At 43.2% G+C, this 144,179-nt stretch overlaps 1 protein-coding gene across 1 annotated transcript; it reads right to left on the bottom strand.

Annotated features, from left to right (window-relative positions):
• Positions 1-64,690: 64,690 nt before the first annotated feature.
• On the bottom strand, positions 64,691-141,585 carry st8sia4 (ST8 alpha-N-acetyl-neuraminide alpha-2,8-sialyltransferase 4). Its single transcript, XM_055633269.1, has 5 exons — positions 141,307-141,585; positions 139,776-139,907; positions 116,269-116,526; positions 103,495-103,788; positions 64,691-67,064 (listed from the first exon to the last, which is right to left on the bottom strand). The coding sequence occupies exons 1-5, from the start codon at positions 141,414-141,416 to the stop codon at positions 66,782-66,784; spliced, it is 1,077 nt and encodes a 358-aa protein (XP_055489244.1). The 5' UTR covers positions 141,417-141,585; the 3' UTR covers positions 64,691-66,781.
• Positions 141,586-144,179: the final 2,594 nt, after the last annotated feature.

The following is a 144,179-nucleotide window of genomic DNA, read 5'->3' as shown; positions in this document are numbered from 1 at the left end:
GCCTCAGGATCTTGTATGTTTCAGTCAAATCTCTTACTCCTTTGAACCGGCAGATCTAAGCCTAGCTTGCTTAAACTTTTCTCATTAGGCCATTCCCAGAGTGAGACCACGCGCAAACTGGAGCAACAGCACCATATATCCCACATGGGTAGCTTACAACCCAACAGTATGATATTTCAGATCTCCAATTTTAGATAAGTAACCAACAAATCCCCCCTCCTCTCTCTCTCTCTCTCTTTCCTGTACCCTCCTGGATGTGCATCTATTTGTCCCACCTCCAACCATCCTTTCTACTACCTCCTATTCCCTTGCCCGGCTTCAAACTTCATGCCTCTTATCTCCTTATCTCACAGCCTTTTATCTTCTCATCCTGGCCTTTATCCAATCATCTGCCAATCAAACCTCCTTCACCTGTATCCACCTACCATTTGCCTGGCTTTGTCCTGCCCCTAACTCTCTTCCAACTTTCTCTTCTCAACTACATTCAGTCAGAAGAAGAGCCCCAAGCGGAAATGTTACCTGTTTCTGTCGTTCACGGATGTTGCCTGACTGCTGAGTTACTCTAGCACTTGTTTTCTTAACCAGCATCTGCAATTCCTTGTGTCTACACCTATTCAAGGAATTAGTATAGAAAACTTATGAAAGACTTCTAATACTTTCGCATCCTTTTTGTTTAAAAATAACAGGTCACCTGTTTAAAATGGGTGAGGCAATATTTTTCTCTGAGGGTCCTGTGTCTGCAAGATTGCTGTGAGTGGATGGGAATGTGACATTAATCTTATCACATCCAGAGCAGGCTTGAAGCTAGGTGACCACTTCTTGCTCCTAATTTATGTTTAGTGAGCAAAATTTGGTGTATGTGATATGACTTCCAAAACGCATCTTGATTAGCAATAGGTCATTACCAGATTTGAAGACCACTAAATGAAAGGGGCAGTGGCATCATAAATTACAATTTAAATAACCGGAAACAGTTGCAGCAAAAGGATCTTTTTCAGACCTCAGACATTCTCTCAAATTGGTAAGAGCACTGCTTACCTTAATATATTTTATTAACTTGGATATATAGGGAATAATTTTCAAAAGTTAGTGTGAATAGAATGAATTTAACTTGACTAAAAGAATGTAAAGTGATGTGTTTGAGATTTCTTTGACAGACTCATTTTACCAAATTAATTTACCAAATTCTTCACTATTCAATTAAGCTAAGACTATTTTTTTCCTTGCATTAACAAAAATAATATTTTTAATTTATAATGTTAATACAGATCGAACACTGAAATTTTCGGCTCGACGATACAATATTGAATTTTTGATTTTATTTGTGTGAAAGGAATTTTAGTTTTTAACGTGGTACTGTGTGTCAGAATCGAGTAATTCCCTTATTAACACTTTCTGTGAAATTCACGTAAGCACATCATAGTTAATATATATTTGTATTTAGTATTTTTTGTCTTTCTAAATTACAGGTAGATAAAGCGAATCTTATGGTACGTTTTGCAAGAAAACCAAAAAGACAGAATTATCAAGACATCATCTGTTTCTTGCTCTACCAGATCAAGCTTTGTCTGTATAGTGTATCGCCACATACCATGTTATTGTACAGTAATTTTGTAGCCCTGCCACTCTAATGAAAAATATATTATTTTAATAAGATAAAACGTATCTAATATAGGTGTAAATGAAAATGGAGAATTGTACGTTTCTATTTTGGTTTCTAAGTGACCATTCCAATCTTTAAAATCTGTGGGGTGAATAATGAAGATATTTACCCAATTCTCTTGTAGATATAATATTAGTCACTTTTCAACTGAAGCAATATGAAAGTTTGGATTAAAAACAAATAGATCGATATTTTCTAGCTCAAACATTCATTTTATTTTTAAGGTTGGAATCAGAGTGCCAATATATATATATAGTGTCAGTAACAGGAATTTACAACAAAAAAAAATTGACTAAGATTTTAATATCAAAACAAATTGCTGTACCTAGCAACACTTAATTATTTTTACACTAATGTTTAAAGTGTTGGATTACATTTTTGATATTGTAGATATAGCATGTGAACACATTATATAAAGACTCAAAAATCTCAAACATTTTGTACAGAATATGCAAACCAGCAAAATGTTTACAAAATATTTGAGGGATTTTGATTTATTTGTCTTTGCAAAAAAAATTGGAACTTGACGCTTAATATTGTTTACTTGATGTTGATCAATGCTTTTCAATTCAGTTATGAACATGATTTTTTTTGGCAAATGATAGTGGCCTTTCTTAGGTAAATTGTAAGAGTTAAAAAGTAGAACTTTGGTATTTCAAAGTAAATGAAATGTATTATTGCTAATTAATAGCATGATAAGACAGATGGCTTTGATTCTCCAAATTAAAGTCACCCATTTCATTTTGTATCTCCACATTCCAAGAGTACAAATTCATGGTAGATTTGGTAATAATGTTTTGAGTCCATTGAAAATATTTTTTTTTTGAATGATTTATCTTGTATGAGATTTGGGGCTAGTTCTAATCCTGTTTGTGTGAAATGGCCACATGTGTAATCGATTTTGTGCGTGCATCAATGAAAACTTAAAAGTGAAATGCTAACCAAGTGATACAAGTTCAGATAAACTTGGAAAAAATAAATTTTCATATGCATCATCATTCTACTGGTGTGTAAACAATGAATCAATAATTTAAATATAGCACTAAAGCTTGCACCAATATGTTACTTTCCTTCATGTACTTGGTCGATTATCTCCCAGCATGGATCATCTGCTTCATCACTAACCTCTTACCCCTTGTAAGTTAAGGTTATAAGTGCCTTTTTTTTGTTGATCTTTGGAGACTGGCTGCATCAAATCGTGCCAGTTAAACCCTAACACTGGAATACTATCTATATTTCATAGCACTCTCCTTGGAGTTTAAAATGAATTGTTTCAGTAAAAACAAAATCCTGATTACATTTGAGATAGGAAATGGATTCCGTATTTGAAAATCAATCAATTATACCACAATACTGATATAACTGATACATATACCAGTTCACACTTAGAAACATAGAAAATAGGTGCAGGAGTAGGCCATTCGGCCCTTCGAGCCTGCACCGCCATTCAATATGATCATGGCTGATCATCCAACTCGGTATCCTGTACCTGCTTTCTCTCCATACCCCCTGATCCCTTTGGCCACAAGGGCCACATCTAACTCCTTCTTAAATATAGCCAATGAACTGGCCTCAACTACCTTCTGTGGCAGAGAATTCCAGAGATTCACCACTCTCTGTGTAAAAAATGTTTTTCTCATCTCAGTCCTAAAAGATTTCCCCCTTGTCCATAAACTGTGACCCCTTGTTCTGGACTTCCCCAACATTGGGAACAATCTTCCTGCATCTAGCCTGTCCAACCCCTTAAGAATTTTGTAAGTTTCTATGACCTCACATTTATTCACATTATACTGCATTTGCCATGCATTTGCCCAATCACCCAGCCTTGATCTGCCCATGCATTTGCCCACTCACCCACCCACCCATACTTGAATCTGAAGAAGGGCTCCGACGCAAACCGTCACCTATTCCTTTGCTCCAGAGATGCTTCCTGATCCGCTGAGTTACTCCTGCATTTTGTGTCTATATTCAATGATACCAGATCAGTTTATTTAAAATGTTATTTTGAAAGACATCTTTGGACTAACAAGACTCTTAACCGGGTCAAGTCTTCAATGTTTGCTTTATTGGTAATAATGTTCAAACATTTTACTATGTCCCTTGCATGTTTATTGATTATAATATGACAAAAAGATCTACTTCTGACAGAACATTGAAACTCACAAAATAAACATCATTACATGGTTTCACAGATGTACCGACATGTTCACTTTTATAACTTGGACTTCGCCTGTGAATGTAAAAATGTATGGTTTCTATTCACCTTGGAAATACTTTGATGTTAAAATATTTTTTTGTGCCTGCTAATTGTTGAAAATTGAACTTTGCTCTATTCCAATATCATTCTAATCAAGCAGAAGATTCATTTACTCAATTAAATCTATTGGTAGCCCAATTACTGAACACATATTTTAATTTACTGCTGTACAAATTCAATTAACATGTGAATGTATGAGTTGAGATATAACGTCATATTCTGCTTTGTTTTACTAAGTCACAGAAAACTGGATAACAGTCATACAAATTGTAATATTGTCATTAGAGCTTGTAACAGTGATTTTAGTAAAGAATTTCTCACATAGCATAAAATGTATTTAATTCTTGTTTTGATGCAGTACATTGAGACATTCAGAACTGGTTACCAGCACTAACTGTGATAGAACATTGACTTCAGGGGAACAAAATGTGCAAAATGAGTGTGAATTCATTCAACTACAATATGCTGGTGACCATATTGTAATTTCTTCCCATTTTTGTTATTTATTTGTGATGTAACATATTTTGAGAAATGTATGAAGCTGAAAACTTGGGTTAATAAATCTCACTTTTTTGGCTTTGTACAAAAGCTTATTTGACTTTCTATACCTATTCTTCAAAATCAAATGTGGCCAGGTTGCAAGAACATTGAAAATGCCTTGTGGCATGAATTGTGACATGGTCTTCCCTAGCTTATAAAGTGTTAATGATTTTCTAGTCGATTGTTTTCAGAGTAAATAGATTGCAGTCACTGTGGATAACCAGTTATTCAAGTGATGGAAAATGCTAAAACGTTGTGGCAAAATAAACACCTGGAGGCAAAAAACTACAACTTTCTTTTAGAATTCAAGCTCATAATGTTTTTTTGATGTATACATTAAGTCATTCATCTGTTGGGGAATAATAGGCAATTCAGGTTTAGATTATGATGGAAGAATTATTAAGTAAATCTCATACTTATTGTATCTAGTTGAAAAGTTGTCTATAATCTTATTACTGATTGGACGTCCAGCAAAGCATCATAGAAGTGCTGTACACAAATGGGGTGTAAGATTACTGACTAAAGTGGTGTTTTAAAAAAAAAAAATAGTCGTCATATCTAGGTATTGAAGTCATTTTAAAACTTATATTGCTCGTGAGGAAGTTGCTTGGGATTATGAATGCCTTGCGTCTACTCCAACCACCTCAGATCTCTTAATAAGCCCAATGTGGGAATCTCAGATTTGGGACAAAAAGTAGTCATAGGAAATAGTTTGTGGGGTAGGTATTTTGTGAGGTGGTCCACTGGTTCTTCTGCTTACAAGGGTGCTCTACCTAAATGCTTCCTTTTACATTTTGAGTGATCTTGGGCAAGAGTTTTGGGAGTCACGGAAGATATTGTGTTTCTTCCAGGAGACATTGAAACAACCTTAAATCGTTTCCTCTGTCCACCTGCTAATCTCCTATGACAGAACTTAGAATGTTGTTCCTGTTTCAACAGTGATGTTTGATGTTTGGCTTTCATCTTGGAGAAATTCCCTTTGACCAGAATTATTGATAGGGAGGGAGAGTTGAAGGTGAGTTGTGGAAGCTATTGGATGCAGCATATTTGAATGTTCAAAAATGTGCCATTCACTGAATTAGTGCACAAAATCAACCCCTATGAAATGGGGCAATGCATTAGAATAGATTGAGGATCAGATAGGAGACAGAAAACGGAATAAAGTAGATATTTTCAAGTTGACAAACTACAACACATGAACCATCATAAGCCTTGGTCTCAGTTGTTCATAAGATAATTATTAATGACAAAATGTGATAGTTATGCCAAATTGTTGAACAAAGCTCAGTATGAAATTAAAGAGCACAGTGAAGATAAGTGTGCACGCATGATTTAATATGAGCGCCACGTGTGACACTATGACGGGAAAAATAGAAAAATATTTTGGCTTTACTTTGAAGGACGTAATAGTTTTAAAGATACTAGAGAATCCAAAACACCCAGTGCTGAGTTAATTTGCAGGTAAGCTTTTGAGGATGCAATGGGATTGTGTTACCGTTTACGGCAAAAGAATAGAAGTCTAAGATTAAAGACACCTTTGTGTATTCTATACAAGATTTTGTAAAGCTTCATCTGGTGTGCCACATAGTTTAATTTAGAAGTACAGCATGGAAATGGGCCCATTTGCCCAACCAAGTCCACGTCAACCTTTGATCACCCATTAACACAAGTTCTGTATTGTCCCACTGCCTACATATTAGGGGCAATTTTATAGGACGTGTTTGGGATGTCGGATGAAACCGGAGCACTTCGAGGAAACCCACACGGTCACCGGGAGAACATGCAATCTCCACACAGATAGGACCTGAGGTAAGGATGGAACATAGGACTCTGGTGCTGCCAGGCAGTGCCTCTACTAGTAGTGCCACTGTGCCATTCTAAGGTACCATTCTCCATGTATATAGGATATACTGGACGTAGGGAGACTGCATCCATTGTTTACCAGACTGATTCCTAAAATGACGAATAGTCATAAACCAGGTCTTTATTCCCCAGGGTTTAGGAGAATGAGGTGATCTCAGTCAAATATTAAATGCTATGGAAGCTTGTTGGAGCCATTCATGATTTCTGAACATGTGAACAGCCGCATAGGATTGAGAGGAGGAGAAATGTCTAAATGGGCAGTAATTTTCCTCAGAGAACTGGATATTCAGTGATAATAGAGAATAGATTTTGGATACCAAGCAAATGGAGGATATGAGGATAATCAAGGAAGCCGGAGGTGAAAGATAAAGTATGACTTTATTGAATAGTGGAATAGGCCAGTAGGTTTAAAGACTATTCCTGCTCCTACTTTTTTGTTACTGTTCATTGCATTTTTTTTTAAGAAAACCATCTTTAGAAATATCATGAACACGTCCCTACTTTGATTCTGTCCAGAAATAGTAAATAGCTGTTCACCACCATTTGTAAGGACCATTAAATCTCATAATATTTGCCTCTAGGTGGTGCATTTTCAATGCAGCTGTAGGAGGAAGAAAGTAAGGTCCAGTTATCAAATGAGAACAAACCAGTACAATCATTAAAAGGAGAAATAAGCAACTGCAAGATTTCCATTGTTAATTTGATGAAATGTGAGTACAATCATTCTGGAAGGATATGTGGTATTAAATTTACAGTAAATATTAATTATCACATTTATTGTTGTACTTCCACATAAAGAAATAATCTAACTAATGGTTTAAGTTGGAACCAGCTTAAGTTCACAAATAAGTCTTTCTTGTTGGTCCATCCTCGGTTATGGAGGACGCCTGTGCGTGACTTTGTTTAACGTGGGGAGACTGGTGCACAGACAGCCACCCATGGTCCTTGACAAATCTGGGTCAGGATCCAGTGGCATGGCATCCAAGACGACTGGAGACCCTTTTCTGCTCCAGCCTTAATCCGCCTTCCCAGCCGCTGTGATGCTCCACTAAGATTAGCCATCATCCTTTGCCTGTTCCACCATTGAGGTCTTGGTTGGATTGCTCTTTGTCAGAGACCTCCTCCTCGACCTTACCGCCATAGGTGGCCCTACCAGGAGCATAGCTCCAGACGGCATCGCTCTCAGGATATCAGGTCCACACAAGCTTCTCCACCACGACAAGGTGACAATCCACGGAGAAGGATTTTCCACGGAGAAGGATAAGTAAATCTACCATAAGACACTGGAACAAAACAAATTGTAAAACTTTCCTTAAATTCATATTACTAAAATACCTTCTTTGCTCCAATGCTACAGAACATTATCATGGGCCGTGTAGAAAAGGCTGACTTAAATTCCTTCCGCTTTTTCTTAAACTGGCTCTGTCAGAGGAAAGGAAGATGGGTGTTATGGAGAATACATTTTTGTTCAATAAAATACAATTCCCGCACCAGGTTGACTCATTACAAGGGGAAGAGGCAGAATAAATGGCAGCAGGCACTCCATATATATTTTCTTCAGCACCCAACAAAACTGTCCTCCAGAGGAAAGGCAAATCCCAAACTTAATAAGGTAAGTGGCAATATTAGCCAAGAAACACCAAGTAAGTGTGGTGTTCGTTTGGATGAATTCATTAAAATTTGATTCTTTTTAATTCTCTTCAATTTTAATTGAATCTCTAAAATATCAGTGAAGAATCAGCCAACAAATTGTTTTCTTATACCTTGATCTGAATGTTCACTAATCAGAAGCTTTAGATGAACCAGGAGGTTCGCAATCTGCTGAGGACCAGATCTGTGGTGTTTACTTCATGCGATCCTGAATTATGCAAAACGCCAAGGTATGAACTCCAGAACACTATTGAGAATGCAAAGAGATGCTTCAAGTCTCTTGGGTAACAAGGAAATGGTAGAAGAGTTGAACAGGTACTTCGGATCTGTCTTCACTAAGGAAGATACAAACAATCTCCCAGAAGTACAGGAGGACAGAGGATCTAAGGGTATCGAGGAACTGAAATAAATTTTTATTAGGCGAGAAATAGTATTGGGTAGGCTAATTGGACTGAAGGAGGATAAATCCCCTGGGCCTGATGGTCTGCATTCCAGCGTCCTCAGAGAGCTGGCTCTAGAAATAGTGGATGCATTGGTGATCATTTTCCAATGTTCAATAGATTCAGGATCAGTTCCTGTGGATTGGAGGATAGGTAATGTTATCCGACTTTTCAAGAAAGGAGCGAGAGAGATAACGGGGAATTACAGACCAGTTAGCCTGACTTCAGTGGTGGGAAAGATGCTGGAGTCAATTATTAAAGCGGTAATAATGGGGCATTAGGATAGCAGTAAAAGGATTAGTCCAAGTCAACATGGATTTATGAAAGGAAAATCATGCTTGACTAATCTTCTGGAATTTTTTGAGGATGTGACAAGTAAAATGAATGAAGGGGAGCTAACGGATATAGTTTTTCTAGACTTTCAGAAAGCCTTTGATAAGGTCCCACACGGGAGACTAGTGACTAAAATTAGTCACCAGTATTGGTGGTGGGGGGTTGACGTGGATAGAAAATTGGTTGGCAGACAGGAAGCAAAGAGTAGGAGTGAACGGGGCCTTTTCAGAATGGCAGGCAGTGGCGAGTGGAGTGCCGCAAGGCTCGGTGTTGGGGCCGCAACTGTTTACCATATATATTAATGATTTGGAAGCAGGAATTAGGGGCAACACTAGCAAGTTTACAGATGACACAAAGCTGGGTGGCAGTGTAAACTGTGAAGAGGATGTTAGGAGGTTACAGGGTGACCTGGACACGTTGAGTGAGTGGGCAGATGCGTGGCAGATGCAGTATAATATAGATAAATGTGAGGTTATCCACTTTGGTGGCAAAAACAAGGTGGCAGATTATTATCTCAATGGGGTTAGGTTAGGTAAGGGGGATGTAAAGCGAGACCTGGGTGTCCTTGTACACCAGTCACTGAAAGTTGGTTTACAGGTACAGCAGGCAGTGAAGCAAGCTAATGGGATGTTGGCCTTCATAACAAGAGGATTTCAGTATAGGAGTAGAGAGGTTCTTCTGCAGTTGTATAGGGCTCTGGTAAGACCACATCTGGAGTTTTGTGTACAGTTTTGGTCTCCTAATTTAAGGAAGGACATCCTTGTGATTGAGGCAGTACAGCGTAGGTTCACGAGATTGATCCCTGGGATGGCGGGACTGTCATATGAGGAAAGATTGAAAAGACTAGGCTTGTATTCACTGGAGTTTAGAAGGATGAGGGGGATCTTATAGAAACTTATAAAAGGGCTGGACAAGCTAGATGCAGGAAAAATGTTCCCAATGTTGGGCGAGTCCAGAACCAAGGGCCACAGTCTTAGAATAAAGGGGAGGCCATTAAGACTGAGGTGAGAAAAAAAAAATGTACCCAGAGAGTCGTGAATTTGTGGAATTCCCTGCCACAGAGGGCAGTGGAGGCCAAATCACTGGATGGATTTAAAAGAGTTGGATAGAGTTCCAGGGGCTAGTGGAATCAAGGGATATGGGGAGAAGGCAGGCACGGGTTATTGATTAGGGACGATCAGCCATGATCACAATGAATGATGGTGCTGGCTCGAAGGGCCGAATGGCCTACTCCTGCACCCATTGTCTATTTCTTGATGAATGTAAAGATGGTACAGCTTTGTCTGGCTACACAGTTATGGATTGCGTGGTAAAACGCAATAAAGTGAGTCAGACGTTGTGAACTCAAGGACAAGCTTTATTAAACAAAAAATAAATCCAAAACAAGAGCAGTGTTGCTGAGCCCAGAGTAACTGTGTGTCACTGCAGCAGGGCACACCCTCAACTTCCTTTCTAACCTCGGCCCCTCAGTCACGTGCCTCTTACCACAAGATGAACAAGGGTTCGATTAAGCAGTGGCCCGACCACCAGATGGCGCCACACGACCCCCCTCCCCCCCAGAACTGGAGGAACAAGAACGAGCAGGCGGATGAATGCAACGGCCTGATCTCGTAACCACAGGATCCGCATTCGGACACCCCTCAAGCACGGGCGACAGAGGCTGAGACTGCGGACGCCCCCGCGTTGAGGCTGAGCCAGCTGCACTGGCTGATCCACATGAGCCGGCGTAAGATGTACCACTGATACATTCTCAGGCTTCCACCTACATCCAACACAAAAGTTGAAATGCCGTGCTGCAATACCCGGAATGGACTGTCATATGTGCATTGCAACGGCGTACGATGAGCATCCCGACGTAGGAACACGTATGGGCAGTCCTTGAGGGCAGACGGAACATAGGAAAAAGCGACCCCGTGCTGGGATGTTGGAACGGGAGAAAGCGGGCCCAGCTGCTCCTGAAGACACGACAGCACAGAGGAGGGCGACTCTTGCTGATCCCGCGCAGCCGGAATGAAATCACCTGGAACCGTAAGCGGAGTACCGAACACTAATTCAGCAGAGGACGTAGCCAGATCTTCCTTGGGGGCAGTACGAATTCCCAACAATACCCACGGTAACTCATCAACCCAATCCGGACCTGTGAGCCGTGCTTTCAACGCATCCTTGAGATGGCGGTGGAAACGCTCGACCAACCCGTTGGATTGCGGATGGTAGACCATGGTGTGATGCAACTGAGTCCCCAACAGCCGGGTCATGGCAGACCACAACTCAGAGGTGAACTGTGCACCTCTGTCAGATGAAATGTCCACCGGCACACCAAAACGAGCCATCCAATGAGCGGCAAGGGCACGAGCGTATGTAGCGGCAGAGGTATCAGCAATCTGAACTGCCTCCGGCCATCGAGTGAAGCGATCAACGATAGTAAACAGATGAGTAGCCCCTCTAGACGGGGGGCCATAGACCCACAATATCAACATAAATATGGTCAAGACGGCGCTGGGGCACAGCAAAACCCTGCACGGGCACCTTGACATGCGCTAGATCTTGGACGTCTGACAGGAGATACACGTTCTGGCTCAGTGACCGACCTGCTTACGCAGACCATGCCACATAAACTTGGCTGCCACCAATGCAATCATCGCCCGGATGGATGGATGAGCCAAACCATGAACGAGATTGAATACCCGGTGACGCCATGCTGCAGGAAGGGTGAGTTTCGGTTGACCAGTCGACATATCACAGAGGACCGTGGCACCAGCAGGACCAAACCGCACATCCTCCAACACCAAACCAGAAATAGCTGTGCGGTAGGCGAGCGCCTCATCATCGCCACGAAGCGCAGCCGCCAGGGCAGTATCATCAATACCCGGAGCCACCTCATGGATGGCATGGATGGCGGTGTGTGACAACGCACCCACTGCTAGGTTGCTCTTCCCGCAATGTGCTGGACGCAAGTCGTGTATTCCGACACGCAAGCCAAATGCCGCTGCTGCCGTACAGACCAGGTGTCCGAGATTTTTGCGAAACCGAAAGTAAGAGGCTTGTGATCCGTGAAAACGGTAAAGTCCCTGCCCTCAAGAAAATACCGTAAATGGCGAACGGCCAGGTAAAGTGCAAGGAGCTCTCGAACAAACGCACTATACTTCCATTCAGCTGGGCTCAAATGCAGACGGAAAAAGGCGAGAGGCTGCCAGCGTCCATCATTCGACTGCTTGAGTACGCCCCCAACAGCAGTGTCAGGAGCATCAACCGTCAGGGCAATCGGAGCATCAGCTCGCGGATGGACCAACCTCGTCGAGTTCGCCAGCGCCTCCTTCATGCCCTCAAACGCAGCCGTGGCCTCATCATCCCACACCACGTCACGCCGCTTGCTGGACAGGAACTTAAACAATGGCTGCATAATCCGAGCAGCCGCGGGTACGAAGCGATGGTAAAAATTGACCATCCCGACAAACCCCTGCAGCCCACGCACCGTGGATGGTCGAGGAAACTGCTGAATGGCCTCAACCTTACTGCGGTGTAACATGATGCTCCAGAAAAATGATGGAACTCAGACCAAACTGACACTTTGCGAGGTTGACAGCCAGTCCATATTCACTGAGACGCTGACGGAGCACATGGATGTGGGCACAGTGCTACTGACGAGAGTGACTGGCGTCAAGGATATCGTCTAAATAAATAAACAAAAAGTCGCAACCAGGACCCACCGTGTCCAGGAAGCGCTGGAAAGCTTGCGCGGCGTTCTTGAGACTGAAAGGCACGCGGATTAACTCAAAAAGTCCAAAAGGGGGTAATGATAGCAGTTTTGGGAATGTCAGCCAGATGAACTGGAATTTGATGATAGTCCCTCACCAGGTCGATCTTCGAAAAAATTTGGCCCAATTGTAATGTGCCTTGAAGTCCTGGATATTCGGAAAAGGATATTGATCAGCCACAAGGCCTCCAGCCCCCATTCGCCTTAGGAACCATGTGCGGTGGAGAGGCCCACAGGCTATCAGAATCCCCACAATCCCCATCTCCTCCATCTGACGGAACTCAGCCTTGGTAATGCGAAGCATGTCAGTAGGCAGCCGGCGTGCACGAGCGTGAAGTGGCGGTCCGGTGGTAGTAATATGATGTAAAACCCCATGTTTGGAAATGACCGACTGAAACTGAGGTGTCAGAAGGGCAGGAAACTCCGCCAATATCTGGGCATAAATATTGTCAATAGCAGAAACCAGGTTGAGGCGAGGCAGAGGAACTGGTGCAGGGCGAAGAGAAATCGACTCAAAAGTGCCAGAATGCACGAGATGCTGCCCCCGCACATCAACCAACAGGGATTGTGCCGGTAAAAAATCAGCACCCAGCAACGGCTGGGACACGTCGGCTACAGTGAAAGTCCATGTAAAATGGCAGGAGCCGAAAATAAGCGGGAGCGTGTGAAAACGTTCAGCCTACCGCAGGGGGTCAGTAAAATCCTCACTCGCGAGGAGCAGGCGGATATCCTCGGGCATCTGCTCCAGAAACACGCGCTCAAAAAGGAAATAGGGCTGACCATCCATCAAGGTGAGCATTTCACTCATCAGATCTGACGGCTTGCGATCACCGAGACCACCCATGTTCAGAATCCTCGCAGCCCGCACGCGCTTGCTGAACCCGAAAGTATGCAATAGGTGCGCCTTCAGGCCGTCATACTTGCCGCCGGCCGTGCCCTGATCCAAGGCCCCGACCACGTACTAATATTTTGTGTCGACAGCAGTAATGTGCCCGATATGAAATTGAGCCTCCGACTGCTGAAACCATACGTGCGGCTGCGTCAAGGTCACCAATAAAGCGCAGTACAGTGAGTCAGACGTTGTGAACTCAAGGACAAACTTTATTAAACAAAAATGAAATCCAAAACAAGAGCAGTGTTGCTGAGCACAGTGTAACTGCTTGTCGCTGCAACAGGGCACACCCTCAACTTCTTTTATAACCCCTGCCCTTCAGTCACGTGCCTCTTACCACATGATGAACGAGGGTTTGATTAACCAGTGGCCCGACCACCAGATAGCGCCACAATGGAAACCAAGGTGATCTAGCTCATAAGATTCAAAATTGGCTTGGAGGAAGGAATCAAAGGATTGTTGTGGAGGTTGTTTTTCTGTTTAGAGGTCTGTGACCAGTGCTCATAATATTCAAATTGAGGCCTTACCAGCGCCTTATAGAGCCTCAACATTACATCCCTGATTTTGTATACAAGCCCTACTGAAATAAATGCTAACATTGAGTTTGCTTTCTTTACTACCGAGTCAACTTGCAGATGAACTTTTTAGAAATCCTGCACCTGCACTCCCAAGTCCCTCTGCATCGCCAGTTTATGGAGTCTCTCCCCATTTAGAAAACAGTCTAAGCCTTTATTCCTATGACCAAAATGCATGACTCAGCACTTTGCTACACTATATTCCATCTGCCATTTCTCCACCCACGCTCCCATCCTGTCCAATTCCTTCTACAGAGTCCCTGCTTTCTCTATACTACCTACCCTTCCACCTATTTTCATATCGTCTGCAAACTTGGCCACAAAGCCTTCAATTCCCTTGTCCAAATCATTAATATACAATGACGGGTGTCCACTGTTGTTTGTTATCGATATGAACACTTTGGATAACAGCGTAGTCTTCAGGTGTTGATAATATAGATGGTATCATAGGCAATAAAGATGGCGGCATCTTGATCAACTCTGCAAGTGAGCTGAGGAATGGCAAAAATAGTTTAATTCAGATAAATGTGGAAATCAAACCAGGCCAGGGCCTTCGCATTGAACAGGGGGATTTTGAGGTACAAATACACATTTCCCTGATCGTGACTTCAAAGGTAGATAGGATGATGAAGAAGTTTTGGAGCATTCAGGTTTTTTTTGCTCTGTTCCTCTACTTAAATTCAAGGCTGATCGATGTTTTAACGGATGATCTTAAGTACTTTATTTGGAAAGTGCGGGTGTTTAAGCATTGACATTACATTAAATAAGAAAAGGGAAAATCCATTTTCTGCTTGAATGGGTTAAGAGATGAGCACACATTTGTTAATGATAGTCGACAAAACTGAAAGTGTTCAACAAATTAATAACACATTTATCATAATGGAGATTAATTTGTTGAACATATCTCTATGAATTCATATATGATTGGAATCATGAAATTGTTGAAGAATGAAAGTAACTGAGAATGCTATGGACCAAACTGGTAATCATTGCACCAATTCAACTGTTCTATTTTATAACCAGAGATGGAAGATAAATGTTCAAATCCCACCAGCAAAATGATCCTGGAGAACATAAAGACACATGAAATCAGAAAAGGAAAAGGCCACTCGGACCATCAAGCCAGCTCGATAGATTGATCTGCATGTGACCTCAACACGCTCCCATCCAACTGTGGTAACTTTCCTTCTCCTTTACTTATTAAATATCTATCAACTGCCTCAGAAACATTCAGAGTGCTTCTACTGCCCCATGAGACAAAGAGTTCCAAAGACAGATGAAAGAGAGACAACCACTTTTATTTACTTTACCTTATCACTTTATTGTCATTGTAGTGGTGCATACAACGGAATTCAGGCGCACTGCCTGAGCGCAGCACAAATGTACAAGATAAAAAATAACAATAATATAACAGGAAAAAAGTGAGAAAAATAAAAATTGTTCATATACTCACGTGCACATACTGTGACATATACACATAGATTCACACACGCATACACATTATGCCTACGTATGCACCCTTACCAGAATATAAGATATTGCACTAAGAAGGTTATTGCCAGAATGGAAGATATTGCACAGAATAGTATTATAAAAATAAATATTATAAATTAATATATCAGTATGGCACAAAGGTAGGTATTGTACAGTATAAATATTGACTATGGAGGGGGGGGTGCTTTCTGTGCAAAGTTCAGTGTAGTGATGGCCTTAAGGGCCTGTCCCACTTAGGTGACTTTTTAGGCGTGTGCAGGAGACTCTGTGCTCGCCTCATGATCGCGACATGTTCGCTGGTGATTTGCCACATGATCGCAACATGTTCATTGGTGGTTCGCTGGTGGTCTCATGGTCAAGAGGAGTTCCCGCATTCTGGGAACTAGTCGCGGCTTCAGTATGGTCGCAGCAAATTTTCAATATGTTGAAAATATTTCTGCGATCAAAAATTGGTCGCCATGGAGAAAATCAATACTTTTTTAGTCGTAGGTGCAGTGGTAGTGGGGTTGCCATGTAGTTGTAGGTAGTCGAGGTAGCCGTAGGTAGTTTTAGTTAATCTCCTTTGCTGACCGGGCATTTTCATTAGCTCATCGAGGAAAAAAAACGTAAGCACGAGTTTTCAGAACCAAGGAAAACCGACCGGTAATGTTAAATGACCAGTAAATTTCACAGATGTGTATCTCTGGCTTATTAAAATGTCTCTCCACTCATTCTCCCTCCCCTCTCTCCCCTTTCGCATCCCCATCCCCCCCCCCCCCCCGCACCCCCGCCTCTTTTAAAGGACTTACACGTACACTGTGCTAGCCGTCTTAACCTTCCAGTTCATCGCAGTGTGTGTCTGTATAACCTTGGTTTTGTACAGTGTGAATTTCAGACAGCGCTTCCCCGATTTCCCTGGCCCCCACCTTTGCGATTGTGTGTGTGTGTGTGTGTGTGCGTGCATGTGTGTGTGCGTGCGTTACACTCTTGACACTCCCTGTTCCACTTCCCGGTTTTCAGCGAGTGCCGCGAGCTTGACACTTGCCGGCAGTCCGCTGCAAAATCGCCTAAGTGGGACAGGCCCTTTAGGGTAGAAACTGTTTATTAGTCTTGTGGTGTGCTCTTTGATTGACCTGTAGCGCTTTCCTGAGGGCAGAAGGGCAAACAAGTGATGGGCGGGTGAGATGGGTCCTTTAGGATGCAGGATGCCTTCCGCAGGCAACAGGAGCTATAGATCTCTTCCAAGGCAGGCAGATGTGTGTTGGTGATCTGGGCTGTGTTAATGACTCCCTGCAGAGTCTTCTTGTCTGCCGCAGAACTGTTGCCATAACACATACCATACCATGTGTCAGGACACTCTAAATGGAGCAGCGGTAGAAGGAAATTAGCAGCTGTTGTGGCAAGCTAACTTTCCTGTGTGTTAAAAACATAACAAATAGGTGCAGGAGGAGGCCATTTGGCCCTTCGAGCCTGGACCACCATTCATTGTGATCATGGCTGATCGTCCCCAATCAATAACCCGTGCTCTTTATAATCTGATAATAAATCAATCTTTTCTTTTGTTAAAGTGACGATTCTTTACAGATTTATTATAGATAATTTTAATATGTTTACAATATTTTTGTACGCACTGCTGCATGTTCTGATCAACATTTTTTTCGTGTTTTTGGTGATCAAACTTTTGTATGTTTTAATATCAATAAAGGAAATGCTTGACATTTTGACGGAAAATTGATGTATAAAGATATTATTTTTCAAACTAATGTCTCATGGCATCACTTTCAAATATTTAAATAAAGCAAACACAAACACAAACATTGCACTGCATTGAAAAGCAAATTATTTTCATATATTTTGATCAATAAAACAAACACAAACACAAGCATTGTACTGCATTTAAAGTTAAAGTATTTTGGGAGGATGTGGCTGGCCCTGAAAAGGATTTTTCTTGTGGTCGTACCACGTCGCGGGTGGATGTAGGTTGTCGTAGGTGTCTCCATATATGTGGTCGTAGGTGGACGTCCTAAGTCGCCGGTTTTTCGGCGACCTGACAAGACTATGACAGTCGCCGGCACTCACCTAAAAAATCGCCAAGTGGGACAGGCCCATAAGAAAGCCAGTTTCATGTTAGATTAAATTTCACTTAGATGATCAAGATTCAAGATTCAAGATTCAATTTAATTGTCATTTGGACCCCTTGAGGTCCAAACGAAATGCCGTTTCTGCAGCCATACATTACAAACAAATAGACCCAAGACACAACATAATTTACATAAACATCCATCACAACGCTGTGATGGAAGGCCAAAAAAACATTCATCTGTACTCACTGGCCACTCCCCTCCCCCCCCCCCCCCCCCCTCCCCCTGAGAGTCAAGTCAAAAAGCCCCCGGCTGGCGATGGCGATTGTCCCGCAGCCATTAAAGCCACGCCGGGTGGTGTGAGGTCGCACACCAGGTCTTGGTGTTAGAGCCCCCGGCGTGCACTCGCAGAGTCCCGTGGCCATTCCAAGCCGCGTGGGGCGGTGATGTCAGGCCCCGCTCCAGGAGCTCTTCAACCCCGCAACTCGGGCGGGAGAAGTCGCCGTTGCAGGAGCCCTGAAAAGCGGTCTCCCTCCAGGGACCCGCGGGCTCCCGCTGCCGCCGTCCGCCAGACCCGCAGTTGCAGCCTCCGAATCTCCGGAGGTCGGGCCGCAGCAGCAGCAGCGCTCCTCCACCGCTCCGGACTCGGCCAGCTCCGCGACGGTGAGGTGAGTCGTCGGCACCAGAGTCCCCGGTCTTCTCCTGTTGGAGGCCGCTCCTCGTTGCAGCCCCAACGACAACAGACACCCGACAGAAAAGGTCGAGTCTCCCGTGCAGGGAGAGATTTAAAAGTTACCCCCTCCCTCCGGCCCCCACCCACCCCCCCCCCACACACACACACCCCAACAAAAAATAACAAAAACTACATAGAAACATAGACAAAAAATAATAAAAACGCGGACGGGCTGCAGAGGCCGCTGCTGACCAGAGTCGCGCCGCCTACCGGAGCCATGCATTCAATGTTTGCATCTATTGTTATGGATTTGCTCAATGGGAGATCTGTACAAAAGTATTCAAATACAAAGCCAAGATAAACTGGTCACTATGGAAAAAGTGCAGGATGCTCAGGATAACTAAACATAAATGGTGACTCGGGGAGTTTAGGAAAATAAAAGGAAGGAAATCTGCTCAAAGCGTGGATAACCATCTTTCAACCTGATCTTTGCTTTCAACCGATGACATGCAGCTGTTTTTGTTGATGTTCATATTTTAAATCGCTTCTCACACTATGTTTATGTCACTCACTGATTATTTGGAATATCACACATGTGATCTCTTTGATTGGTGCCAGTTCTGGCCATAAGCTACTGCTAAATCAGACAAAAATATACATTGGATAAATAACCAGAATGCAGTCAACTTGCTCTTGCTGAATCAATTAACAAATGTGCTCGTATTTTATATTCCAGTTTCCTAATTAATTTGATTGGCTACACTGTACATTTTCACCTTCTCCAACTGACTGGAAAGCCTGAGACTACGTCCATGTGTATGTCAACCGAATGAACTTGAATCCAATGATGTGCTCAATAATTCCCTTGCATCTTCAGCTTGAAGTTCACATGAATAAAAACATCTCTACTGGCTGCTTATTCAGTAGCCAAGATCCATTTAAGGAAATGTTTCTGGAAATTATAGCAATTATGCAAAATGTGTATTTAAAGTGGCACCTGTGAACTCTTCTGTGCAATCAAAATCTGCTGCGGGAATACACGATCTTTGTAGGACCAGGAGGGTTCTTAAGAAAATTAAGCAGAGTTAAAGGATCGTGAACATCTGTAAGAATAGACAATGACATGAACATAACACAGCAAAGAGCTCTGAGCTAGAACCATAACTGGGAAGTCAGATACATTCACAGAGTCATAAAGGGTCTGCCCCACTTTCACGACCTAATTCACAACCTCTGTCGAGTTTGCCCTTGACTCGTACTCACAGCATGGTCATCAGGAGGTCGTAGGTAGGTCGTAGGTGGTCGTACGTAGGTCGTAGCAGGTCGTGATGCTAGTCGTAGGTACTCGTGGCATGAAGTAGGTCGGGGAGTTTTTTCTAGCATGATGAAAAATGTCCACGAGTAAAAAAGATTGTGAATTAGGTTGTGAAAGTGGGACAGGCCCTTAAGGCTGTACAGCACAGAAACAGGCACTTCAGCCCAAACGGTTCATGTCAAATAGGTTAACTGAGCTAGTCCCAATTGCCTGCACTATGACCCATATCCTTCCAAACATTTTATTTTCCATGTACCAATCCAAATATTTTGTTTCATAATTGCACCCATCTCTACCAATTCCTCCAGTAGCGCATTCCATATACACACCACCTTGTGCGTGAAAATTTTACCATACAATTCCCTTTTAAATGTCCCTTTTAATTATTTCCCCTTTATCTTTAAACCTATGCTCTCTAGTTTTAGATTCCACAACTCGGTCAAAATATGACCATATTCACCATATCTGTGGCCCTCGTGATTTTGTGTTATCTCCTCAGCCTCCTGCCCTCTAGGGAGACAATGTCTTTGCCTATCCGGCATCTCTTTATAACTCAAACCCAGCAGACTTGGTACGTTGTTTTGCACCCTTTCCAGATGTTTTTTTAATGAGAAGGAAACTAGTCTAGAGAATGTATTATGCTAATGTAGGTAGAGGTCTGGATATTAATCTGCTTCCAAGTCAGAGCATTCAATCCAGCAGTGGTATGAAAACTTCCAAAGAACAATCGAGTACAAATGCAAACTAAATTCAGGTTTGCCAAAAAGCTTTCTTCAACTGAATGTACTGTATGTAGCTGCCAACATTGAACCATTACAATAATGCGATCCAGCCCACACTTACAACAACCCAAACAACCTACTGTAGAAAATGGCACAGGTGGAATCATGAGATGGAAAGTAGTCAGCACCAGTCATTTCACAGACGAATATTGAGAAACATAAGAGTGGTCCTTCACTCTAGAAAATGCCAGAAGACTGCCTAAGGCAACAGTTAAATGCATCTGGATAATAGCTGGACCAACCTAGAGAAACTAAATTTAACAAATATAGAGCAATACAGGAAAAAGTGTCATGCCAACATGTAATCAGTGAAGGTTTTATGTTTGGTTCTAGATTGTAATTACATGACTCAGGCATTGCTTGATATTTTCCACAGTTGGACAAATATCCTTTCCTTTCCACAAACCCATTCAGTGACAATCCTTCCTCTTTTCCCCACAACCATAGTAGCCAAGGAGGCAGCTCGAATGTCGGCGAATGTCCCTGACGAGCTCAATGCGTTTTACGCACGCTTTGATAGGGAGAATACTGATGTGCCTTCCCGAGCCCCCATTCGCTGTAATGGCATTTCAGTCTAAGTCACAGAGGCCGACGTCAGGAAATCCTTCAGAGGGGTAAACCCTCGAAAAGCGCTTGGACCTGATGGTATACCCGGTCGTGTTCTAAAAACCTGTGCGGACCAACTAGCTGGAGATTTTACAGACATTTTCAACCTCTCACTTCTGAGGTCTGAGGTCCCCACCTGCTTTAAAAGGGCATCAATTATATCGGTGCCCAAGAAGAATAAGGTGACAGGCCTCAATGACTATCGACCAGAGGCACTAATGCCGGTGGTGATGAAGTGTTTTGAGAGGTTGATCATGGAGCAAATCAACTCCTACCTGGACAAAAACCTGGACCCACTGCAGTTTGCTTACCGCCACAACAGATCAACGGTGGATATGATCTCGCTGGCCCTCCACTCAGCTATGGATCACTTGGACAACAAAAACTCATATGTCAGGCTGTTATTCATCGATTACAGCTTGGCATTTAACACAATCATCCCCTCCAAGCTGGTTACCAAACTCGCAGAACTGGGTCTCTGCGCATCCCTCTGCAATTGGATCCTCGATTTCCTCATTCACAGACCACAGCCTGTTCGTATTGGTGGAAATGTGTCGGCCTCGATAACAATCAGCACAGGAGCACCTCAAGGCTGCGTGCTCAGCCCCCTGCTGTACTCACTCCATACTCATGACTGCATAGCCGGTCACAGTACGAACTCCATCATCAAGTTCGCTGACGGCACCACTGTTGTGGGACGTATCACTGATGGGGATGAGTCAGAGTATAGAAGAGAGATCGAGCAACTGTCCACATGGTGCCTGCCAGCACAATAACCTGGCCCTCAACACCAGCAAAACCAAGGAACTGATTGTGGACTTTGGAAGGAGTAGGATGGGAACCCACAGTCCCGTTTATATCAACGGGTTGATGGTTGAAAGGGTCAAGAGCTTCAAATTCCTGGGCCTGCACATCTCTGAAAATCTTAATGATCAGCCATGATCATATTGAATAGTGGGGCTGGCTGGAAGGGTTGAATGGCCTACTCCTGCACCTATTGTCTATTGGCCCCTTATAACTTTATGTACATTACTTACGTCCCTGTTACGTTTCTAGTTCCATGGCAAATTCTAGACTTCCTAACCAAAGTCCTATAAAGCTGAATCACATCCTCATTGTATGTTTTGACCAGCTTTAAACTGCGTTCTGTACTATTCCCTTTAATTTGAGAGTGAGAACACAAGTAGATAGAGTGGTAAAGAACGTAGATAGAGTGGTAAGAATTGCCTTCATGGCCAATTGACTGAGTACAAAGCCCCTGTCCCACTTACGTGTGCTTGGCACGGTAATTACGCGACCTCGTGGTCGCTTTAAGGAGCGACGGTCCGGCGAAGGTCGCACGTGATTTCATGTGCCTGCACAGCCGTCTGGAGCACGTGACGTCATTTGAAGATGGACACAAAATGCTGGAGTAACTCAGCGGGACCAGCAGCATCTCTGGAGAAAAGGAATGGATGACGTTTCGTGTCGAGACTCTTCTTCAGTCTGAAAGAAGGGTCTTGACCCGAAACATCGCCCATTGCTTCTCTCCAGAGATGCTGCCGGTCCCGCTGAGTTACTCCAGCATTTTGTGTCTATCTTCAATTTTCTTGGCCCCGCTCTGGGAGTAGAAGTAGGAGCGGATCTGGACCGCAACGGCCGTGAGCCCCAGACCAAGTTCGGTGATCATTTGCCTGCTTCTGCTGCAGTTGGAGGTGAGACGTTGCATCGCGCCTGGGTCTTGGGCCTGTCGCACGTTGGCCGTCAGTTATGCGACAGGCCGTTGGCGCGCGAAGATTTCGTTCACTACAAAAAGGTCGGAGCCCCGGATGATGTTGCGCACAACTCCATACCCCCCCGCGCTTCTCAGTGGGACCGGCCCCGTGCGGCCAAACGATGCCCGTGCGCCTCAAAGCGACGACGAGGTCGCGTAAGTTGCGTGCCAAAGACACGTAAGTGGGACAGGCCCTTAAGAGTCAGGATGTCATGATGCAACTTTATAAGACTTTGGTTGGTCCACATGTGGAACATTGTGTGCAGTTCTGGTGGCCCAATTAGAGGATTTGAAAAGGGTGTAGAGGAAGTTTATCAGAATGTTGCTTGGATTAAGAAGGATTAGTTAAAGGGAGAGCTTGGATTGTTTTCTCTGGAACGCGGGAGGCTGTGGGGAGACCTGATAGCAGTATACACAATTATGGGAGGTGTAGACTGGGTAGACCAGTCAGAACACTTTTCCCAGGATGAAAAAATTAAATACTAGAAGACAAGGTGAGAGGGTCAAAGTTTAAAGGGATGTGCAGGGCAAAATGTTTACACAGAAGGTGGGTGAGTGCCTGGAACACGCTGCCAGGGTTGGTGTTTGAGGCAGATATGATCAGTGCCATTTCAAAGGCTGTTGGATAGGCATATGTATATGCAGACAATGGAGGGATATGGATTATGCACAGATAGATAAGAGATGGTCTTGGCATCATGTTCAACACAGACATTGTGGGCCAAAAGACCCGTTTCTCTGCTGTACTGTTCTATGTTCTAATTGTCTCAACTCCCCTCCTTCCTTATGTCCTACAACTTTAACCTTAATTCTGTTTCTACTGAGTCAACTTGCTAATGTATGGAACTATGCCCACTCTTGCTCTTTGCACTGTTCTTCGTGCTAGATAGACACAAAATGCTGGAGTAACTCAGCGGGACAGGCAGCATCTCTGGAGAGAGGGAATAGGTGATGTTTGGGTGGAGACCCTTCTTCAGACTGACCCGAGACGTCACCCATTCCTTCTCTCCAGAGACGCTGCCTGTCCCACTGAGTTACTCCAGCATTTTGTGTCTATCTTCGGTTTAAAGCAGCAACTGCAGCTCCTTCCTACACAAAAAGAAACTCTATATTTGCCTCCAGTTTCTGGTAGACAGACATGAGGATAGCAAGTTGCACTGGTGTGCTGAACGTTTGCCAAATGGAGCAGGATGCATCTGGTCAATTAATGGGCAAATCATGCTCAGTCACTGTTTTGTGGCAGCAAATGTTGATGTGCTAATTAGGCCCAGAAAACTGTTGTCTTTCACAAAAGGATAATGGGACAAGAACTGAGTATATTCAATAATGTTGTAAAGAATTCACAAAATAATATAAGAATCACAGAATGAAAAAAATATATAACTTGACCTATTTTCAAACACGGTTCTCTGATGAAATTCTTAGTAATTAACCAAGCACTTATCTAGTACATTTATCTCCTGTCATCTAAATGATCCTTTTCTGCATGCACCACAATCTAAGGTCGCATTGTGCCTTTGTACTCTGTCAAGGTACAGATAAGAATGTTGTTGATGTCTTTCTGCAGAAGACTGGAAAAAGGAAGCTAAGGTAATCAACAAATCATTATAAAAGCTGCACATAATATAAAAAAATAGGTGCACCTAGATCAGTGTTTCAGGTTTGAACAGGATCTCACTTTGCTTTTGAATTGACAAAAAGAGCTGTTATCTATGTCTCCTATAGCCTGCGAACATACTTGACCATGTTTTTGTGGTGCAGTTAATATGTAAAGACTATCACACTGCGGCACAGTGGTGCGGGTTCAATCCTGCGGGTTCAATCCTGACTGTGGGTGCTGTCTGCAACAAAGGTTCACCTGTATCTCCTCCAACCTCATCTACTGCATCTGCTGCTCTAGATGCCAGCTGATTTACATCGGGGAGACTAAGCGTAGGTTGGGCGATCATTTCGCCGAACACCTCCGCTGAGTCCGCAATAACCAACCTGACCTCCCGGTGGCTCAGCACTTCAACTCCCCCTCCCATTCCCAATCCGACCTCTCTGTTCTGGGTCTCCTCCATTGCCAGAGTGAGCAACAGCGGAAATTGGAGGAACAGCACCTCATATTCCACCTGGGGACCTTGCGTCCGGATGGCATTAACATTGAATTCTCCCAATTTTGCTAGCCCTTGCTGTCTCCTCCCCTTCCTTAACCCTCTAGCTGTCTCCTCCCACCCTCCCATCTGCCCGCCCTCGGGCTCCTCCTCCTCCCCTTTTCCTTCCTTCTCCCCCCCCCCACCCCCCATCAGTCTGAAGAAGGGTTTCGGCCCGAAACGTCGCCCATTTCCTTCGCTCCATAGATGCTGCTGCACCCGCTGAGTTTCTCCAGCAATTTTGTGTACCTTGTAGGTTAATTGGCTTGGTTTAATTGTAAATTGTCCCTAGTGTGGGTAGGATAATGGAAGTGTGTGGGAATCGCTGGTCGGTGTGGACTTGTTGGACTGAAAGGCCTGTTTCCATGCTGTATCTCTAAGGGCATTCTACAGGGCAATGGATTGGGCAAACCTTAATTGAGTGCCATGTTTGCTTTTATTTACCTTTAATGCAAATTAAACTATAAACCCAATATTTGTTCTTTCAATTAGCATGATTATTTGGATTAGGAAATAGAGGAAAGGAAAACATTGAAATGTGCCCATAGTTTAAAATTACTGCAATTATTATCCATGACAAGATCTGAGTGTTCAATAAATCAGTAAGGCTGCTTTCAATTCCAGAGCTCAGACTAACGGAATGAATGTTGCCTGTGCTAGCAATCAGAGTTAATCTGAGATTGGTACTTACAGAGGTGATTGAGAAACAGTAGAGAAAACATTACTCTGTAATAATCTTTATGATGTGTGCCCAGGACTGCTTAACTCGTTAGTGTCCAGAGCTCAAAGAAACTAAAATACTCACCAATGTAACAAAATTATATCTCAACATAAGTAAAATATACCAGTTGGGAAATCTTAACTAAATGTATATATCGATCTATCTATATTACTAAAACTCTGTTCTTGACCAGTTTTGGCGATCTGTGCTGCGATATCCAAGAGAACGCCGCCACCTACGGCTGTCATTTTTGACCACCTTGCTCAGAGCCCCCCTCCGCCGCATGTGTGCCAAGGATTTTTCCCGTCGATTAAAAATGACAGAGATATTAATGTTTTTACAAAATTCTCCATTCTCTCTGCTGCCCCCGGAAGTGGTGTGCCACACAGTCTCTTCAAGATGGAGGAAGGCAGAGGGTCACTTTCTCTGAGCTGTGAATAACACTGAACACATGTCTACTCAAATGTAAGTGCCCTTAGTGGTTCTAAAATGCTTGCAGAATGTGTCTATTGGTTCTAAAGCTTGCAAAAAAAGTGTCTATTGGTTCTAAAGCTTTCTAAAAAAAAATGTCTATTGGTTCTAAAGCTTGCAAAAAATGTCTATTGGTTCTAAAGCTTGCAAAAAAAATGTCTATTGGTTCTAAAGCTTGCAAAACAATGTCTATTTGGTTCTAAAGCTTGGAAAAAAATGTCTATTGGTTCTAAAGCTTGCAAAAAAATGTCTATTGGTTCTAAAGCTTGCAAAAAAGTGTCTATTGGTTCTAAAGCTTGCAAAAAAATGTCTATTGGTTCTAAAGCTTGCAAAAATATGTCTATTGGTTCTAAAGCTTGCAGAAATATCTATTGGTTCTAAAGCTTGCAAAAAAATGTCTCTATTGGTTCTAAAGCTTGCAAAAAATGTCTATAGGTTCTAAAGCTTCCAAAATATGTCTATTGGTTCTAAAGCTTGCAAAAAATGTCTATTGGTTCTAATGCTTGCAAAAAAATGTCTATTGGTTCTAAAGCTTGCAAAAAATGTCTATTGGTTCTAAAGCTTGCAAAAAAAAAAGTGTCTATTGGTTCTAAAGCTTGCAAAAAAATGACTTGGTTCTAAAGCTTGCAAAAAATGATTATTAGTTCTAAAGCTTGCAAAAAATGATTATTAGTTCTAAAGCTTGCAACAAATGTCTATTGGTTCTAAAGCTTGCAAAAAAAATGGCTATTGGTTCTAAAATGGTTTATACTTGCACTCCAGAAAGCCGCCGCCGCCCCCCCTCCCGCCCCGCCCGCTTGGCTTGGGTGTGTCTTGAAATTGAAAGGCACTACCTACTGCAAATGGTGGCATGAAGTTGAAAGGCACTACTTACTGCAAATGGTGGCTTGGTTGCTTTGGCTTGAAGTTGAAAGGCACTACTTACTGCAAATGGTGGCTTGGGTGTGGCTTGAAGTTGAAAGACACCACTTACTGCAAATGGTGGCTGGAAGTTGAAAGGCACTACTTACTGCAAATGGTGGCTTGGGTACTATGGCTTGAAGTTGAAAGACATTACTTACTGCAAATGGTGGCATGAAGTTGAAAGGCACTACTTACTGCAAATGGTGGCTTGGCTGCTTTGGTTTGAAGTTGAAAGGCACTATTACTGCAAATGGTGGCTTGGTTGCTTTGGCTTGAAGTAGAAAAGGTTGCAAGGCACTACTTACTGCAAATGGTGGCTTGGGAGCTTTGAAGTTGAAAGGCACTAACTGCAAATGATGGCTTGGGTGTGGCTTGAAGTTGAAAGACACCACTTACTGCAAATGATGGCTTGGGTGTGGCTTGAAGTTGAAAGACACCACTTATTGCAAATGGTGGCATGAAGTTGAAAGGCACTACTTACTGCAAATGGAGGCTTGGTTGCTTTGGCTTGAAGTTGAAAGACACCACTTACTGCAAATTATGGCTTGGGTGTGGCTTGGATGTGGCTTGAAGTTGAAAGTCACCACTTACTGCAAATGGTGGCATGAAGTTGAAAGGCGCTACTTACTGCAAATGGAGGTTTGGGAGCTTTGGCGTGAAGTTGAAAGGCACTACTTACTGCAAATGATGGCTTGGGAGCTTTGACGAAGTTGAAAGGCACCTCTTACTGTTAATGGTGGCTTGGGTGTGGCTTGGGTGTGGTTTGAAGTTGAAAGGCACTACTTACTGCAAATGGTGGCTTGGATGCAATGGCTTGAAGTTAAAAGGCATTACTTATTGCAAATGGTGGCTTGGGTGCATTGGCTTGAAGTTGAAAGGCACCACTTACTGCAAATGGTGGCATGAAGTTGAAATGCACTACTTACTGCAAGGCACTACTGTAAATTCACTTACTTCCTGTTTGCACTGTATATTGATTTTAGATAAAATGCTACCACTTACGGCTGTGATTTTTGGCCATCTTACGCAGTCCCCCCTCCGCTGAGCAAGTGCAGAGAATTCTTCCCATCAATGAAAAATAAAAGTGTTATTAGTTTTTTTTTTAATGTTGAGAATCTCTCTCCTGTCAGTCACTCCATGAAAGCCACACCTTTTCTGGTGGGTGGGTGGGGGTTATAAAATCCGGAAATGTGGGTGTGGCTCAGTCTCTGCAAGATGGAGGAGGGAGAGGTCACGACTCGCTGTCTTTAGTGGCTTTGCACCCTACTTCAAATGGTATGAAACTGCACTTGAATTTGGTGGCCTTGCACCCTGCTTGAAATGGTAAGAAACTGCACTTGAATTTGGTGGCCTTATTACCCTGCTTGAAATAGAATTTCAAGGATTAGTCGTGTCAACTACCAGCCCACCAGCCGTGAGTGAGTTGCCAGCACAACAGGCTTGATTGACTGAGACGCCAGCCCAAGAATCCATTTGGCGCACAATTTGCATACTAGCCCTCTGGAACGAAGTCCCATTAGCCCACAACACCCATACTAGTGCTCCAGAAAGCCCCCCCCCCCCCCCCCCACAACTGGCCACCAATATTAGAATTTGTGGAGAGGTGGAATTTTGCGTTGGATGACCAGCCCTCCTGTGTGATGCTGGGACCCAACTGGTCCCACTTAGTCTAGTACATAACTAAAACTCTGATCTTGTCCTCTTCCTGTTTGCACGGTTTTTCTATTTGCGCAAAAACGGTAAACAATAGTGCTACAATTTTTAGCCAGCTCACTCGCTGTTCTTCTGTGCTGTGAGTGCAACAAGTTTCATTCCGATCGGTGATATATTGTAAAAGTTAGCGAGGTTTAAAAATCTTAAAAACCGCACTTGCGTACATCGATCTCCTCTCCTGCCAGTCAGCGCCATCCAGATTGGTCTCTTCTCCTGTCACTCCCCGGGGTGGTCCGCCCCTTCCTGTGCCATCGCCTCTTTACTGGAGCTGAGGATGGCCAGAGGAGGTCTCCAACCGGTCACAATTTTCGGAGGGAACGGAGTCGGAGATGTCGCCGATGTCGCCAAACGGAAAACGGAGACTCTGATCCCGTTGGAGGAGAATGACGAGCGATCAGTGCCCAATGTGAGTCCCCATTGCACTGCAAGCTCCAACCACTTCCGCTCTGGTCCCCCTCGCTGGGTCTTGCCCCCTCCCCGTTATACCCCCTCTCCCCATGGCTCTTCCCAGTCTTTTCTCTGAGCTCTCTCCCCATCCCCCCCCTGCCCACGCACCCCTCCCTCCCCCCCCCAACCCCCCCCCCACCCCCCCCCAACCCCCCCCCCGCCCCACAACCCCCCCCCGCCCACAACCCCTCAGCTCCCACACCTCTCCCCCCCACACCCCCCCCCGCCCCAAAACCCCCCCCCCCCCACACCCCCTCCCCCTGCCCCACACACCCCTCCTGCCGCCCACACAGCCCTCCCCCCCTACAACCCCCTATCCACACTCCCCTTTCCCCTCCCCAACCTCCCCGCCCGCACATCCCCTCTCCTCCACACCTCCCATGTGACTGGGACCCAACAAGTCCCACTTAGTCTAGTGTATAGATGAAAGCGTACAGTTATACAGCACCTCTGTACATAAATCTTTCGCCCAATCCCATAATTTCCTTTCAAATGTCATTACTTCACCACACAAGGACATATAACAGTCCTCCCTTGCTCTATTTGTGCACAGGAGTAAGTAGTCAATATCGACTTCAAGGAATCTTTTGTCAGGTTTTCACAGGAGAATACCCATTCCCAAATATATATTAACACTTCCTGATATTTCTGCATCACTGGCCTGCCAGGAGAGCCACAACTTAACGCTATTATGTAGACAAACTACTTTTTCTTGTGACTTAAATGTTGACACTTCTAGTCCTATTTGGGTTGGTTGAGACTCAATCTTGTACTGCATCTCCTATAACATTTCAACAGTGCTTTGAAGTTGTTGAATGAGGTGGTGTTCAATAACATTGCATGGTTTGTAATGGTGTGGTCATCTGCATTAATTATCTGCTTCCACTTTTGAAGGCTGTGTCCATGACTGTCAAAAAACTGGTCCACTCCCTACTCATTGGGATGATTACCACATCAACACATTGTGGTATTTTAGAAGGTTACATTTAATGGTCCAGACATTCAATACATCTGCTGGCCTGTTCTTTTATGTCTTTGGCAATGCTGGGCCATTAATGAGCAACCCATCTCCTGCCCAACACAACCTCCAGCCAACATATGGGAGGGAAGGAACTGCAGATGCTGGTTTACACCGAAGATAGACACAAAATGCTGGAGTAACTCAGCAAGCTGTTGAAGGGTCTCGACCCAAAACGTCACCTATTCCTTTTCTCCAGAGATGCTGCCTGACCGGCTGAGTTACTCCAGCATTTTGTTACTCCAGCATGAGTTACTCCAGCATACTCCACCAAAGAGAGTGGTGAGTCTGTGGAATTCACTGCCTCAGAGGGCGGTGGTGGCAGGTTCTCTGGATGCTCTCAAGAGAGAGCTAGATAGGGCTCTTAAAAATAGTGGAGTCAGGGGATATGGGGGGAAGTGTTTAACTGCAGATGCTGGAAAATCGAAAGTAGACAAAAGTGCTGGTGAAACTCAGCGGATGCAGCAGCATCTATGGAGCAAAGGAAATAGGCAACGTTTCAGGCCAAAATTACAAAAGAAGGCAGGAACGGTGTACTGATTGGGGATGATTAGCCGTGATCACATTGAATGGCGGTGTTGGCTCGAAGGGCCAAATGGCCTACTCCTGCACCTATTGACTATTGTCTATTTTGTGCCTAACTTCAGCATTTTGTATCTACCTCCAGCCAGTGCCGTCTTAACCCATGGGCACGCTGGGCAATTGCCCGGGGCCCCACGAGCATTGGGGCCCCATGCTAATCTATGTATGTTGTGACTTGCTGCCAATCAATAAATACTCCAGACATCTCCAGGCTGGATTACTGTAATGCACTCTATTTTGGAGTTGCTCGATCTTCACTGACTCGTCTCCAGTTGGTTCAGAATGCTGCTGCTCGTCTTTTGACTGGAACTCGAAAGAGGGAGCACATAACGCCAATTCTGGCCTCCCTCCACTGGCTCCCGGTGCACTTTCGAGTTCAGTTTAAAATTCTTTTATTTGTTTTTAAATCTTTAAATGGGCTCGCCCCGCCTTACCTCTCTGAGCTGCTTTATCCATACGCTCCTGCCCGGTGCCTCAGGTCAGCTGATCAGCTGCTCCTGGAGGTACCGAGGTCTAAGCGGAAGCTCAGAGGGGATAGAGCCTTCTCTGTTGCTGCTCCGGCACTCTGGAACACTCTGCCGTTGCACATCAGACAGGCCCCCTCACTGTCCATCTTCAAAACCAGCATTAAAACACATTTATATTCCTTGACTTTTGACCCTGCTTGAGACTTTGCTCCTGTTTTAGTGCTTTTAATGTTTTTAATTTTATTGTTTTTATTCTTTTTTAAATGTTTTTATTGTCGTGTAATAATTTCTTGTCCATGACTAGTCATGTACAGCACTTTGTGGCAACAGTGGTTGTTTTTAAAGTGCTCTATAAATAAAGTTATTATTATTATTATTATTATTATTATTATTATTATCTCACACACTGATCAACTGACATATACTGTCCGGTACATTCGAGGATGTGAGCCTGTGGAACGTTTCATTAAGTTCATCCTCACCATTTCTCATGGGGTAAAGAATCTAGCAAACACTGTTGTGGATTTCCTTAATGAGAACAAAATTCTGGACACAGCCTCAACTTGCTGTGTAAAAGCAGCAGAGTGTTGTCTTTGACTTTGTTCAGTGTCTGTATTCCTTTTACTCTGTTTCTACACATCAATGGCATGTTCTGACATCATCTTTAGGAAACAATGTTGTGGTCAAGTGTCTGTCTGATACGAGATGGTCGTCACATTTTGTTGCTGTTCATGCTCTGTATTGGGGTTTTGAGAAAATTAAACATGCACTTGATTCTGTATCAGCTGACACTGAACAGGAAGTGAACACAAGGCGAGAAGCAGAAGGACTGAGCGAGAAAATGGAGAACCTGGAAACTATCTTTCTCACGATTCTTTGGAATGACATTCTTGAGAGAGTGAACAAAATAAGTAACGCCCTGCAGTCAGAGGATGTGAACATACTTGTTGCCATGAATCTTCCTGAGTCTCTGAAAACCTATCTTCAGGAAATTAGAGACAAATGTAGTGAATATGAATTGAAAGCCAGGAGTAGATGTCCAGATTCAGATTATAGCGATGTGAAAAAATGGGAACGGAAACGAGATGTGTAGGTAGGGGCCCCAGTGCACTGCTTTGCCCGGGGGCCTATAATGCTGTTAAGACAGCCCTGCCTCCAGCCACCATTTTCTGATTGCCTATAACCAAGAATTGTGCATGGAGGTTTACCCAGATTTTCTTCTGCCATTCTTTCAGTATCACAGCCATGTGTTGCCATTTTATACTGTCCTAGTTTGTAGAAAAATCATAGCATCAGGATAATGGGTTTGTGTCTTCAGACAGACCTGTATCTGATGTGTCTAACCACTGAGTGTGCATTTATACATCTGCTGCAAAACTGGGCCCTTATTGTTCAGCTCCAGCTATTTCCTCTGACAGGAAAGGGAAGCATTGCTCAACACCAGTGCAGTAAAAATACCATTCTCTATTTCACTGGTGGTCTGTTCATAAAATGATCTCATGAAGGCACCTGTATTACTAATGTGCTCTATATTTAACATTGAGATGATGGCATGGCCCACTACTTAGTGGGGTGGAAATGACATGTTCCAGATTCAGAGAATTGTGAACTGTAAATAATGTAAACTGTCTGATCAGCAAGAATTATTGAAACTTTGTGCTTCGTTTAGTTTAGTTTAGTTTAGTTTAGTTTCGGGATACAACGTGGGACATGCCTTGAACTCACCAAGTCTATGTCAACCATTGTTCACCCGTTCACGCTCGTTCTATGTTATCTAATTTCCCATCTGCTCCTTACAGATTCGGGCAATTTTCAGAGGCAAATTAATCCGCAAACCCGCACATCTATGGGATGTGGGAGGAAACTGGAACACCCAGAGAAAATTAATGTGGTCACAGGGAGAACATGCAAACTCCACACAGACAGCACCCGGGGTCAAGATCAGACCTATGTCTCTGGAGCAGCTCAACTAGCTATCCTTCACAGTGAATGGTCAGGCACTGGGGAGTGTTGTAGAATAGAGGAATCTAGTACAGTTACATGGTTCCCTGCAAGTAGCAGGTGGATAAGGTGACAAAGAAGCTCTTGGTGCACTGGCCTTCATTATTGGCTTTTAAAAACATATAAGGTATTGAGTATAGAAATCGGAATGTTATGGTTCAATTGTACAAGATATCAGTGATGCCACACTTGGAGTACTATGTACAGTTTTGATTACCCTGCTGAAGGAAAGAAGCCATTAAAATGGAAAGTGCAAAGAAGATTTACGAAGATGTGGCCAGGACTTGAGGGACTGAGCTATAGGAAGAGGTTGGGCAGGCGAGGACTATATTCTTTAATGCGCAAGATGATGAGAAACAATCTTTTTTTTCGATTTATTTTTTATTTTTTAATTCAACTTTATTGTCATTGCACATAGTACAAGTACAGGTACAACGAAATGCAGTTTTGCATCTAACCAGAGTGCAAAGTAGTAAAGTACTGATTAAGCCAATATATACAAATGAGGATTATATTGGTGTATGTACATAGGCATATACATATATACAGATAGTTGTTAAGGTGCAAAAGATTGGCATGTGCTATATTCTGGTGAATAGAGCTTAACTATATATTATATAAACTACTAGACTAAGTGGGACCCGTTGGGTCCCAGCATCACACAGGAGGGCTGGTCATCCAATGCAATATTCCACCTCTCCACCAATTCTAATATTGGTGGCCAGTTGGGGGGTGGGGGGCTTTCTGGAGCACTAGTATGTGTGTTGTGGGCTGAAGGGACTGGTTTCCAGAGGGCTAGTATGCAAATTGTGCGCCAAATAGATTCTTGGGCTGGCGTCTCAGTCAATCAAGCCTGTTGTGCTGGCAACTCACTCACGGCTGGTGGGCTGGTAGTTGACTGACAGCTAATCCTTGAAATTCTATTTCAAGCAGGGTATAAGGCCACCAAATTCAACTGCAGTTTCTTACCACTTCTAGCAGGGTGCAAGGCCACCAAATTCAAGTGCAGTTTCATACCATTTGATGTAGGGTGCAAAGCCACTAAAGACAGCGAGTCGTGACCTCTCCCTCCTCCATCTTGCAGAGACTGAGCCACACCCACATTTCTGGGTTTTATAACCCCTCCCCCCCCCATCGGAAAAGGTGTGGCTTTCATGGAGTGATTGACAGGAGAGAGATTCTCAACATTTAAAAAAAAACTAATAACACTTTTATTTTTCATCGATGGGAAGAATTCTCTGCACCTGCTCAGCGGAGGGGGACTGAGTAAGATGGCCAAAAATCACAGCCGTAAGTGGTAGCATTTTATCTAAAATCAATATACAGTGCAAACAGGAAGTAAGTGCATTTACAGTAGTGCCTTTTAACTTCAAGCCAAAGCACCCAAGCCACCATTTGAAGTAAGTAATGCCTTTCAACTTCATGCCGCCATTTGCAGTAAGTGGTGTCTTTCAACTTCAAACCACACCCAAGCCACACCCAAGCCATCATTTGCAGTGAGTAGTGCCTTTCAGCTTCAAGCCAAAGCAACCAATCCACCATTTTCAGTAAGTAATGCCTTTCAACTTCATGCCACCATTTGCAGTGTCTTTCAACTTCAAGCCACACTCAAACCACCATTTGCAGTAAGTAGTACCTTTCAGCTTTCTGCCACCATTTGCAGTAAGTAGTGCCTTTCAACTACATGCCACCATTTGCTGTAAGTAGTGCCTTTCAACGTCATGCCACCATTTGCAGTAAGTGGTGCCTTTCAACTTCAAGCCACCCCCAAGCCATCATTTGCAGTGTGGTGTCTTTCAACTTCAAGCCACACCCAAGCCGCCCCCAAGCCACCATTTGCAGTAAGTAGTGTCTTTCAACTTCATGCCACCATTTGCAGTAAGTAGTGCCTTTCAACTTCAAGCCAAAGCACCCAAGCCACCATTTGCAGTAAGTACTGCCTTTCAACTTCGTCAAAGCTCCCAATCCACCATTTGCAGTAAGTAGTGCCTTTCAACTTCATGCCACCATTTGCATTGTGGTGTCTTTCAACTTCAAGCCACACCCAAGCCACCATTTGCAGTAAGTAGTTCCTTTCAACTTCAAGCCAAAGCTCCCAAAGGAGGGGGGAGGAGGGAGGGAGCAGGGAGAGGGGGGGAGGGGCTTTATGGAGCGCTAGTATGAACCATTTTAGACCAATAGACATTTTTTGCAAGCATTTTAGAACCAATAGACTTTATTGCAAGCTTTTTAGAACCAATAGAGACACTTTTTGCAAGCTTTAGAACCAATAGACACTTTTTGCAAGCTTTAGAACCAATAGACATTTTTTGCAAGCTTTAGAACCAATAGACATTTTTTGCAAGCTTTAGAACCAATATATTTTTTGCAAGCTTTAGAACCAATAGACATATTTTTGCAAGCTTTAGAACCAATAGACATTTTTTTGCAAGCTTTAGAACCAAATAGACATTTTTTGCAAGCTTTAGAACCAATAGAGACACTTTTTGCAAGATTTAGAACCAATAGACATTTTTTGAAAGCTTTAGAACCAATAGACATTTTTTTTTTTGCAAGCTTTAGAACCAATAGACACCTTTTTTTGCAAGCTTTAGAACCAATAGAGACATTTTTTTGCAAGCTTTAGAACCATTAGAGACACTTTTTGCAAGCTTTTGAACCAATAGACACTTTTTTTGCAAGCTTTAGAACCAATAGACATTTTTTTGCAAGCTTTAGAAACAATAGAGACATTTTTTGCAAGGTTTAGAACCAATAGACATTTTTTGGAAGCTTTAGAACCAATAGACACTTTTTTGCAAGCTTTAGAACCAATAGACACATTCTGCAAGCATTTTAGAACCACTAAGGGCACTTACATTTGAGTAGACATGTGTTCAGTGTTATTTACAGCTCAGAGAAATGTGACCCCCTGCCTTCCTCCATCTTGAAGAGACTGTGTGGCACACCACTTCCTGGTTTTATAGTCCCTCCCCCCTTCCGCCAGCGGGGGCAGCAAAGAGAATGGGGAATTTTGTAAAAACATTAATATCTCTGTCATTTTTAATCGACGGGAAAAATCCTCGGCACACATGCGGCGGAGGGGGGGGGATCTGAGCAAGATGGCCAAAAATGACAGCCGTAGGTGGCGGCGTTCTCTCGGAAATCGCAGCACAGATGGCCAAAACCGGTCAAGAACAGACTTTTAGTAATATAGATAAATAATACTGATGAGAAGGGGGGGGGGGCTAGCGCCGGGCCTGTGAGTTCAGCAGGTTAATGGTGTTAGGGAAGAAGCTGGCCCTTAGCCTGCTAGTGCGAGACCTGAGGCTCCTGTACCGCCTCCTTGATGGAAGGAGGGCAAATAGTCCATGGTTGGGGTGTGAGGGGTCCTTAATGATTTTGCCTCCCGTCTCAGACACCGTGCGCGGTGAAGGACAGCCATGGTAGGGAGAGGGGCACCGATGATGTGGTGGGCGGTTTTCACTATCCGTTGCAGTGCCTTCCTGTCAGCTGTGGTGCAGCTGCTGTACCATACCATGAAGCAGGTGGTCAGGATGCTTTCAATGGTACAGCGGTAGAAGTTGGACAGGATCTGATGGGACAGGTGAGCTTTCTTAAGCCTCCTCAGAAAGTACAGGCGCTGCTGTGCCTTTTTAATCAGTTTGGCTGTGTTGAGGGACCAGGGCAGATCCTCAGAGATGTGTACCCCGAGGAATTTGAAGTTGGAGACGCGCTCCACCTCAGTCTCGTTTATACAGAGATGTATAACATATTGAGGGGAATAGACAGGGTAGAAGCACAGAGTCTTTTACCCAGAGTAGGAGAATCAAGAACCAGAAGACATTGGTTTAAGGTGAGAGGAGAATGATTTAATAGAAATCTGAGGGGCAACCTTTTCACACATAGTGGGGGTGGGTATATGGAATGAACAGCCGGAGGAGGTAGTTGATGCAGAAACTATAACAAAATTTAAAAGACACTTGGACAGCTACATGAATAAGAAAGATTAGAGGGATCTAAGCCAAATGTGGGTAAATGGGACTAGGGCAAATGGGACATCTTGGTCGGCAGCAGCAGGTTGGGCTGAAAGACCAACTGTACCACTCGATGACTCCATGACCATGATCAGCCATGATCATGTTGAATGGCGGTGCAGGCTCGAAGGGCCGAATGGCCTACTCCTGCATCTATTTTCTATGTTTCTATGTTGCTATGACCTCAATCTGCACATGGCCTTTTTTACTTTTGGACAGCAAACAGAACCTCTCATCTCCATCATCCATAACAATTTTAATCACTGCCCCAATCTCGCAACTGCAACCATCACATGCCAGTTTATTTACACGATGGTGTTGTACTAAATATGACTTTTCTTGAACTAGTCATCAGATTTCCCCTGATCCTTACTCCAGAAGCATGTTTTGCCTTTCCTTAATAGCTCAGATAGTGTCATATACAGCAGTTAGTGGGCATCTGCGGCAGTGCCCTGGGATGGTTCAGGTCCTATCTGGCGGGCAGAACCATGTGTGTTAGCCTTGCTGGGTTTGAATCCTCTTCCGCTCCCCTGTCATATGGGGTTCCACAGGGTTCGATTCTGGGGCCCCTGCTTTTCTCGCTGTACATACTTCCTCTGGGTTCCATCCTTAGAAAGCATGGCATCTCCTTCCACTGTTATGCAGATGATACCCAGCTTTATTTGCCGCTGAGGGGGGAAGATGCATTTTCTGTAAAATCGCTTCTGTCTTGTCTTGATGACATTAAGTCCTGGTTGGCCCTAAACTTTCTTGGATTCTTGGGTGCAACATCAGGTTAGCATTTGTGCTTTCTGGTTAAAGGGGCAGTGCTTTAGTTAAGGTACAGTGGGTTAAAGGGGCAGTGCTTTAGTAAAGGTACAGTGCTTTAGTTAAGGTACAGTGAGCCAAGGGTACAGTGGGCTAAAGGTACAGTGCTTTTTGTTTATATAATAAAGGTGCAGTTTAAAGGTCACGAGGGAGCAGCTGTTGTGAGTCAGATACCTGCTGATTTCTCCCAGCAGTTTCTATTGTATTATACTGGTATCAGATCCTGGGTAAGGCAGGAGAATGACAGTCAGAGCAGTATACTGTTCTGGATGTCAGATGTGGGAGGTCATGGTGTCGGATGGCCCTCCAGACATCCACATCTGCACCAGGTGCAGCGAGATGGGGCTCCTAAGGGACCGTATTAGGATCCTGGAGCAGCAGCTCGATGACCTCGCTCTGATCAGGGAGAGTGAGGAGGTCATAGAGGGGAGTTATAGAGAGGTGGTCACTCCAAAACCACGGGAGAGAGACATGTGAGTCACGTTAAGGAAGGGCACGGGGCAGAGGCAGGAACGAGTGAGTACTCCAATGTCGGTACACCTCGCAAATAAGTACTCCTGTTTGAGTACGGATGGGGGTGACAGCCTACCCGGGGGTAGTGACAGCGGACGGGCCTCCAGCACAGAGACCGGCCCTGTTGCTCCAAAAGCTAGGGAAAAAAAGAGGGCAATAGTAATTGGGGACTCTATTGTTAGGGGGTCGGATAGGCGATTCTGTGGACGCAGTCGGGAGACCAGGATGGTGGTCTGCCTCCCTGGTGCCAAGGTCTCGGACGTGTCTCAACGCATCCAAGATATCCTTAAATCAGAGGGAGAGGAGCCTGAGGTCGTGGTACATATAGGTACCAATGACATAGGAAAAAAAAGGGAAGAGGTCCTGAAGGGAGGATTTAGGGAGTTGGGAGGAGAGTTAAGAAAAAGGACCAAAAAGGTAACAATCTCAGGATTACTGCCTGTGCCACGCGACAGTGAGAGTAGAAATGGAGCGAGGTGGAGGATAAATACGTGGCTGAAAGACTGGTGCAGAGGGCAGGGATTCAAGTTCCTGGATCATTGGGACTTCTTTTGGGGAAGGTGGGACCTGTACAGAAAGGATGGGTTGCACTTGAACCCGAGGGGGACCAATTTCCTAGCGGGGAAATTTGCAAAGGCAGCTGGGGAGACTTTAAACTAGAATGGTTGGGGCGAGGGACTCAAATAGCGAAAGGTAGTAGACAGAATGGGAGGCAGGAAGCAGAAATGGGAAGCACTCGGACACAAGAGGAGAAAGGAAAAAAAGCAAATAAACAGAGAATAAGAGATGGGGGTTTTCTTAAATGTGCATATTTTAATGCTAGGAGCATTGTAAGAAAGGTGGATGAGCTTAGAGTCTGGATAGACACCTGGAAGTATGATGTTGTGGCGATCAGTGAAACGTGGTTGCAGGAGGGCTGTGATTGGAAACTAAATATTCCAGGATTTCGTTGCTTCAGGTGTGATAGAATTGGAGGGGCAAGAGGTGGAGGTGTTGCATTGCTAGTCAGGGAAGATATTACAGCAGTGCTTTGGCAGGATAGATTGGAGGGCTCATCTAGGGAGGCTATTTGGGTGGAATTGAGAAGTGGGAAAGGTGTAGCAACACTTATAGGGGTGTATTATAGACCGCCAAACGGGGAACGAGAATTGGAAGAGCAAATATGTAAGGAGATAGCAGAGATTAGTAGTAAGCACAAGGTAGTGATTGTGGGAGATTTCAACTTTCCACACATAGACTGGGAAACACATTCTGTAAATGGGCTGGATGGGTTGGAGTTTGTAAAATGTGTGCAGGATAGTTTTTTGCAGCAATACATAGAGGTACCTACTAGAGGAGGGGCAGTGCTGGACCTCCTGTTAGGAAATGAGACTGGACAGGTGGCGGAGGTATGCGTTGGGGAGCACTTCGGGTCCAGTGATCACAATACCATTAGTTTCAATATAACTATGGAGAGGGTCAGAACTGGACCTAGGGTTGAGATTTTTGATTGGAGAAAGGCTAACTTTGATGCGATGCGAGATGATTTAAAAGGAGTGAACTGGGACATTTTGTTTTATGGGAAAGATGTAGAAGAGAAATGGAGGACATTTAAAGGGGAACTTTTAAGAGTACAGAATCTTTATGTTCCTGTTCGGTTGAAAGGAAACAGTAAAAATTGGAAAGAGCCCTGGTTTTCAAGGGAAATTGGACATCTTGTTCGGAAAAAAGAGGGAGATCTACAATAATTATAGGCAGCATGAAGTAAATGAGGTGCTTGAGGAGTATAAGGAATGTAAAAAGAATCTTAAGAAAGAAATTAGAAAAGCTAAAAGAAGATATGAGGTTGCTTTGGCAAGTAAGGTGAAAGTCAATCCAAAGGGTTTCTACAGCTATATTAATAGCAAAAGGATAAGGAGGGATAACATTGGTCCATTGGAGAGACAGAGTGGACAGCTATCTGCAGAGCCAAAAGAGATGGGGGAGATATTGAACATTTTTTTTTCTTCGGTATTCACCAAGGAGAAGGATATTGAATTATGTGAGGTAAGGGAAACTAGTAGAGTAGCTATGGATACTATGGGGTTCAAAGTAAAAGAAGTACTGACACTTTTGAAAAATATAAAAGTGGATAAGTCTCCAGGTCCTGACAGGATATTCCCTAGGACATTGAGGGAAGTTAGTGTAGAAATAGCCGGGGCTATGACAGAAATATTTCAAATGTCATTAGAAACGGGAATAGTCCCCGAGGATTGGCGTACTGCGCATGTTGTTCCATTGTTTAAAAAGGGTTCTAAGAGTAAACCTAGCAATTATAGACCTGTTAGTTTGACTTCAGTGGTGGGCAAATTAATGGAAAAGATACTTAGAGACAATATATATAAGCATCTAGATAAACAGGGTCTGATTAGGAACAGTCAACATGGATTTGTGCCTGGAAGGTCATGTTTGACTAATCTTCTTGAATTTTTTGAAGAGGTTACTAGGGAAATTGACGAGGGTAAAGCAGTGGATGTTGTCTATATGGACTTTAGTAAGGCCTTTGACAAGGTTCCTCATGGAAGGTTGGTTAAGAAGGTTCAACTGTTGGGTATAAATGCAGGAATAGCAAGATGGATTCAACAGTGGCTGAATGGGAGAAGCCAGAGGGTAATGGTGGATGGCTGTTTATCGGGTTGGAGGCAGGTGACTAGTGGGGTGCCTCAGGGATCTGTGTTGGGTCCTTTGTTGTTTGTCATGTACATCAATGATCTGGATGAAGGTGTGGTAAATTGGATTAGTAAGTATGCAGATGATACCAAGATAGGGGGTGTTGTGGATAATGAAGAGGATTTCCAAAGTCTACAGAGTGATTTAGGCCATTTGGAAAAATGGGCTGAAAGATGGCAGATGGAGTTTAATGCTGATAAATGTGAGGTGCTACACCTTGGCAGGACAAATCAAAATAGGACGTACATGGTAAATGGTAGGGAATTGAAGAATACAGTTGAACAGAGGGATCTGGGTATAACCGTGCATAGTTCCTTGAAGGTGGAATCTCATATAGATAGGGTGGTAAAGAAAGCTTTTGGTATGCTAGCCTTTATAAATCAGAGCATTGAGTATAGAAGCTGGGATGTAATGTTAAAATTGTACAAGGCATTGGTGAGACCAAATCTGGAGTATGGTGTACAATTTTGGTCGCCAAATTATAGGAAGGATGTCAACAAAATAGAGAGAGTACAGAGGAGATTTACTAGAATGTTGCCTGGGTTTCAACAACTAAGTTACAGAGATAGGTTGAATAAGTTAGGTCTTTATTCTCTGGAGCGCAGAAGGTTAAGGGGGGACCTGATAGAGGTCTTTAAAATGATGAGAGGGATAGACAGAGTTGATGTGGACAAGCTTTTCCCTTTGAGAATAGGGAAGATTCAAACAAGAGGACATGACTTCAGAATTAAGGGACAGAAGTTTAGGGGTAATATGAGGGGGAACTTCTTTACGCAGAGAGTGGTGGCGGTGTGGAATGAGCTCCCAGTGGAAGTGGTGGAGGCAGGTTCATTGGTATCATTTAAAAATAAATTGGATAGGCATATGGATGAGAATGGAATGGAGGGTTATGGTACGAGTGCAGGCAGGTGGGACTAAGGGGAAAAAAATTTGTTCGGCATGGACTTGTAGGGCCGAGATGGCTTGTTTCCATGCTGTAATTGTTATATGGTTATATGATTTAATGAAAAGAAGACAGAGGTGATTTTATTTGATCCCAATGGCTGCCGTGAACCTCCATTTGTTGATTTAGGTCCATTGTCAATGTACATGAAGTCAACAGTTGTGAACCTGGGTTTTAGGATGGACAGTGACTTTAAATTAGATCGCCAAATATGCGCGGTGGTTAAGTCCCGCTTCTTTCACCTAAGGAAGCTGGCGAAGGTGAAGCCCATTCTCAAGCGGCAGCATTTTGAGACAGTAATCTATGCCTTTATTACATCTAGGCTGGATTACTGTAACGCGCTCTATTTTGGTGTTGCTCGTTCTTCACTGGCTCGTCTCCAGTTGGTTCAGAATGCTGCTGCTCGCCTTTTAACAGGGACTCGAAAGAGGGAGCACACATCGCCAATTCTGGCCTCCCTCCACTGGCTCCCGGTGCACTTTCGGGTTCATTTTAAGATACTGTTATTTGTTTTAAAATCTCTGAATGGGCTCGTCCCGCCTTACCTCTCTGAGCTGCTCCACCCATACGCTCCTGCCCGGTCCCTCAGGTCAGCTGGTCAGCTGCTCCTGGATGTACCGAGGTCTAATCAGAGGCTCAGAGGGGATAGAGCCTTCTCTGTTGCTGCTCCGGCACTCTGGAACACCCTGCCGTTGCACATCAGACAGGCCCCCTCACTGTCCATCTTCAAATCCAGTGTTAAAACGCATTTGTACTCCCTGGCTTTTGACCATGCCTGAGGCTTTGCTTCTGTTTGTGGTGTTTTTGATGTTTCTTTATTTTACATGTCTTTTCCTACTATTTCTTTTGGTTGTTATTTTTGGTGTGTATTAACTTTTTTGTCAATGATTAGTGATGTACAGCACTTTGTTGCAGCTATGTTTGTTTTTAAAGTGCTCTATAAATAAAATAATAATAATTATTATTATTATAAAGTATATAAGTATGGATGTCAGGATGTTATGATGTTGGTGAGGTGCCATTTGGAGTACAATGTTCAGTTTTGGTCACCCTGCTAGAGGAAAGAGCAGCGTAGGTTCACGAGGTTATTTCGCGGGATGGCAGGACTGTCATATGATGATAGAATGGAGCGGCTGGGCTTGTATACTCTGGAATTTAGGACAAGAGGGGATCTTATTGAAACATGTAAAATTATTAAAGGTTTGGAGACACTAGAGGCAGGAAACATGTTCCCGATGTTGAGGGAGTCCAGAACCAGGGGCCACAGTTTAAGAACAAGGGGTAAGGCATTTAAAACAGAGATGAGGAAATACTTTTTCACGCAGAGGGTTGTGAGTCTGTGGAATTCTGTGCCTCAGAGGACGGTGGAGGCCAGTTCTCTGGATACTTTCAAGAGAGAGCTAGATAGCGCTCTTAAAGATAGTGGAGTCAAGGGATATGGGGAGAAGGCAGGAACAGGGTACTGATTGTGGATGATCAGCCATGATCACATTGAATGGCGGTGCTGGCTTGAAGGGCCAAATGGCCTACCCTTGCACCTATTGTCGAGACAATAGATGCAGAGGTAGGCCATTCAGCCCTTCTAACCAGCAATGCCATTGTCTATTGTCTGTTGAAAGATGTTGTCAAGCTGGAAAATGTGCAGCAAAGACTTACGAGGATGTTGCCTGGGCTTGAGGGCCTGAGCTATAGGGAGAGGTTGGGCAGACTCTTAAAATGCAAGAAGATGAGGGGAATATGGGCAAGTGAGTTCAGTATAGTGTAAATAGGGCAGCTTCGTCATTATGGGTAAGTTGGGCCTGTGTTGTATGACTATCACTCTGAATGTCAAAAACCATGACATTTAAAGGTCATCACTTAAGTGAAGTGAATATTATGCCCGGAAGTCATTAATATGTGATTAATATGTCTGGATGCCACCCAGAGCCCGTTTCCATGCCGTATGATTCAATGACTCTAAATGTCAAAACTGTAACCTTGAAAGGCCCCTACCCAGTGCAATAATTAATTAGTCTGGAAGCCATTCCCATGCATATCTGGCCAGAACACTAATGCAGGCATTTGCAATATCCCCTGGTGCATGCACAAGTCCCCTGGTACATTTGTAAACTCTGCAGACAAACCAATACCCCCCAGGGCAGGGCAAGCGGGGGAGCGCTGTCTGAGTGAAATTCACACAGTGCAAAGCCAAGGTGATACAGACACACACCGCGATGAACGGGAAGGTTGGCGCTGTAATTAAGACGGCTAAAGCACAGTGTAAGGTAAGTCCTTTAAAAGAGGGGGGGGGAGAAGAGGGGAAAGGGGGATAGAAGGAGTGGAGACAACTTTTAAGAAGCCAGATATACACGGCTGTGAAGCTCGGCGGACATTTACCATTACCGGTCGGTTATCCTTGGTTCTGAAAACTACTGCTTATGTTTTTTTCCCAATGAGCCAATGAAATTCACCGGTCAGCACCAGCTACAACCTACAAGAACCTCCTGGCAACCCACTAGGACCTCCTGGCCACCCACCTACAGCACGAGAATTCTCGCTACTCTCCATGGCTTGTTGAAAGATTTGTGGCGGCCATAATGAGGCCACGACTAGTTCCCAGAACGTGGGAACTCCTCACGACCATGAAGGCGACTCCCCGGCAACCACCCGCTAACATGTGGCGACCATGTGGCGTCTGCAGAGTCTCCTGCAGTCGCCTAAAAAGTCGCCTAAGTGGGACAGGCGCATTAGGACATTTGTTGAATCTTCTCAAAATATCTCGAAGCAGCGTTAACCATATAACCATATAACAATTACAGCACGGAAACAGGCCATCTCGGCCCTACAAGTCTGTGCCGAACAACTTTTTTCCCTTAGTCCCACCTGCCTGCACTCATACCATAACCCTCCATTCCCTTCTCATCCATATGCCTATCCAATTTATTTTTAAATGATACCAACGAACTTGCGTTGATAACTTTGTTCCGGAAAAAATGTTTTATTGTGACATTGTGTTTCATAGTGTCTCAGCAGAGCATTCAATGTAGGGACTACAAAAAGTGCCAAAGATTATTTGAACCACATGGAATACAAATAGAGACGCAAGGATCTGCAGATGCTGGAATATTGAGCAAAACACAAAGTGCTGAAGTAACTCAGCAGGCCAAGCAACATCTGTGGAGGGAATGGATATGTGACATTTGTGTGGAATGAGCTTCCAGTGAAGGTGGTGGAGGCAGGTTCGTTTTTATAATTTAAAAATAAATTGGATAGTTATATGGATGGGAAAGGTATGGAGGGTTATGGTCTGAACACAGGTATATGGGACTAGGGGAGAATACATGTTCGGCATGGACTAGAAGGGTCGAGATGGCCTGTTTCCGTGCTGTAATTGTTATATGGTTATTATATGGTTATATTTTGGGTCAGGATCCTTCTTCAGACTCTAAAGTATGTAGAAGGGTCCCGGCCCAAAATGTCACCTATCCATTCCCTCCAAACATGCTGCCCGACCAATGAGTTACTCCAACACTTTGTGTTTTGGAATACAAATATATTCCTATGAGAAGAAAGAAAGCAAAAGCAAAGTCTAAGGTTATAATGATGAAAAAAATCCTTAAAATATTAAAATAACTACAAGCTAAAGTTGTAGGGAGGTTTGTTCAGTTGTTTAATGCATGGAATTTGACTGAAAACTGATCCAGAGGAGACTTTCCACAATTTGACAAAGTTTAAAGCTGAGTACATTCACGTCTACTCAGACCAACAGAAGCTGTTACAAATAAAATGAAAGATGATTTTATTTGCATGAATCTTCTTGCTTTCAAGAATGACAATAATTTTTCTTCTTTCTGCGATGATTTGTACACACTTCAATAATTTATTTGAAAGCGAAATCTGTCTTCTTCACACGTTGATAGAATATCACCCTCCAGCAGCAGTTATGCCCCTAGGCATGAATCAACTGATGATGATTCTGACAACATTCTTCTCTTTCAGTTCATGCTGCAAAAATAATTTATAGCATTTCTTGGACTGTATCAAGTGATGTATAATGGGCCACTTCCCACTTCTAAGCAAAATCCATCACGTTTTTGGAATGTTTTAATAATTTGTAATGGTGGAAACTAATAACAACAGTGCTGCATTCAAACACCAATGCACTGCAGGTTGACAGTGGAGTATAAATTTTCTGGAGTGCATATATTCACAGTCTACTTAATCAAAACAAATAAAGTAGTTCCAGCATTGCCCTCAATAAATTACAACGTTGGCTCCTGATTCATGCTCTTGTATTAAACCACCTGTCTCCTGGGCACAAGGTAGTGGCGAATTCTTGAAGTGCGGACTGAATTCTAGAGACGAAACCTATGTGAAGCTCGGTGACAGAATTCAATTAGTCACAGAAAGTAGAGGAACAGTATGAGAGAGAATCTACAGAGAGCTATAACATTGATATGAATTGTTGCTGAGATAATAGCTACAATTCAAATTCTGGAGCTGGATTTCTTTTTACAGAATAGACCGAATGGGACATCTTTCACACATCCTCCCGCTCTTCCTTAAATCTTTCTTCCAAAATATCATTAGTCAAGGTTATGTCAACTTCGCACAACTTTGTGACTAATCTGTATCACTCATGGAGTAAGTTTCTGCTTCGGGTATTATGGAATGATGAAAAATAAATTTGTGTCTGCGGCTTATTTTTTATTAAGGTTGGACAAAAAAATGGTACTGATTAATAACTAAATATGTCAAGGTTGACAAAGCTAATGCTCTTCCTTCAGCTGAATGAATTATTTAAATATGTAATTTGCAAAAAGTATCAGTTAAGTTATTTTGTTGATCTTCAATATTGATGAGTTGTGCATTGCCAAATTGGAGATGACTTTCACAGCTTCACATTTTATTTATTTCAGTATCTTTTGGCACAGATGCATTCAATCAAAACGTGATCATGTAAGTTGACCAGGGTGGTAACAGTACACGGATTGGCTTTTTCCTATGGATCTAATGAAATAATTACTTCTGCTATTCAACATTGTATGAATAAGCGTAACAATCCGCATAAATATTTATGAACAAATTTAATTTTAATGTATCTTGTCAATATAAAAATGTCCATGATAGACAAAACATATAAAACTGGAACAATCGCCCCGAATTGGTGACCCATTTGTAAAGACATGGAAATTCACATCTGGGCATTATTTAATTCTGAGAATGGAATGTCCACACTGATCCCCACATTATAGCGAAACAGCATCTTTGTAAAGATGAGGCCGAGGCCGACTCCCTGTTTCATCAGAGAGACAAGCACCATGGCAACATCATTTATCCAATCACTGACACCTGTTAGATATATCATAACTTATGATGAGTGCTTGACGGCACTGGGCCTCTACTCGCTGGAGTTTAGAAGGATGAGGGGGGACCTCACCTCCTCCTACAGAAACTTGCCGAATAATGAAAGGCATGGATAGAGTGGATGTGGAGAGGATGTTTCCACCAGTGTGAGAATCTAGGACCAGTGGTCATTGCCTCTGAATTAAAGGTCGTTCCTTTAGGAAGGAGATGAAGACAAATTTCTTTAGTCAGAATCTGTGGAATTCATTGTCACAGAAGGCTGTCGAGGCCAAGTCAATGGATATTTTTAAGGCAGAGAGAGAGAGATTCTTGATTAGTACAGGTGTCAGGGGTTATGGGGAGACGGCAGGAGAATGGGGTTAAGAGGGAAAGATAGATCAGCCATGATTGAATGGCAGTGTAGACTTGATGGACTGAATGGCCTAATTCTGCTCCTAGAACTTATGACCTTATATCATTGGGTGAGGGACAGCAACGGTACTTGTATCACCCACATTATCCACCAAAGAATGCAAGAGTGATCACTATCTAATCACTGCTCTCAAATCCCATCAAACTGGCTCCAAAATATCAGCATCAATAGTAGCCTTGCTGCAAGAAGTTCAATGTCAACATTATCAACATGTACAAAGATACTTAGCTTTGTGGACAGAGGCAACTTTTCTCAGGCACTCCAAATAAAGACAACATGATAACTCCAAGTGTATAGAAACACTGCATTCAAAGTGTTCATGTGGACCATTATAAGTTATCCTGAAGTTTGCCACAATTGACACCTGCCAAAAAATTATTGGCTTCTCTACCAAGAACTATAAATGGATTGATGAGAATGATCAGGATATGGATTGATGAGAATGATCAGAAATATAAGGTGTTGCTGGATTGAAAACTCCACCATTATCTTCATGAAATATCCTCAGCTTCACAAACATTTGAAAGTGCAGATGGAGCAGAGAACTCAGGACCTAAGGAACACATTGTGGATGGAGAGGGTACAGGCGGTCAGCAACTCATTGAGTGCTAGGACATGCGCAGGCTCATCAGTGGTTTTAAAGTAATCTCTAGTTCTTAGACCCAAAGTTCCATCCCACAGAGAGATGATCATAGGGCTGAAGTCATTCTAGACAAAGGGACAATCAAAGCCTGCTAGAAGGAACATTACGAATAACTGCTCAAGCACAACTCTGTCCCTGACACGTGCACACTCGACCACATTCCACAGCAGCCTATCCAATTTCATGCACAAATTGACAATGCCATCATCTACAACTGGGCAGAAGAGGTTAATCCAAGCGTCCTTGAAAAATTGTAATAATGATCATCTTTAAGAAAAGTGGCAAATCTATGATCACAACAGAGGGGTCTCTCTATTGTCGGACACAAAGCCATCACCAGGGTCTTCCTCAGCAATCTCCTCCAAAGAACTCCGGGCAAATCATTGTTTTGATTTTGTTCACTCAGAGATGCAGTGGACATGATCCTTCCTGTGCAATAACTAAAAAAAAATGTAGAACCACACAAAACGCAAGACCATATTTTGATGTCACCAGTCTTTGACTCCCATAATCTGAAGGGACATTGGAACACCCCTTTCAAATTTGACTGGCCCTCAAAAACTCCTTTCTTTCTTATGCATGTTTCTTATATGCTACCTTGATGAGGGTGGTTCTTGGAATTAACATTGGCCAGCCTTGCTTCTGCTAGCACCACTCTGGCTTGAAACTAAGAGTCTGCACTGTGGTTCAGGAAACAGACACTGAAATGAGTTCGCAAAAATATTGGAGAAACTCAGCGGGTGCAGCAGCGTCTAGTAGATGCTACTGCACCCGCTGAGTTTCTCCAGCATTTTTGTGTACCTTCGATTTTCCAGTATCTGCAGTTCCTTCTTAAACACTGAAGTGAGTTAATTGGGAAGGTTGTTAACAACACCGTGGCTAACAAGGGCTACTTATTTCTGCACCCACCCCAGCAATCTTCTTCTTTTCGTGGTTTTCTTGTTACAAATGTTGACCTCGCTGTCATCGTCCGTCCTGAAAAGGACGCAAGCTTCTGGCGACAATCAGTGGAAGCCGTCACTTGTCACAATAGATGATGGCGGTGGCAGAATTAGCTCAGGATACTTCCAGTTTCCAGCCCCACGACGTGGAAGCTTCTGCTATAGGGTCACCTCAGCATTGGCAGACATGGATGATGAGAATCACCACCACCGTCAGGTCACAGCTTTTCAAGCACACATTCAAGTTATTTTTAAATATCACAGTAGTTTTTGACCCACTCATCCTTTTGATCCACATCCCAATCACCTTCTCAGTGAAAAAAATAATTTACCCCCTCTGATCCTTCAAAGTATCAATCCTCCTTTGGTTTATGACCCTTCTGCTAGGACAAATAGTAATGCTCTTGATTATCTAGCTCCCCCATGACTTTTTTCATTTAATTTTGTGTCCCCTCTTTTTACACTTTTTCTGAGAAATTAAACTTGCTGGTCCAGTCTTTCCACATTGCTTAAATTTAGCAGCTCTTGCAATGTCTAGTGCAATTCCATCTCAAAATTATCTTATGTTTTGAATGCTTTTCAAAATGCATGATGTACTGTTATGTGTAGGAAAAAATACACGATTAAACTACTAATATATTTTCCTATTTAGTTGATGTGCCTAAGATACAAATTATTGCCAGTCGCATGATGTATGCTTTTAATTCCTGGAAATTGGGACTAATATATTTTATATAGTTGTCATTCTGTTTTATCTGTTATCTGTTACAAATGAAACTATTTTTTATTTAGACAAATTAATTAGTATTTTGCAATGAGTTGAGTTGAATAGCACTTTGAAATTGTAAAGAAAAGCAGTTTTAGAAGAAATATTTCTCAACAGCAGAATTTGACTTTGACAGCCAGTTGGTTTCATTGCTATTGTTTACAGACTGAAGTCAACTAGGCTGATGTTGATGAGCACATCATGAGTGAATCTTCTTCCTCCTTGGATTGTGGCTGACTCCAGTGCTATGGAGTTGAGGAGACCGATGGGGTCCATTTGCGAAGTCCAAACTCTTCTAGGTCATTAGTAGCTGGAAGTGCCTGATGAGACAGAGTGGTAGGTGGTGCTCTTCTCCTTCCGCCATTTACGCTGAGTTCCTATGTGCTCCCAGTCCTCTTCACGTTCAACATGTTCAATGCTCCTCCACTTTGAGAGGTCATAGGCAAAGGATTCCCGGATGTGAGTGGGATGACGCTTTCCTAATGAGTGTGGAAGTGGAATGTTACTGCTTGTAAACAGGAAGGTAGGGGTGGGGTGGCCATCAAATGTTTGATGACCTGATTGAATAATTTGGGGATGGCTGGCCCACTCCAAATGTATACATTTGTACTTTCCTAACAGGTTAAATGAACAAAAAATGTTCTTAGTATCGTGGGGGAAAAAATCAGAAAATATTAATGGATGCAACATTTTAACATTAATAAACATCTAATATTAATAATCTGTATTTTTGTTTGTTTCTGCTTATTTTGTCCTTTTCTGTTCCCTGCTTGCATTGTGAAAACTTCCTTAAATGTCAACTGCCTTCAGAAATTCTTCAGTAGTTTTCTCAATATTATTTTACAACTACTCACGCTGACTTCAATAAATAGGGAATTGGCCCAGTTCTATGCTACTTCCTTGATGCATATAAGGCTTCCTACATTGTACATGGAAACTTTGTTTTGCGTGTTATCCAGTCAATCACACCATACATGATTACAATCAAGCCAAGCACAAATAAAACAGGTAGTCAAAAGAGAAAAATAAACAGAGTTCAGCAGCTACAAAGAAAGTGCAAGGGCTGCAAAGTGGGAGCTTGGAGAATGGAAATAGACTATTAGATTATGAATATTCCAATAACAGCGGGGAAGATGCTACACCTTGGCAGGACAAATCAAAATAGGACGTACATGGTAAATGGTAGGGAATTGAAGAATACAGTTGAACAAAGGGATCTGGGTATAACCGTGCATAGTTCCTTGAAGGTGGAATCTCATATAGATAGGGTGGTAAAGAAAGCTTTTGGTATGCTAGCCTTTATAAATCAGAGCATTGAGTATAGAAGCTGGGATGTAATGTTAAAATTGTACAAGGCATTGGTGAGACCAAATCTGGAGTATGGTGTACAATTTTGGTCGCCCAATTATAGGAAGGATGTCAACAAAATAGAGAGAGTACAGAGGAGATTTACTAGAATGTTGCCTGGGTTTCAACAACTAAGTTACAGAGATAGGTTGAATAAGTTAGGTCTTTATTCTCTGGAGCGCAGCAGGTTAAGGGGGGACCTGATAGAGGTCTTTAAAATGATGAGAGGGATAGACAGAGTTGATGTGGACAAGCTTTTCCCTTTCAGAATAGGGAAGATTCAAACAAGAGGACATGACTTCAGAATTAAGGGACAGAAGTTTAGGGGTAATATGATGGGGAACTTCTTTACTCAGAGTGGTAGTGGTGTGGAATGAGCTTAGAGTGGACGTGGTGGAGGCAGGTTCATTGGTATCATTTAAAAATAAATTGGATAGGCATATGGATGAGAAGGGAATGGAGGGTTATGGTATGAATGCAGGCAGGTGGGACTAAGGGGAAAAAAAGTTGTTCGGCACGGACTTGTAGGGCCGAGATGGCCTGTTTCCGTGCTGTAATTGTTATATGGTTATATGGTTAAGATGCTGTTCCTGAATTGGGTGGCATGTGCTTTCACGTTTTTGTATCTTTTGCTCGACAGGAGAAGAGGAATGATCATCGTGTAAGTTACTCTTGATAACGTTGGCTGTTTTTCTAAGGCAGCATGAAGTGCTGTTGGAGTCTATGAGGGGAACGCCGGGTTGTGTGATGCACTGGGCTGCGTTCACGACTCTGCGGTCTTGGGCAGAGCAGTTGCCAAAACAAGATGCTATGTGCTTCAATAGAATGCTTTCTCTGGTGAAGTTTGAGGGCCAACAATAGGACTGCCGAGAATCAGAGAGGGGCTGCAGATTACCATCAATTTGAACTTCTACTATATGGGAAAAAAACACAGAGCAAAACTGGAAAGCAAAGTTTTCAGATTTATGCAGCAAGGACCTGCATACAAAGCAATCCTCACGTAAAGGAATGTCAAACAGAGGGATGGAACTTCAGAAAAGGCTGGCATTGTCTCATGATGTGTCAGCCATGACAATAAATTAAGTAAAAAAATATCAGAAGTCTTTAAATTATTTCTGCAGTAAATGTCTTAATGCCCCATCTCCTTTAATACCATTGTCTTACAATACGTAGCATTACATCTTACTAAGAGCAATTTGATTTCCTGCCATTTCTCAGGGAGCAATCCCATTAGGCCCATTACCACTTTCCTTTTTTCTCTGCACTCCTGTAACTTGTTCTCTCTGATGCATGCCCATCTACATTAATTTTGCCATTAACCTACATTAAGAAGGAGCATCGCAGAGGAATAATGCAGAGTAACCCTAGCAACATTGTATATACCTTTCGTAAATGCATAGGGGGTGCGCAATAATCGAGCCATTCGATTGTGCTAACATTGTCGCCCATCACACACTGTCAGACACGAGGGCACAGTAGTTTATCCTCACAGATCACGGAGCTCGGTTTGATACTGACACCAAGTGCTGAGTTTGGACTTTCTCCCTAGGACTGCTTGGATTTCCTTCGCATCCCAAAGACACAATGGTAGGATAATAAGCTACTATAAAGCAGACTATTATCTGAATGGTGGCCGATTAGGAAAAGGGGAGAAGCAACGAGACCTGGGTGTCATGGTACACCAGTCATTGAAAGTAAGCATGTAGGTGCAGCAGGCAGTGAAGAAAGCGAATGGTATGTTAGCATTCATAGCTAAAGGATTTGAGTATAGGAGCAGGGAGGTTCTGCTGCAGTTGTACAGGGTCTTGGTGAGACCACACCTGGAGTATTGCGTATAGTTTTGGTCTCATAATCTGAGGAAAGACATTCTTGCCATAGAGGGAGTACAGAGAAGGTACACCTTCTCAAGGGGGGACCTTATAGAAACTTACAAAATTCTTAAGGGGTTGGACAGGCTAGATGCAGGAAGATTGTTCCCGATGTTGGGGAAGTCCAGAACAAGGGGTCACAGTTTAAGGATAAGGGGGAAGTCTTTTAGGACTGAGGTGAGAAAAACATTTTTTACACAGAGAGTGGCGAATCTCGGGAATTCTCTGCCACAGAATGTAGTTGAGGCTAGTTCATTGGCTATATTTAAGAGGGGGTTAGATGTGGTCCTTGTGGCTAAAGGTATCAGAGGGTATGGAGAGAAAGCAGGTACAGGGTACTGAGTTGCATGATCAGCCATGATCATATTGAATGGCGGTGCAGGCTCGAAGGGCCGAATGGCCTACTCCTGCACCTATTTTCTATGTTTCTGTGATCTGGTATTTTGTTGGTTCACATGCTTGATCAATGGTGTTTTATCATTAATGTTTTATTATTATTAATGTTTAGTGTTTTCTGAGTCATTCGTAACTGTCACTGTATGTCATGTTGTTACTTGTGCGCGGAGCACCAAGGCAAATTCCTTGTATGTGAATACTTGCCCAATAAACGTACTTACTTACTTCATTGACACCTATCAAATACTGAAAGGTTTGGATAGAGTGGATGTGGAGAAGATTTTTCCACTAGTGGGAGAGCCAGGACTAGAGGTTATAGCCTCATAATTAAAGGGCATTCCTTTAGGAAGGAGATGAGGAGGAATTTCAGAGGTGATGAATCTGTGGAATTCTTTGACACAAAAGGCTGTGGCCATTTTACAGCAGAGATAGTGGCCTGTTTCCGTGCTGTAATTGTTATATGGTTATAGATAGATTCTTGATTAGTACGGGTGTGAAGCGATTATGGGGAGAAGGCAGGAGAATGGGATTAGGAGGGAGTGATAGATCAGCCATGATTGAATGGCGTAGACTTGATGGGCCGAATGGCTTCATTCTGCTCCTATCAATTGTGACCTTATGAACTATTCCTCAGATCAGTTACTCAGCTGATTGAGAGCCTTCTGTAGTTTTTGATAACCATTTTGATACAGATTGACACACTTTGTTTTTGTAACTTTCCTTATTCCATTCTTTACTCTAGTTGTGAATTGGAGGGGGTCAAGAATATTTGTATCACCAGCATCACTGGAAAGAGAGCTCTCCAATTCCTGAATCTGCATGTTTTAGTAAGAGAAACTATGATGTGTTACAACTGGTTATCAGTATTTAATGTTAAAATATCATCTCTGTTCTTCCTCACTGACCACACAAACAGAAAAGCACTACAGTGCAGTTGAATGGAGGACATCATTGGCAATATACTAAAATGTGTTTGTTTTCTGATATTCTGAATGCTCAAAATGCAAAAGTGCCAGAGGTTAACCATGTAAGATCATCTTGCAGCATTTCTGTTCAATGATAGATAACAGCACCAATATAACCACGGGGGAAATTGATTGAAATGCATTTGAAGGGCATACCAAATTAGCTCAAAATGTAATGCAGTGTTGCAAGAATTCTGCAATCACAAGTTATAGGAGTAAAATTAGGCCATTCAACCAATCAAGTCTGTACGCAATTCAATCATGGTTGATCTCTGCCTCCTAATCCCATTTTCCTGCCTTCTCCCCATAACCCTTGACATGCAATCTAATCAAGAATTTGTCTATCTCTGCCTTAAAGATATCCACTGACTTGTCCTCCACAGCCCTCTTTGGCAATGAGTTCCACAGATTAACTACCCTCTGACTAATAAAGTTCCTGCTCACCTCCTTTCTAAAAGTGCATTGAAGGGTCCCGACCCAAAACGCTATCTTTCTGTTTACTTTCAAAAATGCTGATTGACCCACTGAGTTCCTCCAGCAGTTTGTGTTTCGCTCAAAAATTGTGCATTCTTGAGGTAAGACATAAAATAAGACCCAACTGTCTCATACGAATAAGTGTTCGGCACGGACTAGAAGGGCCGAGATGGCCTGGTTCCATGCTGTAATTGTTATATGGTTATATGTTGTATGTACAACTGCTGATCTCTGGCATATGACTTGCAATTTTGTGTGGTTTATGAACACAGATGCTTTTGATTAATAAAAGTCAAATCAGTTATTTCTGGCTGCTGATCTGCTGACTTTGTTATTTTATAGTAATTTTCGAGAGCTGGTGTAACATTCTGTAGATTGTAAGTGGAGTTGGAGCTTCCAAGTCAGTGTCTGCTGGTTCACTGACAACGTGTAATGTTGTGCACCGATGAGCAAAGGAACCTTGACAGCCAGAACTAAACATTTCAACTCATTGATATTACCTTGCATTTTAACAGTGTCAACAGTTATGCTTCTGACAGGAAGTATGTGGGAGGATATTGAATTTTGCTTTCCTCATTGCATTCTTCCACAACTACTTACGTTCAATGTATTCTTGAGCAAACACTTTGTTGAGGAAAAGTTGTTGGGGTTCAGCTGATACCATTGATGCCTGATGGTTGCTTGACAGGATGCTGCTTGGAGAGATTTCTGCAGATTAAATTGTTCAAAACCTGGTAGAGGAAGTTAAATATAAGCAGAACCAGCAGATAATCTACATGAGATAAACACATTGACTACAATCATTATTATTTTTTATCAGTTTGGAATATTGGTTGCTGTTTCCAGCTTCCATTGCCATGGGAGAGCTGTCATCACCTGTTATTTTTGTACCTGAGTGAACAGCCCTTCAATCAATTCTGGAATAACAGTAGACCGTAAGTACATTTTCCAAGTAAGATTTATACAATAGTTTTGAGTTCCTCGGCAACAGGTGATGACTAGTGACTTGAATTATTCGAAATTAAGTCTGAAGTGTCAATCTTCAACACACATGCAGTAAATAAAGTTGATGTAGCTGGAATTTAATTTATGTTGATTTCATGCATTGAAACCAGATTGTTTTCAGTATGCTTTTAATACAACAGATTCTAAGCATGCTGATAATTCGCATGTGAAGTTTTTGGATATGAATGTGGATCATATTACGTGGAAATATTAACATGGTCAAGGTAGACAAAAATGCTGGAGAAACTCAGCGGGTGCGGCAGCATCTATGGAGTGAAGGAAATAGGCAATGTTTCGGGCCAAAACCCTTCTTCAGACATGGGCATCATGTGACCTGAAGTGATAATGTTATTGTCATCCATTTAAAAAAATGTTATTAGACTATATCGAAAATAGAAAATGTAGGAATAAGTTGAAAAAATAGTACTTTTAAAATAAGATCAAAAATGCTCAACAGATGAGGTAACATCTGTGCAAAGAGAAACAGTTAACATTGCATGTCCATGACTGTCATAAATTGAGAATAGAGGGAAAACAGGTTGGTTTTTGACAGCAGAGAAGATGAAACAGTTGGATGGTTGAATAAAGAAAAAATCTCTGATAGAATGATACTGTAATGTAGCAGTTAAGGAGCAGGCAAAATCAGCAAAAGCTTCTTAAGGGGCTGTCCCACTGTGGCGACCTAATTGGCGAGTTTAGAATAGTTTAGAAGAGTTTGAAAAAGTGTCATGTTGAAGACCTCCTTCGACTACGTAGTAGACTAGCTTTGACTAGCTCCGGGAAAATTAAACCCCGAATAGTGGAGAGTGAAGACGACCTCCTTCAACCTCCCTTCGACTATGTTGACGACTATCTACGATTACCTTCGACTACCCTCGATTACTTACGAATAACATGCCGACCTACAACGACCTACTTCGACTAAACCTAGGGGGCGCTGTCCTGTGCACGGCTGCCCTGCCAGCAGTTGTCTGTCTTTTCACCGTTTTATTTTTAGTTAGTTAAGTGTTTTGTTTGGAGGTCTAGACTTTTTTGTGTGGGGGTTGGGGGGGGGGAGGGGGAAACTACCTTTCAGGGTCCCTACCTGGTCGGAGAGGCAGCTATTCTCCGGGCTGCAGCTTCGACCCGTCCTGGCGGCCTACCAGTGGGCCTGGAGCGGCGTTTCCTGTCGCGGACCGCCCAGAACCACGGCTTTCGGCGGCGGCACAGCGCTGGAGCGCTATCGTGGAGCAGGCGATGCCTTGCCTGGGTCGCTGTGCTGCAGCTCTGGTGAGCTGAGACCGCCGGGTAAAACATCACGGAGCTGCAGAACTGTGGAGCGGCCAGCTGCGGGCGGCGGCGCTGAACTTTACACCGGGAGCCTGGGATCTCCCAGTTGTGGAGCTCCAATCGGCGTGGCCTTGTCGGCTTCGGAAGCCGCGGCCTCCAGTACGGAGGCGGCCGTTCCAGGGTTCCCAGGCCGCTGAGAGGACTCTCCCGACGCCGGAGCAACATCACCCGGCGAGAACGGCCAGGAACATCGGGCCTCCGTAGAGGCAACTGTGGAGGCCTCAATAGGCCCGACTATGGGTGAACTGGGGTTGGGGACTGGACTTTGTGCCTTCCCTCATGGTGGGAGCCATTGTGGGGGGATGTTCTTTGTGTTTAAGACTCTCATTGGCGTTATGTCTGTATTCTTTCTTTGTGTGCTGCAAAATGGCAAAAAGCATTTCACTTCATTACACCTCGGTGTATGTGAATGTGACTAATAAAATACCTTTGATACCTACGAGTAAAGAAAATATCGATTTTTTTCCATTGCGACCTTTTTCTAATTCGCTGGCATTTTTCAGCATGTTGAAAAATACGCTGCAACCTAGCTGAGGCCTCGAGTACGCGGGGACTACTCTCGAGCATGAAGGAGAGTTACAAAGACCTCCCAGGACCTCGTGTCGACCATGCTGCGAGTACGAGTCGAGGGCAAACTCTTCTAAACTCGCCAATTAGATCGCCAGTGGGACAGCCCCTTTACTTGAAAAGTCAACCTAGGAGATAAAAACACTAATACTGACTGACTGACATTAGCTGGTGTAATTTGCTTGATCTTACCCACCAGTGTTCTATATATTTAATGTAACAAATGTTCAAATTGCACTTAGTTTAGTTTAGTGGTACAGGGCGGATACAGGTCCTTTGCAATTCCAAACTGCAATGTTTTGAACCACGTGAGTGAATTTGGCAATACCTAATACGTTAATGTGAATAACTCTGGCATGAGGTGCAAGTTTCTTATGCTTTCAGGAGTGGCAGAGGAGGCAGATACAATCGTGGCAGTTATGAGGTTTAAACTCCACTGTAGACATGCAGGGTATGAAGGTATATGTATTTTGTGCAGACGGAGAAGATTAGTTTAACTTGGCATCATGTTTGGCACGGACATTGTGGTCAAAAGGGCCTATTTCTAGGCTGTACTGTTGCATGCTCTAAGGTGAATTAGAAGACTATGAGCCTTTAACACCCTTTCCTTTATCGTTCAAGGCGTAAAATGTAAAAGCAGGAAGTTTATGCTGGAACTGTATTTTAAAAAAATAGTTCACAAGCAGGAGAATGCATACATTCTGGTCATCAAAGTAAGTGAGGAAGTTATTCCACCTTACTTGTGTGTTAATGAGGAATGGCTTCCCATTCCATAGTGGTAAATATTTGCATGAGGTGTGCGTCAGGAATCCTGCACAGATGACCCCAGAATAGGTTATGGTCAAGGATTAAACCAAACGAGTGTATTCTGCAACTCTGAGACAGCAAAACAGAAAATACAAGAAATACTTTGCAATAAAATAACAGAATCCGCATGGATCAACACAGTTCAGTTGTTTCCAAAAAATGCTGTTTTTTTCACATCAAAGGTCATTTATATTTACAAACCCTGCCATCAAGAAACATGTCCTCCTTTCTCTCGTGGTTCAGAGATCGATATTACAGTGTTGTCACTAAGGGCAGCACCTCCACAAAATATACAGAACATTAATTTTGCTCTTTTTCTACAATTTACAAATTTGTAATTCTACAAATTGGTCAAAATTCAAACTCTTGGTAAAATGAAGAAGTTGATCACGATAATAAACCAATGAAAAAAAATAATTGTATGCTCAGTATTATTTGCTCACATCCTGTTAGATGACACAACCGCATTAGCTTTGACCACAGCAGTTTTGTTGCTAATAATTCATACTTTCAAAACATCTAATGGAGATGGACAAAACCACAGTCTAGAAGCGTCCTGTAGAAACTACAGCCGCTAGTTTACAAAAAATAACAGCAAGTGCAGGTGTAAGTCAGCGGGCCAGGCAGCATCTCTGAAGAACATGGATAGGTGCGTTTTGGGTCAGAACTCTTCTTCAGACTGGTGAAATGTCGCCTGTTCCCGTTCTCGAGAGATGATGTCTGACCGCTGAGTTACTCCAGCACTTTGTGGCTTTTTAATTCTCAAAGCGTCTTGCTCCATTTTCACTATCTAGGCTCTGATATGCTTGTATATGCAGTTTTATCATTAAACACATCTAGGTTGCTGTGAATGCGGCTTCCCATCTCGAATACCATCTCTACATGTAAACCAGAATTGTATTTATATCTCACACTGAGTAACTTGTGAAGATGTAATAAAAGTCCCATTAAGTCCAGGCTCCCCTAACTAAAGCAAAATAAAATGCATACGTGGTAAGAGGCTGGATTTATAACATGCAAATTTGAAATACTGCAATCCCTTTAGAGCTCTCCCCAGGGTTGGTATGAGAGTGGAAGTGGAGTCTCATTAATATATGTCAAATAGTTGCAAATCTCAGCTTACAAGAAAAACTATTATCCCATTTTAAGGTCACCTCCAATATCTAGCATTGTCCTGGTTTAATTGCCACCACTGAGTTGCCCCTCAGACAAATAAATCTTAAAATTCCTCCAATGGATTATAAATGGACAGATGTATCACAGGCACAGTACTCTCTCGGGAGAATCCAGGGTCGTTAGTGCCCACAATCAATTTTCTTGTGTTTCCTTAGGAAGTCAAAATAATATGTGTAGGAGAGGGGTTTTGGATCATCTCCTGATTGGCCATCATGTTGGCCTTGTTGCCATTTTCAAGCGTAGGGTAGGAAAGAAAAATCGAAATAACGAGGCAGTGGAGGTGTTGCCCTGTTTTCAAGAGAGAATAACCTCCCTGGTTCAACTATTCAAGAACACGCCTGAAGCTTTAGGCAAAAAAAAGCCTTTTCAACTCTGCCCTACATGAAACACAGGGAGAAGAAGAAAATAGGTACCAGTACGGAGAAGATGGGTAACCATACACTTGCTGAAAACAGAACCAGTATGAAACGACCAGACATTTACATTCAAAAATCTTTATGTTTAATTGTTCCTGTATCATCCAGAGAAAGTGTGTTTAAATTGATTTTATAATATTCATATTATGGTTGTTTCTTGTTCGGAAAATGTATCATCGAATCTTGTTTGAGTTTCAATTTTTCATAAAGACAGCATATTATGCACTGAAACATTCTACCATGTACACACAGTAATACCAGTCTAAGTATCTTCATGATTATAATTTGCACACAAAATCTAGTGCTTTCCTCGTAATGTAACAAATATGATTGTACAGATGAGAAACATGAATATTTACTCCATCAGGGCTGACACTCGTTTTCACTGCCCTTAAAAGTGTTACATAATTCAAGTAACTTTATTTTTTTCAGTCAAATTGTAATAATCAGGTTTAGATTAGAAAATCTGGAATTCTTTAGGGCTGACTAATCAAAATTAAAAGGTGCCACTATGGCGGATAACATTCAATGATCCCAGCATTATTCAAAAGCACAGGGCTTCTCTGATTAACTTGGGAAACGGCATATATTCAGCTAGCCAGCAACAAAAAAAATAATTCAAAAATAATGTCCTTGCCCTCAGTGAGTCTTTGAAACCAACTCCATAACTTGCTTATCAAAATATTATGATGATAAAGCATTATGGAGTCGCATTCTTCCTATTTCCCATGAGCTGGTGAAAATGATAACACAAAGGGGCAATAGTGAATCTAAGAAAATAGGCAAAGTGCTGGAGTAACTCTAAAGAACATGGTTAGGTAACGCTTTGGGTTAGGACCCTTCTTCAGACTAATTGTGTGGTGGGGTGGGGAGAAGAAAGCATGCCCAATCCAACCAGGACAGTCACATTATGTCTGAAGCTGAATTACCAATTTGAACCCCATCCCTGCTTTTTTCCAGCAGTCTGGCAATATATTCCACTTCAAGTTCAATTGCCTTACTGAATTGTGGCAGCTTGCTGCATAAACACTTTTTCTTTATGCTGTCTGCTTATTCTGCCAATTACCTTTTGTCCTCTAGATATCTTTTGCTCCTAATTACTGTCAAATCCTCACTTTGAACAACTATCATATATCTCAAACTTCACTGCTATACGCATAATCTTATTTTCTCTTGTCTTAGCCTTTAATTCCTGTTTCTTTTCTTGAGTTGCATCTGCAAGAAATCAGAGATGTTGTGCAGTTCCCTATTCAATGGCAGGCGTATGAACTGCAGCAGAGGGCAAACTGAGGTTTGGTTCTGATCCTCTCTCTGGACCCGTGTCATTTCTATGCTTCATACCAGCATCTTTCAGAGTAAAAACAACTTGGGAATGGTGCTGGATGGCACATCTATTCATGGAATTATGGTCCCGCTTGAAGCCAACCAGTACAATTGCCTCTGTCAGGTAGAAAATCGTTGCCTGCAGATCCATGTTTGAAAAAAGAAAATCGGTGGATGAATAAAATCAGTGGATGAAAAATTCCACTATTGCTGATTTCTATCCACAACCCTTGAAATTCTTCCTCAAATCTCCATGACAAAAAATTGGAAAGTTTGTGTGAAAATATACTTGAATGAATAAACTCTATTTACTTCCCCACAGATTTGTAAAGACAGTGCAGTAAAGACTCCAGAACTCATGATTAAAACAGGACATTAGCCTGCAAGGATGAAGGATTCCTCACAGCTGGAAGCCGTGACACACACACTTCGTCGCTTCTTTGCAGCCTGAAATGAATCCCAGGCCAATTGTGTGTCTTGAGGAAGGCACCATTCATTTGTGGGATAAGATGGGTATTTGTTTTTAACTGGACGAAATGGAACACTCTTAATTTTTTCCAGTAACATAAATCTCACTGTGTGACTAACTAATTCCAAGAATAAGATCGATGAGAATGTTGCTTAGTCTAAAATGTTATAAATTGACCACATTCAGCCATTCTGACATTTTCTCTCATAGGTAATAGTATTCTGGCTCATCTCAATATTCTCATTGAGGTGCACCATTCAATCCATCCAGGTACATGAATCTTCGTCTGACAGAAACTCACTTGGATGTGAGCCTAGCTTTTGGGATCACAACAGCCTTAGTTGAGAAATCTCAGAGGATTGGTATGAAGCTATTTTTGTATTTGATCGACTGGGTTCATTTCAATTGCAAAACTGACACAAATCTCAGAATAAAGATCGGGCCTTAGTGCAGGTGAATTTCCTGTGTTCAGGAATATTGATGGAATTTGTATAATATTGGAATGTGAAATCTCTTTTCAGTCCATTCTCGGCCCTTATATATTTCTACACACATTTCTCGGTGATTTTAGACCCCTCTTTCTACTCCTTCCCAGATTGTCATTGACCTCATTGTCATCAGTCACTGGCATCTCAGCGCCAGGTTCCCTGCTTGTTTTCTGATCTGGCACTGTGGCAATACACGGGCCAAAACGGCCTAATTAGCTGAGGTTCCGGATAGGAAGAATTTTTGAAGGATGATATCTGCAGATATTGCAGGTGTTGTTAAAGGAATTATTTTTTGCTTTTGCACATTTGCACTAATTGCTAACTGCTCTTCCCATTGTCTGCTCTTATGCTGCCAGATTATGAGATAAACTCCCACCTTCTGTCTCCCATCAGCAAACTCACTACTTGTGGTCAGGACTTCTCAGAAGCATAAATACAATTCCCTATGGACATGTGGTTGCTGGAACTGCAGCAGCACCACGAGATGGAGCAAAGAGGGAAACAATAATTACTTAGAGAACCATTACAAGCACAATGCAATATCTGCTGCAAAATAAGGTCAATGGTTAGCATTACACTCTTCCTCCTCAAATAAAAATGATTCAATGTTCCATGAAAACACTGCTCTACCATAGCAACCTGAAGTGTCGATTCTATTTCTCGCTTCACAGATGCTGCACTACCTGCTGGGTATATCCTGCATACTTTGTTTTTGTAAGGCTTTACTGAGTTGTTTTATTCGCAGTGGCAAGCTTGGTGAGGGCTCCAATTTACTATCTTAGCAGGTCAAATCCTGTCTAACCACTCTTTTTTTTTGTCCATTCCCGACTGTCCCAATCATTATCAAAGTAAATAAATCAGCTATGTTAAGTGTGTACTTCTCTGTTTGGCTCTATCAGTAATGTGTAAGTACATTCCATTTCACTTTACTCAGCCTGGTCTTTCTTTAAACTGCCTTCCACACGAAGCCTGTGTTTTTATTTTCTATTCTCTCGTTTGCTCTCGAGACAGGATCACTGGAAGTGGTTGGCTGCCCATACAGAAGACGTGCACGTCAGATGTCTCTCATCTCATGCCAGTTGTAATGACGTGCGGAGTCAGTTTCGGAACTACTCTCTGCTACTGTCCTTGAAAATGGTAACTCTGGGTGACTTGTCCTCATACTCCTCACTGTTATTTTCCTATCTCTGCTTCCGTGCTCAAATGGATGAATACCATGGGATTAAAGAGACAGTAAAGTGGCTGGAAGGTGGTGTCTATCGGGTGAAAGTACAAGTGCTCAGTCAGCAAGGTGATGCAAACAAGACAGCAGCAAAAGCAGAGAACCACCCTGTGCATCCCATTGCCTTCTCTATAAGGGTTGAAAAGACCCGTGGTGGGCATTGAGAACCAATTGGTCCTGCAAAAAAAAAAAAGACTAGTAGTTGAACATATTGTGCCAAGTTGCTTGTGAAACAACAAAGAGGAAGTGGGGGTGGGGTGGTGGTGATGGGTTGATATGAGTCTGAAATGGGAAAGATGAGTGGAAAGTTTGTACGGTTTCCACTGCAATTGCTGTGACAGGAACGGGGAGTCTAAAGGGCCTGTCCCACTTCCACGAGGTAATTCACAAATTCTCCCGAGTTTTCCCCTTGATTCAAACTCGCAGAATGTTCATAACAAGTCAGTAGGAGTCCGTAGATATATCGTAGCGGCTCGTTATGCTAGCCGTAGGTACTCGTGGCATCTGGTAAACGGGACATTTTTTCCAGCCCGATAAAAAATATCCACGAGTAAGAAAATGGCCGGGATGAAAGAAATTGCAACTTTTTAATCGTAAGGAGGGCATCGAAATAGTCGTGGGAATTCGTAGGCATACGCGTAGGGGTTCGTGAACATAGTCGTGGAAGGTTGTAGGAGTTTGTAGATCACCACGATCTTGGGGTTTTTTTTGGTCCTTTAAACTCGGCAGCGGTTTTGAATTAAGTCGTGAAAGTGGGACAGGCCCTTAAGATTGTAAGCCAACACTGCACCTCAGCAAATAAAGCAGCCAGCCCTGTAAAGGGTCATAAAAACAACGCATGCCAGAAGTATTCAGGAAACAGTACAGCATATGTAAAGAGAGAAACAAGATTAACATTCAAGGTCAGTGATCTTCCATCAGATTTCTGGCACCTGCAGATTCCTGCTTTTATATTTCTGCAAAGGCTTAGTTGAGATGTTATTTTAAGAAGTTGGATGGGCCCTTTATATTTAATCTAAATATTATCAACATTTAGATAATAAAGTGGGTTATCACCCACTTTAGATGATGTGTGCCAAAAGTGGGTCAGCAGGAAACAGAAGAGAAAAGATTTCTTCCTTATCTGGTTACGAATGTGGAGATGTTGGTGGCACCATCCTGCAGTTCTGAGTTAAAGAATTGGTGGTCAAAGAAAATGGCACCTTCATTGAGATAGTGAGCATGATCATTTTGTGTGAAATTATAACATTAATTTCTTGGGACCTACTTACATGACCATTTGAAAATCTAAATGAGTTTAAGTGTACATTCTGGTCTCAGGGTGGGAGCAAGAATCTGGTCCCTTATTTAAGATATAAACATAAATTATTCTGTTTAGGTATGATGAAGACGTCCTAAAGCGGGGAATAAAACTAATTGGGAGCATCTCTGAGGAACCAAATACTAAACTGTTTGTATCTGTTGTTTGATCATAACTTGGTTTCATAGGCTGCATATTAGTTTTGAAGTAGTTCAAATCCTCATGTTCACTTTATATTAATCCCACAGTAACAGAAATGCAAGATCCTGAATCACTCTCCCGAACTCCTGGTGTTGTAAGTAGATCTTCACTATGCCCATGCCTGTTTTAATAGTGTAATCAGGAGAGCTACTTCAACACTGGAAAGTGGGATTTAAGAAGAGTTGCAAATTGTTAAAAATTCTAACACAAACCTCCTTCAAAAACTGCACAAACAAAACATTAAAAAAATAAGTAGAAACTTTACAGTAAGTGGTAAAATATATGATTTGGGCACAATGGCACCACAATGTACAGAAAGAAGAAATAGTGCTGACAATCTATTTGTGGTTTGCAAAAAAAAGTCAAACTTAAAATCATAATATGATTCAGAACTTTTTAAATGTGTCAATTTTTTTTTTTTTTTAACTATTAACTTCAAGGATGCTTTAAGGATCTGGTAACCTGTGCTTTTGCTTAAATAAGACTTGTGCTTTTTACTTCATTCACCACTTTACCTTCTTTTATCTCCTTGTTTCTCCTACTGAAACCAAACGTAGGAATCGCACAAAACATTTTGCCCAAGTAAATTTAGCAAATGCAAGTGACTTATAACAGGATCAGTATATAAAGATCTTTGGTACCAGCAGAAAGGGCACCTTTAACAAGTTACAGTTCACATTCAGCACATTACATAAGACAGCTTCTTCACATTCTTTGAGCTATAAATCTACTGACGACGATGGGCAGTGGTGCTATCAGTCTTTTAGTCCACTCGTGCCCTTGTAATTTTTACAGCAGATGGTACCCTCAGCTGATTCACATAGGTAGGTAAGAAAGATGTCTCTTCAAACTGTGGCTCAGTAACAATTATTATACACGTGTAGCACTTTGGCATTGACTGCTTGCTGAGACAGCTGCTCAAGACTAATAATACTGACCTCTAGTTAACACCAAGGCCCATTTTGTTCTCAGGCCATCTGAGGCTCCAATGAATGCAGGGCCCCGCTAACAACGACAGATCTCACAGACCTGAACCATTCTGTCAATCAATATTCAATCATTGTTAACACATCATTGCTTGCTCTTTGCTCCAAGCAGTGAGACTATATTTCAATCTGAAGCTGTAAACATAGTTGGGCATTGAGCATTTCACAGCATTGCTGCAATTATCGTCGAGGAATTATCTTTTCACAAAAAATGTACAATGTGCAAACATCGCACCAACTTTCTTCAGAGCTGTGACTTCTAGGGTTGGATGCACTTCCCTGTTGTTAACTTCAAAGCTCCTTTGTCATGTAAAGATTTTAACGTTTTGAACTCCAGTGGCATTCGGTGTGGCCCAGCATGAGAAAAGTATCTGTATTTTAAATTGTCGTAGTAGTGGTATTTAACCAGGACACCTTTTGTATCTTTTGGGAAGGGCCAGTATCCATAAAGGTGGATCTCATCACAAAACCGAGTTGCAAGGGTGTACATCAGTAGGCCTGTGCTTGGTCGTTTGATATAAACCTTGTTTGTCAGCCAGTATCTGCAAGAAAATGTACAGAGACGTCAAAAGTTGAAGTTTGCAATAGCATTCATTTTTTACTATTTCCCCAGATGTCGGAAGGAACGTAGCTATCATATATTAAATATTGTGCATGGGTGAGGGACATAAATCCACCCCAGCCAAATAGGATGATCACAAAACATAACACAACACAATCTAAAGTACACAAAAATGCTGGAGAAACTCAGTGGGTGCTGCAGCATCTATGGAGTGAAGGAAATAGGCAACGTTTCAGGCCGAAACCCTTCTTCAATCTAAATCCTACCAGATATTGCCTGGCTTTATAGAACAACCGGTAGCGAGAGGTAGCGGGAAGGGCGGCATGGTGGCACACAGGTCGAGTTGCTGCCTCACAACCCGGGTTCGATCCTGACCACGGGAGCTGTCTGTACGGAATTTGTATCTCCTCCCTGTGACCACGTGGGTTTTCTTCAAGATTTTTGGTTTCCTCCCACACTCCAAAGACGTACAGGTTTCTAGTTTAATTGGCTTAGCATAAATGCAAATTGTCCCTAATGCGTGTAGGATAGTGTTAATGTGCGGGGATCACTGGTCGGTGCACACTCAGTGGTCCCAAGGGCCTGTTTCCGCGCCGTATCTCTAAACAAAACTAAATTAAAGAAGAATCTTAGAAGATTCTGGTTTCTAGGAGATTTACTTGGTTTATACTCTCTAGAATTTAGGAGATTGAGGGGGGATCTTATAGAAACTTATAAAATTCTTAAGGGGTTGGACAGGCTAGATGCAGGAAGATTGTTCCCGATGTTAGGGAAGTCCAGGACAAGGGGTCACAGCTTAAGGATAAAGGGGAAATCCTTTAAAACCGAGATGAGAAGAACTTTTTTCACGCAGAGAGTGGTGAATCTCTGGAACTCTCTGCCACAGAGGGTAGTTGAGGCCAGTTCATTGGCTATATTTAAGAGGGAGTTAGATGTGGCCCTTGTGGCTAAGGTGATCAGAGGGTATGGAGAGAAGGCAGGTACGGGATACTGAGTTGGATGATCAGCCATGATCATATTGAATGGCGGTGCAGGCTCGAAGGGCCGAATGGCCTACTCCTGCACCTAATTTCAATGTTTCCATGTTTACTGGCATTGCCTGTAAGGAAGCTGCCTACACCACCTGTGATTATGTACGTCCAGTCTTATTTACACCAGGGGTCCACTGCTTGGTCATCTGTATGATGCTGCAAGACAACTGGCTGGTCCTGGATCACAAGAATAATTTCCTCTAGTTCTAGGCCTGCGAGTGTGCAGGAAGGTCCGTGGAAAGAAGTGAGTGAGCCCAGATGGATAGCAACTACGGTATCATTGTGCAGCCCTGAGGAACACTTCAGGTCCTCCAGATTGATAAAACCTGCAAGTCCATCGCTTTTTGGCTGATTCTTAAGACGCTGCAGAATAGGCAGCCTCGATATTCCGCCTCTAACCCCAACTCGACAATCAATTTTACAGGTCACATATGGATAACGTTACTTGTTGAGGGACTACGTTCTCTGGCACTGGCTGTGGTAAAACTGGAGCGTAAAGGGCCTGTCCCATTTGGCGATTTTGCTGGTTCATATCAGTGTCGCCAAAAGATTTTGAACATTTCAAAATCCAGCCAGCGACAAAAAAGTGGTTGCAACATTTGAAAAAACACTGCGCGTCATACGCCATCACGCCGCGTCACCGCTCCGTCATACGCCATCACGCCGCGTCACCGCTCCGTCATACGCCATCACGCCGCGTCACCGCTCCGTCATACGCCATCACGCCATGTCACCGCTCCGTCATACGCCATCACGCCGCGTCACCGCTCCGTCATACGCCATCACGCTGCGTCACCGTTCCGTCATACGCCATCACGCTGCGTCACCGTTCCGTCATACGCCATCACGCCACGTCACCGCTCCGTCATACGCCATCACGCTGCGTCACCGTTCCGTCATACGCCATCACGCTGCGTCACCGCTCCGTCATACGCCATCACGCCGCGTCACCGCTCCGTCATACGCCATCACGCCGCGTCACCGCTCCGTCATACGCCATCACGCTACGTCACCGTTCCGTCATACGCCATCACGCTGCGTCACCGTTCCGTCATACGCCATCACGCTGCGTCACCGTTCCGTCATACGCCATCACGCTGCGTCACCGTTCCGTCATACGCCATCACGCCACGTCACCGCTCCGTCATACGCCATCACGTCACGTCACCGCTCCGTCATACGTCATCACGCCATCATACGTCATCCGCCACGTCACACGTCATCATGCTGTGTATTTTTCGGTGATATGACTTCAGAACTTCAGATGGTCTATGGGGCGGCACGCACACCCCCATCCATATTAACGGGACGGAGGTGGAACGTGTTTCCAGCTTCAGATTTCTGGGAGTCAACATCTCCGATGACCTCTCTTGGACCCACAATACCTCAACACTGGTCAAGAAGGCTCACCAGCGTCTCTTCTTCCTGAGGAGACTAAAGAAAGTCCATCTGTCTCCTCAGATCCTGGTGAACATCTACCGCTGCACCATCGAGAGCATCCTTACCAACTGTATCACAGTATGGTATGGCAACTGCTCTGTCTCCGACCAGAAAGCACTGCAGAGGGTGGTGAAAATTGCCCAACGCATCACCGGTTCCTCACTCCCCTCCATTGTGTCTGTCCAAAGCAAGCGTTGTCTGCGGAGGGCGCTCAGCATCGCCAAGGACTGCTCTCACCCCAACCATGGACTGTTTACCCTCCTACCATCCGGGAGACACTACAGGTCTCTCAGTTGCCGGACCAGCAGGTCGAGGAACAGCTTCTTCCCTGCGGCTGTTACATTACTCAACACTGTACCTTGGTGATTGCCAGTCACCACCCCCCCCGGACACTCCTTGCCCCAGAAAAAAAATTAAAAAATTGGACTACGACGACTGTATGTACGTATATATATTTATTGCTCATATTCTATGTCGCTCTACTGGGGAGATGCTAACTGCATTTTGTTGTCTCTGTACTGTACACTGCAGCACAATGACAATAAAGTTTGAATCTGAATCTGAATCTGATATGATACTTCACTCAATGACGTTGGCAGTCGCCGAAAAAAATCGGCAAGTAGGACAGGCCCTTAATTCTTAAGCCGCCCCTGGACAACTGAATTTGAACACAAAAGTGAAAAAAAAAATCAGAAAAGGTCTTGTTGATGGGATTTAAATTAGAATGGTTTCACCCACACACCCCGTTAACCTTTAATTAAGCGTGGGTGTAAACTAGCTGCAAAATCTGATCATGCAGTTCTTTTCCAGTTCATATCATTATATGGAATCACTAATTTATATATTCTGTTTAACTGTTGTAGAAGCTTTGGTGATTAACTTTTTTTTATCCTAAGGTGGGAAGTGTTTAAGATGATTTCAAGCGTCATTATGAGATAATTATTTTTGAGATAAACACAGTGAAGCGGTTTACAATGCAAAACAATGCTGTTTCTGCCTTCAAGAACTTAGTTCATAAGAACAGGACAGAGCAAATTACACTGTAAGTCCTTGGCGTCTACCAAAAGCCACAGTTAAAATATAGTTAGATAGATTACTATCATATAAGAACTATATAATTAGAAATGAACAAATCTATTATTTACTCATTAGAAAAAGTAATTAAACCATTAGGTCTCAATGTTTAGATACTTGATCATAATACAGAATGTGATTTACTGAAGAGAATTAAGCACAATTACAATTAGTGTCAGACTTTAAAAAAATGACTTGTCAACGCTGGGTAAAGGGATCACTGAAGATTAATTGGAAGACTGAATTAGATGATAAAGTAATTGAAGAGAAATTGCTTTTGGAATTAAGTTAGCAAAGACACAATTAAAACATACAGTACTGAAAGCATAAGAATATAGAGTTTATTTGGTGTCTCTGCTGACAGCATTGAGCATATGGAGAAGATTAGTGGCTAGGATGTTCTAATGCTACCTTGGACTCTATCCCAGCAGCAGAGCCAGAGAGAGTAACAGGTCAATTTATCCCGCCTAGTTTATGAAGACCATCATACTAGTCTCTATCTATACTAGTCCCATTTACACACATTTAGCCAAAAGCCGCTGATGCCTTGTGAAATTGTTTTTAATATTTTGACCTGGATAATAGCAGTGAACGAAATGGTAATGAGAACATATTTTGAAGTTAAGGATGTCAAACAAAATGGTAAGATAAACATATCTTGGAGTCATGGAAACTTGGCCGTTTAATCATCACAGTCAGGTCTGTTTGACTCACTCTGACATTCTGCAACATTCTATGAAATAAAACCCATTGTGACAAATAGGATTTAGTTTTCAATATCCTCAACCTATTTGGCAGGAATCTGAAATAATAAGTGATAATGAAATCAATGGGTGTAATAAATAGTATTTTAAACTAATGCTTTTACAATAATGGCCAGTGAGAACATTCCGTGCTTCCAAATCAAGCCTACTTTTTTTAGTTTTTCTTCTCTCTGCATGAAAGCGCACACCATCAGACCCAGGAATATCTTTTTCCCTTTTTGTTATCAGGCTTCTGAATGGTCCTTCCATAAGCTAAGGTACTATCCTACACCACTGTGTATATTGGACTTCGACTCTGGACCTGGTGCGCTATGATGTTGCGAACTATATTCTGCATTCTTTATCATCCCCTTCTCCTACCTTTCCCTCTCCCCTGACTGTCAGTCTGAAGAAGCATCTCGACCCGAACGTCACCTATTCTTTTTCTCCAGAGATGCTGCCTGACCTGCTGAGTTACTCCAGCATTTTGTGTCTATCTTCAATTGTACTGCAGTTTGGCTTGATTGTATTTATGTACAGTAGTATCTGATTTATTGGTTAGCATGCAAACAAAGCTTTTACCGCTCCTAATTTGAGGAAGAACATTCTTGCCATTGAGAGAGTGCAGCGTAGCTTCACGAGGTTAATTCCCGGGATGGCGGGATGGTCATTTGATGAAAGAATGGAGCGACTGGGCTTATATTCAATGCAATTTAGAAGGATGAGTTCCCCTGTTGCCGCCCCGGCTCTCGTCCCTGCTCTTCCTGCGGAGGGGGGGGGGGAGGGTGGGCTGCGCACCCGCTCCGGGCGGTTGGTCAAGCCGCCTGTACGTTACGGGGAGTTTGCGTGAATGTGTTAACTGTTTCTTGCCGGTGTACGCGCGGAAGGTGTTTCTAGCGTATGAGTGGTGGTCGCACTGTCACTGCTATAATACTTTGTTTTCCGAGGGGAAGGATGTAGATCAGTGCATGCTCCTTTAACATAGTGACCTCACCACTACTAACCACTCCCCATTATCTTCAGTATAACTGTAACCTCCCCACGTCTCTCTCTCTATAGCTCCAGTGACAGACCACGGGCAGCTAGGGCACTGTGTGTGTTTTATACCAGTATCTATAATAAAACATGTAGTGAAGACATCACGTGTCTTTACAGATATCTTGTAGAAATATGTAAAATTATTAAGGGATTGGACACTCTAGATGCAGGAAACATGTTCCCGATGTTAGGGGAGTCCAGAATCAAAGGCCACAGTTTAAGAATAAGGAGTAGGCCATTTAGAACTGAGACGAGGAAAAACGTTTTCACACAGAGTTGTGAATTTGTGGAATTCTCTTCCTCGGGAAGCAGTTGAGGCCGATTCACTGGATGCATTCAAAAGAGAGTTAGATAGAGCTCTTAGGGCTAGCGAAATCAAGGGGTATGGGGAGATGGCAGGAACGGGGTAATTAGTGCAGATGATCAGCCATAATCACTTTGAATGGCGGTGCTGGCTCGAAGGGCTGATTGGGCTACTCCTGCACCTATTGTCTATTGTCTATGTCTATGTATCTCGGTACAAATTACAATAATAAACCTAAACCTAAAGAATGGCTATTACAGGAAGTAGAAAAAGTGTGACTTAGTTACTTTAGGAAAGTAATTTGTCTCTGTAAAAGGAACCTCCCCTAATGGTAATATGAAGGTGCCCAAAAATGATTACGGTCTGGAATCCTATTTCCTCTTCTTGTTCTTCTGTGACTCATCCACATGACTGAACATTGTATATATTCCTCTATCCATATCCCTTCCATGTCAGATGCTTAAACCGTGTCATACACCCAGATAATCCACAGCATGGTTAATGATGACTACACACTCGTCATTGAATTCAGCAGGCAGCAGTAGAAGTGTTGGCTGAATTAGACTCCACTGGTCCTACAAGAGATTTTGAAGAAATAAACATTGTGCCAAGCATCTGAGAAGGAATAAGGAAGATGCACATGGTAAATGGTAGGGAATTGAAGAATGCAGGTGAACAGAGGGATCTGAGAATAACTGTGCACAGTTCCCTGAAAGTGAAATCTCATGTAGATAGGGTGGTAAATAAAGCTTTTGGTGTGCTGGCCTTTATAAATCAGAGCATTGAGTATAGAAGTTGGGATGGAATGTTAAAATTGTACAAGGCATTGGTGAGGCCAATTCTGGACGAAAGGTGTACAATTTTGGTCGTCTAATTATAGGAAGGATGTCAACAAAATAGAGAGAGTACAGAGGAGGTTTACTAGAATGTTGCCTGGGTTTCAGCAATTAAGTTACAGAGAAAGGTTGAACAAGTTAGGGCTTTATTCTTTGGAGCACAGAAGGTTAAGGGGGGACTTGATAGAGGTCTTTAAAATGATGAGAGGGATAGACAAAGTTGATGTGGATAAGCTTTTCCCACTGAGAGTAGGGAAGATTCAAACAAGGGGACATGACTTGAGAATTAAGGGACAGAAGTTTAGGGGTAACATGAGGGCGAACTTCTTTACTCAGAGTGGTGGCTGTGTGGAATGAGCTTCCAGTCAAGGTGGTGGAGGCAGGTTCGTTTTTATCATTTAAAAATAAATTGGATAGCTATATGGACGGGAAAGGAATGGAGGGTTATGGTCTGAGCGCAGGTATATGGGACTAGGGGAGAATACGTGTTCGGCTCGGACTAGAAGGGTCGAGATGGCCTGTTTCCGTGCTGTAATTGTTATATGGTTATATGCTTCATGACATTGGAAATGGCATTGCACATGTTCATTTTAGCATCCATATGTATTCCTTTTGCAGTTAGTTTGGGCAGCTTACAGTTCTACAGTATCTTGGAAAGTTTATTGTCATTCAGACCTTTCGGTCTGAACGGAATTTCGTTGCCTTGCAGTCATGCATATAATAAAATAACAAAATGCACAATAAACACAAATTTAACATCCACCACAGTGAGTTCACCAGACACCTCCTCACTGTGATGGAAGGCAACAATCTTAAGTCTTTGTCTTTTTCCTCCTTGTTCTCCCTCTGCGCTGATACGATCCAGGCCTCCGATGTTGTGACCCCCACCAGGTGATGGTAAGTAAGTCCCGCGGCTCAACCGTGCTCCACAAACGGGCCGGTTCAATCTCTGCGGCCCGGGGTGGTCGAGGCTATCGAAGCTGCCGCCCTCCAGTCCAGCGGATGAAGCTGTTGACGCGGGAGCTCCGGAAAAACAGGACACCAACCTGTGACCTGCATGCTCCCGACAATGTCGTCTACCGGGCCCACGGCCGAACCTCCGAAGTCGGGCCGCCGCCACCGGAACACCGCCTCAGCCCCGAGTCGGGCCGCCGCCGGAACGCCAGAACCCGCCACAGCCCAGACGTCGGCCAGCCTCGCGCTGGTAAGTCCTGGCTGGCTCTGCCTCCGGAGCCTTGAGGTCGGTCGCAGTTGGAAGCCGCCAGCTCCGCCATTAGGCCTCAGCGCAGACAGAGACGGGGGATACAACAAGAAAAGTCGCATCCCCCCCGAAGGAAGAGACTAAAAACGTTTCCCCCCCCCCCCACACACACACACATACACAACCTAATAACTCAAATTAACCAGCTAAAACCGGACAAGAAAACAACAAAAAAAAGAAAAAACAGACGGACTGCAGGCGAGCCGCAACTGCCAAGGCGTCGCTGCCACTCCAATGAGTTACATTATGGACTCCAACCATTCTGAGTTCTGTTAAATAAATCCCCCTAGGTGCAAGTGGGTGGTTGAATGTGGGGAGCACTGATAGAAATGTGGGGAGAATAGGTTGCAGAGAAATCTAGTGAGAGGAATAGGATTGTTCTGTCAACTGGCACAGACTCAAAGGTCTGAAAGGTTTCCTAGTACATCATATTGGATAGTGGGCCAGCACATAATTTCCTAGCGTATTGATTTCAGCAACTCCTCCCCTCACTCCCCACTGCCACAAAGTTTTGCTAGCGGAATAATTACCAGCCCAATGATTCCATGAGTGCTTTGCTGATGTTAAATGTTAATGGCTTTAATGGAGCTTGAAGGGAAATATATCTTTTTCTAAATCTGCCACTCACCTTTCATTAAGAACAATGAAACAGACAATCAATGTTTAGTCTGTCTGGGCTGCTGTTGATCATATCTCCACTTAACACTAAATGAATCTGTTATTGCAAGTAATCATTTTTGTATCAATCCAAAGCATTCCTATAACAACCCTGAGCTCACATTGATTCACAATTATAGAAGGATGGCCTTTATTAATTTACGCATTCTGTCATTAGTCCCTGCACGAGAATGAGCAACTTAAAATTCACAAAATGATCTGCAGTTCAGGAACTCTAAAATCAGCGCACTTGATCTCCTTTCTTGAAGAAAAAGGGAAATATTTTCTGATGGATGAAAGGGACTTTGATTGGGCATCACTGTTAACAAATGAAAAATATCCTGCATTGATCTACTAAGAGACGTGGCATCCGTTGAACCTTTTTGCATGTCCCAGACATGATTAAAGCAAATTATTTATTGGATTTCTGATTGCTGAAGGGTTTTAGTTTTGGAAGATAATTCTGTAAGACAACAAATCTGGCTCCCACTTTTCCGATTCTAAAAATAAATGTTGCATATTTTCCTTTTACACATTATAGTGCTAACGTTAAAAAAATAATAATAATTCAGGGTATTTTAGTTTAGTTTAGAGATACAACATGGAAAGAGGCCCTTCACCCCACGCAGTCACAGGGAGAGTGCGCAAACTCAGACAGCAGCTAAGGTCAATATCGAATCTGGGTCTCTGGCGATGTGAGGCTGCACCACCGTGCCACCCTTGTTTTGGCATCCCAGACAGGAGAACAGCATGTTAGTAAAGCGCATCATATCCAGCGGGACCAAGATTAGGTCAGAGATCTAAAGTTGAACCTTTCCTATATTGAAATGAGGACTCATGTTAATTTTGGATGGGGCCCCACAAATACCTAAAATTGGAATAAATTGAACAGTATCTGAATGATGCGGAACATACATCATCATCACTTTGTTCAACATCTGCATCAAAGAATCATGGTGATTTTATGGCACAGGAGATGGTCCATCATGTTTTCCCCCGCTCACCCCAGGAACTGCATGACTAAGTCCCACATTCCAGTAGCTGGTCCATTGTCTGGCAGTTCACAGCTCAAGCACAATGCATTTTTCCAACATTTTCTCTTCTTTATTTCATGGTCTCTGACTTTTTTTTATGTTTCCAACTAAAATTCAGATTTTAAACTGATATTTTAAATTGTAGTGACTAAGATATTCTAAGTTATAGCGGCACATAATTCTACATCATTGTCTGCTTCCACACCAATGTTTGCATCGGGAAAGAGAAGCAAGTGGAGTGTGAAGCTACGGTCCATGTGAAATGGTGTTTACTTAAGAGGAGACAGAGTTGCCTAGCCCAATTGTTCCTGCAACTTGGCTGGATATTTACTATAAATCAGTGCAGAAAGTCAAGGATGATTCCCAAAAAGAGGAAGCAACTTCCCGTTAGGAATGTCTCACTGAAATTTGTGGTGACCTCTGGGGAAATTCTATTATTCTACTCTGACGTCTTAGCACAGATGTTACAGCTGTGGCAAAAGCTCCTCAACTAAAAAGGGCCACACAGCAAAGTCAGAAGCTCACATCATCTGTAAAGAGATTGACAAGAGTGTAAACACTCGACTTGCAAAAAATCGACTGGACTTGTATTCACTGGACTGGAATGTAGAAGGATGAAACGGGATCAGATCTTTCCTCCAAATCTGAGGAAAGACATTGTTGCCATAGAGGGAGTACAGAGAAGGTTCACCAGACTGATTCCTGGGATGCCAGGACTTTCATATGACGAAAGACTGGATAGACTCGGCTTGTACTCGCTAGATTTTAGAAGATTGTGGTTTCTAGGAGATTTACTTGGTTTATACTCTCTAGAATTTAGGAGATTGAGGGGGGATCTTATAGAAACTTACAAAATTCTTAAGAGGTTGGACAGGCTAGATGCAGGAAGATTGTTCCCGATGTTTTGGAAGTCCTGGATAAGGGTCACAGTTTAAGGATAGAGGGAAAATCTTTTAGGACCGAGATGAGAAAAACATTTTTCACACAGAGAGTGGTGAATCTCTGGAACTCTCTGCCACAGAAAGTAGTTGAGGCCAGTTCATTGGCTATATTTAAGAGGTAGTTAGATGTGGCCCTTGTGGCTAAAGGGATCAGGGGGAATGGAGAAAAGGCAGGTACAGGATACTGAGTTGGATGATCAGCCATGATCATATTGAATGGCGGTGCAGACTCGAAGGGCCGAATGGCCTACTCCTGCACCTATTTTCTATGTTTCTATGATCTTAGAGTAACATATAAAATACTTAAGGGTTTAGACATGCTAGCTGCAGGAAAAATGTTTCCCATGTTGGAGGAGTCCAGAACCAGGGGTCAATTTAAAAATAAGGGGTAGGCCATTTAGGACTGAGATGAGGAAAAACATTTTCAGCCAGAGAGTTGTAAATCTGTGGAATTTGCTGCCATAGAAGGCAGTGGAGGCCTATTCACTGGATGTATTCAAGAGAGAGTTAGATATAGATTTTAGGGCTAGCTAAATCAAGGGATATGGGGAGAAAGCAGGAACTGGTTCTGGATAATTAGCTATGATCATATTGAATGGCGGTGCTGGCTCGAAGGGCCGAACGGCCAACTCCTGCACCTATTTTCTATGTTTCTAAAAGTTATGTAAAGAATCTGGAAAGGAATAAGGAAGAACTGTGACGGCACTAAAAGTGTCAACGAATACTCAGTAGATAGACACATAATGCTGGAGTAACTCAGCAGGTCAAGCAGCATCTCTGGAGAAAAGGAGTAGGTGACGTATGAAGATCAGATCTGATGAAGGGTCTTGACCCAAAACATCTCCTACTCCATTCAAGAGGTGCTGCCTGACCCGCTAAGTTACTCCGGCATTTTGTGTCTATCTTCGGTGTAAACCAGCACCTGCAGTTCTTTCTTACACAAGGAATACTCCGTGGGCGGCGCGACTCTCGTCAGCAGCGGCCTCTGCAGTCCGTCTGTGGTTTTATTATTTTTTGTCTCGTTTTTATGTAGTTTTTGTTATTTTTTTTGTTGGGGTATGTGTGTGGGGGGGAGGGGGTAACTTTAAAATCTTTCCCCTGCACGGGAGAGCCGACCTTTCCTTTGTCGGGTCTCCGTGTCGTTGGGGCTGCAACGTGGAGCGGCCTCCAACAGGAACGACCTGGGTTTCCAGCTGCGGAGCTGCCGACTACTCACCGTCACGGGGCTGGCCGAGTCCGGAGCGGGTGGAGCGGTGGTGGAGCGCTGCTGCCACCCGACCTCCGGAGATTCGGAGGCTGCAACTGCGGGTCTGGCGGACAGCGTCACCGGGAGCCCGCGTGTCCCTGCTGGGAAATCGCTTTTCGGGGCTTCCGCAACGGCGACTTCTCCCGCCCGAGTTGCGGGTTAGAAGAGCACCTGGAGCAGGGCCTTACATCCCTGCCCCGCGCGGCTTGGAATGGCCGCGGGACTTTGCGAGCGCACGCCGGGGGCTCTAACAACTAGACCCGGTGTGCGACCTTGCATCACCCGGCGTGGCTTTAATGGCCGCGGGACAAGCGCCATCGCCAGCCGGGGGCTTTGACTTTGACTTTGACTCTGACATCCGGGGGGGGGGAGAGTGCAGTGGAGAGATACTTTTTTTGCCTTCCATCACAGCGATGTGATGGATGTTTGTGTAACTGTGTTGTGTCTCTGGTCTTTTTTGTTTTGTAATGTATGACTGCAGAAACGACATTTCGTTTGGACCTCAAGGGATCCAAATGACAAATAAATTGTATTGTACTGTTGTATTGTCATTGTTACATTCATGTGAACTCTTTTAGCATTTAAGTTTGATCCTGTGCAAATGGCATCGGCCGGTATCCTCTGAGTGCTCAGCTGCACACTCCAGTGACATTCGATATTAGTTATGATAGAAGCTACATTTCACAAAGCATCAAGGTCAACCCTGTGGAGCGTGGGGCTTGTCACATATCAACCTCGAAAGTAAAATGCAAGGGCTGGTAATATGCAAATTAGTGGCCCAGCGAGTGATATCCTCAAGATACAAGGTGTCAGTTTGTAGTGCTAAGTTGTGATATAACATGTTCACCAATAAGCTCTGTAGACTCCGAGGCCATAGGAGAACTATGGTAAATTCAAATTCTTAACCTGACTTCCAACTGAAATAATGATTTAACCAAATAAAAACATTGCAGGGATAAATTCCAGATTTCAAATTTTGTACAAATGTATATGTGCACAAGACTGAGGGTTGATCTTATAGAGATGTATAAAGTCAAGAGGGGAATAGATAGAGTGAACGCACAGAGGCTTTTATCCAGGGTTTGGGAATCAAAAACAAGAGGACATATGTTAAAGGTCACAGGGACAAGATTTAATGCAAACCTATGGGCAACTTTTTCCACTCAGTTGGTGGTGGGTATATGGAAGGAGCTGCCAGGCGAGTCAGATACTATAACGGCATTTAGTCATAGAGTCATAGTGTGGAAACAGGCCATTTTGCCCAACTTGCCCACAGCGGCCAACATGACCCAGCTACACTAGTCCCACCTGCCAGAATTTGGTCCATATCCCTCCAAACCTGTCCTATCCATTTAAAACCTGTTCTATCCATCCATGTTTAAAAGTCACTTGCACGGGTACATGAATAGGAAAGGTTTAGGGGGATAAGGGCCAAATGCAGGTAAATGTGACTGGTTTACATGGGGCATCTTAGCCGGCAAGCACGAGTTGGGCTGAAGGGCCTGTATAACACACAGATGCAGGCCCTTCTGCCCAACTCATCCACGACTGTATATACCTATGAAGTAAAGACTGGCTGGGTGGGTACCTAGAAAATAACCAGGTTCTGAACAAGCAGACAATAAGTGGGATTAATTAATGAGTGGGGCATGAGTGAGTACATGGCAGATAGTCTTGATATACAGTAAGGAATCATGCCTTTCTGCCTACCTTGTCCATGCTGACATTCTGAGCTAGTCCCTTTTGCCTGCATTTGGCCCATAACCCCGTAAACCCTTCCGTATACCTGTCCAAATATTTTTTGAAGTTGTAATAGTATCCCCTTCAACAGCATTTTTCTGGCAGTGCATTTCATCTGAGTGAAACTATTGCCCCCCGAGGTCTCTCTTAAACCTTTCCCCTCTCACACTAAATATAGGCTCTTGTTTTAGAATCATCCACCCAAGGGAAAAATACTGTGAGCGCTCAATTTATTCATGCTCTTCATGGCCCTGTTCAGTACATGTAAAGTGTGGAAAGTCTTGTTGAAGAACATGAGACCTGCTTCGGTGCACTCAGCAGAAAAGCAGAAATGATCAGAAGCAGAAAAATGTTGATGATGATGATATGCAAAAGTCAATGAAAAGCTCAGCTTTGGCCGCAACAGTGATTAGGATGAAAAATGGTATGCGGGATTTTATTATGAGAGGATTTGACTCTGGAATAAACTTGTCTTATGCCAATCGTATATGACCTTGGTAAAAGCACATCTGGAGTACTGCGTGTATTTTTAGTCCTCGTACCTGAAAAAAGGTTATGATTGCAATAGAGGGAGTGTAATTCATTGACAAGGCTGCTTTTCAGTATGGCTGATTTTTCATGTCAGGAGAGATTGAGTACACTATATCTGTATTCTCCTGAGTTTAGAAGAATATGAGATCTCTCTGCAACTTGCATAATTCTTGTTGGGCTAAACAGGGTGGGTGAGGGAGGAGCAAAGGAGAGGCCATTTAAGACTAATGATAAGGTGAAACATTTGCTTAAGGGGCGGTGACTCCTTGGACATTACTCTGGGGGACAATGGTACTCAATCATGAAGTTGGTTGAAAAGAGAGATTTATACAATACAATACAATACCATTTATTGTCATTTGAGCCTCAGTGAAGCTCAAACGAAATTCCATTTCCACAACCATACAAACAAAGACAATTTCCTACAGACATACACACAATTTAATTCACACAAACATCCATCACAGTGAACCCACTGTGATGGAAGGCAAAGTATTTTCTCTCCCCTGTTCTCCATTTCTCTCCCGATCTCCAAGCCCCAGACGGGCGATGATAAGTCCCACCATTTTAGGCCGCGCCGGGAGATTTACGGCCCCGCTCCCAGTCTAGAAGTCACAATGTTGGAGCCCCCGGCGGGCGCTGGAATGTCCCACGACCATGAAGCAGTGCCGGGCGATGTACGTCCCCGCTCCGGGTCGTTCCAACGCCCACGACATGGGCTGGAGAAGTCGCGTTGCGGGAGCTCTGGGAAGCGGTCTCTCTCTCCCCCCGGACCTGCGAGCTCCCGATGTCCCAGTCCACCGGACCTGCGGCTGCGTTGCTGGAGCCTCCGAGCCCCAGGAGTCGAGTTGCAGCAGCGAGCCACCACCGCTCCCCACGCTCCGAGGCCGGATGGTGAGTAGTCCGCAGCTCCGCAGTCTCCCGAGCCCCCGGGTCGTTCAGGTTGGAAGCCGCTCCACGGCGCTAGGCCCCAACGACAACGGAGACCCGACAGGGAAAAGGTCGGGTCTCCGGACAGGGAAGAGATTTTAAACAGTTCCCCCCCCCCCCCACATATACACATTTAAAACCAGTATTAAAAAAACACCAACACTACATTTAACTAGACAAAAAAATAAAAAAAGACATAGTTTTCTCAATAGTGTTCCTAAGAGACTTAGAGCCAGTGTTAGCAAATGGAGTTGAGGTAAAAGGTTGGCTATGATATTCATGAATGGTGGAGCAGGTTTATTGGGCCAGATAATCTACTCTTGCTTCTAATTCTTATGTTCTTATAATGTCAGCTGGAGGTAAATACAATTGGAGCCAATTACTGCAGATGCTGATAATCGGAGACATATTAGAGAATTTCGTAAACACAGTATCATCAGTGAGGATAGACACAAGGTCAACATTTCAGGTCAAGGACCCTTCATCAGAACTGATGTTCAGAAACCAAGCACTTTCATCATTCTTTGTTCATGTTTGTGTTGTCAATCTAAGTCTATTTTTGTTTTCCAACGATTTCCCGAGAACCAAAGTCACTGGAGTTTAGAAGGATGAGGGGGTTCGTATAGAAACATATAAAATTATAAAAAGGACTGGACAAGCTAGATGCAGGAAAAATGTTCCCAATGTTGGGCGAGTCCAGAACCAGGGGTCACAGTCTTAGAATAAAGGGGAGGTCATTTAAGACTGAGGTGAGAAAAAAAAATTTCACCCAGAGAGTTGTGAATTTATGGAATTCCCTGCCACAGAGGGCAGTGGAGGCCAAGTCACTAGATGAATTTAAAAGAGAGTTAGAGCTCTATGGGCTAGTGGAGTCAAGGGATGTGGGGAGAGGGCAGGCACGGGTTATTGATCAGCCATGATCGCAATGAATGGCAGTGCTGGCTCGAAGGGCTGAATGGCCTCCTCTTGCACCTATTTTCTATGTTTCTCTATGTTTCTAAAGTCAAGCCGAAGAGTATACTAGTTAACCGTATTACAGAACAATCTTTCCCATGCACCAGTTTTATCGAGGCAACGGAATTAAATACAAGAATTATCTGGTGAGCAATAACCTATTTAGCTTCATTCTGCATGCACTCAACAGAAGAAACCACCTGCTCCATCTCCTTTGAGGAAGTGAGAATACAACTAAACTGCAGCAACAACTCCAGCGTGGGGTGATTCAAATTCAAACGTGTTTCTGGTAAAGTTCCACGACAAAGTAATTTTAGGGGAAATTCTTGATCGGAAGCTGGTTAAGCAAGAAGAAAAAGCACAGATGGATTTTGATGTCATGATAAATGGCAATGCTCCATCTGACCTTAGAGAAAGCTAACCACAATGAGAGGTTTCCTCGTGGAAACTTCCCTTTTCCCCTGGACTTGCTGCTGTTTGGCAGCTAGCGACAGTAATATCATCACGCTAACTGAACAGCTAATCACATTGAAAATTTCTCCCAAAAGGCAAACCAGTGGACCAAAACTACAAATTCTTAACTGATTTTAAAAAAGCAGTTTTTACAAGATCAGGCCACACAACTAAGTAAAAATTAAAAGTTGAACTATCATAAATAAAGGTAACATTTTATGAAATAATTATCTACGGTAATCACAGTAAATCTTGTTCATATCTTTTAAGTGTGAGATATCGTTAAACTGCAGTTATGACTCAGTGATCCATTAAATGTGACACCTCTTGCAACATGTTGTTTTCAGGGTTTTGCATACAATGGGAATAGTTTGTAAATACCTCAAATGCTCATCTCTTCACTGATTTTTCTGCAGATAGCAGCAGCAAGTTACTGCCACCTGTTCATGGATGTCAGAGTGTAAAGCCATAGAGGGAGTGCAGAGAAGGTTCACCAGACTGATTCCTGGGATGTCAGGACTGTCTTATGAAGAAAGACTGGATAGACTTGGTTTATACTCTCTAGAATTTAGGAGATTGAGAGGGGATCTTATAGAAACTTACAAAATTCTTAAGGGGTTGGACAGGCTAGATGCAGGAAGATTGTTCCCGATGTTGGGGAAGTCCAGGACAAGGGGTCACAGCTTAAGGATAAGGGGGAAATCCTTTAAACCGAGATGAGGAGAACTTTTTTCACACAGAGAGTGGTGAATCTCTGGAACTCTCTGCCACAGAGGGTAGTTGAGGCCAGTTCATTGGCTATATTTAAGAGGGAGTTAGATGTGGTCCTTGTGGCCAAGGGGATCAGAGGGTATGGAGAGAAGGCAGGTACGGGATACTGAGTTGGATGATCAGCCATGATCATATTAAATGGCGGTGCAGGCTCGAAGGGCCGAATGGCCTACTCCTGCACCTAATTTCTATGTTTCTATGTTTCTATGCCCCTGTCCCACTTAGGAAACCTGAGCGGAAACCTCTGGTGACCTTGCGCCCCACCCAAGGTTTCCACGAGTCGCCAGAGGTTTGGTCACTCGCTTGGAAAACCTCGACCGAAGCGTGAGCTGCATCTACTGACCAAAGATCCTACAGGATCTTTGCTACCGACCGGGGACACACACACACACACATACTCGCGAAGGTGGGGGCCAGGGACAGCAGAGGAGGGGAGAGAGAAGGGGAGAGGGAAGGGGAGAATAGAGAAGGGGAGAATAGAGAAGGGGGAGAGAAGGGGGGGGGGGGGGGGGAAGAAAGAGTGGAAGAAGTTTAATAAAGTTAGCGGGCCGGTGGATCTTCTAGGTCCTGATAACCAAAGATCCTACAGGATCTTTCCGACCCCCGACGCATGTGGCAAGGCATCCAGGCCATCACGGACTACAGACCCTCCAACATCACCCCCACATCCAGCAACGCCTCCTTCCTTGAGGAGCTTAACCACTTCTATGGCCGCTTCGACAGGGACAATCTAGAGACAGCCATCAAGGCTGTGCTACCTGCCGATCACCAACCCCTCACACTCACCCCCTACGACGTGTACGTGGCACTGAGTAGGACTAATGCACGTAAGGCTGCTGGCCCTGACGGCATCCCCGGGCGCGTGCTCAGTGCCTGTGCTGCGCAGCTGACAGACGTCTGGACTAACATCTTCAACCTGTCACTTGCCCAAGCAGTTGTCCCCACTTGCCTTAAAGCCACCTCCATCGTGCCAGTGCCAAAACACTCCACTGCGGCAAGCCTCAACGACTTCCGCCCAGTTGCACTTACCCCCATCATCACCAAGTGCTTCGAGAGGCTGGTCCTGGCACACCTCAAAAGCTGCCTACCCCCCACACTGGATCCCTATCAGTTTGCCTACCGCAAGAACAGGAGTACGGAGGATGCCATCTCAACGGCACTTCACTCCGCCCTCTCCCACCTTGACAACAGAGACACTTATGTAAGAATGCTGTTCATCGATTACAGCTCAGCATTCAACACCATTATTCCATCAAAACTGATCACCAAACTCGGTAACCTGGGCATCGACCCCTCCCTCTGCAACTGGACACTGGACTTTCTAACCAACAGACCCCAGTCTGTGAGGTTAGACAAGCACACCTCTTCAACCCTCACCCTGAACACCGGCGTTCCTCAGGGCTGTGTGCTGAGCCCCCTCCTCTACTCCCTCTTCACCTATGACTGCACACCTGTACATGGTACTAACACCATCATCAAGTATGCAGATGATACAACGGTGATTGGCCTCATCAGCAACAACGATGAGCTGGCCTACAGGGAGGAGGTCCAGCACTTAGCAGCATGGTGCGCTGACAACAACCTGGCCCTTAACTCCAAGAAGACCAAGGAGCTCATTGTAGACTTCAGGAAGTCCAGAGGTGGCACGCACACCCCCATCCACATTAACGGGACGGAGGTGGAACGTGTTTCTAGCTTCAGGTTCCTGGGAGTCAACATCTCCGATGACCTCTCTTGGACCCACAATACCTCTACTCTGATCAAGAAGGCTCATCAGCGTCTCTTCTTCCTGAGGAGACTGAAGAAGGTCCATCTGTCTCCTCAGATCCTGGTGAACTTCTACCGCTGCACCATCGAGAGCATCCTTACCAACTGCATCACAGTATGGTATGGCAACTGCTCTGTCTCCGACCGGAAGGCACTGCAGAGGGTGGTGAAAATTGCCCAACGCATCACCGGTTCCACGCTCCCCTCCATTGAGTCTGTCCAAAGCAAGCGCTGTCTGCGGAGGGCGCTCAGCATCGCCACGGACTGCTCTCACCCCAACCATGGACTGTTTACCCTCCTACCATCCGGGAGGCGCTACAGGTCTCTCCGTTGCCGAACCAGCAGGTCGAGGAACAGCTTCTTTCCGGCGGCTGTCACTCTACTAAACAACGTACCTCGGTGACTGCCAATCACCCCCCCCCCCCCCCCCCCCCCCCCCACCCCGGACACTTATTATTTATTTTTTATTCAAATCGTTTGCTATGTCGCTCTTCAAGGGAGATGCTAAATGCATTTCGTTGTCTCTGTACTGTACACTGACAATGACAATTAAAATTGAATCTGAATCTGAATCTGAATCTTTGCTGAAAACTCCGATGAGCCAATCAAAATGGCCGGTCAGCGAAGGAGATTGCCTTCGACTGCCTGTAAGTAAATAGCGACCTCACTCCACTGGCTTTGACCAAACGGCAATCTATTTATTGTCGAGACCAGTTTTGAATTTGTTGAAATAATCGCAGGAACATAGAAGAAGCCTCGACTGCGCGGAAACCACTTTCGACCATTAGGGAGAGTGGCCAAAACCTCGGGGAACCTCATGGAAACCTTGGGCGGGGCGCAAGGTCACCGGAGGTTTCCGTTCAGGTTTCCTAAGTGGGACAGGGATATAACTAAGTTCACTGGAGTTCACGCATGGACAATATTAACACCAGGCATGTTATATTAGCAGCAGTGCAGTTCCAAATACTCAAGAATGAAATGCTCATTGTACATCGTGCAGCCAGTCTTTTGCTTGTAGAAATATCCTAAACGTCTGATCAAGGGACTCCAACAAGACAGAGGAAATAATGTTTGTACAGGACTCTATCACTAAATTCCATCCGGTCACAACTTTCCGGTATGACTTTTATGGTTATTTTTGTAAAGTGATCTTTTTATTTTCCTCCAAATGTTTCTTTTGCAGTATTCGCTGAGCAACCAAGCTAGTGAATCATGGAATTCCAGCATAGTTGTAACATCACAACATTCAGACCATTTAATCTGTACCAGCTCTATGCATGAGCAATGCCACTCCCTTGCCATCTCCTCATAGCCCAGCAAACTATTTCCTTTCAGCCACATATCAAGCTCATTTTTGACCACTAGACCAAAACACTGCAGAAAATACTGTCACAATGAACTGCTGATGCTGGAATCTTAATAATAATAATATAATAATCTTATTTATATAGCACATTTTCAGTCAACTTGCATTGACCCCAAAGTGCTTCACATAATTACATTACATTTACACACAGGCAAAGGTGGGTGAAGTGTCTTGCCCCAAGGACACAACGACAGTATGCACTCCAAGCGGGATTCGAACCGGCTACCTTCCGGTCGCCAGCCGAACACTTAGCCCATTGCGCCATCTGTCGTCCCACCGATAAAAAATATAAATATAAATATATTCTTGATAAAAAAATACAAAGCACTGGAGTATCTCAAGAGGTCAGGCCGCATCTGTGGAGGGTAGACAAGAAGAAGGATCCCAACCTGAAACGTCACCTTTTCCTTTTCTCCAGAAGTACTGTCTGATCCGCTGAGTTACTCCCGCATTTTGTGTCAATCTTCGGTATAAACCAGCATCTGCAGTTCCTCACTACACAGCAACCGTGGAGGGAATGGATGGGTGATGTTTTGGGCCAGAACCCTTCCTTAGACTCTTGGCCTGAAATGTCGCAGATCCATTTCTTCCACAGATGCTGCCTGACTCACCGAGTTATTCCAGCACTGTGTCTTACTGAACATCAGCCCTTTGTGTCCCAAACAGCTGCTGCCCTCTACTCCCCACCTTCCCATCTACACATGTGGCATTCCTGATGTGTTCTAGCATTTTAATGCTTTCCAGTCTATGGACCAGAAGGCTCTTTTACCCATGGACATCCAATCGCTCTACACCTCCACCTACATGTTGTCGGCTTAAGTCACTTTAGCATCCTCCTTTAACAAAGACCCGAGCAGTCCCCTTCCACCTCTAACCTCCTTTACCTGCCTGAACCCGCTTTCACATTCAACAAGATAGACAGAAAATGCTGGAGTATCTCAGTGGGTCAGGATGGAAAGAAGGAATGGACCAGAGATTGTGCCTGTCCCGTTGAGTTACTCCAGCATATTGTGTCCATCTTCGGTTTAAAGCAGCATCTGCAGTTCCTTCCTGCAACACTTCGCATTGAACAACTTCTTCTCCAACTCCATTTGCTTCCTCCAAAAAGACAGAACACAAGGAACCCATACAGATCCGTATGGTGCACGATTTCTGTTCAATACATGGAACAGGGTGCAACATAACTTGGAAAATAAATGGTTTCAGGACCTGGTGAGGGGTGTGCAAAGATACGAAGTCAGCATATCCCTTTTATCTTACTTTACTTTCTTATATCTTCTGTTCTCTAGTTTTCTCTTTCATTTTCTTTGGCTTTCTTCTTAACTCTCTTTCGTGTTTTATGTTTCTAAGGGTCTCCCTTGATCACTCTCTCACGCACTTACTATCCAATCTAACTCTCTTTACTTTCTTGCTTTGTAAAGTTTAAAACAAGAAGTGGTACAAGAAATGTATGATGTTATTTTTGGCTTATATCACTGTAATGTACACTATTTCTAATAAATAAAATTTAAAAAAATAATAAATAAATACATGGACCGGGTCTTTTTCAATTCTACTCAGGCTCCTTCCCCCCCAACCTCTCGCCCCCACCCCCCACTCCTTTCAAATGTACATTAATGTCTGTGCAGGTGCTTTCCTGCTCTGTCTAAATTAGGAAGTTTAGTTTCACTTTCTTTCTTATGGTTCATCGTTAACTGGACTTCCCTAGCTCAGTTTCAGAAGACTGTTTAGCTCTGGTAATCACAACAGCCAAATGGAATCCCATCACTACCTTGACTATATTGCACCTCTCAGTCCGAAGAAGTGTCTCGACCTGAAGCATCACCTATTCCTTTTATCCAGAGATGCTGCCTGACCCGCTGAGTTACTCCAGCATGTTGTGTCTATAGAGTCATAGAGTGATATAGTGTGGAAACAGGCCCTTCAGCCCAACTTGCCCACCCCGGCCAACATGTCCCAGCTACACTTGTCCCACCTGCCTGGATTTGGTCCATATCGCTGCAAACCTGTCCTATCTATGTACCTATCTAACTGTTTCTTAAAGGTTGGGATAGTCCCAGCCTCAACTACCTCCTCTGGCAGCTTGTTCCATACATCCACCACCCTTTGTGTGAAAAAGTTACTCCTCAGATTCCTATTAAATCTTTTCCCCTTCGCCTTAAACTTATGTCCTCTGGTCCTTGATTCAGCTACTCTGGGCAAGAGACTGTGCATCTACCCGATCCACAATCTTCTACATTTCTATATTTCCTGCTACTCGCTTAAGCATACCACTTCATTCTGATAATTTCTCTTTCTCTGGCACATCTGCTGTGACAATGTCATGATCTACACCAATACTTCTGACACATCTTCATTTTTCTCACCGTGGTTTCTCCTTCTTGCTTGATAGGCCTCTCAACGGTGTCCGTTCCATTTCCTGCATCCCTGCCCTCATCCCTACCACTCCTACACACGGCAGGTTGCCCATCTCAATCACGTATTATTTTCTGAATATGTGACAGCAAACAACATCTGTTCTTCCTGAGCACAGCAGGCGGAACAGTGGCACTTGTTGTGAAAAGAAACTTGGTTCTTTAACCTCCATCTAAAAACATTCAGAGCCACTGTTCCACTTGGCACCTTCTGGTTAGTTGTGACCATTGAACACAAGGTTCAATATATACTCAAAAAGGTCCCCTTCAGCCTTCAGTTCTACGATCACTGACTCATACTGGTCCAGCAATGCCTCAAATGAAATCCACTCCTTGGACAGTGCTCGACTTAGATAACACTGACCAGATAGTGGTTCAAATTCCCCTTTGATCTTTTCTCTATGGTAAACATAGAAACATAGAAACTAGGTGCAGGAGTAGGCCATACAGCCCTTCGAGCCTGCACAGGTGTGGAGAGGGTCAACACCTTCCGGTTTCTCGGCGTCCATATCTCTGCTGATATCTCCTGGACGGACAACACAACAGCGGTCATCAAGAAGGCTCAGCAGCGGCTGCACTTCCTGAGGGTTCTCAGGAAGCACAACCTGGACTCTAACCTGCTGCTGACCTTCTACCGCTCGTCCATCGAGAGCCTGCTGACATACTGCATTACAGCATGGTATGGCAGCTGCACCATGGCAGACTGGGAGAGGCTTCAGAGGGTAACCAGGACAGCGCAGAAGATCATTGGCTGCCCTCTCCCCTCCCTGATGGACATCTACACCTCCCGCTGCCTTAGCAGGGCAAAGAAGATCATCAAAGACAGCTCCCATCCTGCGTTTGGACTGTTCGACCTGCTGCCCTCTGGAAGGCGCTATAGGTGCATCAAATCTAGGACAAATAGACTCAGGAATAGTTGTTTTCCGAAAGTCATAACTACTCTTAATTCACACATGCACTGACTTCACAGCCCAACACCTGGACTTCCATCTATTCTATCCACGTACTGAAATTTGGAACTGTAATGTGTATTGTAACTGTAATTTTTAATATTAAAAAAATATATTTTTTAAATATTTAATATAATCTTTAAACATCTGCCTAAGAATACTACCTATTCATCCTTCACCATTTTGCCTTTATAGATATGTATATAGCGCCGCAGAATTGTGCACCTATCCCCCCCCTCCCCTCCCCCTTTTGTTTTGTTTTCTGTTTCTTGTTTTTTGTATAGTGACAATAAATGGCATATCTATATCTATATCTAATATGATCATGGCTGATCATCCAACTCAGTATCCTGTACCTGCCTTCTCTCCATACCCCCCTGACCCCTTTAGCCACAAGGGCCACATCTAACACCCACTTAAATATGGCCAATGAACTGGCCTCAACTACCTTCTGTGGCAGAGAGTTCCAGAGATTCACCACTCTCTGTGGGAAAAGTGTTTTTCTCATTTCGGTCTGAAAGGATTTCCCCTTTATCCTTAAACTGTGACCCCTTGTCCTGGACTTCCCCAACATCGGGAACAATCTTCCTACATCTAGCCTGTCCAACCCCTTAAGAATTTTGTAAGTTTCTATAAGATACCCCATTAATCTTCTAAATTCTAGTGAGTACAAGCCGAGTCTATCCTGTCTTTCTTCATATGAAAGTCCTGACATCCCAGGAATCAGTCTGGTGAACCTTCTCTGTACTCTCTCTATGGCAAGAATGTCTTTCCTCAGATTTGGAGACCAAAACTGTACACAATACCCCAGGTGTGGTCTCACCAATACCCTGTACAACTGCAGTAGAACCTCCCTGCTCCTATACTCAAATCCTTTTGTTATGAATGCTAACATACCATTCGCTTTCTTCACTGCCTGCTGCACCTGCATGACTACTTTCAATGACTGGTGTACCATGACACCCAGGTCTCATTGCATCTCCCCTTTTCCTAATCGGCCACCATTTAGCCACCGGGTACTATGACTTCTATCTGCTTTCCCTCAATTCTTGGGGCATTGATTTTCTTTCCATTGATGGCTATACCTTACAGCTGCCCAATCCATAAACTATGGATCTTCCTGTATAATTTTCTCCTCCTCTCCCATTTCTTTTAAGACATCCCTTGAACATTCTCATTCCCATACGGACTTTTCTGGACCTAGGCCTACTGTGAAGCCACACACAATCTGGAAGAACAGCTCATGCTTGGGTAGCTTACTACTGACCGTATGTACACTGACTTCCTTAATGTAAAATAATACACCCCCCCCCCTTTCCTCCCTCTCTTCCTCCTGCCCCAACCCCCTCATCTTGGAGCGCACGCAGTTATTCCACTCTCGCCACCCTGCCCCTTTCCTCTCCTCTGCATGCTCATCTCCCTTCTCCCTTTTATCTCCTCTTTCTCCTCCCTCCATATTCCTCCTGCCAGCTTTATATTTCCCATCTCTTCTTCCGCTACCTACCACCCCTTTGACTCCTTTTCACCTCCAGCCTTTGTCACTCACTGCACCATCTGCCAATCACCAGTCCTTACCTGTATCCACCTATCACTTTCCAGCCCTTGCCCTATCCCCACCTCTCTTCTCCAGTCCCCCCCCCCCCCCCCCCCAGTTCATCATTGAAGGGTCCTGACCCAAAATGCCATTTGCCCATTCCCTCCACAGATAGATACACAGATCCTGCCTGATCCGCCGAGTTGTTTTTTTTCTCCCTTAAATGACTCTTTGTCACCTGTTCTAATATCTCCTTATGGGACAGAGTGCCCAACTTGACCGATAAAACTCTTGTGAAGAAAACTATGGAATATTTTACTATTTTAACGGTGCTATGTAAATGCAAGTTGCCTGTTCATTTGAGCCATAAGCAAACAGCTTCAGCTGTTACCACTTCGCTGTGATCAATAATAATAAATTAGCAGCAGGCGCAGTGAAAGCTGTTTGATCTCAACATCCATTATAAAACTGCAGGGTGTTATTTTTGTGTTTTTGTTTGCCTATAGTGGCCATTTCTTACATGAAGCTGGACTCTGTTACCATAATAGTGCTATGATTAGAGCTTGAATGTGTTCTTAAATTAAGAGTTATTGCCTTTTAGTTTTTTTTTAGTTGAAAAAATAATCTTTGGTTTTTGCAAATGCTGTTGAAAATGGATGTGCTGTGTGACTTGCCTTTCGTTTCTTGGTGTCCTTTGAAATACTTGTGAACTAGTGAAAGGAACTGGGATGAGACTCTGTGTGTAGGAAGGAACTGCAGATGCTGGTTTAAACGAAGGTAGACACAAAAAGCTGGAGTAGCCCATTCCTTCTCTCCAGAGATACTGCCTGTCCAGTCCAGCTTTTTGTGTCTATCTTTGGGATGAAACTCTTATGTTTACTGAGTGTTGCTAAGAAATTCATCCTCTGTCACTTACACAAAATACACACATATGGTGGCAACCTTGTGATGCATTCTGCTTATGAAATGTCTTTCCTTTGAAAGTTTTGTAAGTGGAGCACAAGGGCCAGTTTGTATTGTACATCGGTGCTATTGAAAGTAGATTTCCATCTCCATGCGTACAAGGACTTTCTGTATGAAGAGAAAAGATAGTATTGTACTACTTTCTCAGTTAACACTTGTCAAGATGGTCTATATTTTTTAAATCACACTTTAGTGAAACAGTATTGTCCATAGAGTTAGATTGTGTTATAAGTTAAGATAGACACAAAAAGCTGGAGTAACTCAGCGACACAGGCAGCATCTCTGGAGAGAAGGAATGGGTGACTTCTTGGGTCGAGACCCTTCTTGCCATAGAGGGAGTACAGAGAAGGTTCACCAGACTGATTCCTGGGATGTCAGGACTTTCATATGAAGAAAGACTGGATAGACTCGGCTTGTACTCGCTAGAATTTAGAAGATTGAGGGGGGATCTTATAGAAACTTACAAAATTCTTAAGGGGTTGGACAGGCTAGATGCAGGAAGATTGTTCCCAATGTTGGGGAAGTCCAGAACAAGGGGTCACAGTTTAAGGATAAGGGGGAAATATTTTATGACCGAGAAGAGAAAAACATTTTTCACACAGAGAGTAGTGAATCTCTGGAATTCTCTGCCATATGTGGCCCTTGTGGCTAAAGGGATCAGGGGGTATGGAGAGAAGGCAGGTACAGGATACCGAGTTGGATGATCAGCTATGATCATATTGAATGGCGGTGCAGGCTCGAAGGGCCGAATGGCCTACTCCTGCACCTAATGTCTATGTTTCTATGTTTCAGTTATGTTAAGCTTATTAGTACCAGTGTCAAAGTCAGGAAAGTAGATGAGATTCTGAAGGTGAATTTTAGGAAGGATAAAAATAGATGAAGGAGAAGGATCTCATCCTGGCCACACACTCATCTCTCCATTGCCATCGGGAAGAAGGTACAGGACCTTGAAATCTGGAACAACCAGGTTCATGAACAGCTTCTTCCCCACATCCATCAGGCTACTAAACACAACATCAAACTCGCTCTGAACAATAACAGCCTATTATTACTATTGCATTTTATCTGTTTATTTATTGTGTGTATATATATAGTCTATGGTATATAGACACACTGAACTTTTATCTCCTGGTCTGTATTATGTTTACATATTCTGTTGTGCTGCAGCAAGCAAGAATTTCATTGTCCTATCTGGGACACGTGACAATAAAACTCTCTTGACTTATTGCTGGATTACTGGCTATGTTACACTTTGGTGAGGATTGAAATAGAAAGATAATGTAGATGAATCCATGGCTGGAGATATGATACCAATGGGAGCGCCTTCATTTATTGAGCCATGTGGGTAATTTCTAGGCAAGGTGGGAGCTGTACAGGTCACATCGGTTGCACCTTAAAAGAACTGGGACCTTATTGGCAGATTTCCTCATGTTGTTGAGGGTTGAAACGTATTGGAAGATGGACGAGAAGCTGAGCATAGATAGAGAAAGAGAAAAGCAAACAGACAATGTAAGGCAGAAAATTAAGGGGAGAGTTTGGAAAGCAGAGCAAACAAAAGTTAGGAAACAAAAGAGTAGTCTGGCTGTGTTTACTGCTACATACCTAAATACAAGGAGTGCAGATACAGTAGAAACAGGCCCTTTGGCCCAACTTTCCCATGCCAACCACCATGCCCCATTTACACAAATCCCACCTCCTGCATTTGGCCCAAATCTCTCTAAATCTGTCCTATCCATGTACCTGTCTAAATGCTTCTTAAACGATGCGATAGTACCTGCCTCAGCGACCTCCTCCGGCAGCTTGTTCCATACACCCGGCACCCTTTGTATAAATAGTAACCCCTAGGTTCGTCTGCCCCGAAACTCCCCCCACCCCACAATTGTAGTCACAGCCTCTTAGAAAATGAAGCAGCCCCTGCCTGCATGCAGTATGACCTAGATACCGTTCATGCATTTGCGGGCAAACTGCAAGTGACATTCACAGCGAAAAAGACAGGCAAGGGTCATCTACAACAGCAAAAGGCTAACTACTGTACTTGACATTCAATGGCGTCACCATTGCTCAGACCCCACCCTCCACACCCTGAATATCATCACGGATTAGAAACTCAAATGGATCAGCCACATAAATATCACAGCCGATAGATGATGAGTCAGAGGCTGCTTACTCTGTGTCAAGTGACCTTAATATCCAAAAGCTCCATCCACCATTATAACCATTTATTCCCTTCACTTCCCAGTTCTCCGACCAGTCTAACTGTCTCCGACTACATTTTACCTCTGTTTGCTTTGCTGTTACCTTCTCCCAGCTAACAATGGTCTATTCTACATTTTCCTTGATTTCTATCCCTTTTCTACCGTTTTTATACCTTACACTTCTGTATCTATACATCTTCCTCTACCCAGACTTCAGTCTGAAGAAGGTTCTCGACCCAAAGCGTCACCCATTCCTTCTATCCAGAGATGCCGCCTGTCCCGCTGAGTCACTCCAGCCTTTTATGTCTATCTATTCCCTCCATCACTGGCTCAGTGGCTGTGATTTGTACCATGTGTTGAAGGCTGCTTCCTCAGCACTTCCCAAACTGATGAAGTACACCTTCAAGATGGCCATGGACAGCAGGAACACAGGAACGGCTCCTTCAGTGGGCTTCTCTCCATCATACACCAAGCTGAACATCTATCACCATTCATTCAATAACACTGGGGATACATTTCCAAACATCCTAGGCAGTAACACTGCGAGTGCAATAACAAGGACTGCAAGATGGCAACTCACCACGGTCTTCTTGAGACCAATTGGGGAAAGGGAAGAAATGCTGGCCTTCCTAACGGCATCCACATCACACAAATAACACAAAGGTAATCGAGAGGTCGAGATTTATAATCAAGACAATATTGAAGTTCAAATCTCCAAGAGCAATTTGAGATTTTGATTGAAAGATCCACTGTGAAAACAGTCCGCATTGACCATCGATCGCTGGTTCTCACCAGTTCTTTGTTATCCCAATTTCACGTCCTTTCCATACACACGAGGGGCAATTTAGAGGACAATTAACCTACAAACAGACGCATCCTTGGGATTTGGGTGGAAACCGGAGCACTGGGAGGAATCCCACGGGTCACGGGGAAAGCATTAAAACTCCACACTGACAGCTCCCGAGGTCAGGATTGAACGTGGCTCTCTGGCGCTGTGATGCTATCGCTGCACCATTGCGCTGCCTACAAATTTGTTTGAAAAAGATCTGAAGACTAACAAATGATACCCAGAAATTACTTGAATTATTGTAAAAACACAACATGTTCACTAAACCACCTTTAAGGAAGTAAATCCAGTATCTTAAACGGGTTTGCTAATTTTTGAAGCTTGTTCCACAGCATCAACTTTATGAAGTGGTTTGGCAAGTGATCCAGTTGCATTATTACCAACTAAGAACAGCAAAGCTGCTCTTGCCAACTTTTCCACTTCACAGCAATAAAATACATTTCAATACAGAATCAAAGGTAAAAGATTTCTCTCTGTTGAACAGTGTTTAATTATACAAGTTTGCAAAGTCTTCCTCGTAAAACCCATTACTCTTTACATTATAGGTAGATGAAAATGCTGGAGAAACTCAGCGGGTCAGGCAGCATCTATGGAGCGAAGGAAATAGGCAACGTTTTGTGTTGAGACAGTTCTTCACACTGATGTGGGGGGGGAAGAAAGGAAGAGGCAGAGACAGTGGGCTGAGGGAGAGCTGAGAAGGGGAGGAGAAAGCACGGACTACCTGAAATTAGAGAAATCAATGTTCATACCGCTGGGGTGTAAACTTCCCAAGCGAAATATGAGGCGCTGCTCCTCCAATTTACAGTGGGTCTCTCTCTGGCCATGGAGGAGGCCCAGGACAGAAAGGTCGGATACGGAATGTGAGGGGGAGTTGAAGTGCTGAGCCACCGGGAGATCAGGTTGGTTATTGCGAACTGAGCGGAGGTGTTGGGCGAAGCGATCGCCAAGCCTGCGCTTGGTCTCACCGATGTAGAACAGCTGACACCTAGAGCAGCGGATGCAATAGATGAGGTTGGAGGAGGTGCAGGTGAACCTCTGTCGCAACTGGAAAGACTGCTTGGGTCCTTGAATGGAGTCAAAGGGGGAGGTAAAGCGACAATTGTAGCATTTCCTGCGGTTGCAAGGGAAGGTACCAGGGGAGGGGGTGGTTTGGGTGGGAAGGGACGAATTGAGCAAGAAGTTACGGAGGGAGCGGTCTCTGCGGAAAGCAGAAAGGGGAGGAGATGGGAAGATGTGGCCAGTGGTGGGATCCCGTAGGAGGTGGCGAAAATGTCGGAGGATTATTTGTTGTATGTGACGGCTGGTGGGGTGGAAGGTGAGGACAAGGGGGACTCTGCCCTTGTTACGAGTGGGGGGATGGGTGGTAAGAGCAGAGTTACGGGATATAGAAGAGATCCTGGTGAGAGCCTCATCTATAGTCGAAGAGAGGAATGAGGACATCTCCAATGCCCTCATCCTGGGTGCAGATGCGGTGTAGACGGAGGAATTGGGAGTAGGGGATGGAGTCCTTCCAGGAAGCAGTGTGGGAAGAAGTGTAGTCCAGATAGCCATGGGAGTCTGTGGGTTTATAGTGGATGTCGGTCAGTAGTCTATCACCTGCGATGGAGATAGTGAGTTCTAGAAATGGTAGGGAAGTGTCGGAAATGGTCCAGGTGTATTTGAGTGTCGGATGGAAGTTAGTGGTGAAATGGATGAAGTCAGTGAGTTGTGTGCGGGTCGCAGGAGGTAGCACCAATACAGTTGTTGATGTAGCGGAGGTAGAGTATCAGTGGTTAAGGGTAAGGACCAGCTTGGCTAAGCGGAGGAGAGTATCAGTAGACGGGCATTGGTTGGTTCTGCAGTCGAGGAAGAGACAGAGGGCTTTAAGACCCTCCTGATGGGGGATGGAGGTGTAGAGTGAGTGGACATCCATGGTGAAGATGAGAGAATGGAGGCCTGGTAAGCGGAAGTCATGGAGTGGACGGAGAGCGTGTGAGGTGTCTTGAACATAGGTAGGGAGGGATTTAAACTCTTTCCACTATAAATATTTTACGATCCTCTTTGTATAGTTGATTTGCTTATTGTCCTATTCTTTCTTGTTCCTTACCCAAAACCTAACTACATCTTTCAGTTAGTTTCATGACTAGAAATATTTAGTTCCATTAGTCCCAAGTATTATTTTACAAATGATAAATATGACAAAGAGAAAATCTTTCACATTTGAGAAGGAGTTTCAACTGTTTTTATACCAGACAAAACCAGTCTGGAGATGCTTAAGAATTGGACTTGATATGCTAGGAAACAGGCTGAAGATAGCAATATATCATATACACTGATCATAATGAGTCATTCACAGCACACGCCAAAAAATAAAATATTATCTATGATTAGTTCATAACATATTCAAATATTTATGTTTCCCAATATCATTGTGGTGGAGTCAGAGTACTTGGCATTTTTATTGCAACCAACTCATTCATCTTTAATAAAACTGCAGATGCATCCTCACAAATAGACCAAGTATACTCTGTTGACATGAATCTGTTAATTGAGTAATATTTTACAAGTAGCCTAGGAGTGTAATGGGCCTGTCCCAATTACACTGTCCCAATGGGCCTGTCCCAAGAGATTAGTATACAAACTTAAAGCACACGGCATTGGGGGTTCAGTATTGATGTGGATAGAGTACTGTCTGGCAAACAGGAAGCAAAGAGTAGGAGTAAACGGGTCCTTTTCACAATGGCAGGCAGTGACTAGTGGGGTACCGCAAGGCTCAGTGCTGGGACCCCAGCTATTTACAATATATATTAATGATCTGGATGAGGGAATTGAAGGCAATATCTCCAAGTTTGCGGATGACACTAATCTGGGGGGCAGTGTTAGCTGTGAGGAGGATGCTAGCAGACTGCAAGGTGACTTGGATAGGCTGGGTGAATGGGCAAATGTTTGGCAGATGCAGTATAATATGGATAAATGTGAGGTTATCCATTTTGGTGGCAAAAACGAAAGCAGACTATTATCTAAATGGTGGCCGATTGGGAAAAGGGGGAGATGTAACGAGACCTGGGTGTCATGGTACACCAGTCATTGAAAGTAGGCATGCAGGTGCAGCAGGCAGTGAAGAAAGCGAATGGTATGTTAGCTTTCATAGCAAAAGGATTTGAGGGTAGGAGCAGGGAGGTTCTACTGCAGTTGTTGTACAGGGTCTTGGTGAGACCACACCTGGAGTATTGCGTACAGTTTTGGTCTCCAAATCTGAGGAAGGACATTATTGCCATAGAGGGAGTGCAGAGAAGGTTCACCAGACTGATTCCTGGGATGTCAGGACTGTCTTATGAAGAAAGACTGGATAGACTTGGTTTACACTCTCTATAATTTAGGAGATTGAGAGGGGATCTTATAGAAACTTACAAAATTCTTAAGGGGTTGGACAGGCTAGATGCAGGAAGATTGTTCCCGATGTTGGGGAAGTCCAGGACAAGGGGTCACAGCTTAAGGATAAGGGGGAAATCCTTTAAAACCGAGATGAGAAGAACTTTTTTCACACAGAGAGTGGTGAATCTCTGGAACTCTCTGCCACAGAGGGTAGTTGAGGCCAGTTCATTGGCTATATTTAAGAGGGAGTTAGATGTGGCCCTTGTGGCTAAGGGGATCAGAGGGTATGGAGAGAAGGCAGGTACGGGATAATGAGTTGGATGATCAGCCATGATCATATTGAATAGCGGTGCAGGCTCGAAGGGCCGAATGGCCTACTCCTGCACCTAATTTCTATGTTTCTATGTCCTTTAAAATGGGGGGGGGGGGGGGGGGCGGTAAGAGGGGGGAGAAGGAGGGAGAAACATAGAAAATAGGTTTAACTAATCTCTTTCTCTTCACATATCTATAAAAATCTTTGCAGTCAGTTTTTATGTTCCCTACCAGTTTTCTTTCATAATCTATTTTCCTCCTCTGCTGGACTGAATTTCTCCCAGTCCTCTGGTAGGCTGCTTTTTCTGGCTAATTTGTATGCTTCATCTTTTGTTTTGATACTATATCTGATTTCCCTTGTTATCCACAGATGCACTACCTTCCCTGATTTATTATTTTGCCAAACTGGGATGAACAATTGTTGTAGTTCATCCATGCAGTCTTTAAATGCCTTCCATTGTATATCCACCGTCAACCCTTTAAGAATCAATTGCCAGTCTATCTTGGCCAATTCACGTCTCATACCCTCAAAGTTACCTTTCTTTAAGTTCAGAATCCTTGTTTCTGAATTAACAATGTCACTCTCCATCCTAATGAAGAACTTAACCATATTATGGTCATTCTTGCCCAAGGGGCCATGCACAAGAAGACTGCTAACTAGCCCTTCCTCATTACTCAATACCCAGTCTAGAATAGCCTGCTCTCTCGTTGATTCCTCTACATGTTGGTTTAGAAAACTATCCCGAATACATTCCAAGAAATCCTCTTCCTCAGCACCCCTGCCAATTTGATTCACCCAATCTATATGTAGATTGAAGTCACCCATTATAACTGTTTTACCTTTGTTGCACGCATTTCTAATTTCCTGTTTGATGCCATCCCCAACTCCACTTCTACTGTTAGGTGGCCTGTACACAACACCCACTAGCGTTTTCTGCCCCTTAGTGTTTCGCAGCTCGACCCATATCGATTCCACATCCTCCAAGCTAATGTCCTTCCTTTCTATTGCGTTAATCTCCTCTCTAACCATCAACGCTACCCCACCTCCTTTTCCTTTCTGTCTATCCCTCCTGAATATTGAATATCCCTGGATGTTCAGCTCCCAGCCTTGGTCACCCTGGAGCCATGTCTCCGTGATCCCAACTATATCATAGTCATTAATAGCTATCTGCACATTCAACTCATCCACCTTATTATGAATGCTCGTTGCATTGAGACACAAAGCTTTCAGGCTTGTTTTTACAACGCTCTTACCCATTATACAATTATGTTGAAAAGTTGCCCTTTTTGATTTTTGCCCTGGATTTGTCTGCCTGCCACTTTTACTTTTCACCTTGCTACCTATTGCTTCTACCCTCATTTTACACCCCTCTGTCTCTCTCTGCTCACACATTTAAGAACCGCACCACCTCTTATTCTCTGTTTATTATTTTTTCTTCTTTCCCCCCTACATGTTGGGTCTGAGTGCTTCCCTTCTCTGCCTCCTGCCTCACACACTGTCTACTAGCTTTCTCTATTTGAGTCCCTCCCCCCAACCGTTCTAGTTTAAAGTCTCTGCTGTAACCTTTGCAAATTTCCCCACCAGGATATTGGTCCCCCTCGGGTTCAAGTGGAGTGGAGACAACTTGGAGACAACTTCAAGTCCCCCTCCGGTTCGAAAAGGAGTGGAGACAACTTTTAAGAAGCTAGAAATACATGGCTGTGAAGCTCGGCGGACATTTAACATTATCGGTCGGTTATCCATGGTTCTGAAAACTACTGCTTACGTTATTTTTTCCCAATGAGCCAATGAAATTCACCGGTCAGCACCTGCTACAACCCACGAGAACCTTCGACCTCCTGGCAACCCACTAGGACCTCCTGGCGACTCACCTATGGCACAAGAGTTCTCGCTACTCTCCATGGCAGCTTCATTATGGTCACCACTAATTTTTTCAAAATGTTGTAAAATTTGCGGCGACCATAATGAGGCCGCGACTAGTTCCCAGAATGCAGGAACTCCTCATGACCATGAAGGCAACTCCCCGGCAACCACCCGCGAAGATGTGGCGACTGCAGTCGCCTGTGGGACTGGCTCAATACGAATACAAATTTGACTCCTCAAATTTCATGAACTTCCACGGCATTCGTATAAAACAATGAAGTTAATGAAGGAAACCTACTCCCACTCAGCAGCTTTAAAGAGTAAAATGTGCCAGTAAGGAGTTAAGAAAAGATATTAGTTCTTATGTGGTAACTTCCTTCATCAGATTTAAGGAAGTAAGGGGAAATTTAGTCACTCGTACCAGGTTATTCAGTTGAAAATAGTGTGAAACCGACCTTTTCTTTAGAAGATCAAACATAAAAGAACTGCTGGGTACATGAAGTAATATCAGGAACAGAAAGGGTTGTGAAACCTAAATACTTGCGTTTATCTTTATATGAGTAATAGGGCAAAATGTTCCAAGACAACTTGTCACTGAATAGACAAACAATTGTTTGATAAGTCATCTGCAAGATGTAATTCTCACTCACTGAATGGGGTTCCTGACATTTTCTCAAGGCAAAATAAGCAGCACGTCACTTGTACCGCGACTAATTATCCTCCAGAAATAGTCTGATTCATGTATTCTTTAAAATGGTGTAACATTTGTGACTTATGCAGCAATTTTTAAATCTCAATAACAATTATTTACAGATCGAGGTCCATTACTTGCAGATATATCTTCATAGAAGCAGACAAAATGGATGGCAGCGAGGTGAACAGCTATTAACTTTTTAGAGGTAATCTTGCACTTCTACTGCCTTGGAATGTGGTTGATAAATGAGTTTACGGCTGAGAAAGATTTCAAGTGTAGAAAGTTTAAATTATGTTATCAATCATAGGCTTTTTGTGAACTACTATTTTGTAGAGAAAGTGGACTAATTTTTGCACACTGTTCAAAGCAATGATGGTTTCAGTTAGATTTACACTATTATCATCTATTTTTCTGTAATCACATTTGGTAAGGTCCCTTTAGATTCAAATAACATAGTTAGTGGATGAGACAGTCAGGCAGGCCTTCTGCATAAAATTTCACATAATCTACATTAATCCAAACAAATGTATTTTCATTTGTTTTTAAATGTGGTGGTATTTAGAAAGGATGAGCTTTTCTTTTTTCTTTTAACTTTTTTTTGAGATCATACATACAGGGTATAACTATTTAAGATTCCAAGGCCAAAAATCAAAGGCCAACAGTCAGAGGCCATCTGTTTCAAGGTCAAAGATTTAATGTTAAGATAAACGTAGAAACATAGAAAATAGGTGCAGGAGTAGACCATTCGGCCCTTCGAGCCTGCATGATCATGGCCGATCATCCAGAATCAGTACCCTGTTCCTGCTTGTGTAAGAAGGAACTGCAGACGCTGGTATAAACCAAAGAGAGACACAAAAAGCTGGAGTAACTCAGCGGGACAGGCAGCATCTCTGGAGAGAAGTAATGGGTGATGTTTGGGTGACGTTTCGGGTCGAGACCCATGATCATATTGAATAGAAGGGCCGAATGGCCTACTCCTGCACCTATTGTCACCCATTCCTTCTCTCCAGAGATGCTGCCTGTGCCGCTGAGTTACTCCAGCTTTTATGTGTCTATCCCTGTCCCTGTCCCTGCTTCCCCCCCCCCCCATATCCCTTGATTCCGTCAGCCCTAAGTACTCGCTCTTGAAAACATCAAGATAGCTTGAGATATGAAGAAGCACTTACCCACGGACAGCATGTATGAGTCGAAGGGATGGATAAGCTGTCTGTATGCTCAGTCTGTTCTTCAGGATCAGCTGATTCACACACTCCACGTGCTTCTCTCCTCCTTTCACCATGAACGCAGGGATCCACAGAACACTGTCATTCAACACTGCCAGCCTGTCGACAAATTTTGCTCTGTCTGTCTCAGTCTGAAGACTCCCAAACGCTCTTTGCACAACTGACGGATTCATCGTGACAAAATCAGATTTGAGTCCAACATCATTGGCGTATTCCAGAAGGGGCGCAAGATTACACCTACAATAAACAAAATAATTGGTTGATGGAAGAACCTGCAAATGCTTGAATTTAAAAAAAAAAAAAACTGCTGGAAAAAAATTAATGGGTCAGGCATCATCTGTGGAGAGGGGATTACCAGGCGACGTTTTGGGTTTGGACCCTTCCTTGAATCTATAAGCAACATTTTGGGTCGGGACCCTTCCTCAGTCCTAGCCTAAAATGTCACCTATCCATTTCCTCCACAGACTCTGCCTGATGAGTTACTTCAGCATTTTTGTTTAACAAAATAATTGGTTTGCTCTGTATCTGTATTCTTTCTGAGTGACATCAGTGAAACTCATAAATAATTTCCAATAATATAAATAATGGAAAATAACTCAAAAGAATAATATTTTTTCCGACGTGATATATCATATTTTACATATTTATTAGTAATCTATCCAAGCCAAGTCTACAGGCATATCGTTTACACATTCCTGTAATTTTTTTTGCTGGATATTTGATATTCTGCCGATGCTTGGAAACTAGGCAGCACGACCCACAGAGCAAGGTGTTGGTTTTAAATGGTTAGCAACTGGAGATCCAGTAGGCCTTGGTAGACCAAGTGGTTGCTAACCATTTTAATTACCATTCACATTCCCTTATCGATCTCTCTGTCCTGGCCCTCCTCCATTGCCAGAGTGAGGTCACACATAAACCAGAGGAACTGCCCCATATATTCTGCTTGAGTGGTTTAAAAATGGTCCAGGTGGTGGTTGCATTGAACATACTGTCAGGAGTAGTGGTGGAGGCAGCTATAGTGGCATTTTGGAGGATTTTAGATAGGCATGTTGATATGCAGGGAATGGAGGGGTATGGATCATGTTTGGTACATGTTCGGCCCGTTCCTGAACTGTGCTGTACTGTTTTGATTTCTATATATCTGCATCAGATAAGTATGATGTCTAGTGAACTAAAAATTGGGAAATCCAATACCACAGCCATCAATCTCTGTCACAAACCTCAACCACATATTCACACTGTTACAAATACACTCCATTTCGACCTCACCAAAAGTAAACTGCTTTCCTCAGCTTCTGCCACAGTTTATCAGCGGCTCTTATCCTTGTTCTTATTACCCAACACTTCTTCATTCTCACATGTTGCAAATCGTTTCCCTTCACTCTACACTCCGGAAACTGGAGCTAATCCAAAACTCTGCTATCCCCAGTTCTAACTCGCAGCATCCTGCTAACTTTAGTGCATGCGATCATGCAATGACTTCAGCCAATCTATGCCCTGTTTTTTTTTCTCCGATCTCCATCAGCCCAACAATCCTCATGTTATCAGTTCCTCTAATTTCTCCACTTCCAACCTGTCCATCCCCGAATTTAATTTTGCCACATTTACCTTCAGATGCCCCGGTCCTTGGTCCTGGAATTTGTCCCTCACCCCTCTGTCTCTCTGCACACCTCACCTTCTCACTTCAAGGGTCACCTTAATATGTTCTTAAATGGAAGATAGACACAAAATGCTGGAGTAGCTCAGTGGGACAGGCAAATGGGTGACATTTTGGGTCGAGACCATTCCTCAGACTGGAGAATCAGTTTAAAGAAGGGTCTCGACCCGAAACGTCACCCATTCCTTCTCTCCAGAGATACTGTCTATCCCACTGAGTTACTCCAGCGTTTTGTACCGATCTTCCATTTAAACCAGCATCTTCAGATCTTTCCCACACCTGTTCTTAAATGGCTTGGTTTCAACATTTGAAAATACCATGTAAAGCAGCTGGAGATCAAATAGACGATAGGTGCAGGAGGAGGCCATTTGGCCCTTCGAGCCAGCACCGCCATTCAATGTGATCATGGCTGATCATCCCTAATCAGTAACCCGTTCCTGCCTTCTCCCCATATCCCTTGACTCCGCTATCTTTAAGAGCCCTATCTAGCTCTCTCTTGAAAGCAAATGGAGATAGTGCAGGAAGAGTGAAGGTTTCGATCAATTTCTCAGACTGGACATTATTAAATTAGACAGCTAGGCACATGATGACTGGGGAGATTATTATAAACTTAATTAGCATTTTTATATTTGGAATTATATTGGAAATATAATTGCTCACATAATGGAACCTTATTGATTGCTTTGTTGAAGTATCAAATTCTTCAAAATTTATCAAATGAGCCTTAAGTCTACATGGGTTTCCTTGTATCTAAAATAAGAAAATAATTAAACTTAGGAACATCAAAAGTTTATTCCACACACCTAGCCTGCTCCAGTTTATGGAATGGAACTGCTCAGTCTAGATTTATTCCTTATTAGGAAGAAGCCTGTATGTTGAGTCCCTTGAGCAACACCGGATCCATGGCCAGAGTGAGCAACACCGGAAATTGGAGGAACAGCACCTCATATTCCGCTTGGGGAATCAGCATCCTGCGGGCATGAACATTGAATTCTCCCAATTTTGTTAGCCCATGCTGTCTCCTCCCCTTCCTCAGCCCTCGGGCTGTCTCCTCCCATCCCTCAGCCCTCGGGCTCCTCCTCCTCCTTTTTCCTTCCTTCTCCCCGCCACCCCCTATCAGTCTGAAGGTTTCGGCCCGAATCGTTGCCCATTTCCTTCGCTCCATAGATGCTGCTGCACCCGCTGAGTTTCTCCAGCTTTTTTGTCCACCTATTATTCACTTCTTTTCATTTCAGCCTGTATTTACCTTGTTTCATTACAGTTAATTACCTCAGATAATACTTGTTCTTTCTGATAGAAAATAGGGAATGCAACTGTCTTGGTTGGAATCAACAAACTGGAAACAAGTTTAGAGTAAACTGTCCTTTTTTAAAATTTGTGCAGTTGTTTGATTTATACAAAAATGCCTCTGTAAACGTTTCATATCTTCAGTGATGGTAACATCAGAACACCATTGGACAGTTACAGTTTGAAAGAAAATATTGTTTTCTTAAAAGCATGAAATTGTGACCTACTGTTTTGTGGTCGTCACTGATTAGTTGCTGTAGATAAATATGGATTAATTGTCGTGTTAGTGTGTAACATTGCAGGGTGGGCAAACCATGATATCAATCAGTTTGCAATTCCTATCTGATGCCAGTGTCGCTAAATTAGTGTTCCATATTGCAGTTGAAACCTTTGCTTAATGTCACACAGCAGAAAACGTGTATAGCAACAGGAAGGACCAGCACTAGTTAGAGATAGCAGCAATACTTGCAAGTTGGTTAATGGTTGAGTTGTACTGGTTGCTGATTTGATTTTTCAAAGGTTTAGTGCTTTCTATCATTCTTTAAGGTTGCTTGCGAACAGAGGGCACGATATCCCAGTTGCTGAAAGCCTCTGCATTTGCTGCAAGGCCCAGCACAAATCAGTTGTTCACAGGCATGGTCATTAGTGGGCATGAAGGGAACAAGCTGATGAGTATAAGAGAAGGAGGAAAGAAAAACAGAATCAGGAAGGATCATATTACCTTTCTGAGGTTTTCAGAGAAAACATCTCCTCCGAGATGCAATTATTCAATTCATTGATACTATATTGTTCCATCCTGCCCGGCCCCTCCATCGTTCCCAGTGGCCCCCCAGCCTGGCCCCCCCTTCAGTTATGGCAGCCCCCACCAGATAGCTCTCGGGGAGTGGAGTATAATATCCTCTGAATGACTTCGCCTTTTATCATGTTAACTTGGAGACCCACAACCAGAAGGAATTCTCCTCCCTCAACATCCCACTGGTGTGTGATTATACCCACTTTATCATGCAAGTCAATACCCTGTGCATTAGCAGCATTTAGTGACAGGCAACTGCGTCATTTGTATTTGAGCTACATGATAAATCAATGGGCAACACTGGCTATTATTTAATAAGATGGATGCAAACATGGATGTACCATCCACACATTTATTGGCAGCAGTATATATGAATGCCATGCTGCTTCATGTCAGAGGTTATGGGGAGAATGCAAGAGAATGGGGTTAGGATAGAGAGATAGATCAGCCATGACTGAATGACGGAGTAGACTTGTTGGGCCGAATGGTCTAATTCTGCTCTTATTACTTACGATATGATAAAATGAGATAGAGCAACCATTTTGGAGATCATCTCCACACTTTGGTAGCATTTGAAAAGTGTTTAAAATACTTTCAGATGGTTCATGATACATCAATATGAGGACTTTGATGAGGATACTGCTGGGACTCGAGGGTCTAAGCAACAAGGAATGGTTGGGCAGGCTAGGACTATTACTTGGAGTGCAGGAGGCTGAAGGTTGATCTTATTGAGGTGTATAAAATCATAAAGGGAATGGAGTGCACAGAGTCTTTTAACCAGGGTAGGGGATCAAGAACCATAGATGTAAGGTGAGAGGGGCAAGATTCAATAGGAACCTGAAAGGTAACCTTTTCATTCAGAGAGGGTGGATATATGGAATGAGCTGCCAAAGGATGTAGTTGAGGCAGGTACTACAAAAACATTTAAAAGATACTTGGACAGGTTCATGATTAGGAAAGGTTTAGAGGGATAGAAGCCAAATGCAGACAGGTGAAACTAGATTAGATGAGATCATGGTCACCATGGGCCAAAGATTTCCATGTTGTTTCATTTCCATGTTCCATATGACCCAAGAGATATAAAGCTTCGGAGGATGGGACAAATATAAACCTTCAACGGATATCAAAACCATCAAAATAATCTTTACAGCTCCTTATATTTTGAGGAAAGGGGTGCTTGGTAGTATTGTTGGCCCCATAGAAACTAAAGCTGGCGGTGTTGAAAATGAAAAGAAGAAAATAGTACACATGTTGAAATTTTACTTTGACTCGCTCAGATTTACAGATTGCCCTGTGAGCGATGATGAACAGCATTATTAGTGCTGGCTGCATACAACAATCAGATAAATAAGCTTTCAGCATGTAGTTGCCATACTCCCTGTATAGTATGAAATGGATTTGGGTTAATGTGCATTGTGAACCTTGCCCCCTTTTTGTCGCGCTATGCAGATTACATCCCCTAATGTCTAATCGATTTAAAAATATTCTCATTTGTTTTTATCCTTTCTGCTACCTTTCAGGTCTTTGATTTGAACTTTACATCATCTGAAGTAACCGTGCATATGTGATACTGTGAAGATTAAAGAATAGAACAGATTTAAACAGGGACAATCCCTCTTGGTAGTCACATAAGAGAGATGATCAACTGCCCATTATAAAAACCACCTGATGTTTCCTCTCCATTAAAATCAATTGAACTGAATATCAGGCTGTTTCTTTAATATATGGCTTTCTGCATGGGTAGCATGTTGCAAATACATCCTGCTGCTTTTACAGTGAGAGAGATGATTTTGGGTCAAAGCGAGCTCCAAAAAAAGCTATAAAAACATTATTTTCATTTGAGTATTGAACAGAGCATTAAATATCAACATTTGCTCGATGTGCTATTCTCAGATCCACCCTAGAAAATAAACCTCATGCATTCAGCACTCACATAGTCCTCTTGAAAAATGTAAACACCTGTGGCTGCTCATTCACTGTCAAAATAGCTCAGAGCAGCCATCAGCTTGCTGCATTCAAATCTTTTTATATTTTAGTTTCGATTTTTTTTTTATACTTCCTCCTCCCAGAGAATGTACCAAATACTGTTTACAATGTGCACACGTTTATTTGCCTCATTTCCCAAACTCTCTCATCTTACATTTGAACAGATCTGAAGTGAAATCTCGGAACTTAATTTTGTTCATTATCACCAAGTGTAAACTGAGGCAAAGTACTTATTTCATTTTTTAGTTTTAGTTTTGGGATAGAGCATGGAACCTGGACCTTCGGCCCACAGAGTCTGCAAAGAACAACGATCCTCATACACAAATGCCCCTGTCCCACTTAGGAAACCTGAGCAAAACCTCTGGAGAATTTGCGCCCCACCCAAGGTTTCCGTGCGGTTCCCGGAGGTTACAGCTGGTTGCCGGAGGTTGCAGGTAGTGGAAGCAGGTAGGGAGACTGACAAAAACCTCCGGGAACCGCACGGAAACCTTGGGTGGGGCACAAAGTCTCCAGGATTCAGGTTTCCTAATTGGGACAGGGGCATAACGCTATCCTACACATTTGGGACATAGAAACATAGAAATTAGGTGCAGGAGTAGGCCATTCGGCCCTTCGAGCCTGCACCGCCATTCAATACGATCATGGCTGATCATCCAACTCAGTATCCCGTACCTGCCTTCTCTCCATACCCTCTGATCCCCTTAGCCACAAGGGCCACATCTAACTCCCTCTTAAATATAGCCAATGAACTGGCCTCGCCTACCCTCTGTGGCAGAGAGTTCCAGAGATTCACCACTCTGTGTGAAAAAAGTTTTTCTCATCTCGGTTTTAAAGGATTTCCCCCTTATTCTTAAGCTGTGACCCCTTGTCCTGGACTTCCCCAACATCGGGAACAATCTTCCTGCATCTAGCCTGTCCAACCCCTTAAGAATTTTGTAAGTTTCTATAAGATCCTCTCTCAATCTCCTAAATTCTAGAGAGTATAAACCAAGTCTATCCAGTCTTTCTTCATCAGACAGTCCTGACATCCCAGGAATCAGTCTGGTGAACCTTCTCTGCACTCCCTCTATGGCAATAATGTCATTCCTCAGATTTGGAGACCAAAATTGTATGCAATACTCCAGGTGTGGTCTCACCAAGACCATGTACAACTGCAGTAGAACCTCCCTGCTCCTATACTCAAATCCATTTGCTATGAAAGCTAACATACCATTCGCTTTCTTCACTGCCTGCTGCACCTGCATGCCTACTTTCAATGACTGGTGTACCATGGCACCCAGGTCTCGCTGCATCTCCCCTTTTCCTAGTCGGCCACCATTTAGATAATAGTCTGCTTTCCTGTTTTTGCCACCAAAATGGATAACCTCACATTTAACCACATTATACTGCATCTGCCAAACATTCGCCCACTCACCCAGCCTATCCAAGTCACCTTGCAGTCTCCTAGCATCCTCCTCACAGCTAACACTGCCCCCCAGCTTAGTGTCATCCGCAAACTTGGAGATATTGCCTTCAATTCCCTCATCCAGATCATTAATATATATTGTAAATAGCTGGGGTCCCAGCACTGAGCCTTGTGGTACCCCACTAGTCACTGCCTGCCATTGTGAAAAGGACCCGTTTACTCCTACTCTTTGCTTCCTGTTTGCCAGCCAGTTCTCTATCCACATCAATACTGAACCCCCAATGCCATGTGCTTTAAGTTTGTATACTAATCTCTTATGTGGGACCTTGTCGAAAGCCTTCTGGAAGTCCAGATACACCACATCCACTGGTTCTCCCCTATCCACGCTACTAGTTACATCCTCGAAAAATTCTATAAGATTCGTCAGACATGATTTACCTTTCATAAATCCATGCTGACTGTCCAATGATTTCACCACTTTCCAAATGTGCTGCTATCCCATCTTTAATAACTGACTCTAGCAGTTTCCTCACTACCGATGTTAGACTAACTGGTCTGTAATTCCCCGTTTTCTCTCTCCCTCCCTTCTTAAAAAGTGGGGTTACGTTTGCTACCCGCCAATCCTCAGGAACTACTCCAGAATCTAAAGAGTTTTGAAAGATTATTACTAATTAATCCTTCCTTACTTCCTTAAGTACTCTGGGATGCAGCCTATCTGGCCCTGGGGATTTATCGGCCTTTAATCCATTCAATTTACCCAACACCACTTCCCGACTAACCTGGATTTCACTCAATTCCTCCAACTCCTTTGACCCGCGGTCCCCTGCTATTTCCGGCAGATTATTTATGTCTTCCTTAGTGAAGACGGGACAATTTCCAATTTTTACCGAAGCCTAAACTATACGTCTTTGGAATGTGGGAGGAAACTGGAGCAGCCGGGGAAAACCCACGCAGGTTACGGGGGGAACGTACAAACTCCGCCAGACAGTACCCGTGGTCAGGATGGAACCCGGGTCTCTGCTGCTGCAAGGCAGTAACTTTACCGTTGCACCACCGTGCTTGTCCCTTTATTTGTAAATCAAAAAAAACCCTAGGGGAGATGTCAGTAATCTGAAATAAAAACAAAAACATGCTGTAGATACTCAATAAGTCAGACTTCAGCTGTGGGAAGAGAAAGAGGGCTAATGTTTCATGCTGAAGACCCTTCATCAGTACTACAAAGGAGACTCCCTTTACCTTAACAAACTTCAGTTGAGAAGTCTTTAATCTGAGGCGTTAGCTCTGTTTATCTTCCCACAGTTGTGGTCTGACCTGCTGAACATTTATGGTGTTTAGGGTTTTTATTTTAAAATACTTATTTCTCACTTTGTGAGTTGACGTTATTAATCCATGTGAATATAATCAAGCTTTAATGGAAAGAAACAACCTTGTTACTTAGCCTTTGCTCATTTTTGACAAAATGAAATTAGGACGGCACTCAGTATGGTTGAATATGATATCAATATCCTTTCTTGCATTACCACTTTGTTATTCACATTATTATTTCCTAATTAAATCAACCAGATTTTATCGTGTTATCGTTTCCCCAAGAGTAAAATAATTGCTTTCTAAATTGCAATCAGCACAGCGTTTAACACTTATGTGTATATATATATATATATCATGCCTGCTACTCTCCCTCCGGTTAGGTGACATCAACTCTGTAGATTCCCTTGTAGACACAAAATGTGGAGTAACTCAGCGGGTGAGGCAGCATCTATGGAGAGAAGGAATGGGCGACGTTTCGGGTCGAGACCCTTCTTCAGACTGTTGTCAGGGGAGGGGGTGGGACAAAGCTATAATGTAAGCGGAGACAGTAAGACTAGTGGGAGAACTGGGAAGAGGAAAGGGATGGAGAGAGAAGGCAAGGGCTAACTGAAGTTGGATAAGTCAATGTTTATACTGCTGGGGTGTAAACTACCCAAACGAAATATGAGGAGCTGTTGCTACTATTTGCGCTGAGCCTCACTCTGACAATGGGGGCAGCCCAGGACAGAAAGGTCAGATTGGGAATGGGAGGCGGAGTTGAAGTGCTGAGCCACCGGGAGATCAGGAAGGTTAAGACGGACTAAGCGGAGGTGTTCAGCGAAATGAGCCTGCACTTGGTCTCGCCGATGTAAAGATGTTGACACCTGGAACAGCGGATACAGTAGATGAGATTGAGAGAGGTACAAGTAAACCTCTGCCTCACCTGTAAAGACTGTTTAGATCCTTGGATGGAGTTGAGGGGTGAGGTAAAGGGACATGTGTTGCATCTCCTGCGGTTGCAGGGGAAAGTACCTGGGGAGGGGATAGTTTGGGTGGGAAGGGACGATTTGACCAGGGAGTTACGGAGGGAACGGTCTTTGCGGAAACCAGAAAGGGGTGGAGACGGGAAGATATGGCGTGTAGTGGGATCCCGTTGGAGGTGGCAAAAACATTGGAGGATTATACACTGCATATTACAGCTGATGGAGTGGAAGGCGAGGACAAGGGGGACTCTGTCCTTGTTACGGATGGGGGGGGGAGGGGAAGTAAGAGCAGAGCTGCGGGATATCGAGGAGACCCTCATCTATAATGGAATGGGGCAACTCCCGTTCCCTAAAGAATGCGGCCATCTCCGATGCCCTGGTATGGAACACCTCAGCCTGGGCATAGACGGAGGAGTTAGTAGTAGGTGGGGGGGATAGAGTCTTTACAGGAAGCACGGTGGGAAGAAGTATAGTCAAGATAGCTTCCGGCTCTCTGCCCTCTAAAGCCTCCAACCTTATCGTTCTCCAGCCCTGCACGACTTGATTTTATCTTCTCCCCAAAATTCACAAACAGAACTGTCCTGGCAGACCCATAGTTTCTGCTTGTTCATGCCCCACCAAATTAATTTTCACATATCTCAACTCCATCCTTTTCCCCCTGGTCCAATCCCTCCCTATCTATGTCCAAGACACCTCACACGCTCATTGTCTCCTCAATGACTTCCGTTTTCCAGGTCCCCACTCCCTCATCTTTACTATGGATGTCCAGTCACTCTACACGTCCATCTCCCACCAGGAGGGTCTTAAACCATATAACCATATAACAATTACAGCACGGAAACAGGCCATCTCGACCCTTCTAGTCCGTGCCGAACACATAATCTCCCCTAGTCCCATATACCTGCGCTCAGACCATAACCCTCCATTCCCTTCCCGTCCATATAACTATCCAATTTATTTTTAAATGATAAAAACGAACCTGCCTCCACCACCTTCACTGGAAGCTCATTCCACACAGCTACCACTCTCTGAGTAAAGAAGTTCCCCCTCATGTTACACCTAAACTTCAGTCCCTTAATTCTCAAGTCATGTCCCCTTGTTTGAATCTTCCCTACTCTCAGTGGGAAAAGCTTTTCCACGTAAACTCTGTCTATCCCTCTCATCATTTTAAAAATCTCTATCAAGTCCCCCCTTAACCTTCTGCGCTCCAAAGAATAAAGCCCTAACTTGTTCAACCTTTCTCTGTAACTTAGTTGCTGAAACCCAGGCAACATTCTAGTAAATCTCCTCTGTACTCTCTCTTTAAGGCCTACGTTTCTTCTTCAACCGAGGAACCAGCCAATTTCCATCCACCAATACTCTCCTCAGCCTAGCAGAGCTGGCCCCTACCCTCAACAACTTCTCCTTCGACTCCTCCCACTTCCTCCAGATCCAAGGTGTAGTTATGGGCACTCACATGGGCCCCAGCTATGCCCGCCTCTTTGTAGGGTACGTCCAACAATCACTGCTCCAGGCGTACTCTGGCCCCATCCTCGAACTCTACCTCCGCTACATTGACGACTGCATTGGTTCTACCTCCTGCACCCATGCAGAACTCACTGACTTCATCAACTTCACCACTAATTTCCATCCTGCACTCAAATTCACTTGGACCATCTCCGACATCTCCCTACCGTTTCTAGATCTCACTGTCTCCATTACAGGAAACAGACTATTGACCGACATCTACTACAAACATATTGACTTCCATAGCTATCTTCACTACACTTCCTCCCACCCTGCTTCCACTCTATCCCCTACTCCCAATTCCTCCATCTACGCTGCATCTGCGCTACATCGGCAAGACCAAGCGCAGGCTCGGCGATCGTTTCGCTGAACATCTCCGCTCAGTCCGTCTTAACCTACCTGATCTCCCGGTGGCCCAGCACTTCAACTCCCCCTCCCATTCCCAATCTGACCTTTCTGTCCTGGGCTTCCTCCATTGTCAGAGTGAGGCTCAGCCCAACTTGTAGCAACAGCACCTCATTTTTCACTTGGGTAGTTTACACCCCAGCGGTATGAACATTGAACACTAACTTCAGATAGCCCTTGCTTTCTCTCTCCTTCCCCTTCCCAGTTCTCCCTCTAGCCTTACTCTCTCTGCCTACATTCTATCTTTGTCCCGCCCCCTCCCCTGACATCAGTCTGAAGAAGGGTCTTGACCCGAAATGTCGCCCATCCCTTCTCTCCATAGATGCTGCCTCACACGCTGAGTTACTCCAGCATTTTGTGTCTACCTTCGATTTTACCAGCATCTGCAGTTCTTTTTTACACACTCGGTTAACTTGGTTTTTATACTCTCTGAATTTAGTGAGAGGGATCTTTCTTACACAGGCTAGATGCAGGAAGATTGTTCCCTGTTGGGGAAGTTCAGGAAAATCACAGCTTAAGGATAAGGGGGAAATCCTTTCGAGATGAGGAGAACTTTTTTTTCACACAGAGAGTGGTGAATCTCTACTCTCCCACTAGGTAGTTGAGGCCAGTTCATTGGCTATATTTAAGAGGGAGTAGTTGTGGCCCTTGTCAAAAATCTAAGGTACGGGGATTCTGAGTTGGATGATCAGCCATGATCATATTAAATGGCGGTGCAGGCTCGAAGGGCCGAATGGCCTACTTTGCACCTAATTTCTATGTTTCTATGTTTCTACTCTGTAGATTCCCTCTACAGTTTCAAAAATCTCCTTCAGTCTTTTTGAGATTTACTTCCCACTACTACTTTTCGTAATTCAAAAATCTAAGACATTCTTTACATTCTACTGATCTCTTTTCAATCTTTTCACCTTCAATACTCAATAGTACAAAATTTTAAACTCTAATAACAAAACATTTTTTTTTTTAAATAAACACGCAAAAATGTTTGGTATTTTTTCTAAATTGTATTATTTTCGAAATTGCTGTCCATGTGATTGTTGTCCATGCCTCTAAATTTACAGCCAAATGAATTGAAGCTCCCTCCAAAATGACAGAATTAGGATCAAGGTTTAATATGCAACACAGTCAATGTGACCAGCATTTGCAAGTCTCTTTGCCCTGTAATTAATTTGGACCATAAGCTAATGCCCTACCATTCATCAATTAATTTTCAAGATTCCTGCTCATAGCTTAAAAACCGTACTTTACATTCAGAGAAAATAGAAATTACATGAAGAGATTATCTTTAACTCGCCTTTCTTACACAATTGATTATCTGCAGGCAAATGTCCATTGTTCTATGCTTTAATAAATCACGCAATTATTGCTAACTGGATAGATATTAATATCCATCTTCAGAAGGTCCTACCTTATTACGAACTCATGACTGTCAATCTCTTTTCCACATCCGCTTCCAAGAAGAATTCCAGAATTCCCTACAACCGCACAAGTATTGAATCGCTTGTTCTTCATCGGCGACACTTCCGGAAGAAGACTGTGCAAATTGTGCGAGATGTTGAGGGTTCGACGCCTGTCCAGCACATAATGAATTATATCTCCTGGCTTCAAACTGCTTTTCACCACAGATATGTCTCTCTCTGCATCTAAAAATCGAAGAATATCCTTCCTGCGTTGGAAGAAGTAACACAGAGTAAAAAATATAAATGAATCAGAAAGTATGCTTTCTACATTTACTAGAATAAGGCAACATAATAAAAAATTGAAAATGCCTAATTTAACAGAATATTGGAATTGCATTACTGGAAATTCTATTTACATAATTTTATTTCATTATATGCCAAAGAGGCCAAATCAAAAGTACAAATAGTCAGGCCATGTGGGTTCCTAAACTCCACAACAACAATAACTATTTTGGATGGAAAAAAATGCAGTTACTAGGCCAGTGGTAAGAGACCTGAATAAACTGGAGTAGAGAACAAGCCAACTGTTTGAAGAAGGGTCTCGACCCGAAACATCGCCAATTCCTTCTCTCCATAGATGCTGCCTCACCTGCTGAGTTTCTCCAGCATTTTTTGTCTACCTCTTAAATAAAGCCAACTTTAATGTTTTGAACTGAACCATGGTGGGTGTAGAACTTCATTTGAGGTTTATAAAAATGTATAGAGAGTTTTGATATTTTTCGGAAAAATTCAGGTTAAAGAAGTGTTATTTAAAATAAAATGAGGTATACAAATGGAAAAAATAAATGAGATCTGTTCTTTCAAATTGTTTTTTTTTTTTAAAGTTGATTCTAAATTATAGAGTATTCAAAAAGAGAGTGAAAAATGGCCGACAAAAAATTATAAAAGAATACAATTTACCTATACAATTTACCTATAACACCATTTTACCTATTATATATTATAATTGACCTACCTTAACAACATTTGCAATACTATAACAGCATTTAAAAAACATTTGGACAAGTACATGGATAGGAAAGATTTAAAGGGATAGGAGCTAAAAGCAGACGTGGGATTAGTGTAAATGAGATACCTTGGTCGGCATGGGCAAGTTGGGCCTGAGGGCCTGTGTCCATGCCAGATGACTATGACCAGAAGTTGAAAAATGGCATTAAATTAGAAGAAATCAAAAACAAATTGTAAATTCAGCCCCTGAGAGGACCTAAATTAACTATGAGGAAGGCCATTCTTGCTATTGAGGGAATGCAATGTAGGTTCACAAGATTAATTCACGGGATGGCGGGACTGTCATATGATGAAAGAATGGAGCAACTGGGCTTGTATTCACTGGAATTTAGAAGAATGAGAGGGGATCTTATAGAAACATATAAAATTATTAAGGTTTGGACACGCTAGATGCAGGAAACAAGTTCCCGATGCTGCTGCACCCGCTGAGTTTCTCCAGCATTTTTGTGTACCTTCGATTTTCCAGCATCTGCAGTTCCTTCTTGAACAAGTTCCCGATGTTGGGGGAGTGCAAAACCAGGGGCCACAGTTTAAGAATAAGGGATATGCCATTTAGAACTGAGATGAGGAAAAACGTATTCACCCAGAGATTGTGAATTTGTGGAATTCTCTGCCTCAGAACGGGGTGGAGGCCGATTCACTGGATGCATTCAAAAGAGAGTTGGCGAGAACTCTTAGGGCTAGCAGAATCAAGGGATATGGGGAGAAGGCAGGAACAGGGTACTGATTGTGGATGATCAGCCATGATCACATTGAATGGCGGTGTAGGCTCAAAGGGCCGAATGGTCTCCTCCTGCACCTTTTTTTACTATGTTTCTATGTATCTAACTTTGAGCAAAAGGAATAAAATATTTCCTTCATTGCAAAAATAGCTATGCGGTAATGTCGCACAAAAACTATCTTTGTATAACTCAGTGAATGTAAAACAAGACTGAAATGTGAAGTGTGAAAGTGAACCTCCTGACCTTGAAAGATCTAAAAATTGCTTGTCTTTACAATAGTTTGTACATTGTGAAAACACTTCTCAATGAAAAACACATTATCGTAATTCATCCATGAAATAAAGCACATCTCTTGGAATGTTAAGGAGTTTCTTCCGCGTCAAAGCTTTGTGTTCGAATTTATCTCTGGGCTATTTTGAAGTATTATTGACAATCTGGTAAATTCCTTGGACACCAATTACTTTGTTGATAAATAGCATATGTAATGATTCAGTAAATATTATTATTTAACATTTGGTAATTTCTGACATATTTTCTTCCAAAAAAAGCAATAATGCTTCAACAGGAATTATAGACATCTTAAAACTTGTTTCAAAGAAAATCACATCAAAAATATTTGCCGCATTTCTGTCATCGTCTTGCAAAATGTTTTACAAAATTCCACTGTCTGCTTGTTCTGTGTTCCCTTTACTTCCCCTGGGAGACTGTTTCACTTCTCTTTAGAAATTGGTTGCCAGTTTAGCTCAATGGAGGAGTAGTGAAATCCCCCAACATTGCCAAGTGCCAATTACGCAGTGTAAACACTGGGGCATTTTAGCAGGATCAACTGACAGATTTGACTTTCCCACATATATCGGTATCTATGAGCTGATTGTTTGCAAGAATAGATTACTAGCATGGACCATGAAAATAGTTGGTGCATCCAAATGATGACCGTGCAGATAGGCACAATATAAAGAGTAGAAATCATTCCAAAATATACTGTGAGTCTGTTACAGACATATTCACTGGTACTGTCCAAATCATGCTGTCATAAACTATTACCTGCAATCAGTGCCAATAGCCACTCCATATCTGTACCTACCCGATACAGATGTATTGTTAGCATGAAATATTCTGGGGACCAGAAAGATGGACAAGTGATGTCAGGTCCTCCGATAGCGCAATGAAGAAGCTCTGACCCAAAATATCCCTGAGCTTTGCCAGTAACCAGAGTGGTGAGAGTTTCAGCATGGCTGTGAATGTTTCTGACAACTAGAAGCATTTAAAATCTCTTTTCAAAATTATGTCAATATTTTTTTTTAATGGAAAATTATAAAAAAGCCGAAACGTAAAAACACAGAGAAAAACGACCTTTGACTTCCTGATTAAATTCCAATTAAACCAAAGATGGTACAAACCCTACACCAGGCACCAAGTGCCAAACACTGGGACATTACAGTAGAATCAACATATTAGATTTGCCTTTCCCACCATATCAGTAAATTTGGGACTTTCACATTTGACAATACATGCATGGAAGGTGCAGATACTAATTTTTAAATGAGCAAATACAAATACTACTTGTCATTTCAACGTCTGTGAAATTCAGTGAGAAAACATCACCAATGCAGTTGCAACAATACACATTAAACTGTTGCTAAAATCAGTGCCAATCGCCCAGTCTCATGTGTCCAATCTCAATAATCCCACTAAAGAAGTTAGCTGGAATTCTGCTCATGAAAATGAAAGGCAGGATTATAAAGTGTTCTTCTTTCCTTCCCTATTAGCCATGGGTCATTGCCCTGGGCCACTGAGATGCAGAAGAAGACAGGAAAGTAAACAAAAAAATAATACCCACAAAAATATGCACCTTAGTTACACCACGTTATTAGAATGTTAATGTAAATGTTCACAAATCTAAATTAAAGAACTTACTGCTAAACTTTGCATTTCAAATGAGCTATTTGGTAATGAATGAATGGAAAATTACTTTAAAAATCTCAGGCAAAAACATTAAGATGTGTCTAATATTAAAATTCAGTGCACTCTTGTTGCTGCGCATGCTTCAACGTCCTCACTTATTTCTTAATTGCCTCAAAGCCCCTTGGCACCTTTCTTCTATTAGTCTTGTTAGCTAATGCTGGTTGGAATTAATGGTCATGGCACCACTTCACACATCCTGCTTATTTTATACTTATTAGCATCTTGCCATTTAAAAAAAAAATACAGTTTTTGCTTCCCACGTTATTCTCATGTACCTCACATAACAGGAGCGGTAAGTGATTTTGAAAAATCACTGCATTCAAATCTTTCTTAATTATGTTTTCTCTGAATTTAATATGCCTGCAGTATTGCAGTACTAATGTGAAGGAATGGAAACCACAGGACTGCTATTACAGTAATCCCATATGTTACTTGATGGGAAGGAACCTGTACTCTTACAGTATATATTTATTGCTGCTTCCTGAATTACATTGAAACATAAAAAATAGGTGCAGGAGTAGGCCATTCGGCCCTTCGAGCCAGCACCGCCATTCAATATAATCATGGCTGATCATCCAACTCAGTATCCTGTACCTGCCTTCTCTCCATACCCCCTGATACTGTTAGCCACAAGGGCCACATCTAACTCCGTCTTAAATATAGCCAATTAACTGGCCTCAACTACCTTCTGTGGCAGAGAATTCCAGAGATTCACCACTCCCTGTGTGAATTTTTTTTTCTCATCTCAGTCCTAAAAGATTTCCCCCATATCCTTAAACTGTAAACCCTTGTTCTGAACTTCCCTAACATCGGGAACAATCTTCCTGCATCTAGCCTGTCCAACCCCTTAAGAATTTTGTAAGTTTCTGTAAGATATCCCCTCAGTCTTCTAAATTCTAGTGAACCTTCTCTGTACCCCCTCTATGGCAAGAATGTATTTCCACAGATTAGGAGACCAAATCTGTAGGCAATACTCCAGGTGTGGTCTCACCAAGACACTGTACAACTGCAGTAGAACCTCCCTGCTCCTATACTCAAATCCTTTTGCTAAGAATGCTAACATACCATTCACTTTCTTCACTGCCTGCTGCACCTGCATGCCAACTTTCAATGACTGGTGTACCATGACACCCAGGTCTCGTTGCATCTCCCCTTTTCCTAATCAGCCACCATTCAGGTAATAGTCTACTTTCCTGTTTTTGCCAACAAAGTGGATAACCTCACATTTATCCACATTATACTGCATCTGCCATGCTGCTCACTATTTCCTTTAATTATGAAACTTTCAATGTCATTAATACTAAAAAGAATAATTCTGATCTGAAGTATAATTCTAAATGATCCACAAAATAAAGGCACTCTGGCTCAGGTTGTATCAAGGAGTCAAAAATAATAACATCATAAGAGTTACATCAGGAAAACATACTTTATCAGCCCTCAGAATGGTATCATTCAAATATCATGGCTGCCTTTATAATCCTGTTCCTTCCACCTCTAAATTGCCATTAGCTTGTTCGTGTATCGTGTATTCAGAATGTAAGCAATTTGTGAAGATAAGGAGAAAATAGCCAATTGACAAAATCATAGCGTATTATCCAAATTTATTTATTTTTCACTGGAAATAATGATTTTAGCAAAACGTTTTTCTTTAAAACAAACAAAAGCATATTAGAGGCATAAACAGAGACTTTTAAACATGAGATAGCAAGAATTCAAGGCTTAGAAACAGAAAAATAGGTGCAGGAGTAGGCCATTTGGCCCTTCGAGCCAGCACCGCCATTCAAAATGATCATGGCTGATCATTGAAAATCTGTACCCCGTTCCTGCTTTCCCCCCCCCAAATCCCTCGATTCCGTTAGCCCCAAGAGCTAAATCTAACTTTCTTGAAAACATCCAGTGAATTGTCCTCCACTGCCTTCTTTGGCAGAGAATTCCACAGATTCACAACTTGGGTGATTTTCCTCATCTCAGTCCTAAATGGCCTACTCCTTATTCTTAAACTGTGACCCTGGTTCTGGACTACCCCAACATCAGGAACATTTTTCCTGCATCTAGCCTGTTCAATCCTTTAAGAATTTTATATTTCTATAAAATCGCCTCTCATCCTTCTAAAGCCCAGTCGACCCATTCTTTCATCATATGTCAGCCATGCCAGCCCAGGAATTACCTGGGATACACTCCCTCAATAGCAATAATGTCCTTCCTCAAATTAGGAGACCAAAATTGCACACAATACACCAGCTTGCATGTTCCTGTTAAAGTGAAAGGCAAGGCTGGCAGGAGCAGGGAGCCCGGAATGACGAGAGATATTGAGGCACTCGGCAGATAAAGGAGGCATGGGTCAGGCACAACCATCTGAAACTATGAATCCCTGGAACAGTATAGGAGATACAGGAATATACTTAAGAAGGAAATCAGTAGGGCAAAAACGGAACATGAGATGGCTTTGGCAGAGAAGATTAAAGAAAACTTAAGTGATTTTATTTTAAGGGAAATTTAGTAGCTCAAGAGAGAACAAGGCACCTCAAAGACCAAAGTGGACATTTATATGTGGAGCCGCAAGAGATGGGTGAGGTCCTCAGTAAATATTTCTCCTCTGTTTTTACAGCAGAGGACAAGGGAACTCCTGATGATTAATGGGGGTGTCTTGGGGATAGGCTGCAGTGAGGTGGAGCAACTGTTGGATATCTTAAAATGAACAATGATAGATAAATCTTTGGGGTATAATCATGTATATCCAAGAACACTATGGGGAGCTGGAGAAGAAATTGTGAGAACCTGGCTGAGATATATTCATCATTGTTAGCCATGTGTTAAGTCCCATGGTTATGCTAATGTGGTGCCTTTATTTATGAATGAAAGGCTGCAAAGAAAAAAACTAGGAACTATATACCAGCAAGCCTAACATCTGTGGTAGGTAAATTACTGGAGCGGATTCTGAGGGATAAGAAGCATGTGGTAAGATGCGCTGATTAGGGTCTGTCAGCATGGTTTTGTTGATGATTAATGATCTGGATGAGGGAATTGAAGGCAATATCTCCAAGTTTGCGGATGACACTAAGCTGGGGGGCAGTGTTAGCTGTGAGGAGGATGCTAGGAGACTGCAGGGTGACTTGGATAGGCTGGGTGAGTGGCCAAATGTTTGGCAGGCAGATGCAGTATAATGTGGATAAATGTGAGGTTATCCATTTTGGTGGCAAAAACGGGAAAGCAGACTATTATCTAAATGGTGGCCGATTGGGAAAGGGGGAGATGCAGCGAGACCTGGGTGTCATGGTACACCAGTCATTGAAGGTAGGCATGCAGGTGCAGCAGGCAGTAAAGAAAGCGAATGGTATGTTAGCTTTCATTGCAAAAGGATTTGAGTATAGGAGCAGGGAGGTTCTACTGCAGTTGTACAGGGTCTTGGTGAGACCACACCTGGAGTATTGCGTACAGTTTTGGTCTCCAAATCTGAGGAAGGACATTATTGCCATAGAGGGAGTGCAGAGATGGTTCACCAGACTGATTCCTGGGATGTCAGGACTGTCTTATGAAGAAAGACTGGATAGACTTGGTTTATACTCTCTAGAATTTAGGAGATTGAGAGGGGATCTTATAGAAACTTACAAAATTCTTAAGGGGTTGGACAGGCTAGATGCAGGAAGATTGTTCCCGATGTTAGGGAAGTCCAGGACAAGGGGTCACAGCTTAAGGATAAGGGGGAAATCCTTTAAAACCGAGATGAGAAGAACTTTTTTCATACAGAGAGTGGTGAATCTCTGGAATTCTCGGCCACAGAGGGTAGTTGAGGCCAGTTCATTGGCTATATTTAAGAGGGAGTTAGATGTGGCCCTTGTGGCTAAGGGGATCAGGGGGTATGGAGAGAAGGCAGGTACGGGATACTGAGTTGGATGATCAGCCATGATCATATTGAATGGCGGTGCAGGCTCGAAGGGCCGAATGGCCTACTCCTGCACCTAATTTCTATGTTTCTATGTACATAGGAGATCACATTTCATGAATCTGATTGAGTTTTTCGAAGTAACCTAGATGGTTGATGTGGGCACGTTGGTAGATGTGTCGACATGGACTTCAGCGGTAATTTTTGTACATGATTCTGCATGGTAGGCGGTCTGGAAGGTTTGATTGCAAGGCATCCTGGGAGAGCCAGCTGAATGGATACATATTTGGTTTGATGGTAACTAGAGGTGATGGGCAGTTCGAATGCCTGTAATTAGTGGTGTGCCTCAGGAATTGGTCCCAACTTGTCATATATATTAACAATTGGCTGCGAATGTACAAGGCATCGTTTAGTAATTTTCCAGGTGACACAAAAATAGGTGGTATCATAGAGATTGAAGAAGGCTATTATGAATTACAGAGGAATTTTGATCAGCTGGGTAAGTGAACTGAGGAACGTCAACGTTTAATTAAAGCGTGGTGCAAGGTGTTACATTTTGGGAAGTCAAACCCATGTAACCTTTCACAGAGAATGGTAGAGCCCTAGGATGTGCGGTAGAACAGAGTGACTGAGTACATGGTTCCCTGAGAATCAAATACACAGGACTAGATGTTAAAAGTCCCTTGTGCCAATAGGTGGGGAGCATTTCATGACATCCGTTGATTGTTGAGAGTGGTAGACGCTCAACATCGGTGGGGGGCGGGGGGGGGTGATACATATATCTTGGCCTGTGTAACCTTCAGGATAGTTGGGCATAGGACACATCATCAGTAGTGTACTGTCACATGTAGATTGGGTGATGGAGAAGGCATTTGGTATGCTGGCTTCATAAGGCAGAGCTCTGAGCATAGAAGTCGGGACATTATCTTACAGTGGCGCAAAGCATTGGTGAGGCAGCACTTGGAGTACTGTGGTCAGTTTTGGTTACGGTGCTATAGGAAAGGTGCCATTAAGCTGGAAAGAGTGCAGAGATGTTTACGAGTCAAGGGATTAAGCAATAGGGAGAGGTTGGGCAGGCTACGACTTTTTTCTTTGCACCTTAGGAGACTGAGGGTTGATATTCTAGAGGTGTATACAATCATGAGGGTGATAGGTAGGGTGAATACTCAGATTTTTGTATCCCCAGGGCTGTGGAATCAAGAACTCAAGGGCATAGGTTTAAGGTGAGAGAGGACATTTTCAATAGGAAACTGATGGGCAACTTTGTCACACATGTGTTGGTGGTGGATGGAATGAAGTGCTAGAGGAAGTGGTTGAGGCAAGTACAATAACACCATTTAAAATACATTTGGACAGGTGCATGAGTGGAAAAGGTTTAAAAGGGTATGGGTCAAACATGGGTAAATGGGACTAGCTTAGATGGTCATCTTGTTTGGCATGAAGAAGTTGGGGCGAAAGGCCCGTCTCCCGTCCTCGCTATGAACCTATTACGGGGATTAGTGAAATTGTGATTTTAATTCCAGTTATACGCAAAATTTACTTTTGTGTACATAAGCAATGTGAATAAATTGGAAACATAAGTTCTTTCACTGTACTTCATAGTATGATACATGAATGCACTGTTTCAGTTTTGATCCTATTTTATGCTTCTAATTGATCTCATGGATTGTACTCATGTGTTAGTCTTTACTGCAGAGTTAAAGAAATCACCCTGGATTTCCAACTGTTTGAAATCCAGTGACATCCACTGGAAATAAATCTTGCATAAATATTTTCTGAGAGTGGGATCAGGCTCAGCTACAAAGTGTCCAAAACTCAAATAGGAACACATGTCCATTTTTGCAAGATAATGGACATCATAGAAACATAGAAATTAGGTGCAGGAGTAGGCCATTCGGCCCTTCGAGCCTGCACCGCCATTCAATATGATCATGGCTGATCATCCAACTCAGTATCCCTTACCTGCCTTCTCTCCATACCCCCTGATTCCCTTAGCCACAAGGGCCACATCTAACTCCCTCTTAAATATAGCCAATGAACTGGCCTCAACTACCCTCTGTGGCAGAGAGTTCCAGAGATTCACCACTCTCTGTGTGAAAAAAGTTCTTCTCATCTCGGTTTTAAAGGATTTCCCCCTTATCCTTAAGCGGTGACCCCTTGTCCTGGACTTCCCCTAACATCGGGAACAATCTTCCTGCATCTAGCCTGTCCAACCCCTTAAGAATTTTGTAAGTTTCTATAAGATCCCCTCTCAATCTTCTAAATTCTAGAGAGTATAAACCAAGTCTATCCAGTCTTTCCTCATAAGATAGTCCTGACATCCCAGGAATCAGTCTGGTGAACCGTCTCTGCACTCCCTCTATGGCAATAATGTCCTTCCTCAGATTTGGATCATTAGTGGTTCTGGTGGTGAAAAGCCTAATTTTAATTTTGGATGGAACAGAATTGATAAAATGGATTTAATACCATGACCATTGTAGAACTGTATGCATCATTGTTTATATTTTCAGGGCTTTCACTTAACTTTTTTTCCCTGTTGCCAGCCAGGCAACATAGGCAGCTTTTTAGGTTGCCAAATGACAGCTTAGGTGGTCAATTTAAGACGGTTTGCATGAAGCGTGCGATAATTTTCTCGAAGTGCGTAGTTACCAGTCGGAATTATGCTCAATGAAGCATTTGCATATTATTTCTGCTTCAAATAGTCACAAACTAAACATATTCACCAATCAAGACATGATATATACCACAATGACATGCAGCAAAATTATAATACAGTATCTCAACTCTTTTTACACATTGCAATTAATGCAATTTCTATTAGTTCTTTCCACTTCCAAACAAAAATGTGGTTGGATTATTCAGCGTATGAGAAACACTCTCGCTTCCCACATAATTTATCCATAACAAAATATACAGGTTGCATGGAAATTTCTAAAGTCATTTTATAAATAGCTGTTAAAACCGACTATACCCATCTGACAAGTTAAACATTACACTAACAGCCAAGAGATGGCCAAAGGACATAACTGCAGCAAATGTTCTTTTGGTAATATGTTTAAAGGTGTCAAAACACCACATTACTAGACATTCTGATTAGATGTACATGTTGTGAACAGCAATGAAGATACCCAGTTTGTATGCACCAGATTTAAAAAAAATTATTGATTAAACGCTGTTTCCATCATTCCCACTTCAGAATTAACGTTAACATTTCAACTGAAATATCACCTGACCACATTTGTGATGTATATGACCGACTGTAGAAGTAAAACGTGGATAAATCCAACTTATAGTTGTGAATGTTGCTCATTAAATAACTACAGTACTAATACTCCATATTAAGAGCAATGATTTGCCGCTAAAATGAATTCTGTAATAACATGTAGCAGTGACAACGAAGGTAGCAGTGACAATCGAACACTGCGATTTTAATGTTTCACGCGTTTACAATTTAATTAATCCATCTTTATGGATTAAAACAAATAATAACATTAGGAATTAAAACACATTTGATTGCATTCCGTTATCAACCATAGTCAATGTTCGCTCTGAAGACATTTCCAGCACTATAGGGACAGGGAAGAGGGTGTGTGTGAATCAGTGTGGGGTGGATAGATGGCGAGGCGGTTGAGAAGGTAATCGGTGTGGAATGGATGGATTGAGGCAGGTGAATTAGTACGTGTTGGTTGGAGTAGGTAAAATTGTGGGGGGAGAGCACGGGGGGGATGTCAGTGGGGTTGAATGGCGGGGATCAGTATGTGATGGATGGGGGGGGGATCAGTACAGGATGAATGGGGGGGGATCAGTACAGGATGAATGGGGGGGGATCAGTACGGGATGAATGGCGGGGATCAGTACAGGATGAATGGGGGTAGACAAAAATGCTGGAGAAACTCAGTTGGTGAGGCGGCATCTATGGAGCGAAGGAAATAAGGAAATTGGAGCGAAGGGCGATAAGTACAGGATGAATGGGGGAGATCCGTAAAAGATGAATGGGAAGATCACTACAGGATGGATGGGGGGGGGGGGGGGGGTCGGTGCAGGATAAATGGAGGGGTGGGTCAGTACAGGATGGATGGAGGAGCAGTGCAGGATGAATGGGTGGAGCAGGATGGATGGGAAGGGGGTCAGTACAGGGTGAATTGGGGGACCAGTGTAAGATGGATCGGGGTTGACAGGAGAATCAATGCAAGGTGGATAGGGTGATCAACGCAGGATGAATAGATGGGGGGGGAGCGGTGGTTGATGGCGAGTGGAGCACAGGAGATGTCAGTGAGGACTGAATAGAGGCGGGAATGGGGATCAGTGCGGGATGGAGAGGAGGGGGTCTCAGGATAAGAGGGGGGTGGAGAGGGGCGTACAAGAGAGAGAGAGAGGGGGCGAGGTGGGGAGGAAGGAAGGTCAGCGCTCCTTGGACAACATCGCCCCGCTGCCTTGGCCGTCCCTGTCCACCGCCAAAGGGGGAAGCAGTTGGGATCTCCTCGCCACCGCTCCCCCTCCATCGCCAGCCAACAGCAAGGTGCGGTGCCGAGCGGTGCAGCTCAAAGATCCTATAGCAATAGGATCTTTGGTGCAGTTCTTCAGACAGCGGAAGGAGGCCTCCCCCTCCCTCCCTCTTCCTTGGCGTGCAAGGCGGTTTGTTTTGAAAGCGTTTATCGCCGGGAGGAGGCGATGTTGCGGCTGCTGCTGTGCGGTGCCCGTCATTTACTTTGATTTCCCTTATCTCAAAAGTGTTTTTCATTCGTATTTCACAGCTACCAGGGCTATGAGACTTGCTCAAGGATTCAGACTGAATGGATCAGCTACATTATTATGAAGGCTTTCCTCTTTACATGGGCGTATTGTAAACTACTTCCCCTAATTCTTCACTGATACAAAATGCAGTCAATTAGGAGGTGTAGTGAAACTTCAAAAGAGGAAAAAATATATCCTGTCTTACAATGCCCTTCGACACTGGAAATAGCATCAACACGGACTTCCTCAGCATTGTCCCTTAAGAGGGCAATTGAAAGAAAACATCAGCCATTTAGTTCCAAAATGTCAGGTCTTAACAGAAATGCACAATTGAACACAGTAAAAATGAAACCACAGTGGTAGTGATTTATATTTGGCCACAGACATTGTGCAATTGGCTAAAATGATTCTCTCCTTTAAGTAATATTTTTGTTGTGAACATAATACAACATTTTATTGGAGCATGTCCTACATAATTTTCAGTGGTTGAGGTTGGGGAAACAATATCTAACAATTATATTGCTCAAAACCACAACTGAAAAACAAATAAATATTCTAGTTTGAAGATAGCAAATTAGTTTAATGCCATGAGGAGTAGAAGCATCTTAATGCAGTGCAATAGTTAAGGGCCTGTCCCACTTAGGTGACATTTTAGGCGAGTGCAGGAGACTCTGCGCTCGCCTCATGATCGCTGGTGGTCTCTGGTGAGTCTCCTTCATGGTCGCGAGGAGTTCCCGCATTCTGGGAACTAGTCGCTGCCTCAGTATGGCCGCTGCAAATTTTTCAACATGTTGAACATTTTTCTACGACCGAAAATTGGTCGCCATGGAGAAAATCGATAATCCTGTAGTCGTAGGTGCAGTTGTAGTGGGGTCGCCATGTAGTTATGGGTAGCGAGGTAGGCTTAGTTAATTGCCTTTGCTGACCGGGCATTTTAATTGGCTCATTGGGGGGAAAAAATACGTAAGCACGTGTTTTCAGAATCGAGGATAACCGACCGGTAATGTTAAATGTCCGCCGAACTTCACAGCTGTGTATCCCTGGCTTATAACCATATAACAATTACAACACGGAAACAGGCCATCTCGGCCTTTCTAGTCTAGCTTATTAAAAGTTGTCTGGCTTCTTAAAAGTGTCTCCACTCCTTCTTGGAGGGTAGCTAATGTAATTTCACTTTTTAAGAAAGGTGAGAGAGAGAAAACAGGGAATTATAGACCACTTAGCCTGATATCAATGGTGGGGAAGATGCTGGAGTCAATTATAAAAGATGAAATAGTGGCACATTTGGATAGCAGTAACAGGATCGGTCCAAGTAAGCATGGATTTACGAAGGAGAAATCATGGGAGGGCCAGTGGATGTAGTGCATCTGGACTTTCAAAAAGCATTTGATGTCCCACATAGGAGATTATTGGTCAAAATTAGAGCACATGGTATGGGGGGGGGGGGGGGGGGGGGGGGGGGGGGTAGGGTACTGACATGGATAGAAAATTGGTTGGCAGACAGGAAACAAAGAGTAGGGATTAACGGGTTCCTTTCAGAATGGCAGGCAAGGCTCGGTGCTGGGACCACAGCTATTTACAATATACATTAATGATTTAGGTGAAGGGATTAAAGTAACATTAGCAAATTTGCAGATGACACATAGCTAGGTGGCAGTGTGAAGTGTGGGGAGGATGCTATGAGGATGCAGGGTGACTTGGACAGGTTGGGTTAGTGGGCAGATGCATGGCAGATGCAGTTTAATGTGGATAAATGTGAGGTTATCCACTTTGGTGGCAAAAACAGGAAGGCAGATTATTATCTGAATGGTGTCAAGTTGGGAAAAGGGGAGGTACAACGGGATCTGGGGATCCTTGTTCATCAGTCACTGAAAGTAAGTTTGCAGGTACAGCAGACAGTGAAGAAAGCTAATGCATGTTTGCCTTCATAACGAGAGCAGTTGAGTATAGGAGCAAAGAGGTCCTTCTGCAGTTGTACAGGACCCAAGTGAGACCACACCAGGAGTATTGTGTACAGTTTTGGTCTCCAAATTTGAGGAAGGACATTCTTGCTATTGATGGAGTGCAACGTAGGTTCACGAGGCTAATTCCCGGGACGGTGGGACTGTCGTATGTTGATAGAATGGAGTGGCTGGGCTTGTACACTCTGGAATTTAGAAGGATGAGAGGTTATTTTATTGAAACATACAAGATTATTAGGGGATAGGACGCGCTAGAGGCAGGAAACATGTTCCTGATGTTGGGGGAATCCAGAACCAGGGGCCAGTTTAAGAATTAGGGGTAGGCCATTTAGAACAGATATGAGGAGAAACCTTTTCACTCAGAGAGTTGTGAATCTGTGGAATTCTCTGCCTCAGAAGGCAGTGGAGGCCAATTCTCTGGATGCTTTCAAGAGAGAGTTAGTTAGAGCTCTTAAAGATAATGGAGTCAGGGGATATGGGGAGAAGGCAGGAACGGGGTACTGATTATGGATGATCACCCATGATCATATCGAATGGCGGTGCTGGTTCAAAGGGCCGAATGGCCTACTCCTCCACCTATTGTCTATTTAAGTAACAGGATCGGCCTATTCAGTGGCCGATTGGGAAAGGGGGAGATGCAGCGAGACCTGGGTGTCATGGTACACCAGTCATTGAAGGTAGGCATGCAGGTGCAGCAGGCAGTAAAGAAAGCGAATGGTATGTTAGCTTTCATTGCAAAAGGATTTGAGTAAAGGAGCAGGGAGGTTCTACTGCAGTTGTACAGGGTCTTGGTGAGACCACACCTGGAGTATTGTACAGTTTTGGTCTCCAAATCTGAGGAAGGACACTATTGCCATAGAGGGAGTACAGAGAAGGATCATCAGACTGATTCCTGGGATGTCAGGTCTGTCTTATGAAGAAAGACTGGATAGACGTGGATTATACTCTCTAGAATTTAGAAGATTGAGTGGGGATCTTATAGAAACGTACAAAATTCTTAAGGGGTTGGACAGGCTAGATGCAGGAAGATTGTTCCCGATGTTGGGGAAGTCCAGGACAAGGGGACAGCTTAAGGATAAGGGGGGAAATCCTTTAAAACCGAGATGAGAAGAACTTTTTTCACACAGAGAGTGGTGAATCTCTGGAACTCTCTGCCACAGAGGGTAGTTGAGGCCAGTTGATTGGCTATATTTAAGAGGGAGTTAGATGTGGCCCTTGTGGCTAAGGGGATCAGGGGGTATGGAGAGAAGGCAGGTACGGGATACTGAGTTGGATGATCAGCCATGATCATATTGAATGGCGGTGCAGGCTCAAAGGGCCGAATGGCCTACTCCTGCACCTAATTTCTATGTTTCTATTTAAGAAAGTTCAGCCAGGAAGTAAAGGAGGAAGAGAGAGCGTGAGAAACAACTGGTCTCAACATTTTTATTAAAATCAAATTATTTAAAACACTTCAGAGGGTATTTGAACAGAATAAGGTTGCAAGGAGTAGAGGCATCAGAAACCAAGAAGACAATATCGCCCAGAGGCAAAGAGACTGCTCGAGGCAGTAAATGTGCATTGTATCGGTTTCACTGAAAAATATCTTGTTACTGGAGTCTCAACAAAGGAAGATAAATTTAGATTTTTGAGCAGCTAAACAACTGATAGAGGAGGCACTGAAGAGGCTAACAGAATGCAAAGTGAATAAATTACCAGGTCCAGATGTGCCACGTCTGAGATTATTGATTGGGAGTTGGTGAGTCCCTGGCCATATTCTACCAAATCTCTACTGGTTCAGGAGTGATGTTTGGGAACTGCACCTTTTCCATCCTTCTTCAAATAGGGGCCGATAAACACAGTAACTGCAGACCAATCAATTTGACCTAAGTTTTAAACATACTCTTCAACGATCGAACCAGCGGTCATTTTTACTTGAAAAAAAGCTAGCATAGATTTGTTGAAGATAAATTGTGTCTAAGATTTTCTCCCCTCTAGCTTGCTTTGAATAATCAATTGTAAAAGCACTTGTGAAATAAGCTTGTTAATATTTTGAAATTATTTTAACATAGAAGTTAGGGGGTCATGTTGCAGTTGTATAAGATGTTGGTCAGACCACATCTAGAGTATTATGTTCAATTTTGGGCACCATGTTATAGGAAAGATGTTGTCTAACAAAGAAGATTTAAAGGATGTTGACAGGATTCAAGTGCTTGAGCTATTGGAAGTGGTTGAGTAGTCTACGACTTGATTTCTTGAAGCGCAGGAGGATGAGGGGTGATCTTATAGAAAGGTATAAAATTGTGATAGGAATAGATCGTGTAAATGCACAGTCTCTTGCTCAGAGTAGGGGAATAGAGAACCAGAGGACATATGTTTAAGGTGAGGTAGGAAAAATTTAATAGTTACCCCTTATGTTCCTATTAAACCATTCCCCCCTCACCTTAAAGCACAGTCTCTTGCTCAGAGTAGGGGAATAGAGAACCAGAGGACATATGTTTAAGGTGAGGTAGGAAAAATTTAATAGGAACCCGAGTGGTAACATTTTCACAAAGAGTGGTGGGTATATGGAATGAGTTGCCAAAGAAGGTTGTTGAGGCAGGTACTATTGCAACATTTAGATGGGTCTATGGATAGGATAGGTTTAGATAGATAAGGGGCAAACGCAGGCAGGTGGGACTAATGTAGATGGGACATGTTGGTCGGTATAGGGAAGCTAGGCTGATGGGCCTATTTCCACACTATGATTCTATTGTGTTATGAAGTTACAAAGAGGCTTGCTAAGGAGAATGTAATTAATGTAGTTCATATTGATATCTAGTGCAAGGGTGTTTTTGACTGAATCCAAGTGTACTGTGGGATTCTCTCAGGATCAGTACCATAAACACAGTTTTTTTAATCAAATAAATAAATGTCCTATACATTGATATGTAATTTCCAAATGTATGAATGACACAAAACTCGAGACAGAGTAAACTGTGAAGACAATAATAACAAACGTCAGGAAGATGTATACAGGCTGATGGAAAGGATGGATAGGGGAGCACTGTGGTGGAACAGCTAGAGGTGAAGCCTCACCACTTAAGCAACCAAGGTTGATCGTGACCTTCAGAGCCGTCTGTATGTTTACATGCTCTCTCTATAGTTCCTCCTGAATGCTCTAATTCCCTCCACGTTGGTAGGTTAATTGGGCTGCTGTAAATTACTGCTGCAGGTGGATGTGAGGAGAATCAGAGTGGAGTTGATGAACGTTTGAGGCTGGTTATCATCCTCACATCTTGTTTGCCAGCCTGAAGAAGGGTCCCGACCCAAAGCATCGCCTGGCCATTCCCTCCACAAACACTGCCTGACCCAATGAGTAACTCCACCACTTTGTGTTTTGTTCAATATTTCAGCATCTGCAGTTCCTTGTGTCTCCTTATCAATCCTGTTGCATGAGCACAATGCTGTGATCATCATCCTGAACACAGGTTAGGAATTTGCCATTTATACATGACCCCTTCAATGCATGGCATCCACTTAGTGCACTTTCCAAAGAAGTCACTAGAAACCAAATGTTGATGGCTTGCCTAATATGGATTCGTACAGGCAGGTGAGTATGATCCACGTTAGTTATTAAATTGGTTGCAATTAGCTGGAATGAAGCAAGGACAAATAAAGAAATTCCATTCGACAAACACACTGTATTTCACCTCTTCTGCTCCCCCTTCCAATCCTATTTGGAAAGTGCATGTCCATGGGTATGACATAATGATGGTTTAACTTGAGACTAAATATCATATCAATGATTACGTCAGAGTTTGAAAAGAGGTGTAAGTAGTTAACATGTGATTTCATAAAATTCTATTGATTCTGGAAATATTCATGTCAGTTGGAGTGTAGCAAATGGTTCACCTATATTTTAGATAGAAGAAAGGAAAAAGGGGAGTAACTAGTCTAAGAAGAGTTATACGAAAATGGAAAAATGCTTGAATCAAGATTGAAGTACGTAGAAGCAGAACTATTTAAAAGATTGGGCGATGTTTAGGGTCTGACTCCTTCTTCAGACAGAAGCAGGGTTCTGACCCAAAACTTTACCCATCCTTTTTCTCCAGAGATGCTGCTTCATCCACTGAGCTACTCCAGCATTTAATGTTTAAGAGGGAACTGCAGATTCTGGAGAATCGAAGGTACATAAAAAAGCTGGAGAAACTCAGCGGGTGCAGCAGCATCTATGGAGCGAAGGAAATAGGCAACGTTTCGGGCCGAAACCCTTCTTCAGACTGATCGGGGGTGGGGACAAGAAAGGAAAAAGGAGGAGGAGCCCAAAGGCTGGGGGATGGGAGGAGACAGCAGGGGGACTGAGGAAGGGGAGGAGACAGCAAGGACTAACAAAATTGGGAGAATTCGATGTTCATGCCCCCAGGATGCAAACTCCCCAAACGGAATATGAGGTGCTGTTCCTCCAATGCTCCAATGCTGTTCCTCCAATGTTCCTCTCAGCACTTCAACTCCCCCTCCCCACTCCGTCTCCGATCTCTCTGTCCTGGGTCTCCTCCATGGCCACAGCGAGCAGCACCGGAAATTGGAGGAACAGCACCTCATGTTCCGTTTGGGGAGTCTGCATCCTGGGGGCATGAACATCGAATTCTCCCAATTTTGTTAGTCCTTGCTGTCTCCTCCCCTTCCTCAGTCTCCCTGCTGTCTCCTCCCATCCCCCAGCCTTCGGGCTCCTCCTCCTTTTTCCTTTCTTGTCCCCGCCCCTGATCAGTCTGAAGAAGGGTTTTGGCCCGAAACGTTGCCTATTTCCTTCGCTCCATAGATGCTGCTGCACCCGCTGAGTTTCTCCTGCTTTTTTTGTGTACCTTCGAGCTACTCCAGCACATGTGTCTGTCTATCTTAACTATAAGCCAGCATTGGCAGTTCCTTCCTAGACAACTTTAAAAGATTGATAGGATTGAACGAAGTCAACGTGGATTTCTGCAAGGAGAATCATGTTTGATTCATTTACTGTTCTTTGTGGATGTGACCAGTAAAATGGTCAAACAGGGACCAGTGGATGCAGAATATTTGGATTTTAAAAGGCTTTCAATATAGTCCACGACTGGAATACAGTCAACCAGGCGAGAGCATATATGGTCAGGAGTAATATTGATTGAGAACTTATTATTGAACAGCAAGCAAAGAGTCTGAATAAATGTTTATTTTTCCCCTCAGCCTGACAGTCTGTGACCTGTGGGTCACCACAGGGATCAGTTCCCAGGCAGAAGCTAATCACAAGATGTATCGAGGATTTCTCCGAGGACAAAAAGTCATATTGCCAAGTTTGCTGATGATACAAACAAAAGTACAACAGTATGTAGTTTGCGGGAAGGGAGGAAGATGTAAAAATGTATGCAAGGAAATGTACACAAACTGAATGTGTGAGCAAGAACATGGCACATACAATATAATGTGCAAAAATGTCAAACTATTCACCTAGGTGCACAAAAGGGAAAGACTGAGTTTTTCTGAAATGGTGGGGGATTAAGTAACATTAGTGTTCAAATGGACCTGGATGTTGTTGTGGATAAAATCTCTGAATGGCAAGAAGCAGATGCAACAAATGATTAGGGATGCAAATGGTCAGAGGGGCAAATGAAATACAATTAGGGAGGAGTTAGGCTTTATTACAAGCGGATTTAAGTACAGGAGTGTGTAAAAATGTGAGCACAAATTTAATTTCTACAGGCTACTTTTTCTTATCTAAAAAAGAACATATGTGTCATCGAGAAACTGCAGCAAAGATCCATTAAACTGGTTTTGGGGATGGTGGGATTTTTACGAGATGATCCCAGGAATGATTGGGTTAACATATGATCAGTGTTTGGCGGCAGTGGGCCTGTGTTCGCTGGAAGTTAGGATGAGGGGGAACTTCATTGAAACTAATTGAATAGTGAAAGGCCTGGATAGAGTGAATGTGGAGAGGGCGTTTCCACTAGTGGGAGAGTCTAGAACCAGAGGCTGTAGCCCCAGAATAAAAGGAGTACCTTTAGTAATGAGATGAGGGGAAATTTCTCTAGTCAGAAGGTGGTCAATCTGTGGAATTCATTGCCACAGATGGCTGTTGAGGTAGATTAATAGAGATTTTTAAGGTAGAGATTGACAGATTCTTGATTAGTAAGGGTGTCAGGGGTTATGTGGAGAAGGCAGGAGAATGTGGTTGAGAGGGAAAGATAGATAAACCATGATTGAATGGCAGCACATACTTATAGGGCCAAATGGCCTAATTCTGCTTCTAGAATGTGTGAACTAATGAAGAAGGTAGTGAATCTATAGAATTCTCCACCATGGACAGCTGCAGGGACTATATCACTCAAAACAGGGATTAATAGATTTTGGGATATTAACAGAATGAAGAGGTAGTGGGATAATGTTGGGACAGTCCGGGTGATTTGGACAGGTTGGGTGAGTGGGCAGATGCAGTTTAATGTGGATAAATGTGAGGTTATCCACTTTGGTAGCAAAAACAGGAAGGCAGATTACTATCTAAATGGTGTCGTTGGGAAACGGGGAAATACAACGGGATCTGGGGGTCCTTGTTCATCAGTCAATGAAAGTAAGTATACGGGTACAGCAGGCAATGAAGAAAGCAAATGGCATGTTGGCCTTTAGAACAAGAGGAGTTGAGTATAGGAACAAAGAGGGCCTTCTGCAGTTGTACAGAGCCCTAGTGAGACCACACCTGGGATATTGTGTGCAGTTTTGGTCCCTTAAGATTGTTCCCGATGTTGGGGAAGTCCAGAACAAGGGGTCATAGTTTAAGGATAAGGGGAAAATCTTTTAGGACCGAGATGAGAAAAACATTTTTCACACAGAGAGTGGTAAATTTCTGGAACTCTCTGCCACAGAAGGTAGTTGAGGCCAGTTAATTGGCTATATTTAAGAGGGAGTTAGATGTGGCCCTTGTGGCTAAAGGGATCAGGGGGTATGGAGAGAAGGCAGATACAGGATACCAAGTTGGATGATCAGCCATGATCATATTGAATGGCGGTGCAGGCTCCAAGGGCCGAATGACCTACTCCTGCACCGATTTTCTATGTTTCTATGTTAGATTTTCTTATTCAGACATATTCAGATTTCACTGCCAGTCTCACCGAAATAGATTCTTCCTCCAATTCAGTGTCAAAATAATATCTACACCAATTACTTGTCCCTTGTCCCTAATTCAATATGTCTCAAGATTCTGTCACAAATTCAATATTCCTGCAGGATATGAGCCGTAAAGTCAATAATCCTTCTGGTTCACTTTGTCACATGGCTTCCTCAAAGAGCAACTGGAATACACCATAACATTAAGGTAATAACACTAAAAACAAAATCCGCCATCTTATGCATATAAACAGCCGCAAATATGAATCAGTGCAGCTCAGAAAGCGGCCTGTTTTTCTTGAGCTTAAATTTAGTCAATGTACCTTCTGGTGCTACTACAAAAACAAAAACCTGCAGATGCTAGAAATGTGAAGCAAAGATGGAAAATCCATGAATCACACAATAGCTAATCGACATCTGTAAAGACCTTCCCCCCCCCCCCCCCCCTCACAAACCCACCCAACCCCCTTCAGGCCCACCCCAACCCCACACGCACCAACCTCCCCCACAACCCACCCGTCCTTGGCCCACCGGCTTTATTCGCCTTCTCTCCATATCTGGCATCTTTTGTCTCCTTTTCATTTCTAGCCTTTGGTCACCCATCTGCCAAACCCCTCTTGCCTCTATCCATTTATCAATTGCCAGACTTTATCCTGCCTCCACCTCTTCTCCAGCTTTCTCCCCCTTACCACATTCCATCTAAATAAGGGCCCTGACCCAAATTATTGCCTATTCATTCCCTCCATAGATGCTGCCTGGCTGGTTGAGTTACTCCAGCACTTTTTGTGTTTCATTAATGTTTCGGGTCAATGACCTTTCATTGGAAGCAGTTACCTTATTCTTTTGGACTGACAGATTCTGCCTGACCTCCTGTATTTTCTATTTTCGCTCCACACACAACTACTGCCTGGCTGTCCACACTGAAATATCTTACATATGATCCAATGGGCATGTAAATAAGTTGATAATTTAGCTGACAAATAGTTTTTAAGAAATAACTGCAGATGCTGGAAAATCGAAGGTAGACAAAAATGCTGGAAAAATTCAGCGGGTGCAGCAGCATCTATTGTCTTCTTAGCTGACAAATAGTTGGTTAAACCTACCACATTACCGTATTTCAGATTTTGATTATATAAACTGTTGCGTCTTCTTCACAGGTTTAGCTACATAGGAACTTTTCAGGCCTGAAGGCACGACTCTATTAATATCAACAATTGTCTGAGGAATACCCATGGTTCATTAAACATTTCTATCATTAGTGCTCGATTATGTAGATCATAATATCAGGGCTGCCCACCAGTTAATATGTTCAGTTAAATGTCAGGTGTCTGGAGGAGGATGATCAGATAGATGAGGTGCAGCAAATGCTTTATTTCAGTTCAGGTTATTTTTCTACTATGAACAGTGATCATCCCAAATGGCTGCAAAGTTGATAAAACAGAGTGAGGTTTTTTTTCCTCAGAGGTGCCAGGGCTTGAGGCTGTTGCGTTTCAATGCCAGTTACCCGAGTTTGAAGAGCCAGAGAATCCTACCCAAAACCCATGGTGCTGTTATTTTGAATGTTTATTTTTATATACAGAACTTCCTTTTGTTGTTTACTATGGTGTCTACTGGGCACTATTTTTACATGTCTGCCGTGCTGCTGCAAGTTAAGAGTTTCATTGTTCTGTTTCGGGACATATGACAATAAAGCACCATTGGCTCCCTCTTGACGGGCCAGGTGGGTGGGTTGGGAGCAAACACACATAGTCCAGGTCTAGGATTCTCAATCATACTGAATCCGTTAAAGAGTGTAAAATGGGACCTTAAAACACAGTAAGGAACTGACGAACTGTATGCAGCGAGGCTCAATAAATCTGTTCTGCTTCAATAAACAAACCAAAATCCCCACTTTACTCCCAGTAGTTACTGAAAATTCTGAATATCGAGTACATTTGATCGCTTTATTGTGTTAATTATAGTCCAGGAATGGAATGGAATACTTTATTGCCACATGTGACAAGGCAGTGACATTCTTTGCTTGCATACCCAAGGTACAAGCGCACAATATCGATAACATAGGATGATATCGTTTTTTAAATAAAACTTTATACCTGATCTTGATAACGAGGGACGCGTTGTTTTTCCACCCCTTCAATGAGTGTTTGAAGCGTGGAAGCAGATTCTTCCCATTTGCTGGACTGGAGCCGTTGACCATCAATCGTGTCGGACTCGCTTCTCCATCCCTAAATGAGTTAAGTTTCCAAGGGGGGGGGGGGGGGGGGGGAGAGGACATGCTACAGACATTACTTTAACAATACATCAACCGCAGCTCGCGTGATGCACCGAAGGTACATGGTACATGTTGCAGGAAATTACCCAACTGTCCATCCTGTGTTCACAAAGACCAAATGGTTCAGCCTATGTTCCGCGCACATACGGCGGTTTTCCTGTTTACAAAACAAATAAATGCATCTTCTAGCTTTGCAAACGGACGCGATGGAACACAGATTAAACTTGTGACTTATGACCGATCACTCGCCTGAGCCTTCATCACAGGTACAACCCCAATGAAGGACAGACCCCAGAGCTCGGTGTCATCTCATGCACCGTCCAGCAGACTCTATGTATGACCTGCACTCGCAACCAAAATAAAAAACCCTCTTTTATGTTTTGTTTCCACCAAATCTGCAAAAGATAGAGCTGCGATATCTCTTGGTCGGAGATGCCTGCAGCTCACTACTGGCAAATAAAAAGCAGACTAATCGGTGACAATCCAAAGCGCCACCGTTATTGAGTCAGCAAACATTAACACCGTAATGACAGTTTCACAAATGGAACCCCCGAGGTGAGATTCCAAACTAGTATCAACCGGGGAATCGGAAATAGTTGCAATCTGTGCCCTTCCAAAGTCTATTGAAAGAGATACTGATTGCACAAAGAACCGGTGTGGTCTGCTTCAGTGCTGGGCTCAGTGTGTTTTCGGAGCTCCGAACAGATCACTTAAATCACAACCATCCAGTCAGTGTGTGTACCATACCAAGCACTGGCATGTAAACCACATGTAAAGAGCAGGCGTAATCCCACCTACTGGAGAAAAACAGAGCGAGGTGGCAACTGAATAAAACGCAACACAAAGACGGCAGTGATTTGGAGGGTTTTAGTTTCTGTAAAGAAACCACAGCTCGGTTTTAACAGGCGGAAACAGAGCGTGTCTCAGCATCGCCACACACATTTCTGCTCCGTTTCTTTCACGCGAGTTTGTCGGGGGAGGGGTAAGGAGTGGTGGGGAGTAGGTTGATCTGGGGTCGGGCATCAGATCAGACACATGCCTTTCCAACCGATCCACTTCCACGAACATTTTCCAGTTAATTCCAACACTTGGAAAAAAAAAACGCCTTTAAGTCACATCTTCACAATAATGCAATCACCCTAACACTAGCTAGATTGTAAAATGTGCATAAACTATTTCCAAAGCACCTCTAAAAGGTAACAAAAATCACTTGTGGATTACAAATGTCAATTGCCTTTCATCAGGAGAAAATTAAACATCAACACATCGAAATTATTCCAAATACAGATTTGCAAACTCCTAAAAAAAAATGCCACCACTTTTTAATTTAACGTAGGAATAATGCACATTACCCCAGTTGCGTATGATGGTGCTCCGATCTTGTTATGTCCTTTGTTTTAAAACATATCACAATGATACTTATGGTGGTGCATAAGGTCCAACATTTTCGAGGGAGGCGCATTGTTTTATATATATGTTTATCTCGTTATATGTGGAGATCAGCCCAGTCGACTTCCCTTCCAGTCTGAGAAATAAGTAAGGCGCAAAGGTTTCTGTCCGTGAGATGGGAGACAGACACTTCACCGTCCGCTCCCCTTTCTCTCTCAGTTCAACCTCTCAGCGGGAACGAACTAAGCACGGTGCCGGAAGACTGACATGGCCTGGCGCCAATAGCAGCTCTCTCAATGCATGGCCTCGCCCCGATCGTTTTATTTTCGCCAATAGGAAATGGAAACTGCGGTGTGGCGAGCAGCAATGAGTGACGGAGCCTTGTGGCTTTAAGATAGCGAGCGGGTGTCTGGCAGGTAGAGATGGGGAGCCGGGGGCAGGGAGGCGGTGTTGCATTTTGATACACGCGGCGGCTTTCTTATCTGTGTCAAAAAGAACTGGGTTAATGTTAAAGTTGAAAGTAAACTTTCACCTGAGCGGTGCATCGCAAATGTTGCTAGAAGCCAATTCCGTGCGCCCCCACCGTTGATTTCCATTTGTACAAGCGACGTGGGTTGTCCCCGCGGTGGGGAAGAGGCAGCAGTTAGTACTGAGTGCAGAAATCAACCCAGACCCAAGTGTTTATTTGTAGGTAGGGACGTTGCCTGGACAAGTAAATACGGCATATGTTATTTAACCATATAACCATATAACAATTACAGCACGGAAACAGGCCATCTCGGCCCTACAAGTCCATGCCGAACACATTTTTTTTCCCCTTAGTCCCACCTGCCTGCACTCGTACCATAACCCTCCATTACCTTCTCATCCATATGCCTATCCAATTTATTTTTAAATGATACCAATGAACCTGCCTCCACCACTTCCACTGGAAGCTCATTCCACACCGCCACCACTCTCTGCGTAAAGAAGTTCCCTCTCATATTACCCCTAAACTTCTGTCCCTTAATTCTGAAGTCATGTCCTCTTGTTTGAATCTTCCCTATTCTCAAAGGGAAAAGCTTGTCCACATCAACTCTGTCTATCCCTCTCATCATTTTAAAGACCTCTATCAGGCCCCCCCTTAACCTTCTGCGCTCCAAAGAATAAAGCCCTAACTTGTTCAACCTTTCTCTGTAACTTAGTTGCTGAAACCCAGGCAACATTCTAGTAAATCTCCTCTGTACTCTCTCTATTTTGTTGACATCCTTCCTATAATTTGGCGACCAATTTCTGATGTTATCTTCTGTTTTAGTGGTTTCCTGCTGTGAAATTAGTTATCTAACTCAACCTTTCTATCTGGGACATTCCCCTCATATTTATGTTATATTTGTTTTTGGGTTTCTCACCAGACACCAACAATGTCATAAAATGTTGAGATTTTAAAAATCAAGTCTGCAATTTATCCAATCAGATAAAGCATAAAAATAAGTTTAATTTGACACCTAATTCACTTTCATATCTTCAGTATTAAAAATGTTATGGCCATTTTCATACTCAGAAATGAGCATCTAGTTCCCTATTGCTTTTCCATTGACTTAACACAAAAGCAGTGATTGAGGACAGTCAAAAGCCCATAACTTTCTTAAAAATTAAGAGAACTGAAAGAAATTTTCAGTTATTATAGATTGAAGCATTAGGAAACAAATATGAAACAATCTTACTTAGATGACTTGAAATTAAAGCATATCATTAGTTAGTTACCTAATTGTAACTAATTACAAAATTCAATTACTAGATCTAAATATCTATCAATTTCTTAAGAATAGATTACCATTTTGAAATAGCCTAAGTGTCCAAATAACATTCACACAAGAATTCACAATATAACATAATTTTTAAATCTCATTGTCATGAATTTATAGGCCAAATGGAAGGAATTTTGTTCGGAGCTCCGAAAACACATTGAGCCCAGCACTGAAGCAGACCACACCGGTTCTTTGTGCAATCAGTATGTCTCTTTCAATAGACTTTGGAAGGGCACAGATTGCAACTATTTCCGATTCCCCGGTTGATACTAGTTTGGAATCTCACCTCGGGGGTTCCATTTGTGAAACTGTCATTACGGTGTTAATGTTTAATACCTGTAAATTAATGGCCACTTAAATCATCTTGCGAGTGGGTTTTTCTGGAACGCGATCATATGGAACGTTGCGGTTTGCGGTGAATTTATACCCCATATCGGCAGGAAAAATACTGCCGGATCATATGGGGAAAAAAATCACTGTTTCGCAACTTAAAATGGGAATTAAAGGCATCTTAAGGGGCACTTTTATACATAAAATAAACGGCTTCCTTTTATCTGTCCTGTACATGAAATCCATCCCCGTTGACGGCTTTAGAAGCTGATTTTAAAATTACTCCAGCGCTGAACTTGTCGGGCAATTAAAAAAAAAAAAAACACAGAACGCCTGTCGGAACGATTTTTCGTCAAAAGCTCGCACTCCAACCAAATATATTCCAGGACAAGGTAGGAAAAAGCCCGGTTTAACCCCGCACCCCCTCCTCAAAGGCGCCAAAATCGCGCACACGGCCAGTGGCAGAATTGCAGCGCCGCTGAAGGTAAGTATGGTAACATACCTACAGACACATTATTGTATTTCTCGTTTGAAAGTTAGCAGCTTTGGCAGGGTCACGGACAGGGCAGGATCATGGACACAAATTGTCAGGATCGGTGCTGGGGGCAAATACAATAATGGCGTTTAAGAGGTTATTAGATAAGCACATGGATATGCAGGGAATGTTTGCACTTTAGTTTATTGTCACGTGTACCGAGGTACAGCGAAAAGCTTTTGTT

This window comes from Leucoraja erinacea, chromosome 3 (genome assembly GCF_028641065.1).
Source record: "Leucoraja erinacea ecotype New England chromosome 3, Leri_hhj_1, whole genome shotgun sequence".
NCBI lineage: Eukaryota > Metazoa > Chordata > Chondrichthyes > Rajiformes > Rajidae > Leucoraja > Leucoraja erinaceus.
This window is presented reverse-complemented; position numbering and strand designations above follow the sequence as displayed.

Coding starts and splice junctions, on each gene's coding strand:
- st8sia4 (XM_055633269.1), bottom strand. CDS start 141,416: ATGCGCCTCCCTCGAAAATGTTGGACCTTATGCACCACCATAAGTATC. Junction 139,908..141,306: donor CACCATCATACGCAACTGGG/GTAATGTGCATT, acceptor TAACTCATTTAG/GGATGGAGAAGCGAGTCCGA. Junction 116,527..139,775: donor TCCCTCGTTATCAAGATCAG/GTATAAAGTTTT, acceptor CTTCCAACGCAG/GAAGGATATTCTTCGATTTT.